General features: G+C 45.5%; 1 protein-coding gene across 2 annotated transcripts; it reads left to right on the top strand.

Annotated features, from left to right (window-relative positions):
- The first annotated feature begins 26,079 nt into the window (after positions 1-26,079).
- Positions 26,080-131,862, top strand: GALT (galactose-1-phosphate uridylyltransferase). Of its 2 annotated transcripts, XM_069214489.1 has the most exons (11): positions 26,080-26,282; positions 42,553-42,722; positions 45,017-45,092; positions 46,352-46,400; positions 61,645-61,774; positions 67,951-68,007; positions 83,527-83,649; positions 83,920-84,052; positions 91,697-91,780; positions 115,075-115,229; positions 130,612-131,862. In XM_069214489.1, the coding sequence occupies exons 1-11, from the start codon at positions 26,228-26,230 to the stop codon at positions 130,678-130,680; spliced, it is 1,101 nt and encodes a 366-aa protein (XP_069070590.1). In that variant the 5' UTR covers positions 26,080-26,227; the 3' UTR covers positions 130,681-131,862. The 2 variants fall into 2 exon arrangements, with proteins under 2 accessions (XP_069070590.1, XP_069070675.1); XM_069214574.1 differs by lacking the exons at positions 26,080-26,282; positions 42,553-42,722 and having other exon boundaries at positions 45,038-45,092; positions 61,650-61,774.
- The last annotated feature ends 12,317 nt before the right edge of the window (positions 131,863-144,179 follow it).

Below are 144,179 nucleotides of genomic sequence, written 5' to 3'. Positions count from 1 at the left end.
TGTCTGCTTTCTACAAAGGACTGCTGTCTTGCTGTTGCCCTGCTGCCTTGCTGAACTCTTGTCTGGCTGTGAAAGTGCTCTCCAAGGGCTTGGATAGAGCTTGCCTCCTGTTCCTTGAAGTCTCAGGACCAAAAAGACTTCTTCCTTTCACTTGGACGCTCCGTGCGCCGAAAATTTCGACGCACAGCTTGTTTCGCGGCGAGAAAAACGCCGCACACCGACGCTGATCGACGCGACGCCCTCGGGACGATCGAGACTTCAACGCACAACCTCGCAAGGACAAAGCCGCTCGACTTTCCAGGAGAAATCGACGCGACGCCTACCGTGAGCGCGAAACTTTGACGCACGGCCTCGCAAGGACAACGCCGCCCGACTTCCAAGGAGAAATCGACGCGACGCCTGCCGTGAGACCAAATTTCCGACGCACGGCCTCGCAAGGACAACGCCGCCCGACTTCCAAGGAGAAATTGACGCGACGCCTACCGTGAGATCGAAACTTCGACGCGCAGCCCCGCAGAACGACGCGCAGCCGGAAAACAAGCAGGAGAATCCACGCACAGACCCGGGACATCTGGTAATCCCCGCGATCCACGAAAAGAGACTGTCTGCGCGCCGGAAAACGACGCCCGACTTCCCCGCGTGGAAAAAGAACGACGCAAGTCTTTGTGTGCTGAGGAGAAATCGACGCACCCACCCTTTTTCCACGCATCTCTCCACCCGTGGCCCTCTGAGGAGATTTTCCACCAGAAACCAGGTACTTTGTGCTTGAAAGACACTGTATTGCATTCTAAAGACTTAAGACACTTTATATCACTTCCCTGTGATATTTCTACAATTTTCCATTGCAACTTTATTCTTTTTGACCTACAATTATCCTGATAAATATTATATATTTTTCTAAACACTGTGTGGTGTATTTTTGTGGTGCTATATGGTGGTATTGTATGATTTATTGCACAAATACTTTACACATTGCCTTCTAAGTTAAGCCTGACTGCTCGTGCCAAGCTACCAGAGGGTGGGCACAGGATAATCTTGGATAGTGTGTGACTTACCCTGACTAGAGTGAGGGCTTTTGCTTGGACAGGGGGTAACCTGACTGCCAACCAAAAACCCCATTTCTAACAATGACCTTTTTCTAACGCTTCTTGTAACATTTCCAAGTATGGTGGTGCTATTTGTTTGGCGAACGCCTGGTAGTACTCTGCGGGTAATCCATCCCCCCCCGGTGCTTTATTATGCGCCAATTGTTTCAGCGCCTGTTGGATCTCTTCCAGTGTGATGGGTGTGTCTAGTTCTGACTGTTGTTCTTCTGTCAGCTTAACTAGTTGAAGTGTTTGAAAGAATTCATTTATTTGTTGCACGGGCGGAGGAGTTTTAGCTTCGTACAGAGAGGCATAATACTGTTTGAAAGTCTTATTAATTTCTGACTGTGTGTTGACTATATTGCCTTCGTCTGTGTAAATAGCATTTATATTGGAGTGTTGTTGTCCACCACTTAATAGCCAGGACAGCAACCTACTGGATCAGTCGCCTTCAGCATGTATTCGCGCTGTATAATGTCTGTGATCATATTTTCGTAAGCGCGCATCCGTTTCGGCCCATTGTTTTTTCAGCTCAACTATTCTTCCTTCATCTTCCCCTTTTTGTCCTGCTGTCCTCTCCACTTCCCTGAGTTCTCTCTCGGCCTCCCCTAGCTCTTTATGTAATATCTTGCAGCCATTCACAGGCCTCTTATCACAGCCTTGTGGCTGTCCCACTCTATAGCTCTTGACGATGCTTTGTTTGCGTTTTTTTTTTAATACGAGTCTATTCCTTCTGCTAGTTGTTCTCGGAAGGGGAGGTCGCGTAGTAGAGATGGCTGTAAACGCCAGGTGGGTGTGCGCGCGTTAGCTCCTCCCCAGCGCATTGTAGTTACTAAGGGACAGTGATCTGATATTGTTTTTGCTAGATATGATGCCTTAACTAGTGACTGAGTGAGCTCGCTTGTGTATAGTTGTAAGTCTATGCGGGAGTGTAGCTTATTGTAGGAGGCTGGACTGGCTTGTAGTGAGTACCAAGTGGTACTTACACGTTGCACCAGGCCCAGGTATCCCTTATTAGTGTAGAGTGGTGTCTAGCAGCTTAGGCTGATAGAAAAGGTAGCTTAGCAGAGCAGCTTAGGCTGAACTAGGAGACGAGTGAAGCTCCTACAGTACGACTAGTGTCATATGCACAATATCATAAGAAAACACAATACACAGATATACTAAAAATAAAGGTATTTTATTTTTATGACAATATGCCAAAGTATCTCAGTGAGTACCCTCAGTATGAGGATAGCAAATATACACAAGATATATGTACACAATACCAAAATATGCAGTAATAGCAATAGAAAACAGTGCCAACAATGTATAGTCACAATAGAATGCAATGGGGGCACATAGGGATAGGGGCAACACAAACCATATACTCTAGAAGTGGAATGCGAACCACGAATGGACCCCAAACCTATGTGACCTTGTAGAGGGTCGCTGGGACTGTAATAAAACAGTGAGGGTTAGAAAAATAGCCCACCCCAAGACCCTGAAAAGTGGGTGCAAAGTGCACCTAAGTTCCCCAAAGAGCACAGAAGTCGTGATAGGGGAATTCTGCAAGGAAGACCAACACCAGCAATGCAACAACGATGGATTTCCTGACGAGAGTACCTGTGGAATAAGGGGACCAAGTCCAAAAGTCACGATCAAGTCGGGAGTGGGCAGATGCCCAGGAAATGCCAGCTGTGGGTGCAAAGAAGCTGCCACCGGATGGTAGAAGCTGTGGATTCTGCAAGAACGACAAGGGCTAGAAACTTCCCCTTTAGAGGATGGATGCCCCACGTCGTGAAGAGTTGTGCAAAGGTGTTTCCGTGCAGAAAGACCGCAAACAAGCCTTGCTAGCTGCAAGGGTCGCGGTTAGGGTTTTTGGATGCTGCTGTGGCCCAGGAGGGACCAGGATGTCGCCAATTGTGTGAGGGGACAGAGGGGGTGTCCAGCAAGACAAGGAGCCCTCTCAGAAGCAAGCAGCACCCGCAGAAGTGCCAGAACAGGCACTACAAAGTGGAGTGAACTGGAGCTCACCCGAAGTCACAAATGAGAGTCCCACGACGCCGGAAGACAACTCAGGAGGTTGTGCACTGCAGGTTAGAGTGCCGGGGACCCAGGCTTGGCTGTGCACAAAGGAAATCCTGGAAGAGTGCACAGGAGCCGGAGTAGCTGCAAAACACGCGGTTCCCAGCAATGCAGTCTAGCGTGGGGAGGCAAGGACTTACCTCCACCAAACTTGGACTGAAGAGTCACTGGACTGTGGGAGTCATTTGGACAGAGTTGCTGAGTTCAAGTGACCTCGCTCGTCGTGCTGAGAGGAGACCCAGAGGACCGGTGATGCAGTTCTTTGGTGCCTGCGGTTGCAGGGGGAAGATTCAGTCGACCCACGGGAGATTTCTTCGGAGCTTCTAGTGCAGAGAGGAGGCAGACTACCCCCACAGCATGCACCACCAGTAAAACAGTCGATAAGGCGGCAGGATCAGCGTTACAAGGTCGCAGTAGTCGTCTTTGCTACTTTGTTGCAGTTTTGCAGGCTTTCAGCAGTCGATTCCTTGGCAGAAGGTGAAGCGAGAGATGCAGAGGAACTCTGATGAGCTCTTGCATTCGTTATCTAAGGAATTCCCCAAAGCAGAGACCCTAAATAGCCAGAAAAGGAGGTTTGGCTACTTAGGAGAGAGGATAGGCTAGCAACACCTGAAGGAGCCTATCAGAAGGAGTCTCTGACGTCACCTGCTGGCACTGGCCACTCAGAGCAGTCCAGTGTGCCAGCAGCACCTCTGTTTCCAAGATGGCAGAGGTCTGGAGCACACTGGAGGAGCTCTGGGCACCTCCCAGGGGAGGTGCAGGTCAGGGGAGTGGTCACTCCCCTTTCCTTTGTCCAGTTTCGCGGCAGAGCAGGGCTGAGGGATCCCTGAACCGGTGTAGACTGGCTTATGCAGAGATGGGCACCATCTGTGCCCATCAAAGCATTTCCAGAGGCTGGGGAGGCTACTCCTCCCCAGCCCTGACACCTTTTTCCAAAAGGAGAGGGTGTAACACCCTCTCTCTGAGGAAGTCCTTTGTTCTGCCTTCCTGGGCCATGCCTGGCTGGACCCCAGGAGGGCAGAAACCTGTCTGAGGGGTTGGCAGCAGCAGCAGCTGCAGTGAAACCCCGGGAAAGGTAGTTTGGCAGTACCCGGGTCTGAGCTAGAGACCCGGGGGATCATGGAATTGTCTCCCCAATGCCAGAATGGCATGTTACATGGCCATGTTCGGAGTTACCATTGTGACGCTATACATATGTCGTGACATATGTATAGTGCACACGTGTAATGGTGTCCCCGCACTCACAAAGTCCGGGGAATTTGCCCTGAACAATGTGGGAGCACCTTGGCTAGTGCCAGGGTGCCCACACACTAAGTAACTTAGCACCCAACCTTTACCAGGTAAAGGTTAGACATATGGGTGACTTATAAGTTACTTAAGTGCAGTGGTAAATGGCTGTGAAATAACGTGGACGTTATTTCACTCAGGTGTTGCATAGGTGGACAGTAGGAAATCCGTCTGTTTAACATTAGGTGCGTATATGCCTGTGATGCACAATTGTTTCCCTTCTAGTTCCCCTCTTAAGTGGCCTGTGTAAGAATTGTCAGATCTCCCTATGGGTGGCACAATAAATGCTGCAGCCCATAGGGATCTCCTGGAACCCCAATACCCTGGGTACCTCAGTATCATATACTAGGGAATTATAAGGGTGTTCCAGTATGCCAATCTGAATTGGTGAAGTTAGTCACTAGCCTGTTAGTGGCAATTTGTAAAGAGAGAGCATAACCACTGAGGTTCTGGTTAGCAGAGCCTCAGTGAGACAGTTAGGCACCACACAGGGAACACATACATATAGGCCACAAACGTATGAGCACTGGGGTCCTGACTAGCAGGGTCCCAGTGACACATAACAAACATACTGAAAACATAGGGTTTTCACTATGAGCACTGGGCCCTGGCTAGCAGGATCCCAGTGAGACAGTGAAAACACCCTGACATACACTCACAAACAGGCCAAAAGTGGGGGTAACAAGGCTAGAAAGAGGCTACTTTCTCACACTTATGCACAGGGGAGAAGAAGGAATACTCTCTGTCCGTGGGGTGCAGGCATCGCCATGCGTCATATAATCTTCTATCTGTCATCCAGTTTCGTAATGCTTGGGATAACCTTCTACTTGGTGCGCATTCTAGTGGGGGGTGGGACCTGTCCATGTTTGCATCGGGTACGCAGTTGAAATCGCCTCCCCATATGCTGGGTATCATTGGGTCCCATGTCAGTGTTGCATAGGTGGACAGTAGGAAATCCGTCTGTTTAACATTAGGTGCGTATATGCCTGTGATGCACAATTGTTTCCCTTCTAGTTCCCCTCTTAAGTGGACATATCTACCGTCTTTGTCTATTTGCGTGTGCTTTACTGTATATGGGACATTGGGTGCTATCCATACTAGAACGCCCAGTGTATATGTCGATGTGTCAGTGCCGTATATTTTTCCCGACCACTTCTTGTCTAATTTGCTTAGTTCTTCTGCTGTGAGGTGTGTTTCTTGCAATATTGCTATGTGAATTTTATGTCGTTTAAGGTAGCTGTAAATTCTATTGCATTTATTTATATTGGCCAACCCTCGCACATTTCAAGTTAAGATATTGTAATTGGCCATAGCTTTGATGTTACTTCCCACGGTGACTTCACTGCATTAGCCATAGATCCCATTCTATACTGCACCCTCCTCTTGCATCCCCTCCCCCCCGGCACACCGTCCACGACCCCCTATGAAATGTGTATGCTGGCGACCTAAAACTAACAAAAACCATAACTATAACTAATTGTGCGGCACAACCGGTGCCATATTTTACATTGTACAGTCTCAAGTCCATTCGGTAATCCCACTGGATGTGGAGGTGTGGTCTTGAGAAAACCGGGCTTACCGCTGTCCTTGGCCCACCTGGATATTCCTGTATCCCTGCACGCCTTTGTCGTCTGGCCTCGTCATTACTTCCGATACCTTGAAGCCAGTCTGTCTCCGCCTATCATTCCGGTCAGTCATCAGCCATTCTTACTCCCGATGAGATTTAGTCTGCGCTGTGCATATAGTCGTGTTCTAGATGCGCCACCAGTTGTTGTACTTTGCGGCCCTATTTATATAATGTCTTGACTTTGTATAATTTGCTTGCATGGTTTCATAAGTCATCCGCTGAGCGTGGGGTCAAGGCAGGGCTGAACATGAGCGGCGACGGAGGGGGGCTTGGATGACCCCGCGAAGAATTCAAGTCATTATTTTAGATTCTAGTCGGTGATTGCGATGATGCAAATTTTGTTGCTGCTCTGAGGACCTGTGCTTGCTCATCTGCAGCCTGGGATTTTGATGGTCTAGTTTTGATCCTGGAGCTGGGTTTTTTCTTTCTTCCCGGGCGTTTTACCAACCACTCACTATGTCCTTCGGGTTTCGTCACTGGATCTACTAGGCCTTTAGCATGTAGCCATGTCCACGTGTCTTCCGCTGAAGGGAAGAAGAGAGTCCTGTCCCCGTCTATTACTCTCAGTCTAGCCGGGAACATTAGAGAGTAAGCAATGTTCTTGTAGCGAAGTACCTGTTTCACTTTGGTGAAGGTGGCGCGTTTGCGCTGGACTTCCATCGTGTAATCAGGGTATGCTGTTATTTCGACATTTTCCATGCGGACCGGGCATTTATTGCGAAAGCTTTGCAGCACTAGGTCGCGGTCCCTGTAATTTAGGAACCTTGCTATCAGTGGGCGGGGTGGGGCGCCTGGGCGTGGTGGTCCACCTGGAATCCTATGTGCGCGTTCTATTACTAGCGTTTGTGGCGTGGTTTGAGGTAGAACCGTATCAATTAGCCATTTTTCCAGGTAGTGTTCCGCATTCGGGAGTTCTGTGCGTTGCGGGACCCCCAGAAACCTTACGTTGTTCCTGCGTGAACGACTCTCGGCGTCTTCAGCTCTGCGTTGTAACGATGTTATGTCGCTTTCCATTTGTTGAATTTGGGCCTTTAGTTCTACTATTGTTGGCAGAGCCGATTCGAGTTCCGTTTCAGTGATAGTGATTCTTTCTGCCAATTTCCGTTGATCCGTGCGGAGGAGATTAACTTCTAGTACCACTGAATCTATTTTCCCCTCTAATGAGGTCTTCGTGTCTAGTACCGCCTGCAATACTTTGTCGAACTGTACTGAGTGGGCAGCCAAGGTTCTGGCCATTTTTTGCAGAGCGTCCGTTTGGGTCCCTGTTTCTCCCTCGGGAGAATTTATCTCGGCTTCTGCATTGGAGTGCGTCTTCGGGGGTTTTGTTTTGCCCATATTTTATGTGCGTCTAGTTTTCGCTTTTCCTTACTTTGCTGTTCCCTCTTCCGTTGCCTTTGGCCTATTCTCTCCTTCGTCACATACCTTGCCTGCACTACAGCGTTCTTTTCTTTTCCGTGCGTTGCTTGTCTGGAAGTCTTTGCACCGTAGAAGGAGAGTGGCAGTGGGGCCCTTTAACATCCTCGCGTCCCGGTGTGCTGTGCTCGGATTGCTAGAGCAGTCGTCTCGTCTCCAGGTATACTTCCGATTACTTTTCCCTCTAATTAGCGCCAGCCAGGGGGGATAGCTGTGCTATTTGTGTCTTTCTTTTTCACCACTCCATCGCCGCTGTTTCGTCGCCCCCCCAGAAGCCGGGCTCGTCATCGGGGGGGATACGCTGGTAGTATCACCCTCTGTCGTCTCGCTGTGGCGTCCCGGTTGCGGTGCAGCGGTGCGGTCACCACGCGTTCCTCGTGTTGCCGTGCGTGGGGTACGACCCTAGCGCACAGGGGGAGAGGGGGGGCTGTCGCCACCGCGGTCGGGTGCGATGTCCACGGCGCTGGGCCTCGTCGAGGGGGGGAAGGCCTCCACGCCCCCAGCGCGGTCCACGTGCAGGATTCTCTGTGGGCACCACTCGGTCAGTAGGATTGGGGTCGTACCTGCTTGTGGGGGGAGGGGGGTGTCGTCCCGGCACCGCTCCCGTTCGCGGTCCGATATGGCTGCTCACGGCCTCCTCAGGAGCGCGGCGCTGGTCCCCACCAAAGGAGGTAGGCCTCTACCCTCTACCGCTCCGTTCTCGCGCGGTACTGCGCCGTCTGCTTCGATTGTTCCGATCTTCGGGTGGGTTGACGACCAGGGCTCAAGAACCCAGTGCAGTCGATTTTGGACTTCCGATGGCTGCAGGGACACCAGGATTACACAGATAAGTGGTGGGCCGTGAGCGGAGCTCGTTTTCACACGTCCGCTCCGGCCGCCATGTTGACCACGCCCCCGTGTAGTATTGAATTATGACACCAATATATATTAATTCCTTTTTTTTGTAGTATCTTGTGTCTACATTTTTCAGACCATTGTAGTATATTACTGGTAATTGCACACAACTAAAAATTATAATTGTAGGTTTTAGAACATTTTATATCGAGAAACGTATTCTGGGGCAGAACCAGTATTTCTAATTGTTTGAATAGATGTGCTGTACACACTACTTGTGGACACTAACGAAAAGGCACCGCATGTGTTTATATATGGAGAAGTGGTGGTTAGCATTATGTCAGGAGTTCTAAAACAATCGGTAATGATAATACTGTACCATAGCTAGTCAGACAGTAAGTGCCAGGTGTCATCAGAAATTGTCACAATATTGTAAGGTGTTCATCTGGGTCCCAGGTATGTCGTCACTGAGTCGAGTCAAGTGGGTACATGATCTATAGACCCAGCGTTGTTCTTTTTCTAACACAACTTTAGTCATGTTAGATCTGCTCCCAACTTTTTCAACAACATTCATTTAAGATCATTTTCAGAAGGGTTTCGCTCAATAAATTATTGACACAAAGTTCATGTTAGAAATGGGGTCTTTGGTTCACAGTCAGGTTACCCCCTGTTCAAGCAAGGACCCTCACTCTAGTCAGGGTAAAAGAGAATCACCCTCAGCTAACCCCTGCTTACCCCCTTGGTAGCTTGGCAGAGCAGTAGGCTTAACCTCAGAGTGCTAGGTGTAAAGTATTTGTACCAACACACACAGTAACTTCATGAAAACACTACAAAAGGACACAACACTGGTTTAGAAAAATAGGAAATATTTATTTAAACAAAACAAGACCAAAACGACAACAATCTGACATACACAAGTCAAGTTATGAATTTTTAAAGATTAAACTCAAAAATAGCGCTTAGAAACAAAAACGCTTCGATGAGATGTTAACACGGCGCCGTGACGGAGTCTTTCCCAACAAGCCGACACCAGCGGCGCCGGACACGGAGTCGTGTAGACCCCCAAGTACAGTACCTTTGGTGAAGAGTGAAAACAAGCCGATGCGCGAAGTCGGGAATCGCGGCGTCTGTGCGAAACGTTGAATCCGTGCACTTCGAGCGGCGCCGGTCACGACGTGGTGCGGCGACTTCCACGGAGTCGCAGACTTCAGCGGGGCTGCTGTGGCGTCGGGCCTGCGAAGAGCGTCGCGTTCCAGCGAAGGTCACGGCGTCAGGTGCAGGCGGCGTTACCGGATTCAGCAGCGGCGTCGGTCCGAAGTCATCCGAAGTCGATTTCCTTGGATTCCACCAGCTTTCCTTTCAAGGGCCCAGGGACTGGATAGGGCACCACTTGTCGGGGCAGGAGTCTCTCCAGAGACTCCAGGTGCTGGCAGAGAGAAGTCTTTGCTGTCCCTGAGACTTCAAACAACAGGAGGCAAGCTCTAACTCAAGCCCTTGGAGATTTTTTCACAAGATGGAAGGCACACAAAGTTCATTCTTTGCCCTCTTACTCTGGCAGAAGCAGCACTGCAGGAAAGCTCCACAAAGCACAGTCACAGGCAGGGCAGCACTTCTTCCTCAGCTATCAGCTCTTCTCCAGGCAGAGGTTCCTCTTGGTTCCAGAAGTGTTTCTAAAGTCTGTAGATTTGGTGCCCTTCTTATACCCATTTTAGTCTTTGAAGTCACCTTTCTTCAAAGGGGACTCACACCTACTTGTGAAATCCTGCCTTGCCCAGGCCAGGCCTCAGACACACACCAGGGGGTTGGAGCCGGCATTGTCAGAGGCAGGCACAGTCCTTTCAGATGAGAGTGACCACTCCACCCCTCACTCCTAGCAGAGATGGCTAATCAGGAAATGCAGGTTACACCCCAGCCCCCTTTGTGTCACTGTCTAGTGCGAGGTGAAAAACAACCCAACTGTCAAACTGACCCAGACAGGGAATCCACAAACAAGGCAGAGTCACAGAATGGTTTAAGCAAGAAAATGCTCACTTTCTAAAAGTGGCATTTTCGAACGCACAATCTTAAAATCAACTTTACTAAAAGATGTATTTTTTAATTGTGAGTTCAGGGACCCCAAACTCCACATGTCCATCTACTCTCTAGGGGAATCTACACTTTAATCATATTTAAAGGTAGCCCCCATATTATCCTATGAGAGAGATAGGCCTTGCAACAGTGAAAAACGAAATTGGCAGTATTTCACTGTCAGGACATATAAACCACATTACCACATGTCCTACCTTATCCATACACTGCACCCTGCCCTTGGGGCTACCTAGGGACTACCTTAGGGGTGCCTTACATGTAAGAAAAGGGAAGGTTTAGGCCTGGCAAGTGGGTACACTTGCCAAGTCGAATTTACAGTGTAAAAAAATACACTTACAGACACTGCAGTGGCAGGTCTGAGACATGATTACAGAGCTACTTATGTGGGTGGCACAACCAGTGCTGCAGGCCCACTAGTAGCATTTGATTTACAGGCCCTGGCACCTCTAGTGCACCTTACTAGGGACTTACTAGTAAATCAAATATGCCAATCATGGATGAACCAATTACATACAATTTACACAGAGAGCATATGCACTTTAGCACTGGTTAGCAGTGGTAAAGTGCTCAGAGTTGAAAAGCCAACAGCAACAGGTCAGAAAAAAATAGGAGGCAGGAGGCAAAAAGACTGGGGATGACCCTGCATAAGCAAAAGTCCAACAGTTCACATATGTGGATTTTCACTTTCTTAGATGTCATGCCTATGTACATCTTATCGCATGGGTACTTTATGAGATACACCACATTTATTGATTTCCAGCTGGTATGACTTCCCTGTTTTCAGAGAGACTTCTAGCCAAGGTCAATTGTTTTAGTAGAAGTCGTGACTCTGTAAACAGAGCAACTCCCACAAGGAAAATGTCCTGTTACCTGTGGAAGATCCCAAAGGGTACGTAGCTCCTGCCTAGTCTCTTTCGGTTCAGTCTGGTATGGACCTGTAGGTCCCTAAGATTCATGTTCCTTTTGAAGAAAAAAATAAGTTTTTTTAAATGCATGTTACAGCTTTTTACAATGCTCCTATGTTTTGTAGCGATTGTTTCGACCTCGTTACAGACATTACTATATGTGCTCATGGCTTTATGTCTCTGACAAAAGAGCCTCCCTATGGTTATTACATGCTGTCCTGTTAGCATTTTCAGTGATCTTCCTTGGGTAGTGGCGTTCAGTGGTCTCAGAGGGCAGGTGTCGGGCTACAATTTTGTAATCAATCAGATCTGAGCAGGTATGTCTAATGCGCAGAAATTGGCCGACAGATAGATTTTCTCTTGAGACCAGGGATGTGCGCTTCAAAAATCCAACAGGTTGTTCTTGTCAGTTGGTTTTTAGTTCATGCATGTGATAAGGCCTGCTTGGAGAAATTAGATATTAATAATCATAATTACTAATCATTAACATGAGAATGAATTACTAAGCCCAGAACGGTTGTTGCTTGAACGTTTAAAAGCATGCTCTGAACTTTCCCTAACCAATGCTGCATGACTTGGAAACTCGCTAGGTTAGCATGAAGCATTTTTTCTCTAAACGTTTCTTCTATAACCTCTTCCTGATCTATGATATGACATTCTTCCTTAAAACAATAGAACCAGTATCACTTACGCTCTTGCCCTCCCACTAAACTGCTTTGGAATGTGCTGGCATGTGTACAAAATTGTTCTTACAGAAATGTAAGCGTATGGGAACAGAAGAAAATGTATCCAAACTTGTCATCCAACAACAGTGTATTGTTTGAATGACACAACATCACCTGAATATTTTTACATTGTAAACAAATGTATCAATCAATTAATTATAAAAGGTGCCCTATGGAAAGCAGTGAGGGTTCCAGAAGCGGAGACAAGAGAACACGGGGCTATGTTGAGTCCCTTGGGGAGAGATTGAGAGACGACCACTGTGCCCCTCCTAGCCACTGTTCCATTGCTGCTGTTGTTGCTACAGCAGAGAGCTATCGGAAAATATATAGACAAATGAAATGTATTAAGATTGAAAATATTAGAAATAGATCATACTGAGTTGACTATATTAATATAGGGAAATAGAATTGAGTGTAGAGGACATTGTGAGATTTTTCCAGTTACTGATCTGTAAGTTACAACAGTTATTCATTCCACTGCAAAGATTGTATTAGGTCTTAGAGAGAGTTGATAAACTGTTTCAGTATAGTATGATAGCAGTAAGCACAAGAGACAGATAACCATGAAAGTCTTGTGTAATGTAACAGATTGAAGATTCTTTTCCAACTTTCGCAGACTGAGAAACAGTATTATTCATATGTACTGCATTTTGTCGGGCGGAGACGAATAGAGTAGGGGCAGATTCGGGACACACTTCATATGTGTTTCTGTAGCTTGATCTTATTTGATTGATAAATGAATATTGTGAGAATAAATATTTTAAAGCTATTAATATTCTCTTTATTGACTCTAAGAACCTAATGTGCTTAATAATTGATTGTTGTTGCAACATTGTAATTCCTTTTGCCACTCTCAGACAAAGGTCCATATTGAGGGTCCAGGTAGAATGATATTGAAGATGGTGGTGCACCTAGCACTTGTTTTTAGTTTTCCTTTTATAGTCGTAATAGTTACATCTCGGAAGGGCATCTGTTGGTGACCAACAGTCATTGCAAATTTTAGAAAGGGATTGCAAGAATTTAACCTTCTAAGAAACTCTTGGGTACTTTAAATGCTGCCAACTAAAACCACAAAAACATCATCAATGTAACATCGCCAGATGACCATTTGTGTTGTAAAAAGGAAACTAACAACCAGCATAAACTAAGAACCAATGGACAAAAGCAGCCTGTTGGATTTATGAAGTCAGGTGCCTTTAGAACAGTCACTGAGCACAGCGTTTCCTTGAAGGTGTCAAAAGCCTTTTGACACTGCTCAGTGTGGATAATTTTTCTGGGTTGCTTGTTGAAGGTAAGTTCATTTAATGGTGCCACTATGGTACCATATCCTTTCAAAAACTTCCTGTAGTTCCAAGTCAGACCAAGAAAGGCTCTGACTTGGGTCTGAGTCTTGGGAGCTTCCCAGGACACAATTGTCTGGATCTTGGGCTGAAGAGGCAATACATGGCCATGACCAACTTGGTGGCTCTGGTGCACAACAGAGCCCTGCCCTATCTGGCACTTTCTTGCCTTGATAGTCAGGCCTGTTGGCTACTGGGCCTTGCGCACTTCCTTGAGGTGGACCAGGAAATCCACCCAGGTGGTGCTAAATACAGCTATATATTCCAGATTAGCTACACTGAAGCTCTCCAGGCCTGAAACTACTTGATTTACCAAAACCCTGGAAGGTGACAGGTGCATTTTTCAACCAAAAGGGCAACATTTTAAATTGAAAATGGCCTTCTGGTGTGGAAAAAGAAGACCTTCCTTAGCTCTTGGGATGAGGGCTATCTACCAAGAACCTCACATCAGGTAAAAGGTACTCAGATATTTCACTGCCCCCAGTCTATCAATGAGCTCATAAGCTCTTGGTATAGGATGGGTATCAGTCTTGGTAACTGTATTGAGGCCACACAGAATATCATCTCAGGTTTTGCCCCTTTAGGGTTGGGCTTGGGCACCAGTACTGTTAGACTGCCCCATGGACTACTTGAAGGCTCAATTACCCCCAACTCCAGTGTTTTGGCAACCTGAGACTTGATACTAGCCTTGACCATGTCGAACAACCTGTATAGTTTGCTTTTGACAGGCAAGCTGTCACCGGTGTCCACATCATGCATGGGTACACCATGCTGTCAGACTTTGGCTCAGCGAAAACAGTCCAGCAAACTGCTTCAATAGGTGCTAGCGGTCACTCTTTTGCTGTTCTGTTAGGGTGGAAGAGAGAACTACTCCTTCCACACTGCCATCTTGGGAAATGGAGGATAAAAGGTCTGGAAGGGGTTCACTCTCTTCCTTCTCTCCTTCATCAGTAACAATCAGCATGGTGCTTACTTCCCTATCATGGTGCACCTTGAGCCTATTCACATGAATAGCCATGTGAGGGATCCTTTGGGTAGCCAAGTCTACCAAGTTAGTGACTTCCCCTTTTTCTCTGTGATGGGATATGGCCCAGTCCATTTGTACTGTATTGCTGTGGGTGCCACCGGCTTCAGGTCCCACACCAAGGGGGTCATTACAACCCTGGCGGACGGTGTTAAAGCTGCGGTAATACCGCAAACAGGCCGGCGGAGAAAAAAAGGGAATCATGACCCTGGCGGAAACCGCCAACAAAGACAGCCACTTTAACACACCGCCCGCCACGGCGGTACAGACAAGGAGCGCAGCGGTCACCGCCAACAGACAGGCGGAAGACAATGTACCGCCCATAGTATCACAACCTACCAATCCGCCACCTTTTCCGGGGCGGATTCACTGTGGATAAAAACACGGCGGAAACAGTTACTGCAATGTGAAAACGCTCACCTGAACACATCCAACGAGGAAGGAGGACTCCAGGGAGCCGGAATTACAAATCCTACCGGCCCTTGTATTCCTACTCATCTACGAAGAGCAACGCCGGCGCCGGCGAAGACAACGGTGAGTACTGCACCTACGACATAGGGGAGGCAAAAGTTAGGGGGACACACACGAAACAACCCCACCCCCACCCCCACCATCGCATATTACAACACACACACCAATGCATTCACAAAAATCACAGTAACAACCCACAACCCCCCCGGAAGAATGCAAAGACAAAACGAAATCAGTTCAAACATTGTAATGTATCAAAATACATGTCTCTAAAATATACAGATATATTATAAAATCATTCATAAGTATATACATTACGAGAAGCAGTGCAGATATGCACATTTCAATGTCCGTGCACCACTAGTCCAAAAATGCATGGGCGAGGCCCACAAAAGATACCTGTCCACAAACGGAGAGAACACTGCCGGGGCATCAGATAGAAATACTACAGGCACCTCAGGGGGAAGGGAAGGGGGGCACCTCAGCCGGATGAGTGCAAAGCCAGATCCACGACGGGGCTCCATGCCCATTGATGTATCCTGGGGAGTGCAAAGCCACAGTCTCTCAAGTCTCTACAGTGGGTGGGTTGCCCACTGTTCAATCCTGGGGAGTGCAAAGCCACAGTCTCTCAAGTCTCTACAGTGGGTGGGTTGCCCACTGGACCATCCTGGGGAGTTCAAAGCCACAGTCTCTCAAGTCTCTACAGTGGGTGGGTTGCCCACTGGACCATCCTGGGGAGTGCAAAGCCACAGTCTCTCAAGTCTCTACAGTGGGTGGCTTGCCCACTGCCATATCCTGGGGAGTTCAAAGCCACAGTCTCTAAAGTCTCTACAGTGGGTGGCTTGCCCACTGGACCATCCTGGGGAGTGCAAAGCCACAGTCTCTCAAGTCTCTACAGTGGGTGGTTTGCCCACTGGACCATCCTGGGGATTGCAAAGCCACAGACGCTAAAGTGGATAACAGTCTCCACTGGTTCTGGAGGGGGACTGGTGCCCAGAGTGCTTCATCCTGTTAAGGAAAGATGGAGTGGATGCATGTCTCCACTGAATCTGGAGGGGGAATGGTGCACAGACTGGATTAGTCTCCCAGTGAAAGTTCCTGTTCCATCACTGTCCCAGCTGCACAGGGGATAACGATGCTTGATGTGGCGGCCTTTTCATTCTTCCCCGGTGCATGCCCTGTTCAGCGGTGCTTTGCCATGGCGGTCTCTGGACTGTTCAGCGGTGCTTTGCCATGGCGGTTCTGGACTGTTCAGCGGTGCTTTGCCATGGCGGTTCTGGACTGTTCAGCTGTGCTTTGCCATGGCGGTTCTGGACTGTTCAGCGGTGCTTTGCCGTGGCGGTCTCTGGACTGTTCAGCGGTACTTTGCCATGGCGGTTCTGGACTGTTCAGCGGTGCTTTGCCGTGGCGGTCTCTGGACTGTTCAGCGGTGCTTTGCCATGGCGGTTCTGGACTGTTCAGCGGTGCTTTGCCATGGCGGTCTCTGGACTGTTCAGCGGTGCTTTGCCATGGCGGTTCTGGACTGTTCAGCGGTGCTTTGCCATGGCGGACTCTGGACTGTTCAGCTGTGCTTTGCCATGGCGGTTCTGGACTGTTCAGCGGTGCTTTGCCATGGCGGTCTCTGGACTGTTCAGCGGTGCTTTGCCATGGCGGTTCTGGACTGTTCAGCGGTGCTTTGCCATGGCGGTTCTGGACTGTTCAGCGGTGCTTTGCATGGCGGTTCTGGACTGTTCAGCGAACCCTGCTATCTCTGGCCTCAGCACTGATGGCAGCCATTGTCCCTGTGTCCAGCCTCCCCCTCAAACTTCCTCCACCCAGACCCACTCCCCTGTACCCCAGCCCATCCCAAGCACACCTACAGACCAGCATGCACACAAGTCAACACACACAAGTAGCTCAAGCAAACATAGGCACCACACACACCACAGGCACTCACGCAAGCCTCACCCACATATAGACAGCAACATCCACTGTCTCCACTGTGTCCCCCTCCTCCTCTTCTCCCTCCTCCCTCCCAGTCTCGTCTACACACACACCTGCATGCACCACATCTACAGGCACTAGGACTCGCACCAGGACACCCAGCACCACAAGCCGCTCACCTGCACTCACCACCTCCACTGCCATTTACACGTCCCCTGTGTCCTCTCCCTGTGTGTCTGTGACGCCCCCTTCCAAAGTACACAAACGCCGGCAATCACTCACCCAACATCCATCCACCTCACGACAGCCTCCAGTACCTGCACCTGCACCCAAAACACCTAAAGTGACACCTCCTACAACCACCTCCTCTTTCTCCACTCCCAGACCCCCTCCAGCTACCCATCCCAGTGTCCGTCAGAAACTGTCCCTATGTCAAATTGACCTTTTTGCCCCCCCCCTCCAATTCATCAGTCCCGTCGTAGCGCTTCAGCCAAAAAGCCTCCAATACCAGTGGTGCCTGTTCAAGGTTTGGGAGTGCACCGGCCACCAGGGCAGGCAGTAGGACCCGGAGCCAAGGCACTGGCAGCCCACCCCTTGTAAAGTCTCTAAAATTGGAGAGTGGACGACGGGACCGTGTTAAGACTCCTGGTGGGACAACAAGTGACATTGGTTCGAAGGGGATTGGTGAGTCAGCTGTAACTCCAACAAAGGTGGGGAAGGTCCAGAGGAAGTCTGCCCAGCCTGTTGTGAGTGTCACGGCGGAGAAGTGCGCCATCATTTCCGGCGGTCCAGACACAACCGCCAGCACCGTCCTCACTGGTCCAGAGACCACCGCCGGAGTCACAGCCCAGGAGGGCCCAAATATTGTCACTGGTCCAGAGACCACCGCCAGAGTCACAGCCCAGGAGGGCCCAAGTATTGTCACTGGTCCAGAGACCACCGCCGGAATCACAGCCCAGGAGGGCCCAAGTATCGTCACTGGTCCGAAGACCACCGCCAGAGTCACAGCCCAGGAGGGCCCAAGTATCGTCACTGGTCCGGAGACCACCGCCGGAGTCACAGCCCAGGAGGGCCCAAGTATCGTCACTGGTCAGGAGCCCACCGCCGGAGTCACAGCCCAGGAGGGCCCAAGTATCGTCACTGGTCAGGAGCCCACCCCCGGAGTCACAGCCCAGGAGGGCCCAAGTATCGTCACTGGTCAGGAGCCCACCGCCGGAGTCACAGCCCAGGAGGGCACAAGTATCGTCACTGGTCAGGAGCCCACCGCCGGAGTCACAGCCCAGGAGGGCACAAGTATCGTCACTGGTCCAGAGCCCACCGCCGGAGTCACAGCCCAGGAGGGCACAAGTATCGTCACTGGTCCAGAGACCACCACCGGAGTCACAGCCCAGGAGGGCCCAATTATCGTCACTGGTTCAGAGACCACCGCCAGAGTCACAGCCCAGGAGGGCACAAGTATCGTCACTGGTCCAGAGACCACCGCCGGAGTCACAGCCCAGGAGGGCACAAGTATCGTCACTGGTCAGGAGACCAACGCCACCGCCGGAGTCACAGCCCAGGAGGGCCCAAGTATCGTCACTGGTCCAGAGACCACCGCCGGAGTCACAGCCCAAGAGGGCCCAAGTATCGTCACTGGTCCAGAGACCACCGCCGGAGTCACAGCCCAGGAGGGCCGAAGTATCGTCACTGGTCAGGAGACCACCGCCGGAGTCACAGCCCAGGAGGGCCCAAGTATCGTCACTGGTCAGGAGACCACCGCCGGAGTCACAGCCCAGGAGGGCCCAAGTATCGTCACTGGTCAGGAGACCTCCGTCGGAGTCACAGCCCAGGAGGGCCCAAGTATCGTCACTGGTCAGGAGACCACCGCCGGAGTCACAGCCCAGGAGGGCCCAAGTATCGTCACTGGTCCAGAGACCACCGGCGGAGTCACAGCCCAGGAGGGCCCAAGTATCGTCACTGGTCCAGAGACCACCGCCGGAGTCACAGCCCAGGAGGGCCCAAGTATCGTCACTGGTCCAGAAACCACCGCCGGAGTCACAGCCCAGGAGGGGCCCGGATACCACAGCCCCGCTGGGCAATGATGGAACGTCATGCCACCCACCAATGCTCATTGTGGAGAACGTCATGCTACCCACCAATGCCCATTGGAGAGAACGTCATGCCACACACCAATGCCCAGTGTAGAGATCGTCATACCACAAACCAATGTCCGTATCAGAACTGTCATGGCAAAGCACCGCTGAACAGTCCAGAACCGCCATGGCAAAGCACCGCTTTACAGTCCATAGACCGCCATGGCAAAGCACCGCTGAACAGTCCATAGACCGCCATGGCAAAGCACTGCTGAATAGTCCAGAACCGCCATGGCAAAGCACTGCTGAACAGTCCATAGACCGCCATGGCAAAGCACCGCTGAACAGTCCAGAACCGCCATGGCAATGCACCGCTAAACAGTCCAGAACCACCATGGCAAAGCACCGCTGAACAGTCCATAGACCGCCATGGCAAAGCACCGCTGAACAGTCCAGAACCGCCATGGCAAAGCACCGCTGAACAGTCCATAGACCGCCATGGCAAAGCACCGCTGAACAGTCCATAGACCACCATGGCAAAGCACCGCTGAACAGTCCAGAACCGCCATGGCAAAGCACCGCTGAACAGTCCATAGACCGCCATGGCAAAGCACAGCTGAACAGTCCAGAACCGCCATGGCAAAGCACCGCTGAACAGTCCATAGACCGCCATGGCAAAGCACCGCTGAACAGTCCAGAACCGCCATGGCAAAGCACCGCTGAACAGTCCATAGACCGCCATGGCAAAGCACCGCTGAACAGGGCAAAGACCGCCATGGCAAAGCACCGCTGACCAGTCCATAGACCGCCATGGCAAAGCACCGCTGAACAGTCCAGAACCGCCATGGCAAAGCACCGCTGAACAGTCCATTGGCCGCCATGGCAAAGCACCGCTGAACAGGGCAAAGACCGCCATGGCAAAGCACCGCTGAACAGGGCATGCACCGTGTAGGAATGAAAAGGCCGCCACATCAGGCATCCTTCTCCCATGTGCAGCTGGGACAGTGACAGGACATGAACTTTCACGGGGAGACTCATCCAGTCTGGGCACCAGTCCCCCCCAGTACCAGTAGAGAACTGCATCTACTTGAGGGACTGTGGCTTTGCACTCCCCAGGATGGCACAGTGGGCAACCCACCCACTGTAGAGACTTGAGAGACTGTGGCTTTGCACTCCCCAGGATGGCACAGTGGGCAACCCACCCACTGTAGAGACTTGAGAGACTGTGGCTTTGCACTCCCCAGGATGGTACAGTGGGCAAAACAACCACTGTAGAGACTTGAGAGACTGTGGCTTTGCACTCCCCAGGATGGTACAGTGGGCAAGCCACCCACTGTAGAGACTTGAGAGACTGTGGCTTTGCACTCCCCAGGATATGGCAGTGGGCAAGCCACCCACTGTAGAGACTTGAGAGACTGTGGCTTTGCACTCCCCAGGATGGCACAGTGGGCAACCCACCCACTGTAGAGACTTGAGAGACTGTGGCTTTGCACTCCCCAGGATGGTCCAGTGGGCAACCCACCCACTGTAGAGACTTGAGAGACTGTGGCTTTGCACTCCCCAGGATGGCACAGTGGGCAAGCCACCCACTGTAGAGACTTGAGAGACTGTGGCTTTGCACTCCCCAGGATGGCACAGTGGGCAACCCACCCACTGTAGAGACTTGAGAGACTGTGGCTTTGCACTCCCCAGGATACATCAATGGGCATGGAGCCCCGTCGTGGATCTGGCTTCGCATTCATCTGGCTGAGGTACCCCCCCTTCCCTTCCCCCTGAGGTGCCTGTAGTGTTTCTATCTGATGCCCCGGCAGTGTTCTCTCCGATTTTGGTCAGGTATAGTTTGTGGGCCTCGCCCATGCATTTTTGGACTGTTGGTGCACGGACATTGTTGTGTACATATCTGCACTACTTCTCGGATTGTATGTGTAAATAAGAGTGATTTTGAGATTTATATATATGTATATTTTTGTATGACATGTATATTGGCACATTACAATGTTTGACCGAATTTCGCATTGTCTTTTCATTCTTCAGGGGGGATTGTGGGTTGTTACTGTGATTTTTGTGAATGCATTGGTGTGTATGTTGTAATATGTGAGGGTGGGGGTGGGGGTGTTTGGTGGGTGTCCCCCTAACTTTTGCCTCCCCCCTCCCCCATGTCGTAGATGCAGTACTCACCGGTGTCTTCGGCGCCTACGTAGCTGTTGGTCGTAGAGGAGCAGAAAGACAAGGGCAGGTAGGATTTGTAATTCGGCCTCCATGGTGTCCTCCTTCCTCGTGGAGTATGTTGAGGTGAGCGTTTTCCCATAGCAAAAGCTGTTTCCGCCGTGTTTTTATCCACGGTGAATCCGCCCCGGAAAAGGTGGCGGATTGGCGGGTTGTAATAGTGTGGGCGGTACATTGTCTCCCGCCTGTCTGTTGGCGGTAACCGCTGCGCTGCTTGTCTGTACCGCTGTGGCGGGCGGTGTGTTAAAGTGGCTGTCTTTGTTGGCGGTTACCGCCAGGGTCATAATTCCCTTTTTTTGTCCGCCGCCCTGTTTGCGGTATTTCCGCAGCTTTAACACCGTCCGCCAGGATTGTAATGACCACCTAAGTCTTTCCACAGTAAAAACTACAGGTTTGCATTTGTACTTCTAGAACACGTAACATACATGTTCTTCCCATTAAATATGCTGCACCCTGCCTTGGGGCTCGGTAGGCCTGCCATAGGGGTGACTTACACATGTTCCAGAGGGACATCTGACTTTGTCATGGCTTGAAATGGCAAAGTTGAGCTAGCAGTTTGAAACCACTCTTACAGTCTGTTGTGGCAGACTGGGAGACTCGTTTTACCTTTGTCACACCCATGGTGGCACAACCAGTGTTGCAATCCCTTGGGGGTGACTAAAGGGTTGACTCTCTAGCTTATAGCCCCTGGGTACCCAGGATACCATAAACTAGAGACTTACAGGTAAGTTGGCCTATGCCATTTGGGTATAGACAATCTAATATACAAATTTTGGGGTCAGGGCACTGGCACTGAAGTCTGGTTAGTAGGCCTCAGTGCACTCTCAGAGTTGAAAAAATCAGCAGCATCAGCCAAATAACTTGTGGGTGACCACACGAAAAGTGGCATTTCTTTACAAGAATAAATAGTGTGGCAAACACACTCTAAGTAATCTTCAACATTATAGCCTGCCTTGGGTTTTCCTGTTACAGTTACATTCTGGGAGTTACAGTCTTGGTTTCTTTACATTAAACTAATTAGACTGTGATAACTTGTTTATTCAAAAACTGGCACAGCTAGGTCCAATAGAACATAGTTTATCTGCAACTTAGCTGCTCTGCTTCTTACACCTTCACTTGCCATAGGCAACTGTCATTTTCCTATCATAACATTGTACGCTGAAAGTTCACAGCCATTCCGCAGCCTACATCGCAGCATTACATTTTAATACTACATGACATTATTACATGGACTAATCAGTGTGGCTGGTAATCTGGAGTAGAAGTGGGGTGGGTACTCACTTCCACCCATCCACAAGCACACACACTCACAACCATCCATTCACAAGCACACATGCATGCACATGCTCACTCCCATCTATTCACACGTACACACACTGAACCATTAACAGCACACATGCGTAAAAACATATATAGGCAGACAAGCACCCCAACATTCAATAAGGCACTTACCGGGCCACAGGGGTGATACCAGGGAGATGTACAACAGCCCTGGCAGAACTAGAGGCTTTAAGAGCGAAAGGAGAAAACTGAACAACCTGATGCCTCCACTCTAGGGGTAGCCAGTAAGAGGAGGACCTTCCCTAACTAATCACAGATAGTTAGTCCTGGGCACATCAGTTGATGTCACTGCTATGAGTACTGTGAGATGCTCAACCCGGCAAACTTTGGCTCAGGCTGCTAGGTGCCAGTGCATTAATGCAAATAAAGCGCCTAATTCCTTGATATAATGAGTGCCTGTCAAAGTGATCTTTGCTCAGCCTAACATACAATCATCACTCTTTGGAAACAGCCTGTTAACATCTGAAAAAAAAAATTATGCAACTGGACACAGATTATGTGATGAAATTCAGTTAGCAAGCAACTGTGAAACTAAAATTGAATAATAAAAGAAGTGATGATGGATGGATGTAAGGATCAATGTAGAAGGAAACAAGGTATGAAAAGCTAGATGATGTATAAGACTAAGCTCGAGCAAAACGAGCAAAAAAACGAGCAAAACAAATTGCCAAAAGGCAAATTGTGCAAAATCATCTTTTATTTAGTTCTCTAGCTTGGTATAATTGTGCTCAAAAAGAAAAAAAAACAAGCATTTGCAATGCAATGGGTCTCGCATTTGCTCGAGTTAGAGCTATTAGCGTTGTAAACTCCTAATTGGACTTTTCTTGCCACATAAATTGAAAATGAAAAGTAAAACAGTTTCACATGAGTGAGCCACTTCAAAGCACCACGGCATGAGCGTGAAGGAGAGACACAAAAGGAAAAAGAAGTTTGCTCGCAGTCAAAAGTATTGGCAAAAGTGCAATTAGCCATGTAACAGGGTCGATGTCCAAGGCGGTAACCAAACCGCCCCAAGGAGGGACAAATGTAAAGCATTTACCAATGATAACAAAGGATTTTTGAAGGGAAAGGCCATGAATGAGCAATAGTGATGGCGTGGTTAAAAGCCCAAATAGATAACAACATGTCAGAAAAGCAGCGCTTGCGCGCTGTTATGCTCGACCTAAAAACCCCTGCCAAAATGTGCCCCCTGTTTTATTTTTTGCATCTTTAATCAGTTTTATGTATATCACTTCCACTGATTTTACCTTGCGAGAAATCACTTTTATGTACTTTATTTGTTTTATATTCTATGCCACTTCAATTCCTGTGACATCAATGGACATTTGATCATGTGATGTCCCTTCCAGTGATGTCATCAACAATGTTACCTTCTTTTTGTCCAGCAAAGGATGGTGACCTTGCACAAGAAAGGTAAACTTCACTTTTATCCAAATTATATGTGCCAATAAATTTGCTTCTCTGTGCTGCATAATTTAGTCAAACCTGACTCATAATTTATGTAGGTTTTCTGCCTTAATTAGGAAAACTAATTATATTCTCCTTTTGTGGCTGATACCTTCTGGTCAGGGTTGTCTCTTTGAGGTCCCTGTCAGTCAATGACCAATTGCCTCCTATGCTATGTCAATGTATTTTACAGATATGTATTGACATGCATATATATTTAAAACCTTGTTTCCCTTAAGTACAGCAATGCACATACTTTATTCAAATATTCAATAACTGCACTTAGAATACAGTCCATGCCAACACACACTATTCAGACAGAAGACTCATGATTTTGCCGTGAGTTTCCCATGAGTAACCCACTTGAAACGGCCTCTGTTTTTTTCCCTTGATTGTTTTTTTCAAAATCTCCTGATTTCTAATTTCAGAAGGTTGGCATTTATGAAATAATAAGCCATGCTCTCTACAAATATTTAGTAGTATTCATAAGCCTCTCCTCCAAATTTCCAGGGAAGTATAGACATACATGAACTTCCCTGTGGCCTGGACAGACAGGGACTTTCTACGTTTAAAACAACCGACCTGGGGTCATATTATAATGACCTTTACTAGTGCAATGCAGAGCGCCTGTTTTATACATCTTCAGTATGTAAAATGAATTTAACTTGATATTTCTCTGAGGCAGTGCTTTATTTTCAGATAACATATCTCAGAAACAGCTAAACCTTGTTTACTGTTTCTGAACTGCACTATCTGAACCTAAGACTGTATATCAGAAAATATCAGATTAAACAAATTAACATTATGCACTTAAAGTGCTTAGCTGCAACGTTTCCCATACCCATGTGTGGTCTGCTACTCAAGTCCATTTTTTTTCCTTTGAATTCTCTGACTTGTAGTCCTGTGTTATAATGCCATAAACAAGACTACAAGTCCCAGAATTCAAAGACAAAACCTGGACTGGAGCAGCACATCACGCAAGGACCTGGGAAACTTGGCAAGACTGTAGCTACATAAACAGACATTTGCAATGCACTAGGGTCTCGCATTTGTTGGAGTTACAGTTGTTCACAGTTGTAAACTCCCAACCGGATTTTTCTTGCATTAAAAGAAAAAAACTGCGTGGTCACGCTGCTACAGTTCACACGTAATAATACCTATCGGCAAAAGTGCAATTATGAACGTAACCGGCGAAAGTGCAATTAACTGTGTAACAAGGTCGATAGTATGCGAAGCCCTCAACTTCTGCCCAGCGATATCGCGCTGCGAAAATAGAGAAAAAGTAGTCCACAAACCGAGCGAGCCTCGCATGTTTTCTGTACTTGGTTGCTGCGCTCGAGGAGGGCTTACCACCAGAAAAGGCATGACGTATGCGTGCCTTCCACTAATCAAAAGAAGCAGATTCTAACAGGCAAGCCAACTTGCTAATGAGACACTGACGTGACGTTGACGGGGCTCTGAGCCCTTTTCTAATACCTAAAGCGTCTCGCTAGCGATACGAATGGGCGAGCGCATGTGACGCAGGCTCAACCCTAAAAAGGCACTTTCAAATCCCATCATAGTATTACCTTCTGGAAAACATACTTTTCTGCTGGAACTGCTAGTTATAGGCCAGTGGTTCTCAACCTGTGATCCAGGGACCCCTAGGAGGTCTGTGCCTGCTTAGAATATCAAATAATAATAAAAGATTAACAAAGTTTATATAAAAAAAAAGTGGCTAAATGTACAACTGAAAATTTTAAAACGTACAGTAAATGTCAAGCAATTTGAATTTGGAGGCAAAAAATTAAATTAGTATCGGACAATGTGTGACTTCAATTGAATTTAGAAAAGTCCCAACCTTCCTGTTAAAATCAATTTTTTTATTTTTTATATTTATTTACAGATTAAATAAAATGTGTCATTCGAATCTGTGTGATGAATGCTTGTTTCTGTATTTTTTGTGTATTGTTTTGCATTTCAAATCAGCAACAATGTTTAGTGGTCCATGCTTCCAGTAATGACTCAGTAAGGGGTCCCTGGATTCCAATAAAGATTCAGTGGGGAGTCCCCGGGTTCCAGTAATGATAAAGGTGGGGGTATCCACAGGAGTCAAAAAGTTGGGAACCACTGGCTTAGGGCAAGCACAACAGTCTTTTTTCTATCTCTATGTTCTCTGTCATTACTTGCGGTCCCTTCTCTACGTCTACACACCCAGGACCTGCCATTCCCGGAATGTCACGTGAGTGTAGCGCCTCCTTTTGGAGCTGTCGGAATTCTGCGCTGTTAGTGCGGGAGCGAGCAGCCTCCTGGAGACCCCCGAGGCGCAGAGCGTGCGGAACGGCAGCGCGCGCGCGTGAGCACGAGCACGGCTATGGACTGTGACGACAGCGCCGCCAGGCGGCCAGGCACGGCCTTCGACCCAACCGGTAACTACAACGTTTCTCACGCGACTGTGCACGCTCTGTGCGCGGGCCCACGAGGCGCGTGCACACACGGAGGGGCAGTTTTCACTTCATCGCTTTACATGTTCCACATACACTATGGGTTAGGGCGGACTTTTGCAGTGAATTGGTAAAGAATAAAGCTTTCTTGAGGGTCACAAAATAAGAAGAATATTTTTGGAGCGGTGTGCGCAAAACGAGGGCGACTTTGTGGCGCGTCCCAATCCACGGTTGTTATTTGTGCTCAATTTTCTGGACTTCGTGGTTCTTGTTCGGAGGAACAGTGTTTTATCGGCTTGTCTAAACCTAAACATTTTACCACAACTTGATTATAATATCTCTCTGTTTGTATTTCGTAATATTATGGTGTGTGTTTTAGTGCCTGAGCTTCTCTTTTGCGTCACTAGAACTATTGTGACTGTTATTGGTTGATATCCTGTTTATGGGATTTTTTAACTCGTCTTTTCCAAAGATCAGGTCTTCCTGTCGAGAGAGAGTTCCTGATAACGGTTGCAGTTTATGTCATAAAAGGTAGATCAGTTTTTGATACGACAAGGTATTTGTCACAGGAAAGTTTGTACCCACCATAATGAAATCGATTACTCTACCAGGTTCTCCAGTTTTTCTTTAACAAGATCTGCTTAGGTTGATTGAAAATTATCTCGAGCTACCGATATTATGAGTGGTGTAATAGTGACCACATCAAACAAGATGATATTAGAGTAATGCACAACAGTCATAGCTGCAATGCCTCTGGCACCAAGGTTATAATATCAATAATGTCTCCTCAGTACAGCATGATGATTTATTGCTGAAATAAGAGCTTTAACTATGCTTTGGAAACTAAACCTCTTTTTGTCAAACATCAGCTTCTGAGTTCTGAACACATACCCACGTTTTCATCTCAAATACACTTTTGGTTTCAGTATACATATATACATTCAAGATCAGGCTTCTAATTTAGCAGGCTGGGCTACACTCAGGAGAGCGAGTTTCACGTAACTAGCGAGCTACCTGTATCTCACAAGCTACTCGTTGGAGCAGTTCTACCTCATGAAAAGATTGTTTGTTGAGTGTACAATGTGTATTTGAACTCAGGAGACTGTTGAGTGGTGCAAACCATGCTGTGTTCATATTGCCGTAGGCCACATTCGGCTATTGGTCACCCGCCAGCCAACATTTGATATGAGTGAGTTGGGAGTTGTGTCCAATTTAGATAAAAAGATATGTGTGGTTTCACCACTGTACCTAGAAATATTAGAATAAACCTTACAGCAAGTCAGTTTAGGTTTCTAAAAAAGTTTGATGCAAATTACACATGGTAGTTTTAGGAACTTCACACCCGTCTAGGTTGTTTTTTTAGCAAGCATCAATGACTTGGCATCCAAATCCCGGAATGACCTCCCCCAGCACATTAGGACAGCCACATCTCTTATGGAGTTCCACTAGAAACTGAAAATCTGCTTGCATAGCCCTCACCTACTAAGCGCCTGGATACCCTTAAGGCTGTCACGTTTGCGCTCCACAAATTCATGTTACATTACATTGTAGCACGTTAACCTCTAGCATACTGCTTGAATCAATGTAAAGCGCTTTGTTACTTAATGGGTAGAGTAAGCGTTATGTAAAACCTTCTAAAGTAAATAAATGCATTCTGTGCCTGCTGTTTACTCTGCATTTGTCTGAATGATTATTACATTAATAAGATGGACACAGTAAATTTTTGAACGGTCATCACAATGGACATATCTGGTAATTCAAACAGTTGTGGCAATGATTTCCACAGACAGGCACATCTCTTTACCTTGATAGTGGTTAAGGCATTAAAGCAAACAATATACAAATGATATGCAGCTTTACACAGTTGTTGACATCCTACACAGAAACTCTAATAAGAATCGTTTGCCTGATTTAGATTTATGTTTGAGCACCAGCGACAAAGTGGCCTATAGGTAAACAACAAGATACCCTGAAATTTTAACATGGCTGTGTCAGAGTCAATTACATGAGACCACCTCAGTGGTATTATTGCTGGGATTTGACTGACACAGTCCCAATCCTTCTGAAATTTCAAAGTGTATTTTAAATTCATTTTCTTTGTGCTCTTTCTTTTAATTCTTACATGTGCTCCTCAGACAACTTCTTTCAAATGCACCATTGCCATTTTCTAGTTTCAAGTAATCCACTGTAAAAGTGTATAAATCCCAACATGTTTTGAGCACCTTATATTGCACCATTTACCGCTGTCTCCTTGCAATACTTGGGAATAGGCACATCTACTATCCCACACAACTATAAATCATAACATGTATGTTGGATGTTACTTGCCCAAAGTGCAGTAAAAGGTCTCTATTTTAAATTGATGTCACCCCCCCCCCCCTCCGTCAGAACTCCAAATCCTCATGTAAATATATCAGTTCTTAACCAGTGAAACTGCCCCAAGATTAAGATTCCAAGGGAATGGGATCTCAAACATATTTTCCTATCCCGGTCACACACAACCTCCTCACATGCCTGACCAGACATGTACCCTTAAAAAAGAAGTTAAAAACACTATAACTTTGTATTGTAAAATCAAAATTGAGTGAAAGAATTCAACCAGTAAAATAGTCCTTTTGAGGTCTAGCTTACTGGACTGTGCATGCACTGTCTGTTGCAAGACATGTTGCCCTATTACAGTGGAATTAAAACCTACCCATTGCTTATCATTGGTTAGCTTCATTGTCACTCATTTGCCTGCATTTGTTACCATGCACGGGTTGTTCTTTTTCATGTGTTTGTCCCTCCAGTGGAGCTGAATGAGTTACTGTGTTCTTACACTGCTTGTTCTTTCAGGCACTACTTTCTGAGCACTCCTCAAGAGGGCATGTGTTTTTCTAGTTGTCTCTCTTGTGTGCTTTCCTTCACTTCTCCATGCTGCTCTCTCTTACCTTGTGCTTCTTTCTCCCCAACCACCACTGTGAGGTGCTTGCTCTTGTGTGCTCCCCTGCCCGTGTTGCTTTTTTGCCCATGTGGTTCTACGCTGCTAGCTCTTCATTGTTGTATTTCTCATCTGTTTGCTTTTCTTTACCGCCCACCATGCTCCAGCTTGCTCTAGCCCTACACCGTTTGCTCCCACACTCCACCCTCCCGGCCTCCATGTTGCTTCTCCTTACACCTCCTACTCTGTGTTGCTTCCAGTCCCCTATGTTGCTTCAGTCCCCACCAGCTCCCTGTGTTACTTCTACAACACTCCCCTGTAGTTTTCCCCTACACACTTTGCCACCAGGCTGCTTCTACACCCTCATCTTTGTTGTTTCCACCACCCACTTTACCAACAAAGCACTTTCACACATTTTTGTACTTTTTATTTGCCAGTTTGGGCTGTAACGCCAAATAAAAAGAGAAAAAAGTATGTACTTGCATGGTACGCACGCTTCGACAAAAATAGTTTTGAGGATTCTGTACAGCACAGCTAACAACCTTTGCTTTGCGACCTTTTGGCTTTGCCATTGCTTGTTTGGGTAGGTGTAATTTTGTTGTTGCTATTTAATTCACTATGTTTCTTCAACAGTTTTGCCGATCTCTGAAGTCCTATTGATTATCATTATGATGCACATTTTTTGTGACTGCTGTTTTTGTGCACCATCTGGACTTTGCTGCTTACCTTAACTCTGGTGGAACATATTTTAGTCATAGGAATTAAAGTTAGCAGCATTCTGTCTTTAATTCAAATCCTTATTTAGAAGTTATCTTTGAGTTTATCTGACTGACTAGTATTCTATGCTTCTGTACCAGTAATTGCTGAACCAAGCAGAAGAAGCAACGCATTTTAACCACAGCAACCATTTTCTGCTAGAACCAATGTTTTTGTTTTATAAATATGAGGAATTAAAACTGATGAAGAATGGTTTACACTTCTGCTTTCCAGCAGTGTTCGAGAAGTGAAAAAAAAGAACAGCTTCTGCACTGTTTTTTTAGCTTCTCCTGGGCAAATGAATCTTCTTTCACAGAAGCACAATATTGTATGTCTATAGATTTTATGTTCCTGAAAGGCCCTTTTCTGTTATGAGGCCATCCTTCCAGTTAAAGGAAAAATGACAACTGAAAATAAAACTAGATTCAGTGTGCCTGGCTCTGGTGACATTTTCATTACACGGGTAAAGTCTTGATAAATTTGTGTATCTGGTGTTAGGCAAAATGAGCACATTTGTAGGCTGAAGCCTACCAGACAGTGCAGCTGCATGGTTTGTTAACGACTTCTTGGGGACATTTGCAAAGCTTTCCTCAGAATGCATTCTGCCCATTGCTTACCATTGGCTTTGTGGTTTGTTACTTGCATTTGCTTGCTTTCTATTTGCTGGCTCTATTTGTTTTAGGCCGTTGAGCTTGAGCTTGTCCCTTCCATTGCCCAAACTCTATTTACTATATTCTTCCACCGGTGCTTAATTTCTATAAACAGGTCTTTAAATCTGGTTCTTATCTTGTCACATTTGCTGTGTGTTCAAAGACAGAGGTCAAATGTCAGGCCCTGTCTTCCAGGGAGCTTTGTTTTTACATTTCTTTCTCTGATTCCAAAGTGAGAGGATTTATGTGACATTCATGGTGCCTACTGGGAGTGTGCTTGTAGAAGGCTGTACAATGTTATTTTTTTCAAGCACACAACAACATTTAAATGTCCGTAAATAAAATGTGCAGATTTTGTTTCTACCACACAATAACATTTAAATGTCTGAATATGAACTGTGCAAATATTTTAGAATATATCAGAATTAGAAAAGCACAAATGAAGCACATTTTTTTGTTGATTCTGAAGTGTGGTGTAATGGTAATTTCAATTGAAGATGTGTTATCTGTAATAGCAATGCGCTACCACACCATGCATACTTCACTTTACCCCACACTACTCTACTCTGCACCATTGTATACTATGCCAGTCCACTCTGTGTCACAGCACTCTCCTCTGCACCACTCCAGTCTGTGCCTCTCTACTCTGCACCAGTATATTCTATACCAATGCACTCTACCCCACACTGCTCTACTGTGGATCACTGCATTGTACACCACTCCACTCTGTGCCATTTGACTCTATGCCACTCTACTTTGCAACACTGCACTTTGTGCCACTGCGTTCTACATCAATGCACTCTTCTCTGTACCATTCCACTCTAGCCCAGAGCCCTCTATGCCAATCCACCCTACGCCACACTATGCCATGCCACTGTACTCTATCGTGCACCCCTCCACTCTGAAACAAACTACTCTGCATCACTGCACTCTACACTACTTTACTCAAAACCAATGCACCCTACTCCACTGCACTCTAAGCCAATCTACTCTGCACCGCTGCACTGTACACCACTATACTCTACTCTGCAACACTTTATGCCAAAACACTATACGCCACTGCACTGTACACCATTGTACTCTACATCACTGCACTCTACGCAACTCTACTCTGCACCAATCTATGCCATTGCAGTACACACCAAGGCACTCTGCCCCACTCTACTGTACACAACTGCAATGTACAAGAGTCTATTCTGCAACACTGCGCTCTCTGCCTCTTGACTCTATGCCACTCTACTGCATGCCACTGTACTCTATACCTCTGTCACTGTGCTGTGCGACTCTACACCACTCTATGCTGATGCAGTCTACATCACTACACTCTGCATCACACTACTCGATGCTACTGCACTCTACCCTGCACCACTCCACTCTCCGCCACGGTACTGTGCAACACTGCACTCTCCATCGCGGAACTGTTACTCTTCTTCACCACCGAACTCTATGCCACTGCACCCTACTCTGCACCACTCTACTCCGTGCAACTCTACCACACTCTAAGGCAGTGCACTGTACACTACTCTACTCTGCATCGCTCCACTCTACGCCAATGCACTCTATACCACTCTATTCCACTCTGTGCCATTCCACTCTCTGCCACTCCACTCTACTCCACTGCAATCTACCCTGCCCCACTACATGCCACTCTATTGGACACTGCTGCAATCAGTACCACCTTACTCAAAACCAATGCAATCTACGCCCATCTATTCTGCACCACTGTACTGTACGCCAGTTTTCCCCACACCTCCCCCCAGGCAACGAAGACCACCCTTGGAGGGGACCGAGGGCCTCGGTCACCTCCACAGCTCTGCAAACAGCCCGCGGCCTCACCAGCACAGACGGCCGCGAGCTCAATTTTTCATTGTGGGACCGCGAAGGCACGCATCACTGAAGATCTGAAGGTGAGAGGCCTAACGCGCGACTGCTGCACTCTGTACAGCGCCAGGAGAGCCAGCACTTTGGGAGCAGCTGCGGGCCCACTCTTCAGTATCCCGGGCATTCTTGAGGCACTCCTTCACCCTGGGCACCCAGACTTTCGAGATTCTCTGTGGCCTCATACTCTAGGGCAACCCCTGCGTCTGCCAGACACCAGCAGCTTTCTGGACAGCGGCTACAGACACCAATGGAGGAATTGACAGAGGGGTGCCTTGCATGCCTGACACATTGCTGTACACCCGTACAGCCCACACCTTCAACTTCCCCCTCTTTCTTATTACTCTGTCTACTTCACACCTAAAGGGGCCTGCTGGACTGGAGGCAGCGTGGACGGTAACAGATCAGGCTTGTTTGACCTTTGTCTTCACCCACAAGCCGCCATCTCTGCCTGGAGTGGGCATCCTGGAGACCACTGCTGACCAGTGGGCCTAGTCAACGCTCTGGGGCATACCAGCATTCTCTCATCCTCCACGGCAGACTGCAACAATTCTACGTCCCTGTGCACTGACCGCCTCGAGGTAACGTCCCCTAGTCCTAGACCACTGGGGACGCACTTCACATGAAATACCTCTTCTCCCTCCGTATTATGAGCATGGAACTTTTTTTTCTCCTACCAACCCAGACAGAACTCTAGCCTAACCACCTGAACACAGCAAAGCATTACGGTACTACTCCCTTACACTCCGCTTCTCTCTTCAATCTTCAAGAGACGGAACTGGCCCTTAATAGTAGCCAAGGACTTCAGAGATTATTGTTCTTCTATGGGACCTTACGGCCACTCTATGTCTGATGCTGCCGGGCCCATCGCTGTTTCCATGACCCTCAATACTGGTGAGCCCTCCTACATGCTTTTCATGGCGGGACAAAACCGCCAGCCAGTGCGACTATGTCCTGCAGATCCGATACAGCTGGGATCCTTTGAGCAGCACCCGGACTCCCACTGACGCTGCCAATACTTTGATACTGGGCCTCTAGTTCTGGGCTATATCAGTCCCCTGGTACTTTGGATGCCCCCTTCTCCCCTCTGCGGAGATGCCCTCTGAAAAATCATCCAGTAAACATACACAACAACTACTCTTCTCGGAAGCTGTCTCACACTCACGGCTAATGTCCTCAACTGTTGCTATGCCTGACCCCAGCCCGGCAGACACCCCAGTGGATTTATGCTCAGACCCCGCCATGGATCGCATCCTGCAGAAAATCTCTACAGTAGGCCGTCGCCTTGAAGCCATGGATGTCAAGATTACGGATCTCTCTGCAGACTCTAAATTGATTCGTACGGACATAGCTGGCTTCCAAGACAAAGTCACAGACTTGGATCATCACATGTCGACCGTTGAAAGTAAGATGGTAACCCTGCCGGACGTGGACTCAGAACTACAATTCCTTCGACATAAACTCACAGATCTGGAGGAAAGGAGCAGAAGGGACAGTGTCCGCTTTTTTGGCCTGCCAGGGAAAGCGGAGGGTGCGGATCTGAGGGCTTTCCTTAAGGATTTCCTCCCTGCCCTCATGGGCTTTACTTTCTCTCCTACACTGAAGTTTCAGCGAGCCCACAAGATAGGCCCCCTCCACAAGAACAATCTCGGGAGGCCCCGTCCCATCAGAGCATGCTTCCTACGACACAAAGATGTCCGCCAATTACTACTGGCAGCGAGGGCGCAATGCCCATATGGGGCCCAGTGGTCCTGCCTCCAGGTGCTCACCGGGCCGCGGTAGCTCGATGAATCCGAGGCGACCGTTGTTAATTGCAGGCCATGCCCCTCACAAAATCGAGCCCGCAGCCGTTCACGTCTGGCAGGCTGCGGGCTGCTCCGTCTCGCTATGGAGCTATTAGTGTACAGAAGGCCTCTGGTCCCAGCCTCCGGGAGGTTCTGTCAGTTGAGGGTGGGGGGGTGAGGACGGAGAAGAGATTCCCTGCGTGGCCCATTGGCCCTGCCGCCACTCCCAAAAAGCCCGCCGAGCCGCGGAGCTCAGCAATCAGGCGGCCATGTCTACTTGTGGCCAGACCACACCACGACTTATTGTTTTAATGTTGGGTTTCATTTGTTAGCTTTGTATCACACTTTATTAATGTCAGCTTAACATCCTTGCTTGTTAATGGTGAGGATTAAAAGACTGTATGGGTTGGTTACTAGGAAAGAATATTTAGGGCACGGATAAACAGGCCTGGACCAAATGAGATATGTAATGATGTGATGGACAGGAGGATCTCTGCCTAAGAATTGGTCCCGGGTTTTAGGTGTTTTTAATATAAGGTATATTATTATGATTGTGTTATATCATCTTAGTGTGTGTATGTTTACTTGACACTTTTTGCACTTTATCCTGCAAAAGAGTTTTGTATGTTAATCAAAGAGGGTTATGGGTGAATGGCTAACAATACCCTCGGTATTGTAAACCTGGTCTGTCTTTTCTAGATGTTTTATGGTTTTTATTAACTGATAAAGTATCTTTTTCCTCATCATCACTCTATGCTATTACTCTATGCAACTGCACTCTACCATGCACCACTCAACTCTACACCGCTTCACTCCACTCCAAAACAATCTACTCTATGCTACTGCACTGTATGCCCCTCTACTCCCCTCTGCACCACTCTATGCCACTGCACTCTATGCAACTACTTGATGCCTCTGAACTCTATGCTGCTCCACACCACACTTCACTCTACTCTAAAACAATCTACACTCCTGCACTCTGTGCCACTCTACTCCACTCTGCAGCACTCTACTGTATGCTACTGCACTCAACACTTTGCTCTATGCCAACTACTCTGCAGCACTGCACTCTAGGATACTATACTCTACACCACTATGTCACTACACTCCACTGAACTCTGTTCTACACTTCACCACTGTACTCTGCACCACTCTACTCTGCCACACTCTGCACAGCACCACTGCATTCAATGTCACTGCACTCTACAAGACAGCACTTTCCCTCATGGAACTCAATACCAGTCTACTCTGCGCTACTGCACACTATGCCATTGCAATCTGTGCTACTGTACACCATTGCGTTTAATGTCCATGCACTCTATACCACTCTATCCTACTCTACTCCACTGTATTCTTTGCCACTGCTCTCTATGCCACTCTACTCTACGGCACTCTACTGGACTTTGCTCCAATGCGTTCTACAACACTACACTCTGCATCACTCCATGCCATTCTAATTTATTCTGGACCACTGCACTCTGCACCACTTCACTCTACTCTGAAACAATCTACTGTATGCCACTGTACTCAACACCAATGTATTCCACTTTGCACCATTCTATTCTATGCCACTCCACCCTACGCCACTGCAATCTACTCTGCGCCACTCCATGCTTTGCCAACACACTCTACATCACTTTACTAAAAACCAATACACTTTGGCAGGGATGTGGAATTCCTATCCGCCCAGGACATCTTGTTTGGGGTCAAGGGCAACAAGTTTTTATGTTTACTTTGTCCTTGGGACAAGTAGGCCCAACAACCCTCTGCAGCACAAACCCTTTGGCTGCTTGTTTACAGAGAGTGGAACTCTCTGCAGTTGAGGTAATGTGTTTCCAAAGTTACTGCTGTTTGAACTTGTATTTATGGTTCATTATTCGAAAGCCTTCATTATTAGGGTGAGTGCTGTAAATAAATGTTTTAAGGTCACACTTCACTATTGACGTTGGTTCCAGTACAAAACAAAACAAAACGTGTATACACATGTTTGAAAAGTTTAGGCTATGAGGCTAAGTATAATGCTCCCAGAATGCTCTCTGATTAGATGCAAATGAAGTGTCATTTAGTAAAATGTGTTGATGCATGCTAGCATTTCCCAAAAATATTTCTAATGGAAAATCAGTGTAACCATTTTCAACATGAATATGGGAAGCATGAAAATAAACAAACACTGACAAAGCCAACTGGTCTGACATATTTTTATAAGTCTTTTAGTTTCATCAATGCGTGTCTTGTTTTGACATGGCTTTTGTAACACTTTATTGTTGTGGGAGCTACCAGGCCCTCAACATTGTAACAAACACTGGCAAAAAAAACCCCAAAAGTTTTTGAACTCTAAAAGCACACGTTGCCACCAGTGGCATAACAAAGGCCCCGCAGCCGCCCTCCAGGGGGCCCCTTCAGCACAGTACCTGCCCTGAGTGAGTCTGGAGAGGGGGCTCCTCCATGTTCTTTGCAAAGGGGCACCCTCCAGTTTCTTTACGTCACTGATTGCCACTGTAGTTCCTGACACTGAACTAAACTACTTTGTGTGCCAATATGCTCCTTGTGGAAGAGCAGAATGCGATCACTCATGGTAAAGCCAGCCGAAAGAGAGAGAAATAGAAGTTTAATAAAAACAAAATGTCTTTGTTAACACCAGACCTAATTAGGGACCAAGACCCACATGTAGGTAGCTTTTTGCATGTCGCAAACAGCGACTTTCGCTGTTTGCGACGTGCAAAAAGCACATTGTGATGCACAAAACCAGTTTTACGATTCAGTAACCTGGTTACCGAATCGCAAAACGGGTTTGCGACTCGCAATTAGGAAGGGGTGTCCCCTTCCTAATTGCGACTCGCAGTGCAGTGTAGGATTGTTTTGTGACCGCGAACACGGGCGCAAACCAATCGCAGTTTGCACCCATTTCAAATTGGTGCTAACACTTTCGCAAAAGGGAAGGGGTCCCCATGGGACCCCTTCCCCATTGTGAATGTCACTGTAAACATTTTTTCAGAGCAGGCAGTGGTCCTGCGGACTACTGCCTGCTCTGAAAAAGTGAAACGAAAAAGTTTCATTTTTCATTTTTGTAATGCATCTTGTTTTCCTTTAAGGAAGCAGTCACAGACATGGTGGTCTGCTGTCTCAAGCAGGCCACCATCCCTGTGAGGGCCGCTATTCGCAAGGGGGTTGCAAATTGTGACCCACCTCATGATTATTCACTAGTTGGGCATTTGCGAAGCCCTTGCGAATCACAGATAGTGTCAGGGACACCATCCTACATTCGGATTTGCGACTCGCAAATTGCGAGTCGCTCTGACTCGCAATTTGCGGGTCGCAAATCTGAACCTACCTACATGTGGCCCCAAATTCTTAAAGAAAGTCACAAAAGTGCACCCATGGTATATGTCGTACCCCTATAAAATATTTGTGAACTGTATTTTAGCATGGGTAAATACACATGTGTAGATTTGCTCATGTGAAAATCTATTGAGCTTTTGCAAGTTCATTTTCCCTCCGGCCACTTTCTTCCCAACCCTGGAAGAAGTTCTAATTCTGCCATTGTCAGGAGTAAATGTCCAACCTTTCTCATTATGGGAAAATATTAGAGAGAAGCTGGTGAAAATCTTTAAAACATGCAGGTTAGTAGGTTTGCAGACTCAAAGGCATTCCAGCCCTGGAACTATTGCTTACTGCTTCCTCCAGTCCCAGTATGCAGATCTGCAGAAAGGTGGCAAAATAAGGAAATTGCTACAGTAGGGATTGAAACTGTAAGTATTCAAGCCCTACTATGGTAGTAGCCCTGGCATAATCAAAGAGGCTATTATCAGAGCTCTTACATAATGAGATTGCTGCCATAATTTGTCGCCACACTACATGGCACCAAAGGGACAAGTAGATCTTTTTACAGGACAAGTAGATTTGAGAAGCAACCTGTCCCCTGGACAAGTAGATATTTTAATAAATTCCACACCCCTGAGGTTAGTAGGTTTGCAGACTCAAAGGCATTCCAGCCCTGGAACTATTGCTTACTGCTTCCTCCAGCCCCAGTATGCAGATCTGCAGAAAGGTGGCAAAATAAGGAAATTGCTACAGTAGGGATTGAAACTGCAAGTATTCAAGCCCTACTATGGTAGTAGCCCTGGCATAATCAGAGAGGCTATTATCAGAGCTTTTACATAATGAGATTGCTGCCATAATTTGTCGCCACACTACATGGCACCAAAGGGACAAGTAGATCTTTTTACAGGACAAGTAGATTTGAGAAGCAACCTCTCCCCTGGACAAGTAGATATTTTAATAAATTCCACACCCCTGTCTTTGGGCCTGATTACAACTTTGATGGAGGGGATTACTCCGTCCCAAATGTGACAGATATCCCGCCCGCCGAATTATGAGTCCATTATATCCTATGGAACTTGTAAGACGACGGGTGGGATATCCGTCACATTTGGGACGGAGTAATCCCCTCCGCAGAAGTCATAATCAGGCCCTTTATGCCACTGCACTCTGTGCCGTTCTACTCTACACCATTGCTCGTCATTTTGCCCCGCACCACCCTAAGCCAGTGCAAACTACACCAATGCAGTCTTCGCCACTCTGTCTCTGCATTCTACTCTATACCAATGCACTCTACACCACTTTACTCAAAACCATTGCACTCTACACCAATCTACTCTTCATCACTTTACTTTATACCACTGCGCTTGAGCCCACTTTACTCCACTCTGCAACACTCAACTCCAAGATACTCCACTCTATGGCGGTCTACTCCATTAAACTCCACTCCACTCTAGAACACTCTACCTCACATTATGCCCCTCTGCAATTCTGCTCCCCTCTGCGACACCACGCAACTCCTTCTATGCCACCCCATGTCACTTTACTCCATTCTATTCTAAGACACACTACTCCACTTTACTGCTCTCTACATTACCCCACTTTACTCTACACCACTCCACTGTACGTCACTCAACTAAAACACTCTACACCACTCTGTGCAATTCCACACTCCTGCACTCCACGCCACTCCGTTATATGACAATCTGTTCCACTCTATGCCACTCTATCATACAACACTCTACTCCACTTTACGCAACCCCCTTTACGTCACTCAACTCTGCTCTAAACCACCCCATGACACTCTATGCCACTCCACACTACGACACTCTACTCTATTTTGACATTCTACTCCACTCTGCACCTTTCCACTCTGACTTTCTACTCCCTCCACGACATTCCACACCACTTCACTTCACCCCACTCCACTCAGCTCTACTCAACTCTACTCTGTAACACTACACGCTACCACTCCATGCCACTATTTTTTACCCCACTAACTTTTCGCCTTGCTGAACAGCAACCACAACATTGCTAAAACACATTGGCAAAGCCGTTAAATAGCTCTTGCATAGGTAAGAACTGTTGGCTTTGCCAATATGTGTTTCCATTTCCTGTTATGTGGATTCTGCACAATTCATGGTCAGGGGAGGATGGTTTGAACAGAAATTGTCTCACAGAAAAACTGTCTCGGAAATATGTTTTCTGCTCGAACCAGACTCCTGTTGGTATGTTACCTGGTTGTTTTTGCATGAGGCATGTCTTCGTATGAACTTTGAGATACCGACCAATAAAATTGTGTGCAATTTTGTATCATTTCCATGAAAATTACCCTAATAAAATAGAAAAACTACTCAGTTACCTTCCCCACCCCATTGTGTCCACTGACATCCAAATCTTGTATATCACAGTGACTAGTTATCTATTTTATCAGATAGGTTTGTAAAACGTTGTATGCCACCTTGCAGTAGCCGCAGAGCTTTCAGCTGGGGTACATGAAACAGGGGAATCCGCTAAAATCTTGGTGGTCGATTAGCAAACCACAGATGGAACCTGCTTGTTCTGACCCTTGTACTTTTAATCAGTTATTATGACAAATCCTTGGACGATTCAGCTTTTTAACCTAACCGATCAACCAAGTTTGTAATAAAAAAAAAAAAAAAACTAAAGACTTAGGTTTTTCATTTGGAAATGGTGTTTCTTATAGCAGGGTGGCACACGAGCGTCTGTTGCATGGTGACAGCAAAGTGAATACTAGGACCTGGAAACCATAAGCCCTTGGTGCATACATTGTGTATTCTCCTTGTGTAGCTTTGTAAAGGCATGACAAAGTTGATGCACAAAATGGCAAGCAGTGAGTCAATGCGTTCATTGAGAAATAACTATTTTTAGTTAAACATACCTAATAAAATGCTTACAGTAGATGCTTTAGAAACAGAGGAGACAGTTGTGATTCAGGCCCTGTTGTTGTAGTCCACCCTGGGATCATCATGTGGGGCAGCACTGCTGGAAAGAGTATCATTTGAACGTGGAAAAAGACACCGCCCAGTAGGACTTTGGATTTAAATGGGACCTGCACGTGCCTAATTTAGGGGGTGATTCTGACCGCGGCGGACGGCGGTCGCCGCCCGCTAAGCGGTTCCCGCCGAAAGACCGCTCCGCGGTCAAAAGACCGCGGCGGTCATTCTGGCTTTCCCACTGGGCTGGCGGGCGACCGCCGAAAGTCCGCCCGCCAGCCCAGCGGGAAACACCCTTCCCACGAGGACGCCGGCTCAGAATGGAGCCGGCGGAGTGGGAAGGTGTGACGGGTGCAGTTGCACCCGTCGCGAATTTCAGTGTCTGCAAAGCAGACACTGAAATTCTTCGTGGGGCCCTCTTATGGGGGCCCCTGCAGTGCCCATGCCATTGGCATGGGCACTGCAGGGGCCCCCAGGGGCCCCGCGGCACCCCCTACCGCCATCCTGTTCCTGGCGGGAGACCCGCCAGGAACAGGATGGCGGTAGGGGGTGTCAGAATCCCCATGGCGGCGGAGCGCGCTCCGCCGCCATGGAGGATTCTCAAGGGCAGCGGGAAGTCGGCGGTACACCGCCGACTTTCCGTTTCTGGCCGCGGCTGAACCGCCGCGGTCAGAATGCCCAGCGGTGCACCGCCAGCCTGTTGGCGGTGCTACCGCCGACCTCCGCCATGGCGGTAATTACCGCCAGGGTCAGAATGACCCCCTTAGTGTTTTTATGGTTTGCTTGTCCAATTAAGCGGCTTTTAAAACTGACAAGAGAATAGAAAATACTAACTTTTGCCGCAGCACACAGTAATAGCCTCACACCTGAAGCATTCTTGATCAGAGGTCATGAGGGTATAGGTAAAAGGTCAGTTATCAAATAATTGATCAGTTTCTGTCCTGTCTGGAATAATGTTAACACCTCCATAATTCGAAACACAGCAAGATACAAAATCTCTCTTTCTGTTTGCAAACAGATGAAATTATAAATCAAAATGAATTTCCTAAATCTTCAAAAGGCCTCTCTACTCAGGAAGATTAGTGTGACAGGAAAAATGTCAGAACCCTTGTCAGAGGGCCAGGGGCAAGCAGGAGCTACTGAGGCTGATCGTAGGGAGGGGAGTTTGACCCCTTATATTCCTGATGGCCCGAGGCCCGACTTGCAGTGGGCTCTCAGCCACTGCGTCAAGTACCCCTTCAGCACTTGACTCTCAGTGGTAGTGCGGGTCGTGCAGTCAAAGGCTTTTATTTAACGGGGGAGGTGCAAGATTTACGAAAACCTGTTGTTGTTTTGATGTCGAGTAAATGGAACAGACTCTGTTGATTAATACCTTGTCCTAGCCCCAGGAAGAGTATTTAATTTTTCTTTGTTTATGGTTGTTCTGCCATTTCTGAGGGCTGTAATAATTATTCCTCGGATGAAGTAACAACCTGAGAACAGCGATTGTGCTGTCCAGTATTAATTATCTCTTCATGCAAGTGTAGGTATTTGGGTACATGTTTCGACACAACAATGTCTTGAGAAGCCTGCACCAGGGAAGGAAAGAGCCGTTCTTAGGTATAGGAAGGTACACTTACCCATAGGTCTGTACTCAGTCTAGGCCCTCTGTCGTGGCTGTCCCTCACTCTTACTGCCCTTAGTGGCACAGAGGCTTTTTGAAAAATAATTTCTCTGCTCCTCCCCGCATCCACATGGTTATCCACATACTTCAGTAGTTGAGAATGGAGGGCCTTGGCCAACCTAATCTTCAAGACTTTATCTCAGTTGGTGCCTGAATCGAATGTGGCCATGTACTAAGTGTTACGCCGAGACACCATTTCTTTCCAGTCGCTGTTACTGCCCAGAAGTCAAAAGTGACCCAGCCCCAACAAGAACATATGTTTGATGTTACTCGCTAGGTATTACTGAATCAAGGTGGTGACACCTTTTTTTCTTTCCCTCAATTTCTAGAGCACCAGCATGTACGTTACAATCCACTGCGGGACGAGTGGGTGCTGGTGTCTGCGCACCGAATGAAAAGGCCATGGCAAGGTCAGCTTGAGAAACCACCCCCAGAGCATGTTCCGCGCAATGATCCTTCCAACCCGCTCTGCCCCGGAGCAAAGAGAGCCAATGGAGAGGTAAGACAACTAGATGTGCTCAGGTTTAATGGTGTTTGCTAGCGAGGGCACTTTGCTGTCCAGGAGCTCCTGGGCTGATGCTCATAGTGACGGTTCGTGTTCCCGTTCCTATGTATAAATGATCTTGGTTTGAGCATACTCACGTATGTTCTTACATCACTCCAGGATGGTACCTCTAAAATTAAGTTTTCAAGCCCCTCCTCCTCTGTCCCAACTGGTCCAGTGCCTTACCCACTGCATCCATTACACTGTGCCAATCATGGCCTCCTTGCTTTATCTGGACACTTACACCTCCTCAAGCTTCATATTATTCGGACTGCTTGGACTTCTTTGTAGTGTTCCCCATTCTCAACTCATGTAAATAACCTCTCTCGCTGAGGTCAAATGCTTCCCTAAATCCAATCTGCTTACCTTCGAAAGACCATGTCAGTTAACCAAACTACACCTCACATATTACTGAAGTGTTACTACGAATATGCTGTAAATAATGTTTCTAACTATAATACCATGCTGCATTGTCACCTTACCTTATCTGGATCCCTCTACTCAGATCACTATATTACACTTACATGTCTGTGTGTAACCACTCCACCTGTAAAAGTTCAGTTTTACTCTGTTGTTCCTGTTGGAGGGCTGCACATTCTTCATTAAACGCCAATACATATATTGTTATATCCTAGAAGAGAATACTACATTGTACTGTAGTCAGCTCTCAATAAAGCTGTAAATTCCCTAGTGTCAGGTGTGAGCAGTGCACCCGTTCAGATCTTTTAGCTCAAAGTCCTGTGGCGATGGGGATAAAAGGAACCCTTACTTGTTCACAGTGTTATTCCAGCCCCTCTTGTAAGTCTAAATTCATGCCTTACTTTTTTCATAACCTGTGAGTTATTTGTCACTTAGTGGAGGGACCAGAAGCTACTGCTCAAAGTTATTATTTATGAGTCCCACAGGTTTATGAGGCATTACAACCCAGATAGTGTACAGCAGAACATTTTAAACCTTAAATATTTTTGTAAAATCTTAAAATGAGACTTTGCACATGCCTTTTCTAATTGGGATGCACATTTTAAACTCTGAGGGACACAACCCGCTGGAAGAGTCAAATTTCTCCCCCCACCACCTCCCTCCAGTAGACCCTACCATTGACATACCATTTCTATATTACCTACATACCATTTCATTACAAATCACTAGACCAACAGTACCTGATAGAAAGATCCCACATTGCCCCACCTCGCCTTTAACACTTGCTGTACTCAGTTTGCCTGATACTCACCAATCTCTGACTTTACCTCCTCCTGCAGGATCTGTTGCAGCTGGCATGTGTCCTTGGCCCTCCCTCTTTGTAATGTTCCTCCCACTCTTCACCACCCTCACCCAGCAGTTAGCTTCCTGGTCACCTCTGTAGTCCCTTGCCTCTCCATATTTGTCCTTAAACCTCAGCCTTGCGTTGCATATTCAAATATATTTGTTATACTTCAATAAACTCTTTGTGAGGCGTAAGAAATTAAAATGCCAACTTTCACGTAGATCAAAAAGCAGCTAATGGGGAGTGACTTGCACATTACTCAGTCACTGTTCTTTTATTTCATCTTACTCCAGACAAAATAGGACCTGCTGAGCAGCAAGGTGTAGAGGTCACACTTCTTTGTAGTCAGAGGTGAGTCAGTCTAGTATTAAAAATCACAACTAGTTTGTGAAGTATGCTGACCTGATTCTAAACTACAATAGGTAAAAGATTACTCCAAGATGCTTTTAAATCTCACTAGGCTTTGAACATCTATTTTTAGCATAGCTATCTGCATTACCTTTTGTTACCAGTTCTTTCAAATTTACATAGAGTGTGTTTTGGCTCCTTTCGGGGTAGTGTTTCTACCTCACCTCACGCTGTTGGTTGTTTAGTATATCATTCCTCCGCCTGTGAGGTGCGTGCAATGCAATGTGTGAGGGATTATTTTACATCTTAAAAGTATTAATGATCCCACGTTGCATTTTTATCACATAGATTCATTGTATACAGCAAGCAAAAGTTTTTTTTTTTGATTTTTCACTACGGTAGGCTTTTTTAATGCTTTAGTTGGGGCTAAAGTTGCAAGCTAGAACTTTAGAATTTTTCAGTGCTTGTTTGGTATTTAACGGTGGCGCACTGCTAATTGTTTATTGCCACAACAACACACACATCATGCTAAGATGCCTTAGCATGGGTTTTAGCAATATTTAAATACCAGTCGGGGCAATTTAGGTTTTGTATACTAACCCAGACCTAATGCTATTCTTGTTGTTTCCTGTTGAAGGTGAATCCTCTGTATGAGAGCACATACCTGTTTGAGAATGACTTCCCAGCCCTCCAGCCAGATGCACCAGAACCCGGTAAGTTGGTTAGATCTTTAAGTAACCTGAGAGAGCCAAATAACCTTCAACTGAACCACTTCTGTGATTAATCTGTGTATGTTTTAGTATTTGATATAGTGCAGACCAGGCTGAGGAGCATTCGAGCAATGTATATTATGCAGGGGTGGGGGGTGGTTTGGGAAACGATACAATATTAAGAACATCAAATGTGGATACATATCTTTGAATTGCACCATCACATTTCACATATTTACATTCTATGCACAGAATTAGGAGAAAGACATTGCCTTTTATATTGCTTCTTGCTGTGGCGTTGCTGCACACAATTACTTTGGTAGGCAGCTCTAGTTGCTCCCGCAAATTACCTCTTTATTGCCAGGAAGAACTTTGGTAGAGCGACCCTTCTTTTTAGCATGTCCCAAGACTCCTTGCTCACATCATGAGCACTGATCTGTGAGTATCACAAGGACACGATAGCATCCACTGACCCCAAAATAAATTACATACTGAGGGTCTTATTTCAAACGTAAACTTACACGTTTGGTGTGAGTTACTATTTTTTTGATGTTCACAAACTACAGGTGTAGTTTTACGCGTAGTGTCTTTACAACTGCGGAGAACTCCGTACATCAAAAGATAAGACAGTCAGTCACTGAAGTAATAAAAAAAAACACTACATCTAAAACTACAGTTGTAGTTTGTGAATAGCAGGAAAATAGTCACACCAAAAGTGTAAATTTACCTTTTTGAATAAGGCCCAGAGGGTCTAGTGGATATTACCTTTGCAGACGAATGTAGGCGCTAGTCAGAGGTTCACGTGACAGATGCCGAAGCGATATTTATTAGATCAACTTTTTAGGGTTCATATTGAGATCAAAGGATACTTGCTTTGTGGGACACCCAATGAGAAACGAGTCTCAGCTTCAACACCTTGAACCTGGGCCCTGCAACCAGATTCATAACTAACCTTGTGTCAAATTCAGATCCAGCACAACCCTTAGAAGTAAGCCCATCGTGCGCCTTGTTATAAGATTGCAGCCCACTGCCTGGCATCTTTGAAATCCATGTAAAATAGCAAATCCTGAGTGTGCAAAGAAATAACCCTTGACGGTCCTACAACAGCGAGGCTTGTGGAGGGCCCACGTAGAAACAGTCACAATCCTCATGCATTATTAGGAAACTCTAAGACTCACCTGCATTTACTACGTCTGGTAAAATGTAACCTGCTTTTATCACTCAATGAAGAGGGGAGCTTTACAATAGTTTTTTTGTTCCAGGCGATGGTGTCCACCCGCTGCTTAGGGCCGGACCGGCCAGAGGAGTCTGGTAGGTAAACACTGTTGGACAGATGCACTTGAAATTGCACAAAGCGTTGTCTGAGCACATGCCTGGTGCACCATTGCACGGCTAAGGGTGTGAGGCCAGTGCATGTGATTAACGGGTTTAGAGAGATGATTTCCTCTTGAAAATGTGCAATATGTGCACATCTGTTACCCCTGTGCAATTATGAACATTTACAAAATATAGAACAGTTGGTTTCCTGTGAATATATATTATTTGTGTCAATTTTTATTTGATATTTGATATTTGATGTTTTTAGCACTTACTTCCATGGTGCTGGGTGCAGTTTGTGTTATTACCAGTTGCCCCAGTTTCTGCGACCTTCGCTCTACATCTTTTAGGGCCATATGTACGAATACATTTTCCCATAGACAAAGAATGGGTAAAACCCTTTGATACATCTGGCCCTTAGTTCGGATATTGAAATCGTAATAATTGAATGAATGAAACTTAGGAATAATACATGCCTCACACAGCATTTATTGATTACTATACGGAGTGGCTTGAACAGAACGCTATTTTCTTTATATAACTAGTGGGCTCTGAACACATTATCATGGACTCTTGCAATGTTTCTCACCCTCAGAAAACTTTAAGTATTTCTGTGTTTGTCAATTAAAACAAACCGTGCCACCTGGTAATGCACCTTAGCTCCCAAGCAGTGTTTTGGGGTACTAGCCTCAAAAGAGCATTATCTGAAACAAAACAAGATATTTCATATCAATATCACACTCAACCATATCATAGCCACCCTGGGCCCACAAACTCCTAACCTTCCTTCCACACATGACACTTGGACCTTCGACTACTGGACCTGCTACTGGCCATAGGCGCCAGAACTATCCCGACTGGCTGGAAAAAACACAAACACCATTCCTCGTCATACATCGTGGGCCTGCTTCATACGAACAATATTCATAACCACAACTTTAGCACAACATCTTCCAGAGTCTCAAGGAACAAATTAGATTCACACATTGAAAAGTTTAACCACCTCAACTCCAATACATCATCCAATTATACTATCTTCTCAAAAGCTGTCCCACCTGCACTACTGCAAACACTAGGCCAATATTCCTATATTGTCACACATTACTTATGCCTCCTACCCTTATTTTGCTTTTCATTTTCTTTCCTATGTCATCTCTTTGCCTCTTTCTCTATCTCTGTGCTTCCCCCCTCATAACCTGTAAACGGTGCAATACAGGACATCATACAATTCCTGTGAAATCACTTCATATTAGACGTATTGCTTTATCACTACCATGTGCATGCTCTTTTCTTCTTCTTTTGTTCTTTTTTTAATTTGTGAAACTCCAATAAACATTTTCCTAAAATAAAAAATAAGCATCACGCAAATTGTGTTAAATTTAAGGAGCACTGGTAAGGTAATGTTTATTGTTTAGTTACTTAAAACCATAACAATGTGGAAAATACTTTAAAATACATTCATATCGTCAATAGGTCGTCATTAGCAGTCTAATTTATTTAGACATATTCCTATTGCTTGGTTGTGTGCTCCTTCCCGATGCATTTAAAATACATTGTAATAACATAACAAATTGTTTGCTTCTTAAAAACATTACTCATTCCATTTGTGGATAAGACATCTCTTGATACCAATATCAAGCGTTAGGCTGTGAAATGTCATCTTGTGGTTTCGCCGAATCTACCAAGTGACCCACCCTTTACCAAATAAATTGTCATTGTTGTTTGTTTGTTTGCCGTTTTACCAGGCCCATTGCATAAGACAGTTTGTGCAGCCTTGCATATTTCCCTTCTAGTTGGTTAGTTTAACCGCCAATACCGGCCCAGTTTATCGCAATGGCGGAGGTCTTATACCAGGTGGACCGTGTGAGGAGTTTGAGGGAGGGTGATGCTACTTTGAATGCTGCTTTCAGGTTACCAGGGATAGAAATTTCACTAGGCACAGGTCAGTTCCAGATCCCCAGGTGCAAAACACGCCAGCACAGCTTACCTCCTTGTCTGTAAGCCTCTACTGTTAAATTTGTTCTTTAGTGAGGCTTTTCGTTCTGATACACAATGATTGCATGAGCAGAGGACGTGTAAAGATCTTTTGTATCCTCTCCGCACTGTAGCCCGAAGTGATGGAGATAAAGCCCTACAGGGAAAATCCCTAGTAGAGGGAAGATTACTCAGTTTGAAACCAGGTAGGCCATTTTTACATTATATTCTTTAAAAATTCATATCTCAAGTTCTACTTATTGGATTGTTCTTTCAGTCTTGTTTTATTTATTAAATTAAGTTCTGTTTTTCTAACCTGGTGTGGCATCCTTTTTGTGTGGTGTTTCACTGTTTACTGTTTGAATTGTTGCACAAATACTTTACACATTGCCTTCAAGTTAAGCCTGACTGCTCTTTGCCAAGCTGCAAGAGGATGAGCACACATCAATTTGGGGTTTGGCTTGTGCCTTACCCTGATAAGAAATGTGGTTGCTGCTTGACCAGGGCTGCCACCCCAGTCAACATAAAAACCTAATTTTATCACCCTGCCCCCTCCAATTCTCCAGACACTGGGGGCAACTCATTCCCCAGAATGCAGCCTAATGGCATCTGAGGGCTAACTGTGACCCTTCTCTGGGTCACCTCCCCACCCCACTCCATGGATAGGCCTTGCAGTAGTGAAAAATAAATTTGCGAGTTTTTTACTACCAGGAGATGGAAAACTTAAAAGTACATGTCCAACTTTTTAAATACATTGCACCCTGGCTTTGGGGCTATCTAGGGCATACCTTAGGGGTGACATATGTATTAAAAAGGAAGGTTTGGGCCTGGCAAAAGGTTTACTTTGCCAGGTTGAATTGGCAGTTTGAAACTGCACACAGGGGTTCTGCAGTGGCAGGCCTGAGACAGGTTTAAAGGGCTTCTTAAGTGGGTGGCACAATAAGTGCTGCCGGCTCATTTGTAGCATTTAATTTACAGACCCTGAGCAAACGTAGTGCACTCTACTAGAGTCTTATTGGTAAATTAAATATTCCAATTGGGGGATCCCGCTTTTTAGGGAAAGAGCACAAGCACTTTAGCAGTGATTAGCCGTGGTAAAGTGTGCAGAATCCTAAGGGCAGCAAAAACGAAGTCAGCAAAAACAGGAGGTCTGAAGGCAAAGAAGTTAGGAGAACCACACCAAGGATGCCAGGTCTAACACATGGCTGCCAGGTTGCCCTGACAGTTCGGTTTTCTGGGGGTACCACGCCCAAGAGGAGGATACTGGACCCCAGATGGAGGAGCAGGGTGAGGGCCAGCTCACCTCTGTCTCTTGCTTAGCCTCTGGGTACGTACCCTAGTCTGGGTAACCAGTCTCAGGATTCCACCCCTGACCTGGTAGGAAGGAGAGTGGAAAAAAGGTGCAAGTCACCTGGGGCTACTGCCCCCACTCTGAGAAGCCTCAGAGGGCAGAGGCCCTTGTATGACAAGGGGCCTGGCTCTTGATACTGATAGCTGTCAGTGGCCTCTGTGAGTTGTGTTCTTGTAGACTGAGTTTTCCTTGGGTTGGGGACAAAATTCTGCTCCAAGGGGGGAAATGGGCCACATCACCATTGGGATGAGAGGCTGTGTGCTCCTGCCCTCCTTGTGTTTAAAAGGCTCCCTTGAGCCAATGAGCTGACAAGCTCACCTGTGATGCACCTGTGTCCCTGTGGAGTGGTACTGTGACCTGAGAAACCTTGGGCAGTATACTGGCAACCACAGATGACTTTTCTCTGCGCTTTGTAACTTCTGCTCTCTACTGATGAAGGGCTAAACTCACAAACACGTGCCTAGAGATAACAGTACTATCTGCACCAACTTTGGTGAAAAAATACAGCAACTTTGAAGTAAGTGTACTGCATTTACCAGGATGCAATGGGGTGAACTGTGCTTGGATGAGAGGAAGTGTTCTGCACTGCCCCCACCCCCTTGGGTTTAAAAGGCTCCCTTGAGACAGTGAGCTGATGAGCTCACCTGGAGTGCACCTGTGTGCCTGTGGAGTGGCACTGTGGCCTGAGAAGACTTGGGCAGCATACCGGCAACCCCAGATGACCTTTCTCTGCCCTCTACTACTTCTGCTCTCTGCTGATGAAGGGCTAAATCCAGAAACACGTGTTTAAAGACCTTTACTCAATTATATCCTTTACCTCGATGTTCTTTTATAGGACTATACCAGGACTTACCAAGGTCTTTCACAATACAGTACCTATGGTCCTTGTTCTCCAAATTCCTTATTTTATGACAAATGAATAAAACACTGGCCTCCTTTACCCACTGGGGATACAGGTAATTATACCATTCCCTTACCCTTCCTACATCCCCCTACTGACCATTTCATTGTTAACTTTTTATTCTTGTTTCTACTTTCCAGCAGTACTTTTAGCACAATTTCCCTACTCAGAATCTTCTCCATTCAGCCCCATACTCTAGGTATGTCTAAGTCCATGTTATTCTCCTTCTTATGTACTCATACCCATTTATCTTTTTTTCCTTCACCTACTACAGTTTTAACTCTTACTATGGGAACTGCATATCCGCTCCACGTCAGCATACCACATGTTCACACCTTTAAACTTTTTTAGGTGTCTCTTTCCTATTCTTTGTAAATGGTCCTGTTTGGCAGCTTTTATTGAACTCTTTCACCATCTTGACCATCTTGACCACCTTGCTTTCTCACTTTGGTGTCTGCTTTATTATCTCTACCACTTCCAATGCCATGTCTATCTATTCCACTTGTACCACTTGCCAGTCCATATTAAAATGAAACAATATTGTATATATATTTCTTGCAGCCTTGAAAAAGTCACTTGTGTGACGAAACATGTGTTAGCTGTGCTTGATGGATGTGTCTTTCTACTTACCAAACTGCTGTTCAAAATAAAAGATGTTTTCCATGAGAAACGTGAAAGACTGATGCGCTTCACTTGTTGCTGGACTCTTCATATTTTGAACTTACTGTTTTTGTATTACTGCTTTATACGCTGTGTGCTGTGGTCCCATTTGTCCACGTGTTTAAAGATAACAACACTATTTGCACCTGCTCCCTCCCCCTTGGGCCACATCACAATGTTCGCCATGGTGGTACTGTCAGCCTACCGAGGGAGCAAGTTAGGGTTAGGTTCTGCACAAATGGGATCACCGGATGAAGAGAAGGGTTCTCCATTCAGGTACATGTTGTCGTTTTTGCTGCTAAAGTTTTAATATTGTTTTAAGGTGTTGGAGGCACCGCGTTCTGGTTGGCTGAGGCAGGACTCTAGCCAGGCAGAACCTGCCACTCCTTTCAAGGTTGGATGATTACACTTATATTATAACATGTGCTCTCCCTTGGGTAGCTTGGCACAGAGCAGTCAGGCTTATCACAGAGGCAATGTGTAAAGCAAAGACACAGCACTTCCCCACCACAACCACACTGCTTGGCACAAAGGAGACTTCACACACAGTGTATGTATAAAAAGATTGTATTCAACATACACCTTGTCAACACAGTACGGGTATAATGTAACTCTGGGCCTATTCCCCAATTTGCAATGGAAGCCACAATATGAGACACAGCTGTGTTATACACTGCTATTGTATGTAAACATGAGGAAGACTATACATTCCCTCCCGCACCCACATAAGGTGCCAAACGTTGTCAGGACAAGACCTACATTTTTTAGAATTCCCCACAATCAGTGTAACACATAAATTCTGGGTGCACCCCGGTTCCCAACATTAGCAGCAAAATGTACATTCAAGGCTTACAACACTTTGGCTAGCATAAGACGTAATGCCAACCGTATGAACGTCTTGACAGGATAAATGTGATCAGCAGCACGACGGTGATGCCTTCACATTCACCCACACTCACTCCTGCACATCCACTCTGTACTTCTGTGCAGTGCCACAGGTATCAGCCGGTGCATGCGCACACTTAGTCGTATGCACTCACTCCCAGAACCCAAATGCTGTGACCTGATACCCGAATAATGTATGCCACTGTGTTTACGAGTACCCTGGGTTCCAAACCGCCCCTCACCCACCAACCAGCTTCATCTATTCCACCCCTCCACGAACCAAAGTTTACATCAACCTTTCCCTGGTAACTGGGTTCAGGGTTCCGAGGCCAAGGTGGTGGGAAAGGAAAGACAACAGCCAGTAAACAATTAAGGAGACGTTCAGGTTTCCCACAGGAGGTTCACTCAGTGGTCTGCAAAACACAGGTGGAGGGTCACTCGGGCTGCCATTAGACACAGAGGCTCGAAGCCCAGTTAGACAGTTCAAAGTTACCAAATAGTTACCAGTTTCATCACCTCTGGAACGGAGAGGCGCCTTTGGGGCTTGTTGACGTGAGTCGCCCTCCACACTACCAGCTACTTAGTAGGCCCGCATCTCCTGTACCAGGAGGTGCTGCATCTGGGGCACAAAGACTCCAGTGACCCTAGGCGGTTATGATTCCTTGTGAAAAGTGCTCAGTGCTGTACCTTCACAAAAGGGAACACAACGTCAGAGGTCAGCTGATCTGAGTCTCCCTGACCATACTATCATTCACGAGCCAATTCCCAAGATGGTACCTCCTCGGACAGAGGCACCTGTCTGGTGTGTGATGACTTGAACTGCACCAGACACTCCCTGACTCTCACACAAAAGGATGTAAATACTGCACTCCTCTGGGAGGCACAATGTCTAGCACACAATAATTTGAGTCGCATTAGACCATACGGCCACACTCAAAAGCTGGTTTCTGTACTTCTCTGGAAAGAGGCAAACTGTCTAGTACTCGATAACTTGTAGCTACACCAGACTCCCCGGTCACACACTTTGACGCAAGTTCAATCATGCCAAACGAGGCCTAGTACAGCACAACTTAGGTTGCTTCCCAAACTCCGAGGGTTGCAACCAGTGAACAGGGCCCCGCACACAATGAGCATGCAGCCGAGGCTCACACGAGAGAAATGTGACACACTAGATGGGCCCCAAGGAGTCCCCGGGTGATCCTGTTCACACCAACAGTATGTTTCAGTGTGCAGTGGTCCCCGTGACAAAGGGCAGCTCACCTGAAGTGCGGGCAGTCCTTGGCAAGCTACACACCAGGCAATTCCATACACAATAATTAGGCCACGCTAACGCCGCTGTCCCCAGGTGAAATCCAGCATACAAAGTAGACGTAGTAGAGGGCATACCTCTCCAGATATTACTGGTCATTGATGTGAGTCCCTCTCAGGAGGTCTTTGACATCCCTGGGTCCACAGAGAACAGGGGGCAAGCCAATCTGCCCTTAAAGATTTACCCTTTGGGGCGCTACACAGCAGCAGCCAATCAGCCCCAGACCAGTCTCTAAGCAAGAAGGGGTGCGCGGATCCCCTCCTCAGACAGTTATCCTTCTGGGCACAACAGATTCCTCTGGCAGTGTGCCCACACGGTACAGCAGCACCGGTCCCGTGTCACTGTAAAGGTTACTCTGCCTTGCAGACGTTGAGTACCCCTAGTTATACTAGATGGTTCCTTCGAAGATGGGAATGGTTCAACAGGTTCTCCTTTGATGCGCATATGTCATCACTAAATTTCCTCCCTGTCCGCCCTGAGGCTCTGGAGTGTAGATCTTTATCTTTAGTGGGGCCATGTCCTGGCTTCGAGAGGCCTAGTGTCAAAAACTTTTGCCCCTAATATATCTATCCATTCCCCAAATGGCAGGGATCTGTCATTCTGCATGCCCTAGTTTTATAGCGGTCACCTGGGGAATGCACAAATGTGATCTACACCCGTGACCTGTAGAATGGAGCCTAATTTACAAGTTGCCTCGAAGTGGCATTTCTAGGACACCAATAGCAAAACAACTTTTACAATGGCGGTTTGTCATGCTGAGTCCAACAATACTAAACATCCTGAGGCTGCTCTCCTGCAATCCACTATTGCAGCCATACACCCATGCTACCTTATGGGTAGAGCAGTGCTCATAAGTAATGCGAACACGCATGGGTGTTCGGCTTTCCCTGGGCACCTGTGTCCTGGCACACAGGACATAGGTCCCGCCGGGACATATGGGACCCTTTCATTAAAGCCACCACAAAGGTGCAAGTGCACCAATACTGGCCTGTCCTTACAGGCTCAATTCCTATCTCAGATTACCTGTGTGAAAATGTGCACACCCTGGCAAGTAATGCCAGCTCCAGTACCTAGATACGATAACCACCAGGGTGCAAGTTACACACCGAGGCAAGTGCTACTAGTCACCACTCACACATGGCAACACCAGTGTGAAAGTATGGTCACACTGGTAAGTTGTGCCAGTCTGGTTTAAGTGTATGTCGCCCTGCTGCAAGTAGGCACTTCAAGGCCAGCTATGCCAAGCTCCCCACATATATGAGCTCTCACATGCACATGGGCATGGAAAGGTCACCTGGGCCTGGCTCATTACATGATCTGGCGCCCCTTGACAAGGTTGCCCCTATTGGCAAGCTGTGCCAGGCGCAACATACATGAAATCCCCCATCATGTAAGTGTGCACCTACTGGTCTGGTATGCCAGACTCAGTGTCTCTGAAGGCCCCATTGCGAGACCTACACACTTTGGTCCGCGCCACCTCCCCTCTAGGGGAGGACATGTGCGTGCACTTCCCCCCTGCCTATACAAGGGACAGGGCCCATGGCCCACGGCCACTAGTAGAGGACCAGCCCACCCCACCCTTATGGACGCATCCAACACCCCTTTATATATGAGACAACCACACAAGGAGCCCCTCCACACGGACAGCGTACACCTTTGTATCCTCGCCCAGCCCTCGCCTACCACCAACCCCACCATCGGGGCCTGCCGGGGAAGGGGTAAGGCAGCTCAGAGTTGGCCCCCACATCAGGACTGCCACCCTGAGCGCAGGCGCGCTAGCACCCCAGTAGGCCTTTTCGATAGGCCTGGGAGATGGTTAAAGGGGTCTTCTAGGGGGTGGCACACCCAGTGCATGTACCCCCTAGTAGCCAGATCCATGCCCGCCCTGGGTATGTGGTATATCTGTTTCACATGGCCCTCCTGGGTACAGCACCTAACCCATGTTCCTACCCACCCCTTCCTACCATAGGTAGGACGGGCGTGCTATCTTTCCCAATGCCACACATTGGGGAAGTGCCCAGAGTCCTAAGAGTCAGCAAAGACTGGGAGAAAAAAGCTAAAAGTTTCAGGATAATTCCCTCAGCAGAGCCATGTCTAACATAAGGACTGTATCATCGTTTTATGGACATTTTAAGTGAAAACATACCTTGCTGCTAATTGCCAATCTCAGGAGAAGGTACTTGAGGCATATTTGCAGGTGTTCAGAGTCTCACCTAGCATACTGTAGTTGGGTGCCATATTGGTTAGCGCTCTAGTTGCGTACCCCACCCCCCAAGCCTGGCCAATTAATGTGCTCTGGGGCACGGACGTAGAAAGAGCATTGAGGTGCATGCTGCCGTTTTTGCTGCTAAAGTTTTAAAATTGCTGCCTAAGCATTAATAGTGTTTTAAGTAGTGAATGATTGTTTTATGAACATTTTAAGGGACAATTTACCTTGCAGCTAATTGCTGATCTCAGGAGAAGGTACTTGAAGCATATTTGCAGTTTGGCAGTGTTCAGTGCCTCACCTAGCATACTATAGTTGGGCGCTATATTGGTTAGGGCTCTCTTTGCGTGCTCCCACCCAGCGCGGCTATTTAATGTGCTCCAGGACGCGGACGCACAGCGTGCGTGGGAAAGGCAAGCCCGTCTGCCCTGTCTGATCCCGTCTGTGCCCGGCTGGGACCAGAGGCCAGAACCCCTGCCCATTTGAGTAGAAGCATGATCTGTCACTATCTGCCTTTCCCTTACTGCCCTGGTCAGATGAAACTGGAGTGCGACCTCGGTTCTTGTATGTTCTGGTCTGGCCGAGATTGGGGCGACCTCTTCCGGTAGCCACTGTTTTGCTGACAAGGAAACGCCACAGCAGTCCATGCCCTCCAGAAGGAGTCCCAGAGGAAAAACCCCAAGGGGAAAAAACCTCTTCCGCAGGAACTCCTTGAAACAGGAAGAAGGAGCACGTCAAGATACCAGGACATCAAGGGCTGGAATTCTACAGGATGCGAAAAAAAGAAGCAGTAAAAATTCTCCACAAAAAAGCAAACTGGAGCGAAGACCACCACCAACAGGAAGTGTTGCAACACAAGGAAACCAAGAACCAGCTCCTTATATACCAATGGACAGGAAGTGACATGCAAGAAGGGGAAAGAACGACATCTTGGACTGGGAAGAAGCCATAGGAAAAAGGCACCATGTTTGGAAAGGGAAAGAAAAAGGAAACTGGTGCATGCAGGAAAGAGAACAGAATCCTGGGAGAGGAAAACATGGCCCGAAGAAGAAGAGGAAAAAGAACCCCTTTACCAGAACACCAGGTAAGTAAGGAAATGGAGGAGGGGCGCGGGAACACCCGTTGACACTCATCCACGCCACACGTTGAACAAGACGAGGCCCCACGCCCAGTATTGGGCTCCCGGCCTCGACACGGGCAACAACCTGTACCTGCGACCGAATAGAGGGACCGGGGGAGGGCCCGCCGACCCCACCGCGACCCGAGAATGAGACTCTGCGGGCGCCCGCGCTGTGACAGGATCACCTATTCAGCAAATGAACTACTGCAGTTGCTCATCCTCACTAAAGGTAGGGCATGTGCACATGAAATTAACCCTGACAACAAAGTTCTTAGCTGTGGAGAATGTAATTTGACCATGACTGGTTCAATAACTAACATTGACACTGATAGACCACAAAAGAGTAATGCTAAGAGCCAATTTTGGCTGCTCTAGTTACTTAAATGCAGGTCTCTACCCAAACACATTTTAGACTTGTTTACCTTCCTTGAGGAAGAAAACCCAGTAGCCATGTTCCTTGCTGAAACTTGGCTGCAGAAGGAATCTATGGCTGATGTAGCAATGACCCTCCCCCTGGTTTGCACAATCGCCAGACCAGACAGGAGGTAAAAGAGTAGGAGGAATAGTGGTTATTTACAAATAGGAAATCAAAGCAAAATGTTATTCCTTACGTATCCTGGAATGTGAATGCCTGTTATTTTTCATGAAACTGTCCCTGATCTTTACCTTCTCTGGGTTACTTGTATACAGGCCATCTGGCCCAGCCACCCAGTTTATACAAGCTCTTCCTGATGTGAGACAGAACAGAGTCTGCGGACAGTAAATTTTTCAGTGTTAGGAGACCTTAAGTTCAATTTCGAAAATAACAGTTGTGAAACTACTAGAAACTTTTTATTAGATCTAGAGGCAGTCCACCTTACACTACGGGTAAATGCCCTCGCCCACAAGCAAGGTCATCTGATTTACCCTATTCTCTCCAGCTCACCTGAATTAGTCACATTAGATCCTATAGAGATTACATGGTCAGAATACAAAATCATACATTTTAAACTGACCAGATCGAACGATTTCAGAGTCAGGCAGAACTGGCATAAATTAGACACAAAAGCTTGAGAGAACTTGATCACTGACTCCATCCCCGAAATGACAGGAGACCCATCCAATAGGTACAGTAGCTTGAGACATGGATACAAAATGCTCTAAATTTACTGGTGCCACGAAAACAACAAAAGGCCTAATGCCATGGAGGGAGAGCACCAAGGTTTTCTACAGACTTTTTGCAACTAAAAAAAGAGACCAAACGGTGAGAAAGTGCATGGAGTTTAAGTCATGATGAGGTTCATAAAAACCAACCTAGAGGCAGTAAGAAAATACCACTACACCATCAAGGAAACTGAAGTTAATTATTTTGCTTCTAAAATTGAACATACTCCTAATTTGTCAAAAGTACTGTATATCTTGGTGAGCAGTTTATTAAAAACCGCACATAATAAATCCAGCAACCCTCCTTCAGAGGAGCGATGTACCTTTGTGGCAAAAAGAATTCCCCATGTACCTTTGTGGCAAAAAGAATTCTGGAAATAGTCAATAATATTTTTGGGACATTGGGAAGAGATGAAGGAGTAATGGTAACTTCTCAGTCGGGGCATGACAAACTGTATATATTCCCAAAATGATGCCGGAAGATTCTCGCATCCCTTAAATCATGGTCCCCTCTGGATCCTGCTCCCCTGGACCTTATGTTTAAAGGTGGGACACCGATTATTTCAGCTTTAGCGAAGATTTTCAATCATTCACTAAATTCAGGCATGGTGCTGTCAGCATGGAAACATGCCATAGCCAAGCCATTACTAAAAAGTCACTTGCAGACCCATTATAATGTGAGAACTACCACCCAATTTTCTTCCTTCCAGGTCCCAGTAAAATCCTGGAGAAATACGCAGACAAAAATCTTTCCCCATATCTGGAGGGAAATGGAATTCTGCACCCATCTCAAACCGGATTTAGAGCAGGCAGTAGCAAAACAGACTGCCCTACTAGCAGCCATGGATGTACTGAGAGCAACCTTGGATAAAGGGGGCTCAGTGGCCTTGATCCTTTTTGATCTAAGGTCTGCTATTGACACCGTCTCACAGCCCACTCTGATTAGTAGGCTAGCAGAAGCCGAGATCACTGGTACAGCACTTAAGTGGCTATACTCCTTCCTTCAGAATACAACCTTCCAAATATGCGAAGAAGTTAAACATTCATACATTTTTTCTCTTGAGTGCGGAGTGCCTCAGGGATTTTCACTTAGCCCTACTATATTTAATTTATATGTTCTTCCACTAGGAGAGATCATAAAGACGTGGTTATTCATCAGTATCCTATGCAGATGATACACAAATTATCACCAGTCTTTCGCATCAAATGGCAAGTACTTCTACCTCCCCTTAACAAGAGACCAAACTGAGGTGTCCCCCCATGGGCATGGGGGGACATAGACTAATACATTAGGGATGTTTGGGATAAATATTTTGTTTGTTCTCATAATATACCTTAATATTGAGTTATGTTGATATGATGAAAATTATAATACATATGATTTACATTAGATTAGTACATAGTAAACACAAATTATCATATAATGGAAAGGTGTATGAGTACGGTTTCTGGGGAATCTCGTGTACGGCTCCCCACTACACTCCTCAAAGGATTCTCCGTCAGGTCTGTTTTCCTATCATCTCCAATAATTCGACGAGTATAGCCAAAAGTTGGTTGTCCTTTTCTCTGCAGGGATTTTAGGTATATATATATATATGTCTCACAGGGCTTGAGATACCTAACTTGTGGCGACCGACTAATATATTATCTTGAAAAAAAACAAAAACATAGCAATGATATGGGATCCCTAATAAATTCTGAAGTAGACTATACAAATGTCATTTTAGTGGGGCTCCCTAACAGCCAGATTGGACGGCTCCAGTTCATTCAAAATATGAGAGCAATTCTTATCTTGAAACTGAGAAAATGACATAGTCATAGGGGAGACCTCTCCATCCACCACTGACTGCAGGTTGGATCACTTTCCAGCTGGCCTTTCTGGCTACAAGTGTCTTCTGATCTAGCAATTGGAAGAGTTACTGCTGTACATCCAGGCATGGCCACTCTGGTCAGGCAGCAGGATGCTTTGTGACATTCTCTGTATAACGTCCTTTGGAGGGGTACTGCATATTCTCTATGTTGATCCCATGCATATTCAAGTCCTTCCCAGGAAATGAAATACAAGCCCCTTTAATCTTATTTAGAAAGGTAGTTAAAACATTCTTGTTCCATCTGTGAAGTATTTTTGAGCAGGTAATGCTTTGTAGGCCGCAGACGACTTGTTTTTAGTTTTATGTCCACTGGCATCTAGAAACAATTCATTTAATAAATAAATTAAATTATAATGTAGGACAACTTGATCAAAGTAAGGGGTGTACAGGTATCCTGGTAGCTTAGGGAAACCCCATTGGTTTGATGCCAGCGGAATGCTCCTAACAAATATCATAACCTGATGTTTCCTTTATTGACTGTTGTTCTCTGGGTAAAGGTGGACAAAGAGAGGCAGCAGCATTCCCTTTCAAGGAGATTAATATTCCCACCACTTTGAAAAGCTTCTGGTCATTGATCTCCAGCAGTTCCCTGTCTGAGAAGAAGCTTTGCTTCCCGGTGATTGAAGCTTTGTGGTACATGGTGCATCTGTGGATGAGTTCGAGCTTTGTGGGATTTGTGTTTTCGCTGGGTGAGTGGGACTTGAACCAGCAGTTGTGTTTCCGGTCTGCTGTCACCCAGCCAGGGAATCTGAAGGATTGGTTGAGCTGAGTGGGCTGGGATTATCAGTCGGCGGGCTCTTGAAGTGTTTGGATAGCAGTTACTGGTTAAGGCTGCGAGGGCAGGTTTGGTTTGTGTTTTGTGTGTGTTTTGTGTGTGTTTTGTGTGTGTGTGTGTGACTTTGCTATTTTGTGGTGAGAACAAATTGTCGGTCTCTCCCTGCTCTGCCCCGAGAGCACACTACTGCTTCCCTGTTGTGCCTTTCCTGCTCTACACTGCAGATAGCCTGTATCTTGCCCCTATAAAGCTGTGCCTTGCCACCACCCTAGTGCTGTGCTGTCCTGACAAGTTCCCTGCTGCGGCTCCTGTGATGCTGCTATACATGGACACGAAATTCCACATCTGCACATAATGAGCACGGCCAATAGATATCGCTTTACTACCTTAATGCATGAATGCACGGGCAACCAAACTGTGCACAGACTTGCCAATCCATCTCGCTGTGTTATCTTTTGAATTATCGCAATCTTACAGAATAAAAATAACTGTACAGAAGGAGGCAAGCTACATAGAGAATAAATAAAGACAGATAATGGCAGGCTGCATATAGGCATGGCACAAATAGAATGTTTACATTTGTGCAGACGTGTGTTTGCACACATAAGCACACTCGAAACAGATGCATTTTTGTTGCTTATTTCATAAATGCTTCTGTCTTTTATTTCTGGTATTGAATTAATCCTGTCCGTGCAGAGGTAAGTGGGTGTTTACCCAGGAGTGCACAAGGTATTATAGTGCTAGGTTATGCTAGCATCTTTATCTCAGAGACCACAAATTATCAGGTCAACTTCTCCTGCTCCTCCTCCTACACCCAAAGAGTAGGATTGCGCCTGGACTGGAGTTGAAAGGTCTGACGTGGACCATGTCTGCTGAGGTCTATCCCAGCCAGCGGGCATTCTTCCTCTTTAGGAGTGATGTGTCATTGCTTGGACCTCGGTGTTCCAGTTCTTTTCATTCACTACCTTGGTAGAGTTTATAACTTTCTCTTCTCTCTGCCATTAATTTCACTGACTCTGTTTTCCATCTTGTCTCTTTGCCAGCACAGTCATGTGTTTCCACCCTTGGTCTGATATGACGCTCCCTCTGATGTCACCCCCTGAAATAAGAGCTGTGATTGACAAGTGGGCAGACATCATGAGAGACCAGGGAGAATCCTACCCATGGGTGCAGGTGAGCCAGAAGTTAATTGTTTTTGATATTGTCCCTACACAGTGCTAGTATATATTTTGTAATATTTACTGGACTTCATTATGATACCTTTCTAAATTCTTTTTTGAAGGTGTGTTGTAGTGTAGGAGTTGTTTGCTGACATATATCTCTTCTCCCTTATTTACACCCTAATGTTTTCCAGGTAACATTTCCTGGGCTGAAAAAGCTATAGGCAATGCATGAAAACTGCACTTTTTTTCTTAACTAATTTTTTTCCACTCTCCTACTCAGCGTCCTTTCCCTCACCCCCCCCTTCCCTTCCCTATTTAGTCACCTGTTTTTCACCTTTGACTTACACTCTCGTCCTCTTTGTACTTTCTACTGGTGGTATTTCAACCCAGCATTACTCGCACTATTACACATGCGGTCTGCGCGGGCACCACACACTTCGCTGCCCTTTGTACTGACACCAGCTACCCTTTTACCTGGCACTTTTGTCTTGGCATTGCAACCCACTATCCCTCTGCCTTCCACATGTCCAACCAGATACACACACTATCAGACCTTAATGGTGGGACTGGTGCCTACTTGCCTGGCGTCTTCCGCTGCAGGGAGGAGGAGGAGTGCCCACAACTATCCTTCAGAGCAGTGTACTGCCTTTAGTCAGCCCCCAGGGCCGCTCACTATTCTCAGACCCACCCTACCTGTACCAAATGTACCTCAGGCTCTGAAGCTGGTGCAGCCTCTGATAAATGCATCAGTAATCCAGTAAATTATCTCTTGCCCGCATTGCAAGGCGAGCCTGGTGAACCACTCATACCAAAAAAACACCTGTGAAAATGGCATGTGGTTCCCAGTTATGTGGTTTAAGAGTAACGCAGTATCTGACTACCTTATGCAGTGGCTTGCTCAAGCCCCACTAGAATGGTGAAGGCAATTCCAGCAGTGATTATCTTCATCGAATAACATTAGCAATGTGGAACAGATGAATAAGTAAATGGAAGGAGACTATAAGGAACGTGGAAAAAATGGTGAGTGGAGCAAATTGACGAGGGATATTGATTAGGATTGGGGGGGTGGCTGATAAAATGAAGTTAGAGAAAGGCAGTGCATAAGGCAGGGTATACAAGCACCCACTAGAGGAGCTTGGAAAGGAAAAGTTTAGAGAGGTAGTGTGACTTTGAAGGGACAAAAGTGGGATACAGAGAACATGCAGAATGAAGAACAAAGTGAGAAGCTTGTGGGTGTGTGAGGCCTAGAGCTAGCATTCAGTAAGTGGCATTCTGTAGAATCTAGGATCTATCAATTTCTAATTATTCTTTAAGATCAGTGAAGAGCAAGCTGCCCCTCCAGTTGAACCTCAACTCTATAAAACAGTGCTGGTCTCACAAACTCCCAAATGCACTAAACAGATTTATGAGGTACATTTCTACCCTGACATACTTCAAGGGTGCCCTGAAAGTGAATTTATTTAAGGTGGGTTTTTAACATCCATCCAACAATTAGTTGATCTCTACACTTTAAAGTAGTGGTGATGTCCCACCAATTGGAACTCAAAAAGCCTATGTCTACGCAGACCTGGTATGACATACCCTAAGGTCTTTTGCCTGCATCTGTCTCACTCTAACAGACTTCCTGATTTGCGCTACCAGAATCTGAAATGCTCAGACTGGCTGATAGGCCATACATCAGTTCTTTATTTATGCATTTGGGTGTTCGGTGGTGTTAGAAAGATAATGCACTGTGTCTTACTATATATTCCCTTGATGGCGTTTCAGACTCTCTTTGGCCTCTGAATTGAGTACTGGGGTACTATTTCACTGTACTGCTTTCCTAGGAATTTTGAGATGACTCGTTCAGCTCTGCTTACTGAGGTTCGTCTCAGAAAGTTGATAAACACATCTGCGGCTCAGTGCTCCTCCTAATCACAGTGAAATTGATTTTCCAACAGCTGCAGACAAATCTGCAAGCAAAGGCATGTTCTACTATGAACGCTGAGCACAATAAAGCAGCACTTAAAACACCAAGAATGTAAGATGGTCCCCCGCAGTAATCGTTCAAGAGGAATGGATGAGAACCTATGGAGTGTGTCTATATTGCCGTTGGATGTATTACATTATATTTAGTGCCAATTACCTTTCTGCAGACACATGGGGTTATTACAACTTTGGAGGAGGTGTTAATCCGTCCCAAAAGTGACGGTAAAGTGACGGATATACCACCAGCCGTATTACGAGTTCCATAGGATATAATGGACTCGTAATACGGCTGGTGGTATATCTGTCACTTTACCGTCACTTTTGGGACGGATTAACACCTCCTCCAAAGTTGTAATAACCCCAACAGAGTGTTATCGGGTTAATCGAGGTGCATTACTCAATTCCGCCAGAGTTTTGCTAGTCTGACTTTTAATTGGAAAACGTTCCTTTGAATCACTGACATTTGAGGCTACATTTTTCATATATGTACAATGTTTGTTTGTGTGTGAGCCTTAGTCTTGTAGCCAGTTTCTTCATCCACATCAGGTGTAGAACTGCTGGAGTTATTGAATGGTGAATAACCTGTAGTGCCCCTGGCAGGTAAATATCAGTCTCTAACTGGAAATCTGTGCTATGTCCATTGATTAGTCATCAATGATTTCTCATAAAGGTAAAATAGTTTTCAGAATATACTGGAATATTCTGTAGAAATATATAGTGATTTCTATTTGAATCCACATATATCATTGGCAGAAATCTTGGCATGTCCTTATCCTCTGAATTAAGGTCTGTGAATTGTCTCTATAGGTGACATCCTCTGCATCCCAAATTTTACTTGGGGGAGCAAAAATGTTTTGAAACTGGCCCTAAACCTTCAATATTTAGCGCACTCCTCCATTCTATGTTTAAAATGGGGTTTCTGTACTCGTAGCTCACTGGAGCTTATGAGTATATTCTGTTGTGCCTTTCTAGCCACCAGAAGAACTAATGAATGTCACTATGGTGTGATAACAGCTGCTTTTGTCTACACCTGCCTCATTCCCTCTCCCTCGCTACCTGCCCTTCTACACCTCTAGCTAAGGTGGCCGAAAACGCCAATCCACTTCTGCAAAGTTGACCATCCAGAAATCTCAGGATGTTTCTGTCCAAAACTCAAGGCCACCTTCTTGACATGCTTGAAGCTATGCAGCATGACTCACCAAACTCACATGAGCTTTTCTCTATGCCAGTGTCTGCCCACAGATGCTCTTCCTCTCACATGGCAACTGGGAAGCCAGACTTACCAAAGTAGAATGGAATTAGTGTGAAATGTGCCTGAAGGCTATTTGGCTGTGATCTCTAGGTTGAATATTTGACGAGGATGATGATGAGTCTATGGGATATTGTGCTCTCTTCTGGTAGAAGTAAATGTGAGAAAATGAATTATAGACAGAAGAGTATTTTTTCAGCATAGTGAAGGTGTAGGACGACATTAACAATATTGGATCCAGTTTTGACAATTGCAGCAAGAAGGAAGACACACACGACGCACACACAAACGTACACATAAGCACACACAATTTTTGCACCCTTTTGATGCAATTGTAGATGTGAGCCCTTCAGCATCTGGTGTTTCACTCACCAGTCCCTCTTGCCTCTTAGATGGACACATACCCTCATTCTCTGATGGAAGCCTTATGAATTGAATGGTTCAGTAATACATTACATCGAGTTTCCTAAATCGACCTGGATAATTGTAAAATGTATGCGATACTTGAAGTTTTGAATAATAGTAGTGGCCCATTTTTAACCTCTTTGGTTTTCTGCTCTGCAGAATTTGTATAGCTATGCTAACTCGGGTGGAGATTGGGAGTTGACTGGAGGTCTAATTCAGGGCCTGGTACCTGACAGCTTGACCAAAGCTCATGCACAGCACACGTTGGCGCATGGTGGGTTGGGAGGAGGTCCTTTAGCCAACCCCGCTGTGCATGGCTGAAAGCTGTGAACAATATCATTGCACACAGAAGGCTGCGTGCAGGTCCTGGCTGGAGGCCAGGTGCTGTGGCAAACTATCACAGTGTATGGCCCAGGTCACGTGCAACAGATGTTGGGAGCCTGGATGGTTTGTTACAGGCCTTGCTGCCCTGGTCAGGATTTGTGGCAAATCCCAGCAGCAGAAGCATGTGCTTATTTCCCTTTGGCCAAATGATGATTTCTGTGCAGGCCCTGCAGCACCTTCGCTGTGGACGGCTTAAAGCCATGCCTATCAAGAGTTGGTTAGGCGAAGCTCTGTGCCCAGCAGACTGTGTGGCCACGGGTCAGTGCGCCACTGTACTTGTCCCTCCAATGGGGGTTGGCTGCATTGCTTGGTTGGAAACAAGCACTGTCTACGGGCCACGCCCTGCGAACTCCACAGCTGGTCATAGCTGATGGACACGTGTAGCGTGTTTTGACCACTGAAGAGTTAAAGTGGGAATAATGGAATATGAAAACATGGGAGTTTGATGTAGTTTATTATAATAAAAAAGACTTCGCTTAAACTATTGGTTTCTTTCCTAATTGGGTATCCATGTATATTTAAAAAAAACTTGGTGTTAGGGTTCTAAAATAAAACTTCACTACACTGTAATTGGCCACTTGTGGTTTTCTGAGCAAATCATAACATGACACATGACATTACAGATGGCATAATTGATGACATCGCACTCCACCTCAGCATTTGTATCATCAGTAACATTACTAGAGACATACTGCTGCTTACCTGCAGGTTCAGATATACTGATGCAAAAGCCCATTTCTTCAGTGTGAATGAGGTCTGTGAAAGACCAGGTTGTAGGCCAGGTCCTGCTATCAGACCTACTCTGCATGGCTAAAGGTGATGTAGTGTTGGTTATAGGGATATCAGGGCTCAGTAGGAGGCCTGGCCACAACCCATGCTTGACACTTAATCCCACTACACAAAATGCCTTGAGACCCTCATGGGTGATTTGCCGCGCTTTATAACTCCTGAATGATTGAATGTGCACAATGAAATGTGGCGAGAATGAACACTTCTCTTCTTACATATTGCCTTTTGCATAATTTGGGATATGTACATTTCTGATGTTTCTCTTTAACAAATAGTGTGTATGAATTAAATTGATGTTTGTATATAAACTAGTCCAGTGGTTTGTTTTTTAAAATACAATTTGGAATCAACTGTTTATAATAACTTGGACTGCTACTGATTGCACAACCTTTTAACAAGTAAGTCTTTGGTGAAGTCTTGTTTTATACATGGACATTTGCTCAAGTTTCCCTTGGCATACTGGGTTGTTCAAAATACAGAAGGACTCTTGAATTCCTGAAGGCCCAGCTGACCTCTGTAGACTGTACTCTGCAACAGCCCTGGCTGGAGAGAGACAGTGTGCCTGGAAGTCTGTTTTAAAGACCTGAGAGATAAAATAATGCCCCGGAGTAACTTAAACAGAAGTTGGAGAAAAGTGGGATTTAATCATGGTTTCCACTTCCAGAGATCTGGTTAAAGGAGCTGGAATTTGCTCAGGGAAAGTGCGCTCTCAGCAAACAAGAAAAACAGGTTATTCCCACTCTGAGCACTTCCTAGCCACAGCTTCTACCCTTGCCCTGCTGGTGAATTTTTAGAACCAAAAAGTGACTAAGTCAAAAGGTCAAATTGTGAACGGGGCAAGGCAGCAAATATACCCAAGTGGTGAGCGAACTTGGTGGCTACAGAATCAAGTTACTCTTAGGGTTTGTGTGACCAATTCAAACGGGTTAAATAGGAGTTTGAGAAATACATATTTGACTTGAAGGAACCCTTGCTGTCTTCAACTTCTTACTTTGCCTAATTAGAGAATTTGGATCTCCAGAAAATAAAAAAAAGTCCTAAGGTAAAAGCCTAAACAGGAGTGATGCACTTGGCCTACCTCCCCCCTGCTCCAACGCAGTAGGCCTGGAATGCACCTAGTTGCTGGTCAACCATTAACTGATCTGATTGGTGCAGACTAGTTTCTGACTTTTGGGAGTACTAGATCATGCTCTCATATGTGCTCCATCAGACCAAATTAAAAGTATGTCAACATGTGCATAAGACAATCATAGTGAAGCTACTTCAATCCTTTTTCTCTAACCTGTTTAGAGGTTACGTATCAGTTATTGAATTTTAAAATCATGGATTTGGAAGAGATGCACTAAAAACCAAGTAAATAAATCAACATTTGTGTGTCTTCCTCGCTACAGATTTTTGAAAACAAGGGTGCAATGATGGGCTGTTCGAATCCTCATCCACACTGCCAGGTACGATCGTCTCACCCGTGCTAATTGTTAATTATTTCTATTGAATGTTTTGGAGTTTACCACAGCGCATAAGGGGCCACATTGTGTTCAGACATGGAAGGCTGTTGTTTAATGCATGTGACCGTGAAGGAGCGGTCTATCCTATGAGTATTCCGCAGACCGGCCGCCTGTGCGAGGCGGACTAGCGCAAGGATTTTCAGCGCTTCAGGCAACATAGCAATTTGTGGCTGCAGCGCCCAACAGGGCCTATTCCTGAAATTTGAAGTGAGTAGTGGTCTGACCCTTGATAGTCTCATCAACTTGGAGTATGAGGTTCTCTTTTGGGCCATCGGTGATAGATCTATGTTTTTATTCGTAACATGAGTAATATTTGCCATACTCACTTTAAAATCCTGTACCATTGACTGCATCAAAAAAATGTGCGTTTCTTTATCTTGGCATTCCTGACATCTTCCATTAACAGGGCTCGACCTACAAAAGCTGGGAGTTGTAAAAGTCTTCTATCTAAGGCCTGGTGTGTTCTATTTCTATTTGTAAAACCAGAGTTTTGGAAGTTGCATACTGGCTGGTTGCGTATATACTTATAAATCACATTGTAAATGTAACTTTGTCAAAGAGTCTCAAAACACCCTGGCTAATGAATATCAATTTGGCAGTCTTTAATTTGTGGGGCCGCAATGATTGGCTCCAAATGCAGGGATGGATGCCTTCATGGGATAGCAGGACTCCATCCCTGCATTTGAATTCCCAAAAGCAAAACTTTTTGTTTGATGGCATCTGTGGCTGTAAGATACACATGCTCTGCGATCCAGGTCGGCCTTCCCCTCCTGCGGACGCAGCCTCTTATCATGAGGTCATAACTAGGGCAGCAGCCCAAACATTATTGTGTGGATGTATTAGCATGCCAGCAAGCCAATGGAGGACAGGCCGTGCTACGTACTCTTTTTTTCAAACCACAGCAACACCCACAGGTTAGCCCCCCTACTTCTAAGGAGGGACTACTTTACGGTCTAGGCAGAGCATGTGTATCTACAGCCACACATATCATCAATCAGAACTTGTTACCTACCTAGTAAGCATCTATTTGTGGCATGTAGTGCTGTAGGTTCACATGCACCCACCCTACTCCATGGACATCTATGGCCGCTACAGTATTCTCTATCTTTTTTCTATTTACCCATTTAACTTGGTCATCATATTACTTACGCATACTTTACACTCCTTTTGCCCCACCTGCGGGAAAACAATCTAACAATGGAGTTACTGCCCATGTGCATTATGACCAAGAGGAGGAGTCACTCGACCTTGTGACTCGAAAGACTTCTTCGGGAAAAAGAAAAAAAAAACGTGCACAGCCCTGGACCCAACACTAGATGGCAGGAGTATGCAGAGCATGTGAATCTACAGCACTACATGCCACGAACACATGCTTACTAGGTAAGTAACAAATTCCTTTTTTTTTTTTTTAAATGCAACCCTCCTCTACAAAAAGGACAGGTAGTGCTTTAAAAAAAATAGTTTCCCATTTAGGGACAAATGTGGAGAGCAGGTAGTGGTCCTGTTCACCACGGTCTTCCCCCATGAGGTCACCATCATGATTCCCAAAGGGAATCTAATCTTGTGGTAACAACTTTGTGAATCACATCTGCAGTTGTGATCACAAATCATGAATACATTCCATTGAAAACCCCAATTAGGAGGTGAATGGCTCTCTCACACCCCCACTTATTTTTTATTTTTATAATTGCAAAAGTTCTCTTACGAGTGCAAAAGATTTTTATAACTTGTGAAATGATTTTGATGCATTTTAAAAAGGTGTTTTGTGGTCACAAATACCATGTATTTGTGAACTGCAGGTTCTGAGACCGCAAAACACCTGTGTACATAAGGCCTCTACTACCTGGATGTTTCTTCCTATGTTCATAATAGATGTACAACTGTTGATAAATTTATAGAGAATCCCAAGAATACCCTGGAAATCTGTGAGAGACTTAGATATTCGAGAGCCATCCGGTGGAAAACGTGCATCAGTAAATTATGTGGGAATGTGCTTTTTTTAGATAGCATTTGACTTTTTGCCTTCCTGAAAACATTTTTTTCTAAAGAGTAACCACTTTATTGTCACCCTGGAATGGCAATTACTCCTCCTTTTTAGACTAATGCTTTTGTGAGCATTTCCAGGGTGGTAAACTACCAGTTAATCGCGAATACCCCCAAACCTATTGGTTTCTTGGTGTTCATTGCGTTTTACTATCACGTTTTTTAACAGCTCACATTTTTTTTTGTAAATCTCTTTATTCATTTTGCATGTACAACATTTAACGTTTAACGCTGACTTTCCATACAAGTTATTATTTGGAATCTTAGGCTAGATGCCAATTCACAGCTGGGAGGGTGGGGGGAGAGGGACACTTACAATATGTAAATAGTCATAGTTAGTTGCAGTGTTACATGTAGTATATAGCATATATGATCAAAAATATTATTTTAGAGGGTCGATAAAGAATAAATATCCAGATTCATAATCTAAGCATAGTTCCAAAACATAAGACTGCGATGTCAGTGACCTGCGTTCTGTCCGTGTACATTTTAACCTTCACTCCTTCTATGTCTCCTGATAGAATAAGGGTAATTGTACGTAATGTGTAGATGGCTACTTATTTGCATAAGTAATGCAGAGTCAGTCTTAGGGGGGAAGATTTACTGCTCTTTCGGGGCAGTTGCATTGGAAACTCCGATCCACAGACACATCCTCTTGTGTGCTTTTCCTGGTTGCTATTAAATTTGACGTTTTAATTTACTCTGTCTTTCCTAATTATTGCTGTGATGTCTCGGAAGAGTCATGGTGGATGTGTGTCATCTTTGGCCTCAAGTTGTGACATAATGTTATCCCAGAACCCTAGCCCTTTAGTCCCCATGCCTTTGTCTTTGAGGGAGTGAAGAGTGTGCACTTCCGCTTTCGTCCATTTCAATAGATCACTTTGCCACCTACTTATGGTTGGTACCCCAGGTGCGTTCCATTGCATTGCTATGAGTCGTTTGAGTAGAACAAATGCTAGGTCTACACACCTATGTTTCTGCTTATCTTGCTTTGATCTGGGGCGTATTCCCAGGAAACAGGATTCCGGTGTAGTGTGGAGTGTGTGACCGGCCAGTTCACCCATCAGGGAAGTGATATCATACCAGGTACTCTGTATGGGTGGGCACCACCACACCATGTGATAGAAATTGGCATCGGGTTCCCCACAATGTGGACATTCATAATTAGTGTGGGGGAACATGTGATGAAGGCGGTGCGGGGACAGGTAAGTCTGGTGCAGGTAGTTAAAGTGAGTGAAGCGGAATCTGGAGTTCCGCAACACCACCTTCGTCATTTGAGACGCTGTGGACCATGCGGTTTGTGACAATGGAGCTTGGATGACATTATCCCAACGTGCTTGAGATCCCTCTTGCCCTGAGTCAAGACTCTCCAGCAGGGAGCCATATAGCTGGGACACAGTGTGTTTGGGATCTGTAATAGACAGTATAGTGTGAAGTATGGTCGAGGACGGGGGTTTGATATCTCTGTGCTGCCAAGTGTTATGTATTAGCTGTTTCAGCGTGCTGTAGGCCAAAAATCGCCCAGGGCCTACAGCATAAGCTTCATTTAACTCAGAGTATGTCAAAAGGCGTCCTTCTCTAAATAGGTCACCTATGGTTTGTATCCCCAGTGCCACACACGGTCCCAGGGTGTGTTGTGCATATAGTGTCCTAGTACCTGGTGTATCGGGCAGCTGAATCTTGGGTGAATAGGGGAGGATTGGATCTTTCTTATGGACATAGCCGTTCCAAAATGTGCATGCAACTGCCATTAGGATATTTCCTTGTGTGGGAGGAGTTGTATGGTCGAGTAACCATGCAAGGATACTAGTTCAACCTAGACTGGATTGTACCATCTGTGATCTGCACTCAGGGGGGTCTTTAACCACTGAAGAGGCCATTGCAGTTGTGCTGCCGCAAAGTATATTTCATAATTTGGCATGCCGAGGCCCCCTTTCGTTAGGGGTTGGTGTGTCACTGTAAGTGCCACTCGACAGCCATTGCCCCATATTCGAGTGAGCATCAACCCATTCAGAGTGCGAAAGAAAGAACGAGGCACAATCAGTGGTAATTCAGTAAAGACGTATAATAATCTTGGAAGAATTATCATTTTAGCAATAGCCACTCGTCCTAAAGTCAACAGTGGTAGTGACCCCCAAAAGGGCAGTGGTCCTTTAATCGCACGCATCGCCCAACCCAGATTGCCTTCTAGTAAGTCATCTTTTGTGTAATAAACTTATATGCCGAGATATTTAAAAGTAGAATGGCACCATTGAAGCCCATAGAGCGGGAGGTCAGGTCGCAAGTTTTCCGGGATTGGACTGATTGGGAATAAGCAGAATTTAGACCAATTAACCTGTAATCCGGACAGATTTCCAAAGTGTTCTAGCTAGTTCAGTAGCTCTGGGAGGGCAGAAGTGCTGTTGCGTAAGTATATCAATGCATCATCAGCGTAGAGAGAGACTATATGTTGTTTGTCGCCCTTAGGTCTCCCCCATAAGAGTGCTTGTGATCGGAGTTGAGCCGCTAGTGGCTCTATGGCTATTGCAAATAGTAGCGGTGATAGGGGGACACCCCTGTCTGGTGCCTCGACCTATCGGGAAACTTTGGGATATAACCTGACCTGTTTTGACGCGGGCCATAGGATTAGAGTACAGTATACTGATCCATTTTTAGAAATTCTAGTCCAAAACCCATCCTACGTAGAGTTTCTTTTAGGAAAAGCCACCCTAAGGTATCGAAGGCTGCTGTTCTATCATGTTCACCCTCGTGAGTATTTGTCATTAATCTGAAAAGTCGCCTTAGGTTTAGGAAGATATTCCGTCCTGGAATAACATCAGATTGGTCTTCATTGATTAGGTGTCTCATTAACGGAAGCAATCTATTTGCAAGGACCTTACTTAGTAACTTACAATCTAAATTGAGCAGTGATAGAGGCCGATAAGATCTTACGTCTAGGGCATCACGGCCTGGCTTAGGCAGGACTACAATCAATGCCTCACGTTGCGAGTGTGTGAGTCCCCCCTGTTGCTGTGCTTCACTTAGCACTTCTAGGTATGGTGTTGTCAACTGCTTTGCAAACATTGCATAATATTCTACCGGTAATCCATCCATACCTGGAGACTTGTTTCCTGGCCAGTTGTTGTAGGGCTGTGGGAATCTCGTCAGTTGTTATAATTGTATCTAGTTCTGCGTGCTGTAAATGCGTGAGGTGAGTGAGAGTGATTGAGTCGAAGAAGTCCCCTAATTGCATTGCTAGGGGGGGTCCGGCTTTGCTGCATAAAGTGTGCTATAGTAATGCCTAAAGGCATCATTTATGGCCATTTGGGTATTAACCACGTTTACGATATCGAGCCCTATCGCCCCAATGGGTGTTCTATATTGCTCGGTCCGAGTCAGCCACGCCAATAGTCTGCCAGAACGATCACCCTCTGCATGTGCTTTAGCAATATAATGGTGGTAGTCATAAATATGCAGACGCTTGTCTAACTATTGATGACGTGCACATTGTTCGCGAATGGCATCTGGGTCTGTGAGTCCCTGTGCTGCTGAGCATTCCACCCTGCGTAACTCTGCCTCCACTTCGTTTAGGTCTCTCATTAAAATGCATCGTACACCCCCATGGCTGAGAGGCAGTGTCCTCGTACTACCACCTTATGGGCATCCCATTCCACAGTGCGTGTCGCGGCTGATCCTCCGTTCAGAGCAAAGTAATTAGAGATGCAAGTGAGCAGCTTCTTGCGGAAGGGGGGATCAGCCAGTAAGTCGGAGCGCAGTTGCCAGGTAGGCAGAGCGGTGCGTGGTTGGCCCCAGTATATGCTAACCCTCAGTGGACAGTGGTCAGATAGTGTCTTAGCCAGATAATCCGCCTTCGAGGCACTGGAGCTCAGCCCTGTAGAGCTTAATATTAAGTCTGTACGAGGGTGTATTGCGTGGACTGGGGAGTAGAAAGAGTATTCTCTGTCTTGCGGATGCAATAAGCGCCATACATCTTGAAGCCCACGCTCTGACATCCAATGGCGGACCTCACTCGCCACTGTACGGCTGGGAGCACCCGCCATCAGTTGGCGCGATCTGTCCATATCAACATCCGACACACAGTTAAAGTCTCCCCCCCATATGCAGTTAGCGGTTGGGTCCTGAAAGAGTGCGGGTGTGATGGATTGCAGAAAATCCTCTTGTTTTGAGTTGGGAGCATATATTCCAATTATGGATAGTGAGTGGCCATCTAGGGAGCCCTCCAGCAGCACATATCTACCATCTTTATCCACTACTGTACGATCGACTACATAGGGAACCTCTGCAGCCACCCAATTCAGTACCCCTTTAGCAAATGTTGATGTGGATGTGCCACATACCATACCTCGCCATTAGGTTCTAATATTATGGAGGTCTTTGTCAGTGATGTGCGTTTCTTTCAGGATCGCTATGTAAATATTGTGACTCTCTAAGTATGCATAAACCCTACTACGCTTGCTGGGATTGGCCATACCCCTAACATTCCACGTAACTATGTTATAACTGTGTTTTTCACACAACATTACGAGGATGGCGTTTTGCCGTGGAACGTCGAATTAAACATTCTATGAGCCCTGAAGAAGTCTGGTGGGACAAAACGCGTTGGCTATTATATGTTGAATGGATCAATAAAGAAGTAAAATGAATCCAATAGTTCATGACTTTTCATTCTGATGAAGTAAATCATTAAAAAAAAAAAACGATTTTTTTTTTCTGAACCAAACATATGGATGATGCTGGGTCTTCTATATTTATTTTATTATAAAAACGAGGTTTTTTCTGAAGCCTAAGAAGGTCCTCGTGATCCAAGCACCCATATGATTTAACCTACTTGAAGTATACAAAGTAAGGGCAGCACACTCCACCTCAACCCTTTCCTTATTGGATCTTGAATTATGTTATAACTGTGTGTCTGCATGAGTACATAAGTATGTCCAGCAATCTTGGGGTCCAAACATAATCGGCCCAATTCTGTGTGACCCCTCCAGCCCAGATACTCAACATCAGCGTCGAAACTCCTGCGGAACAGGAAAAACAACCAATAACGGGATGCCCAACAGGGCCAGAGATGCCCAATAACTGATAAGCACAACAGGTGCTGTTATGAGCAATGCTATTAATAGTTTCCTTACGGAAGTCCACTTGGGGGTTGGGGGCAGTGGCAGAGGTTCGGTATCTCGTTCCTGTCAGCCCCCATCAATGACAACAGAGTCTTCATCCACCCAGTTCCCCATTGCCACCCGCTGGTATTGCTTGTTTCCAGATTGCCAATTTCAACATGCAGGTCCCACTTGAGTTAGCAAATGTGACTGCCAGCTGGGGATCAGTGCCGCCCCCATCTGCACATCAAGCATGAGATCAGTGAATCAGTGGCCTAGTCCGTTTGAGAGTGGTTGTCTCCATAGATATTGCGGTAGCCAAGTGACAGTTTACCACTGTTCATGTATGGTACTAGAGGTCATCTGCTGATTGCGGTGTTATCACCTGGCCAAACGGGGAAGAAACCATGGAGCCACTAGTACGACCCATTGACGAGTCAGAGTCCAATCCTCTGTCTTCCTGGAGGTCAGTATAAGAATTAGAGGAGAGTTGGGTCGCTTCGAGTAGTGCCTGTGCTTGGCCCATAGCCGCTTGTGCCCTGGAGGGGCGCATCTTGCTGCCGGGTCTCTTCTTGCAGCAAGGATGTGATGTCAGCCATGTTTCGTCTGGTATGTCATCACCATGGGGTTCAACCAGGCCCTTGGCGTGCGCCCATATCCATGCATCTTCTGGAGTTGGAAAAATATGGGTCTTTCCCTCATCTCCTACTCGTAAGTGCGCTGGAAAGAGCAATGAGAATGCAATGTTAAGGTCGCGTAGAAGCTGCTTGAACTTTATGTACGAAGTTCGTTTGCGTTGCACCTCCATGGTACAGTCAGGGTAGGCCGTGATGGTTACGTTATCAAACTTCCATGGGCCTTGTGTGCGAAAGCGTTGGAGTATCAGGTCATGGTCTCGGAACTTGAGGAGGCGAGCTATCAGTGGTCTAGGTGGAGCTCCTGGTCTGGGTGGCTTCCCTGGAATCTTGCGTGCAAGTTCTATAGAAAAGAAAGGAGATACATCATTGCTCAAGACCGGGCTTCTCAACCTCTGTTCTCAACCATTGTTCTACAAATAGTTCAGCCTTAGGTGATTCCGCCTTTTCCGAGAATCCTAATAAGCAAACGTTGTTCCTATGGGAGCATCCCTCCGTGTCTTCAGCCCTGCGCTGCAAGAGAGAAACTTCCACCTTCAGCTGCGATACCTGGTCCTGGATGTCTGTTACTCCAGGTTGTACTTCTTCTAGTGATGTCTCATTTGCAGACACCCTTTCGGCTAATTTACGATGCTCCACTCGGAGCAAGCTAACCTCCTGTGCTACAGAGTCTACTTTGACTTCCAAAGACGTTTTTGTGTCTAGCTCTGCTTGCAGTAGCTTGTACTTGCAGGGTCTCATTCATCTGCTGGAGCGTCACTACAGTGTCCCTGGGGCGGTAGTCAATAAAGGCATAATTCCCTCAGCCAGTGGCAGCTGTCTCATGTTCTTAGGTTTGACCATGGGTGTGGCTGTTAAAGCGGAGGTCTGCGTAACGTATAGTTACTCCTACAAGTAGCTTAGATGAGCCAGTATTTATGAACAAGGGTTAATTTTGTTCCTATTACAAGTAGCAAGCTGCCTTTTCCGTGTTTAATATGGTTCTCAATACATGATTGTGTTCAAGTAGTTTCTTTTGCGGGCATTTTACATGCATTATCTCAGTTCAGCCGCCTTTAGTTGGACTTCAGCGGCATGCTGGCAGACATGTGTGATGTTTGTTGGTGGGTCCTGGGAGTAGACTTGCCGTAAGATAGCCTCAGTCATGAAGCGCGTCCACTGCAGACCATGCCCTCCATCCTGTTCGGAAATGGCAGAAGCTCCCCGCCGTCTACTTCAACGAAAAACAGGAGAGTTAATTGCCGGGCACGCCGCGTGTTACTCCCTCCGACATCGCAGCAGGATTCGCTAGACTGCCGAAGGGGCGGCCACTTTGAGACATTAGGGCAAGGCGTGGGAATACGGGGAAACACACCTCCTTTTCAGCGTGTGGAGGGCGCAGCCCCCGGGTGCAGGCGCACACTCTCCCCAGCGTCCTCACCATGATCTCGGCACATCCGAACAGCGCAGCCGCCTCCAGGCGCAGCGCCCCCACCTCACTGTCTCCACTTGTGCCTCCGGCAGTCCCAACCCGGCCTTCCAGCGCGCCTCGTCCCGCCGATTGCCAGGCACTAGATTTAGTTTCGAGGCTCCGCCCTCGCTCCCCGCTCGGCTGCGTGGACCGCACAAGTCGCGTAGGCCTCCTGTTTTCGCGTTGTATCGGCCGCCGTGGGTGGTTGAAAAAAAATAGTGTCTTAGTGTGGGCACCGCCTTCTGGGGCCTTCGGGAACTGAGTCCAGGCTTCCGTGGGGGTCCGTACGGGGGAGAATAGCAGGGTAATTTGGGGCGACGAGCGGAGCTGATCAAATAGCGACCCCCGCCGGTCGCCATCTTGGCCATGCCCCCTTAACAGCTCACATAAGTGCAAAAAATGTTTGAGTCAGTCCCAGTCATCTACCTACATGCAACCTTATCAGAAGCTTCTTATTGAGCTGCAAGGGCCTTGATCTTTTTGTGTGAATCCATTCTAAAACTGTAGCCAACAGTTGACACTTTAGCGCTTTCTTTATGTGCTGCACCCCATAAGAGGAAAATACATTTTTTCACCCCCAAATTATGATGGGTTTTTTCACAACTCGTGTCAATTTTAGTGCAGTCAGTGTTTACTGCATTTTCATTAAATAGTTAGCAATTCCACTCTCTCTGTACTTTGAATAGCGTCTGTGTTCTGTTTGAAGCAGCCACTGAAGTTGTCAATTTCGTGTTGGTGGCGATCGGGAAAATTGTACGGCAGCAGTCATTTTCTTTATTTTGAACATTACACTGACCTTACATGAATTCATACCAAGCTTTTCCTATACTTTGCCTTTTTCATTCCATTTCCTTCACTTTTGCTCCAAATAGGAACATTTTGCCCTACACTTCCCCACTTTTTCTCTTTTTGTAAAGAGCTCCTCATATTTGGTAGTTGATTTTCGAAAATATGTGGAAGGCTTATGTGCATTTACAAAGTGCCTGTTGGGCATTGATTCTTGAAGTAATTTGTGACAAAGGTATTCGGTGCTTGCATTAGGTGATGAGCAGTCTGCGAGACAATGTTAAGATGAGGCTAGACCTTGATGACGTTGACAAGTAGCGGCCCATCACTCAGATACCAGTAATCGCCAAGATCATTGAAAAAGCTGTATGTGCTCCACTCCAAGGCTACATCAGTACTATCTTTTGCACAACTACCAGACTGGCTTCAGATCATGCCGCAGCATGGAAACTGCTACCTTACACATCATAGACGATGCCCTCTTGACAATGGATAAAGGTGACACCTGCCTCCTAATATTGCTGGACCTCTGTACTGCATTTGATGCAGTCGATGATCACACTCTCATATGCAGCCTGGTTTCTTGCCTGGGATACACCGGCAGCTACCTTCACTGGTTCTCCTCTTACCTTCCAACCAACACCACTTTTTCACATGGGCATGTGCAGGTCATAAAAGATCACTATGACCTGTGGGATCCCCCTGGGCTCCATACTGTTTCCTGTCACTTCCACCTGTACATGGAGCTGCTTGGTGCTCTAATCACAGATAACAGCATCAAGATTCACCAATGTGTTTATGGTGCACAACTCTATTTGAAAGTTCCTCTGCTTCAGGTTTCAATTTCTCAATCATTTCTTGCACAGCATTGAGACCTGGATGATCAGTGCCTACCTGAATACCTGCCTAACCAAGACAGAATTCCTTTTAATTGCCGGGAACAATAAACAAGATACAGTACAAACCTGGCTCAATGACATGAACCTTGACAGCTTCGGACCCCAACTTTCACTGAATGTTAAGTCAGTTGGATTCACCCAGGACACCATCCTCACTCTCAAGGAACCCATTGCCAAAAAGATGGCCTGGTACCAGATCTGCCTTCTCAATAAAGTGAAACTATTTCTTCCTCGAAGTGACTTCCGAACTGTTGTTTACGCCAGTGGTTCCCAACCTGTGGTCCGGGGACCCCTGGGGGTCTGCGAAGCCTCTTCAGGGGGTCCGCGACTGGTTAGAAAATTAAATAATATTAACAAATTCGGTCCCCAGCTTTCAGTAATGACTCAATAGGGGGTCCCCAGATTCCAATAATGATTCAGTGGGGGTCCCTGGGTTCCAGTAATGATAAAGTGGGGGTCCACAGATGTCAAAAGGTTGGGAACCACTGGCCTACGCCGCTGTACACTCACATCCAAATGGTGCTAATGCCCTACTTCAGGGCCTCCCAGGCGGCACAGTAGGCCACTTATGGGCATCCTACATGCTGCATTGCAACTCATCCAGGGTATGAAGAAACATGATCACATTACCCTCCATCCTGATAAAACTCCATTGGCTGCCCTTGCCGGCTTGCACCGCCCCCCCTTGCCAGCCTGCACCATATTCAAAACCAGGTGCCTCATTCACAAAACTATCATGACCATCAGCCCTGCTTATTTTTCAAACAAGCTTACCATCTCAGGTGGATCCAGCACACCCACAGCCAGGACAAAATCAGACTAAGGAGTGTAAAAAGGAAAAGAGCAGATAGCAGACCTTTTACATCTGTGCACCCAAGCTCTAAAACCAAATTCCTATATCCACCAGGACCGACCCAAAGCTGTCCAATTTAGGAAAGAGTTGAAGACTTTCCTACTTAAATAACACTACATCACAATACATAAGCTGTCCACAACCCAGCTTTCTCTCCTATTACTCATTGACTTTATGCTTATATTTGTTTTAGTAAATGTTAGACTTTTCATCCTTGGCGTGGTCTCCCCTAACCTTTTGCCTCTGTTTCCCAGGTTGTTGTGTGCTGGACTCCGTTTTTGCTGTTTTTGATACTCTGGGCACTTTACCACTGCTATCCAGTGCTAAAGTGCAAGTGCTCCTTTATAAAATGTGTATGTAATTGGCTTATCCGTGATTGGCATATTTGATTTACTGCCTGTAAATCAAATGCTACCAGTGGGCCTGCAGCACTGGTTGTGCCACCCACATTAGTAGCCCTGTAAACATGGCTCAGACCTGGCACTGCAGTGTCTGTGTAAGCAGTTTTAAAATGCCAATTTGACTTGGCAAGTGTACCCAGTTGCCAGGCCTAAACCTTTCCTTTTCTTACATGTAAGACACCCCTAAAGTAGGCCTTAGGTAACCCCCTGGGCAGCGTGCAGTGTATGTTTAAGGTAGGACATATACTAATGTGTTTTATATATCCTAATAGTGAAATACTGCCAAATTCGGTTTCCACTGTTGCAAGGCCTATCCCTCTCATTGGTTAACATGGGGGCTGCCTTTAAATATAATTAAAGTGTAGATTCCCTTTGTGAGCGGAAGTACATATGGAGTTTGGGGTCTCTGAGCTCACAATTTAAAAATACATCTTTTAGTAAAATTGATTTTAAGATTGTGTGTTTGAAAATGCCACTTTTAGAAAGTGAGCATTTTCTTGCTTAAACCATTCTATGACTCTGCCTGTTTGTGGATTCCCTGTCTGGGTCAGTTTGACAGTTAGGCTGTTTCCACCTCGCACTAGACAGTGACACAAATGGAGCTGGGATGTAGCCTGCATGCATGATGGGCCATCTGTGCTAGGAGGGAGGGAGGGAGGGGAGTGGTCACTTACACCTGAAAGGGCTGTGCCTTCCTGACACAATGCAGTCTCCAACCCCCTGGTGTGTATCTGGGCCCTGGCCTGGGCAAGGCAGGATTTCACAAACAAGAGACACCTTCCTTTAAAGTAAGCCTACTTCAAAGGCGAAAATGGGTATAAGAAGGGCACCCAAAACTGCAGACTTTAGATCACTTCTGGACATCAAGAGGAACCTCTGCCTGGAGAAGAGCTGAGGAGAAGTGCTGCCCTGCCTGATACTGTGCTTTGTGGAGCTATCCTGCAGTTGTTGCTTCTACCTGTGCAAGGGGACAAAGACTGGACTTTGTGTACCTTCCTGCTTGTGAAGAAATCTCCAATGGCTTGTCCTGAGCTTGCCTCCTGTTGCTGAAGTCTCAGGGCCATCAAAGACTTCTTCTGCCAGCACCTGGATTCTCCTGAGTCTCCTGCCCTGCCAAGTGGTACCCTATCCAGTTCCTGGAGCCTTGACAGGTGAAGCTGGCAGACCAAGACTGAAAATCCATCCACAGACTGCTGCGGCAGAAATCAACACTCCACCGGCATCGCGGCTGGAAAATCGACACACGTAGCTGGAAGAACGACGCGCAACACCCGCTGACAGAGGCTAATAACTTCGCAGCCCACATTGTGCAGTTTTGCTTATACCGTGTGGCAGGATTTTCGAAGCAAACATTGCTGGGTGTGGAAAAACGACGCAACGCCTGCCCGGACCAAAGTGCTGCCGGGATTGACGCATCGCTCCCCTGCGGGGAGGCAAAATCACACACGCCGACCCGACCAGAGAAGGAGAAACGACGCAAGGTCTCGCTTGCGGGTGAGAAATTGACGCACTGCTTACCTTTTTCGACACACACTCGCCTGTGCGTGTTATTTTGACGCTATCCAGGTACTTTTCAATACTAACAGTGTTTTACCTGTTTACTAAAGGATTTAAGACTATTGGCTTTTTGATTAATAACTTAGCTTGTTTATGTTGGATTTTTGTCGTTGTGGTCTTGTTTTGTTTAGATAAATATTTTCTATTTTTCTAAACATGCGTGGTGTCATTTTGTAGTGTTTTCATTAAGTTACTGTGTGTGTTGGTACAAATACTTTACACCTAGCACTCTGAAGTTAAGCCTGCTTGCTCGTGCCAAGCTATCAAGGGGGTGAGCGAGGGTTAGCTGAGGGTGATTCTACTCTACCCTGACTAGAGTGAGGGTACTTGCTTGGACAGGGGGTAACCTGACTGCCAACCAAAGACCCCATTTCTAACAGTAAAGTTGACAGTAAAGGCTTGGTGCATTTTCTCCAGAAGCTTCACAACCAGTTTACTGTTAGCAGCCATTAAAATCGTTTAAAAAAAGGATGGATCTGACACGAGATTTACAAGTCAGTAATCAAACATACATGCCAGCATTTTAGAAGCAGAAAGTGGGAGATTTTAAAACACATAATATGGAGAATTAATTTCTCCCATTGACTTCTATGATTGACATCTATTGAAGAAAAGGCGATTTCAGGCGTGGGAAGCCATTTTTGTCTCACAAACAGGGAGGCTCGCGCCTCAATCTGGGTCTATTGGAGTGTATGTCCAAGGAAGACTCACAAAAAAGGACCATAGTTTGTTGAACGCAACATTGCTTTTAGCGACCTCAATGTAACATTTCCTTCAAAACCGTTAATACCGACAAACTGTCATGGAACTGCAGCCAGAACAGCGCCAGTTAGAATAAATATCTTCTCTTTTGCACTCCTGTTAGTTATAATTGGCTGCTTGAGTTAAATTAATTCTCTCGTATAAATTGTTCGTGGTTTTACTAGACATTTTCTTATCATATGATAAATTCAGTTCAACGAATGTCCACAAGATGGCACTGCGGCCTTATATTACTTTAGTCTTCATTTAACGGTGTTTGGAAGAATATGGCCAAAATAATGTGATGTGCAACTTAAAATCTATGATTGGGCAGCTGGTATTGTTTTCTGTGTGTTTTATTTATTAGACCCTTACAATTGGGCCCTGTACATGTTTTAATTGCAAGTGAATTGTTGGTTTTCGGCTCTGAGCCATTTTTGAAATGAGTATAATTTCAAATTAAATTAAAAAAGAACTGAAGAAAATCTTCCGTGCAGAGTGATAATGGGAAAGGTACTGTTGAAGAAAACGTTTTTATACTATAGAGTAATCTTCATACGGAGTCTCAGACGGTCAACTAAGTTTACTTTTTGGATGCTGCACTTTAAAAAGACATGTTCTCAGTCGCTTTGGACTGTGCAGTGGCGTAGCAAAGGCCCCCGCAGCCCCCGCGGTGCGAGCTCACCCCGCCCCCGAACAGGGGGCCCTGACTATGCACGGGACGGCAGGCTCCTGACTGGGTGCAGGGTTGGGGGAGGGGGCAGGTACTCTGCAGGGAGGCCCCTCAAGTTTCGTTACGCGACTGGGACTGTGGTATGTCACCTGAATATTCCAACACCCCTCTGGACCCACATCTATTCGCGGCCATCCCAGAGCTATGGTTGGCCTGTAGCACGGGCCAGTCTCGGATTATCCATTCAGAAAAGGCATACAGTGTCTGTGATACTGTGATTGTGGTGAGAGTAACATTTGCAAACATTTTTACTTTTTCCCTCTTTTAGATATGGGCTAGTAATTTTTTGCCGAACGAAGCCCAGGCGGAGGATCGGACCCAGATGGAGTATTTTAGGAAGCACCAAGTACCGATGCTGGTGGAGTACGGAAAGGTGGAAGCCGCTCAGAAGGTCAGTTCCTAAGATCTAGTGCTTTGAAGCCGACAGTGCATGTCGATCATTCCCGCGAAGCAATTAATAAGTTAGATACAGGAAATAACCAACCTTTTAGTTGTCCCCTGGACATTTAATGGGCCAACGAAAAATCAGTGCTGGTGCCCAGTAGAATATTTTAGTTTCAGGGTGTTTTGCAGGTTAAGGCTTCTGTTCAGCCCGGGCTTACCCCCAATTTTGTATGTAATGGCATCTGTCTCCTTTCTTTTGTGATTTCCTTTCCCCCAGGATCGCATCGTGGTAGAAAACGAAGACTGGCTGGTGGTGGTCCCCTACTGGGCAGTGTGGCCTTTCCAGACCCTCCTGCTGCCTCGTCGCCATGTGTTGCGGCTTCAGGATCTCAGCGGCAAGGAGCGAGACGGTAAATTCATCTCATGTTCTCGAGCTCTGGGTCTGTTACTCATGCCTTGTACCCTGCAAGGTGCGGGAACCAGGTCTACACCAACCCGGCCTGTCTGGCAGCCGCCATGTTTGTGTTTCAGCATCTTCAGAAAGGAGCGTTGAGTGAATAGGTCTTCTCTTCTCCTAGGGTATGAACATACATTACTGAGGCTATAGCAGCTGTCATTGCCATGGAGAATTTACAATCTATCCAGTGTTTTCTATTCTGCAAGCTTCTCCTGCCAGCCGCCACTTCCAGCCCGCCTCTTTCTTCTAGATTAAATTCTTATCCACCCATATCATAATACATAGCCGTGTAGATGGGGCACCCATATGTGACAGCTTCCAACTTTGAAATTCCTATATAATCCCCACCCTTAAAATCGTGTGCCTGTCTGCGCCAGGTAACCAGTTCCCTACCCAGAGTGGTGTTGACTGTGTGAGGGTTTTGAATCAGATTATGTGTTTCAGAGCATTGCTTCAGGCCAGTAATGTTGAATTTGTGGCCTCAGAAGTATGGTGGGGTCCTAGAACAATATATGGGGTTCAAGCCTGCCCCCCTACCCTCGCGCTCTCCTCTCCAAATGTCCCTAGTTCCATGTGGTTGATGTAGAGTGGCAGGGAGGCCTGTTTCTTAAGTTTACTTTCGATCTTGCCCAGTAGTGGGATCATGTTGTTGCGCCAACACATTTGAGGGGGCCAGTAAGTTGACAATACGGTTGAACGCCGTGCTAAAAAGTTCCAAAATGTCCATTACCCGGTCTCCTGTCACTGCAGGGTTCTGGAGGTAGAGCAGGACATCATCCGTATACAGCGACTTGCAGTCCTCCAGGCCCCCTCTCCACCCACATCCGAGCATCCTGCTGGACCCACTCTGCCAGTGGTTCGAATATCAGGGCAAACAGCAATGGGAGTGGGAGCATCCGTGCCCCTTGCCCCACTCAATGGGAAAGGGGTCAGACATTACACCATTCACTCTCACTTGAGCGCTTGGGGCAGAGTACAAAGTCTGGACCAGGTTCATGAGCTATGGGCAAAGTTCATTTTATTCAAGACCTGGAAGAGAAAGTTGCAGTGGACAGAGTTAAAGGACTTTTGAAATTGCAGAAGGGCTACAGCTAGTGGACCCCCGATTTCGTAGCATCTTGCTAGTGCTATGTGCAAACGTCTGATGAAGTGTTTGGAGATCCACCTGGGCATAAAACCATTTTGGTTTCCATGTACCAGAGATCTGCCCAAAGCATGTAACGTTATCTTGGCAGCCATGCGTCTCTCCACCAAAACGGTATACACCTGTGGTTAGAAGAAATTAGTGGCATGGTGTACAGACAAGTCGGTTGACCCCCTCTCGAGCCCCACCTCTGAGGTTCTATTGTTTATATTCTCTTTGGCCCAGCAGGGCTCTGCTATGGCACTCTCAAAGGTTATTTGTCTGCAGTGTCTGCTTTCTTACTTCTGCCTGATCAGCTGTCTTTGTTTAAATCCCCTATTGTAATTAGGTTCCTTAAAGGCCTTACCCATATATTTGCTCCTTTCCTATTCAGAGTTTTTCATTAGATATTGTCTCTACCAGATAAGGCGTTACTGAAGGTAAGTAACTTGTCCTTTAAACTGCCATTGCGGCCTGGCAAAATAAACATTTCACAAAGGCTGTTCCCAGCATACTCAGAAAGGTTTCTGAAATCAGCATTTTGTGTCCCCAGCCAAGCTGGGCCAAGGCAGAGAGGCAGGAAATTCCAAATAACTCTGAGGGTGGAACCCCCAGAACCTTCTCCTACTTCGAAGTGGGAACGAGGTATAAATATTGGACCCTCAGACCCAACTCTTTAGTACACCTCTGGACTTGTGGATGACTCAGAAGGACTGCTGTGCTGTTCTGCAAGAAGGACAGCTACTCTATCCGCTTGGTTCCTGAGTGACCAAGACTGGCCCTGCATCCTGAACTCAGGACCGTCAGAGTGACTACAAGGGCTAGTTGGCTGGCCTCGTCATCAGCTCCTCAGGAACAGAAAAGGCTCCAACCACCTTGAACTCAGCACCTGGACTCTAGACCTTTGGAAGTGGCCATTAAGGTGCTCTGCCAGTCCAGCTGTGGTCCTTTCAGCAGAACCGATGCAGCGCAATGCATCTCATTGCAACCGATTCAGAACCGCCACTCCGCGACACATCCCCAACACAGGACCTTGCATCGCAGCCAGCAGCTTCCTCAGAACCACCGCTGTGCAGCACATCCTCGATGCAGGCCTTCACATTGCAAACCTCTTGTCTGCAACATCCATGATGACGACACAGGACTTTGCATCTTGCCCTGCAGCTCCTTGAAACTGCTGCTGTGCGATGCATTCTCCACATGGGATCTTGCATTGCTCTTTAAGCCAGGATTTAAGGGACTCTGTTCAGCAGGCCTAACTTGGTCCTTGCATCTGACCTGTGCTCCATTGCGACCTGAACTTGTGACTTTGTCTTGGTCCGGAGCAACCAGATAACCATAGTTGGTGCTTTGTGCTTTTAGGCACTATTTTCACTTAAATCTTTAAAATTGCATATATTCAATTCTATAGATTGGATTTCTGTTGTTTTGATCTCAAAGAATGTATTATATTTTACTCTGTTTTTTAAAATTGTTTTGGTATTTTTCTTGTGTTGTGTTTTCACTTTATTACTGTTTGAAGCACTACATAAATACTTACACGTTGTCTCTAAGTTAAGCCTGACTGCTTTTGTGCCAACATACCAGAGGGTTAAGTACTGGTTAATTTGGGGCTTCTTTTTTACTTCATCCCCTCCTTCAACCAGTAACTCAATTTCCTACGTTATGTTTTTAAATATTAAATGTTCTATGTGGGATGTTCCTTTTGACTGTCCTTTTTAATTAATAGCCAGTAAAGTTTGTGAAGCTAGGTTTTCCTAAATATCATGTACGATCAAGACAAGAGAAAATTGCATTTGTCCCATCAATCGTATTGGCTCTTGCTTGTCGTGGTCTGCAATTACTACTGAGATACCCCACTATCACGTTACACAAGGAGAGAGAATCCTCCACACGTCCTCCAAACGGAAAAATAATACACACAAAAGGTGTGGAGGGAAAAATGTACTCCATATGGCAACAATCACTTTGATGGTGATCCTGCCACCACTGATAGTTCTTTTGACACTGTTGTGTTCATTAGCTGGCAGGAAATTCCTCGTTTAAGAGGTGGTCTCACACACTTAGTCGTTTCATGCTTCATCATTGACCACCTCTAACCATCCTGGTAGGACAGTGCCACCAGGGCGGACTCAACCTCATGGTGGACTACACCAGTGGGAGTTCTCAGATAAGGCTTACTGGATAATGATGGGATCCAGATCAGTTAAAAATACCTAGCGGACTACCAGTAAATTTGACCTTTAATAATGGTGTCCGATGATATGGTTAGAAACATATGGCAACGGTAACCATGAGTATAATGACTCAGCCCATTCTTTAAAAAAGCCAACATGTTTCTGCCCTCCCAGAGCCTATTCTGGTCTGGAGCATTCTTCATGGCCATGGATCCCTAGTCAAGCTCAAGCGAGCACACACCTATCCTACCTTACGTTGAACTTATTCACACACTCAAGTCCTACCTGAGTGGGAAGTTGTCATCTAAACACCCATGATTTTAGGGGTACAGGCCTTTGGTCCCCGGCTGGAACGATGCGTTGTATAATCACATTCGTCCAAGGTAGCATTGTTCTGGTGCACATAATCCTCGCTGCTACCAGCCGCTAGTACCCACTATCTCAACTAAATCTTTATTAATAGAGTTTGCTACGTGACCTTGACTCCAACTCTCCTCTGGCAATAGTCATGACATGTCCTTGGGTCCCCCATACTCTTCAGTACAGCTCACTCAAGCCGTCTGCATTTTAACGGATCAGTGAATAAAGCACAATAAGCCGCTCTATGTGTAGTATACATGATTTTTTAGGAAACACAATAGTCTGGCGAGACAACTAAATCAGTTTGAATGGCATAAAACTGATGTTGCAGCACCCACTGTTTTTGCATTCAGGATGTCGGACATTGGTCCTGTATGGAGCATCATGCCTGACCTGCAGTATCTCCCTGCAAGATAAACATACATACACCTAATATAAATGGTAGTCATTTTGCCTGAAAATGTGGGAAGATGCTAATCTTCCTTAGAAATGGACACCGCATTTCCTCACCATCTTGCCTCTACTTGGACGCAGACCTTCTTGGTGACCCACACGGTGCAGCAGACACTGAAACATTTTAAGGCCCCAATTCCAAATGGGCTAGGGAAAAGTCAGATATTTTCTGCATTCTACACATATGCAGACACTGTTTTCTGCACGAAATTTGCATTTATCGGAATTTACTAAATATTTTTCTATCAGTAAACTACAACAGTTTTGCGCTGCTTAAATTTGCCAGGGTGAAATTTTAGGGGTTGCCATGTTTGCTGTAATTGGGGGCTAAGCATCTCGTAAACTAACACACTCATACTCATGTTATCCACGTTGGAAGAATGAGACGCTGTCAGCCCAGCCTAGTTACAAATACTTCCGCCCTGAGGCCTTTCAACCCCCGCCTAAGATCGCATTCACTGTCAGCGAGGCACTCCGCGGCCGTGGAATTAGGGCCCTGACAGACAGATACACGCATTTTAAAAATCAGATTAACGTTTCCCCAGCTCTCCAAAACACCTCCACTCTGCAGACATCCTTTCAGCATACAGAACAAGAACCTGCCAGTCTCCAGGCAGCCAGCGTCCCTTTGTAGCCCATTGTACGAATCTCTTTAAAGAAATCTGAATGGCGCAACACGCTTCTTTAAAGGATTTTGTACATTTCGAAGCGAGTCAGCTTGGCTGCTTTTGTAGTATTTTCATGCAACACAATAAACCTAGTTTTTTTGAAGCCACATACTTTTTTAAGTGTTGTGAGTTATTCTTCAAAGAACAAAATCATCCTTCATTTCAGCGCACTGAAGAATCTTTAGAGTTGAAATTTTCGTATTCCGGGCCAAATATCTTTATTCCACGAATGTTGGTGTGTATGTAAAGCTGGGTTTGCCTATAAGTGTCCCCTCCCGTGGCACTGACGTCCCCAGAGAGTACGTATAATGGCAGGGGGGAGAGGGGGCGCAGGGTCACTATATCATATGCAGTACATTGCATTGCCAAAATATACAACCACTGCGTGGACCTCACCACGCTGTCGTGTGTTAAGTTTAGCATCAGTGAATCTGCAGTTAAGAATTGTACATCTGTACTTGCCCTACGAAGTAGTGTTCAGCATTTATGAAAGCTTCATTTGTAAGCGTTCTTGGTAACTGTTTAGCTAATGTCACAAATACAGAACTTTGTAAAAAGCAACAATGACTCACAGAATTGGGAATGCTGGAATAGCAGGCACGTGACACTTACAAATGTGGAAATCCGGCCAGTATGGCAGGTCTGTGGTGTTCCCAGGTGTAGGGTTGGAGTGTGGAAATATGGCCTGGTCACTTACAACCTCACAGGTTTGTGGAATTCAACGCCATTTCGAAGTGTGCGCCCTCCTAAATGCAGACAGTAAGCTGCCCCGGTATAGGGCAGGTGATGGGGAACAGAGCCACTCTACCAGCGCCGGGGGGATAAGGGTGGGGTTTCTTTAAGCTGAAAAACAGTGTCTCTAAATTTAAGGCACGTATGTAAATTTGCACGCATTTGTAAACTCGGTTACAGTTTTGAATAAAGAAATGCTCAGTATGGAGAACTCCAGGAAAGCATTTTTCTAGGTGGAGAAATCTTCCCCTTCATTTCCTCAGCCTTCACACAGCATTTATTATGTCTGTGACACTTTGTTAGCTGAAGGGGTCACTTACACTGACAGCCTTTGGAGAACAGTTACCTTTTATAGTTGGAAATGTCTTGGTGGGTGTTGATAAACGTACAGCATGCTAATAATAGTAAAGGTAATTACTTTTGAACGTAGCACCTATACCACACTTTTGCCTTTTTTCTAGAGGTGTAAAAAAGCAGGTGTTAATATTTATTGGTACTCAGTTTATCAATGTCAGTGGTAAAGACTGTTGGGTCGTCATTACTGCCTCGCATAGTGCAGTGGCGAATATTTAGCTCGCTGAGCCATCCTTTTCTCTAACTTGGTTGGTGCCCCCAGCATTCCTTTTGGCTGGGTTTCCCCTTCCCCTGTGAAGTTGTGGAATCCTTTCCCTAAATTAGAACTGCAGAAAACGGAGACACATTTCCTACGTGTGTAGTAAGCCCAGGAGGTAAACATCCAGGGGTCCTCTTTGAGCAGGTCTGTCATTTTCAAGCGCTACATAGTTTTTCTGTAAGTGGATTAAACTCGGGTTCGCAAAACAAAGCTACGAGTTGGACCAACAGCATGAATAGTACAGGCATTCGAATAATGAATAAATAAAAAGGAGGAAATATGACCGAATAGACTAGAGAAATGTAACAATTGAAGTGAACATCAGATCTAGTGAAAGTCACATGACATGGGAATCAGGTGATTCCAGGGGGACAGGCTATCAGTTTCCTATGTGGGAGAGGTCGAAAGAGGACAAGGAAAACAGCGGTGTTTCCATGACCATGCGCTTGCCTATGACAGGGGCACGCAGAGGGCCCCCCAGCCCATCAGAGCTTCCTAACACATCAGGGGGGACCCCATTCAGCCAATGGCAAATCAATATCTGCAAGATATGGTCAGTGCCAACCAATTATGCAGCAGAGAAGGAACAAATTATGTGGCAAGAACTCTGTGGGCGTTGCATGTTCTATCTCCAGAACCAGCCCAGGGTGATGCCATCTAGAGGCAAGTTATTATGTTGCCTAAACATCCTTTTTGGATGCTGTTTTTATTTTACCAAAAATGGAAATTAAAATGTTTTGAATCATAAAACGGACCTAATTCATAGTTATCTACGATTTACTGTGTAGAAACCATGCATACCTTGCTTTATCAGTGAACTGACGAAACAGGTAACCAGAAGGGGCTTTCACACAGAAATAACTTGTAATTCTTGCATATGCCTTGTATGTCGGAATGTATGAATTGCACGATCATTGTGATTGTATTGCATGATTTTTTTCAATCCAATTGCATACAGCCCTGGAGTTAAATGAGTGTCTGCAGACTTTTCTCTGCAGGTGTATATTTTAGAGAATGATTCTGGGCAGAGTGGCAAATACACACCAAACGTAAAACCTTCGTAAAGTTTTCCATTTTATCCTGTGAAAGATGCAAAAAGAAGAAACTTCTGTGGACCCCACTTTATCATTACTGGAACCCGGGGACCCTCACTGAATCATTATTGGGGTCCGGGGACCCCACCACTAAGTCATTACCGAAGGCTGGGGACCTAATCTGTTAATATTATTTAATTTTCTAAGCAGTGGTGGACCCCCTGAGGAGGCTTCACGGACCCACAGGGTTCCCTGGACCACAGGTTGGGAACCACTGATTTAGCCCATATTTCTACTTTTGAATCAGTCGACTGGATCTGTTACTACAGGAGCGCTGAATATTTATTGCTACACTTTTTTAAAAACTATTTTAATTTGAATCTGTAAATCACAATGTGCTGCCATTACTAACGCTATATATTTGTCTTTTGTTGAAGGTCTGGCATCCATCATGAAAAGGCTTCTCACAAAGTATGACAATCTCTTTGAGATCTCTTTCCCCTATTCCATGGGATGGCATGGTAAGGAGGCTGAGGGTAGCAGTATTACCACTAAATAATTCAGTATGATTGCATTATTTCTTCCAAAAGAACAATATATTGTTAACCTACACCTTGCAAAAGCCAGTACTACCTTCTGCTTAATGATTTCATATCAATGTCTTTGTTTGGGGATGGTGAAGGGCGGCTTGCTAGGTACCTCTCCCCAGTGCTTAATTTGTGCTTGTTGTTTCCGGTGCTGAGCACCAGCACTTATTTTTGAGGGCCGGTGCTTAGTCTTCTGCCTCAAGCATTTGCAGCGAACAAAAGACACGTTTGGGATAGACGGAGGAAGAGAAAATCGAAAGAGTGACAATGGGAGAAAGCAGAAAGTGTCAGCTGAAGGGACAGAGAGTGGTTTTAAATGGATTAAAGAAGCCCGGGATGGCTTCGGGATTAAGCTGCCTCAGTATTACCTGTTCGCACATTTCATTGCAGCACCCGCGTGTTTAAGAGAAGGGGTTTGAGCACCAGCACCTTTTTATTTACAAATTAAGCAATGCCGCTCCCTCAACTTTAGGTATACGACTGCCTCTTTTTCATGCACACAGACCACGGAAGAATGGGGAAATGTAAGGGCTTCGCAGGTGTGGTGTCTGTGGTTCAGTCACAGTCCTGTGCTACAGCTGAGTCTGCATTTTTTGTCTGGACCAGCAGATTGGAACTCATCGTTTCCAAACTGAGGTTATTTACTTTGGAAAATAGGAAGCAAACGCTTGGTGTGACTTAAAAAGGTAGGGTAGAAAGAACTATGAGAAAACCTTAGGGAGCGTTGGCAAGTAAACCCAACACAAGTGGTCAAAATGATTCTCTCAAGGAGGCTGTCAGTAATTCCAGTAAATGGGGAAAAGACCTGGATTATGAAGCTGACCTTGAACCATTGTTTTGATATTTGAAGGACTTGGAGCATCATCTGGCACAGTTAAGAAATGCATCGTATTTAGTAGCAAAAATCAGGTCCAAAGGCAATGGATCGTTTAATTTGAAGAACAGTAATTATATATCAGTGATCAAACAAAAAAAAGAGGAAAATGTGTCCTCAAAAGTCCTTCACGTGAAGTGGTTGGAGATAGGACAAAGACAATTGTTCAGTAGTGCGTAAACCCTTGAAGAGGAATGCTTTGCATGTCTTTTGTACTTTGAGCACAGGGATGAGTCTGGTGAGTTCTCACATTGACTTCCAGAGTTTTGGGCTACACAGGAGTAGCTTTGGTTACCATCAGGAGTAGCCCGCCCTTGCTCTGGGCTTAATCGGAGCACATGCCCTGGGACTGTTTAGCAGTGCCCAGGGTACCAGCAGAGTCAGGAAAACATCAGCATAAGTGAAAAAGTCTATTTACATGCTCAATATGTTGAAGGCTTAGTTAAACAACATTGCAGTCTTTGAGGCATCCTGACTTTACATCGATAAATCATCTTTTGATTTCTCCCTGTGTTTACTGCAGCTCTGTTGAAGGCCCTCCATTCTTCACTATTGCTTGCCTCTTTGCTTCCAGTTTTAAGAAGCATACTTCTCTCGTAGGGGATTTCCATGTATAGTCATAAGCACTGAATAGTTTCGCGCGCCTGCGGGGACCCTGGAGCACTGGTGTGAAGTATATTCTTAAGTGCAAATACCAACCCTTTGAAAAAAGGTTTGTCAAAAAACACTTAAGAAAAACACTGTGCAGCCTATGTGAACAGCTACACAGGCCAAATTGTTAAAAGAAAAAACAGTTATAGTGTAAATTCACGTTTAAACATCTATTTATTTTATAAATATATTAACAAATACATTCTCATATTTTATTTACACCTCTCATGAGAATAAAACAATGCAGGGCAGTGTAGCCCGTAGGCTGCCATTATACAGAATGAAAATAGAGCTGTGCCTTTAAGAAAGTAAAGTCTTCCTGTTTCCCATCATGCACAGTAAAAGGCAGTTGCCTCAGTTCTTTTTTCCGGCTCCTTCTGACAGGACCCTGAAGCATTGAGCTCTACCTCACAAAGTTTTTTGTGACAGAAATTCATTTAAAATCTTTTTGAATTTCAATTTCACTCGACGTTTTTAACATTGAGTGATCATTTCCTACTAGTTTCTGTTAAATTCTGACAGAATTTTGAGGTTTTTCTAGTTTAGAAATGCCTTCACTTTTTGACAAATGTCCTTCTTGTGGCAGAAAAACGGCTAAAACAGATCCACATAGGGTCTGCATAATTTGTCTTCCATCCAGCCACAAACCAGAGTCGTGTGACATCTGTAAAACCTTCTCCAGAAGAACTCTTCGTGATAGGGAGAAAATCCGACTTCAGGCGAGAGAGGACAGAAGAAAAAGTGGCCATTCCACCACAGAGCGAGGAGAAGGTCAGGCTTCTACCAGGACTCAATCTGTTTCCTCTATAACTCCTACCAGACCTGCTGAAAAACGGCACAGGTCTCCGACAACGTCGAGGGCGTCGACGTCGAAACAGGGAACGGCACCAACATGTTCGCCGTCGAGGAGTGGTTCGACGACGAGGAAAAGACATCGTTCGCCGTCGACAACCATTTCGCCGTCGAGACGACGTGGACACATGACGTCGAAAGGATCTGGGTCGCCGTCGACACGGCGAGGACGTTCCACGTCGAGGAGATCCGAGTCAGGCTCGCCGTCGACACGGCGAGGACGATCGACGTCGAGAGAGAGTACTCGCCGTCGGAGACGTTCGCCGTCACCACAACGACGTCGAGGGTCGTCGTCGAGGGGTTCTCCACGGCGAGAGGAATCGACGTCCAGAGGTCGCCGTCACCGTTCTTCGACGTCGAGGAGTGTCGACGTCGAGACGACAATCAAAGAGGCCTAGAAGGGTTTATACAACATCGGAATCCTCGGCCTCACTTATCCTGCTTCCAGCGTCTCCACAGCTCTCGCCTCGGCAGTCGCGTTTGCCGCAGACACAGGTAACACCTACGGCTCCTCTTCCGGCTCCTCCTTCAGAGTCTGTTCTGAGGACTCCAACGCGATCTGTAAGGCGTTCTGGACATTCTTTTAGACGTTCTTCTTCCTCTCGGCACCATCGTCATGAATCACGACAGAGATCTCAGCATTCACATCATAGACATTCTTCTTCGTCTACACGGGACTACTCTCCAACACTATCAGACTCACCGTCCCCGAGAGTGTCCCCCATAGATGATGTGAATACATTCCAGGAGGTCTTGGTGCGAGGGGCAACCAAACTGAATATCCCGCTGGCGGTGCCGGCTCCATCGACGTCAGTAATCTTCGAGACCTTGCATCACAGGACATCTTCAAGACCTTTGCTTCCACTGGTTCCAGGTCTTATTGAACCGGCAATGGACATTTTTCTTACACCGGCTGCAACAAAGTCTGCTCCTTCCAGACTTATTAAAAAATACCGTCCACCCGAACAAGATCCTCTATTCTTGAGGTCGGACCCAGTACCGGACTCAGTGGTTATAGTGGCAGCAAAGAAATTGCATTCTACGTCACCGTCTTCCTCTTCACCTCCAGATAAAGAGAGCAGAAAAATCGATGCTGCAGGAAGAAAAGTATGCTCTACTGCATCCATCACCATGGAAGCAGCCAGTGCCACTGCTCTATTAGGGAGATATGATCGAGCCCTCTGGGACTCTGTACTGCAGTTTGCGGAGCATCTTCCTAAGGACAAAAGGGAAGATTTCCTGGAGGTCGTGGGCGAGGGAGCTATGGTTTCTAACCAAGTTATAAGTGCTGCGGCGGATTCTTCGATACTATCCGCACATAACTATGCTCACGGAATAGCGCTCAGGAGACATGCATGGCTGCAACTTACATCGCTTAAACCTGAAGCACAGCAGAGAATACAAAATTTACCTTTCTCAGGCTCCACTTTGTTCGGCTCTCATGCCGATGACGAGATGGCCAGAATGAAGTCTGAGCTGGATACCCTGAAAGCAGTAGGCATGGAACGACCGAAAGAACAGCGAAGGGTATTCCGCCCATATCAACGAAGACTGTTCACCCACAGGTATCAGACTCCACATTGGATGTCTTCACGTCCCTAGCAACAGCAACAGCAGCAGCATCATAGGGGTTTCTCCACACAATGAAGGTCGACAAGGTGTTGTTCAACACCTCAAACTCAGGCAACTCGACAGGCTCCCGCGTCGAAGCCCTGAATCTTCGCTTCCCCCTCCTCCGTTATCCACTCCGGTAGGGGGAGGTATCTCAAATCATCTGGACGAGTGGCTACGCATCACAACAGACGCCTGGGTATTGAATATTGTGAGACATGGTTACGTTCTCAGATTCACCAGTCCTCCACCATCTGTTCCACCCAAAACAACCAGCCGACACCTCGAAGCTCTTCAGTTAGAAGTCACCATTCTATTACAAAAAAGAGCCATAGAACCCGTCCCGATCAGCCAACAAGGGAAGGGGATTTATTCGAGGTATTTCCTTGTGCCCAAAAAAGACAAGCAAGAGTTTCGTCCCATTTTAGATCTAAGGACAGCAAACAAGTGGATTCGCAAAGAGAAATTCAGGATGCTATTCTTGCACCAAATTTACCCACATCTTCGTCCGGGCGACTGGCTCTGTGCAATAGACCTTTGCGACGCTTACTTTCATATTCCGGTGACCAAGAAACATCGAAAATTCCTAAGGTTCACCGTCGGAAAACGTCATTACCAATTTGCGGTTCTGCCCTTCGGCCTCAAATCAGCGCCGAGGACTTTTTCCAAATGCATGGCGGTGGTAGCCGCCCACTTGAGGAAACATCGAATATTTGTCTACCCCTATCTAGACGATTGGCTCATAAAGGCCTCCAGTTATCTAGAGGCACAACAACATTTCAAATGGACTCTACAGCTGTTGCAGAAGCTAGGTCTTCAAGTAAATCTCCTGAAATCCACAGCAACACCTGTTCAGAGGTTGCATTACTTAGGGGCCATTATAGATACCAATCTAGGAAAGGTGTTTCCTTCGGAGGAACGATGATTATCGATTCTCCAAAAGTGCAAACAACTGCAAGAGTCTCCACAGACCACTGCAAGAGTAATAGCTTCTCTACTGGGCTCGATGGCGTCTTGTATCCATCTTGTTCCCAATGCTCGCCTCCATATGAGACCATTACAGGAAAACCTGGAGGATCAATGGAGTCAACTAATGAACGAATGGGAGAGCAAAGTCCTCCTTTCTCCCCACGCCCTACAGTCCCTCAAGTGGTGGTGTCTACCTGACAATCTCTTGGTGGGGATTCCGTTCCAACATCGGCCTGCAGCTCAAACCATCGTAACAGATGCGTCACTGCTCGGATGGGGAGCGCACATGGAACATCTTCGAGTCCAAGGCAAGTGGTCACAGAAAGAGAGTCTCTATCATATCAACCTGCTGGAGCTTCGCGCAGTCCACCTTGCGCTCAAAGCTTTCCTTCCCTCTCTGAGAGCGGAAACTCTCCTTCTCCAGACGGACAACGTGGCCACTATGTACTACGTAAACAAACAAGGAGGCACCAGGTCCAGGATTTTATCCAGAGAGGCTCAGACAATCTGGCATTGGCTTCTAGCCAGGAACATGTCGCTAGTAGCAACTCACCTGCCGGGCATCCAGAATGTTCAAGCGGATGCTCTCAGCCGCGTAATGGACGAGAACCACGAGTGGGTTCTACACGACGACGTCGTTCATTCCATTTTCGCACTATGGGGTACCCCCTCTATAGATCTATTCGCAACCCCAGAAAAATAAAAATTCCAAAACTTCGCCTCCAGATATTACCATCCAGGGACACTGGGGAATGCCCTGTGGATAAGCTGGTCAGGAGCATTTCTTTCCGCCTTTCCGCCGCTTCCCCTGATTCCGGCGGTCCTCCAGAAGTTATCCAATGCTCAGTCCAAAATGATCCTGATTGCTCCGGAATGGCCACGCCATTGGTGGTTCCCAGACCTTCTTCACCGGTCACTCAGACCACACATCAGGCTCCCTTATCGCCCGGACCTGCTCATGAAGTTCAGAGGGCAGATGTCCCATCCCAACCTCTCATCGTTGAGTTTGGCAGCATGGCTCCTGAGCTAGTGCAATATGGACACTTGAACTTACCTCAGGATTGTATGGAAATCCTGAAAGAAGCAAAGCGCCCTTCCACACGATCCACTTATGCAAGCAAGTGGAACAGATTCTGCGTGTGGTGCTTAGACAACAACATTGACCCGATATCCTGCGGAGAGGAGTCTATTCTGCCATACTTGTTAAGTTTGGCAAAATCGGGCTTACAATTGTCATCAATAAAGGTACATTTGGTGGCTCTAACAGCATACAGAAAGAGCCCCTCACAAACTTCCTTTTTTCGAATCCCAGTTATTAAGGACTTCCTGGAGGGTTTAAAAAAGGTTTTTCCTCCCATTAGAAGACCATCTCCTCCATGGGAACTGAATGTTGTCCTATCGCGTCTGATGCTACCTCCATTCGAGCCAATACATAAGGCATCACTTCAGCATCTCACATGGAAAACTGCTTTTCTAGTGGCAATCACTTCAGCGCGTAGGGTCAGCGAAATCCAGGCCCTTTGCGCTCAAGAACCCTACACGGTTTTTCATTCTGCGAAAGTGGTAATGAGAACTCATCCAAATTTTTTACCTAAGGTAGTCTCCGACTTCCATGTGAACCAAAAATTTCATTACTGACTTTCTTTCAAAATCCAACTACTCCTGCTGAGAGAACTCTGCACTCTCTGGATGTAAAGAGAGTCTTGAAATTTTACTTGGACAGGACAAAAAGCTTACGGAAATTACAACAGCTTTTTATTAACTATGGCCCAGTTAGAACAGGGTTGGGCACGTCTAAACAATCTTTATCCAGGTGGATTGTTTCATGTATAATGTTATGTTATCAGTTAGCAAACAAATCCCTTGGTGGTAGGCTAAAAGCCCACTCTACTAGAGGGAAGGCAGCTACTGCAGCCTTGATGAGAAATGTCCCTTTGGTAGAAATATGCAAGGCTGCCACTTGGAAGTCGGTCCATACCTTTACTAAGCATTACTGCCTTGACACAGACGCTAGGGCGGATGGGCAGGTTGGACAGGCCTTGCTCAAGAATTTATTTGCATGATTCATGTTTTCTCAGTATTCTTCTGTCTACTCCACCGCAGTTATGGGGACGGGCTTGCTACTCTATTCAGTGCATATGACTATACATGGAAATCCCCTACGAGAGAAGGAATGGTTTCTTACCTGTAACTCCAGTTCTCTCGTAGGGGTATTTCCATGATAGTCATAAGCAACCCTCCCTCCTCCCCGGTGGAGTTGACATAGAACATGAATATTATCGAGGTTGGTACTCCAACAAATGTTTTGTTTCTTCATGTCAGGTTACAAGCCTCCAAAAAAGAACTGAGGCAACTGCCTTTTGCTGTGCATGATGGGAAACAGGAAGACTTTACTTTCTTAAAGGCACAGCTCTATTTTCATTCTGTATAATGGCAGCCTATGGGCTACACTGCCCTGCATTGTTTTATTCTCATGAGAGGTGTAAATAAAATATGAGAATGTATTTGTTAATATATTTATAAAATAAATAGATGTTTAAACGTGAATTTACACTATTAACTGTTTTTTCTTTTAACAATTTGGCCTGTGTAGCTGTTCACATAGGCTGCACAGTGTTATTCTTAAGTGTTTTTTGACAAACCTTTTTTCAAAGGGTTGGTATTTGCACTTAAGAATATACTTCACACCAGTGCTCCGGGGTCCCCGCAGGCGCGCGGAACTATTCAGTGCTTATGACTATCATGGAAATACCCCTACGAGAGAACTGGAGTTACAGGTAAGAAACCTTTCCTTTTATCCTCTTCTATCCCTTGGCCTGTTCTTGTGTTCCATTCCCTGGGTTGCCCTGGCTCTGATAGCGTTAAAAAGTTAGAGAGCAATGGAATAGCTTCCCTAATGCACAGTTTCTGTTTTATTTTAACTATGTCAGACTCTAAGGGGGGGGGGGGGGCAGCTAGGTGGTGGCTTTAATGGCTGCTTTTCTCCTGAGCTGCTCCTCTCAAGACTTCTTCACCACACAGTATCACAATGTGACGGTGGACTCTTGAAGAGTATTGAAGGTGGTGGAGACACCTACCACCACCCCCCGAACACCCCTCCCATCGCCTGAGAACATTGAGGGGTTGTACCGGTGGCCAGCAGAAAGCCAAGGAAGTCTCCTGTCTCATTGGATCTTTCAAGAGGACACCTGTCAGAAGATTCAGCCATACTGCTGTGAAAGCACATTTTTATACAGACATTTACATGGAGATTAGAGAACCAAGGCAGGCAGCTGGAGAACATTTGTGTAACTGGGGCCGGGACCCCTGATAACCTGGTCAGTGGAGAGAGAGTACCTAGAGAGGCACTCGGTAATGTTTCAAGAACACTGTGAGGCGGGTATTTAGCCGGCCACCAGGACCCCCCTTTGCATCAGATTCCGAAGACTGGTGTCATTATAGTCCCTCTCACTTTCTAAACTGCATGCTCAAAATGGTAACAAGTTTGAAGGAAAACTTCCATATAAAGATGATGGATTCTTGTCTTCTTCAGTGTGAGGTGGTGCACCCTGAATATAGAACCGACAATATGGGTAGGACACAATATCTAGGAACAAAATATTGAAAACAAAATACCAACAGTAAGTCTAGATTTTCTATACCTAACTCCATATATATGCATCTACACAATACATATAACTTGAAGGTATGTAGATGTGTGGTTAGAAATAGTAAATCTAGATTTCCCTATATGCACATACCTTTAGATTATTTTCTCCCTCAATATTTTATCCTCTATTTTCTTGTACTGCGATGTTGTTGGTGTCTATATTCAATATTACAACCAGTGTGAGAAGAGGCCTGTAGCAAGGGATTCCAAAGTGTGAGAAAAAACTGATACAGCTAAGACTTCTGTGTGGTACCTGGCACACCTTAAAGTGGTGGAAAGAAGATGGAACTGCATTAGAAAGGCACAAGGATATTGGAGATCCTTAAGTTTTTTGGTTTAACCCTGTTTAGGTGTGGGCTCTCTATCTGGGGTATTTGCAGTCTACTTGTTCCACTTCCCCTTGTTCGTTTTCCTTGACCTTGTTACTCTTTTTAGGTCAAAGCCTACCAGACAGCACTGGTGTCTGGTTTGCTAATGACATCAGGGGAACATTTGGAAAGCTTCCCTGGGATTATATTCAACCCGCTACTTACCATTGGCTTTTTGGTTTGTAACTCACATTTTCTTGCTTTCTGTTTGCTGGTGTTTTGTTTTAGGCTGTCAAGCTTGAGCTCGTTCCTTCCTTTGCCCAAACCTTATTTACAGCATCCTTCCAACAGCCCCCATTCTGTAAACAAACCTTTAAATCTTGTTCTTATCTTGTCACATTTGTAATCCATTAGAAGACGGAAGTCAAATGTCAGGCTCCGTCTTCAGAGGGAGGTTGGTTTTTACTTTTCTTTCTCTGCTTCAAAGTGAGGGGATTTATGTACGAATCTTGCTGGCTACTGGGGGTAATTTAGAAGTGGTTTTTTTTTTTAATACCATCAAAACAAATCAGTAAACTAGGTGATGACATTTTCACACATTATAGTGTGAGCGCTTTATACTTTTTTCAGTAAAACTGTATCTCTATGCAAATGTAATTGTCATTTCAGTTGAAGATGTGTTGTCTGTAATGGCACTGCGCCACCACATCATGCATATTGCACTTTACCCCATTGTACTCTACTCTGCATCCCTCACTAAGCTACTCCACTCTGCACCACTGCACTCTACTCTGCACCATTCTAATCTACACCACTTCAGTCTGCGCCTCTTTACTGTGCATCACTCTACCCCAGTGCACTCTACCCCACTTTACTCTACTATGCACCACTGCACTCTTCGCCACTCCGCTCTGCAACCCTGGAGACTATGCCACTGCACTCTACACCAATGCAGTCCACTCTATGCCACTCTAATCTACTTTGTACCACTATACTCTACGCCACTGCACTGTGCCACTGCATCCTACCCTGCACCACTACACTCTACCGTGCACCACTACACTCTATGCCACTTCACTCTACTCTGAAACAATCTACTCTGCACCACTCTACTCTACGCCACTGCAATCTACATTGCACCACTCTGCTCTACTGTGTACCACTCTACTCTATGCCACTGCACTCTACTCTAAACACTAAACTCTATCCCAGTGTACTCTACGCCACTTTACTAAAAAACAATCCACTCTACGCCACTGCACTGTATGCCAATATACTCTGCACCGCTGCACTCTACGCCATTATACTCTACTCTGCACCACTGTACTCTGTGCCACTGCTCTCTGTGGCACTCTGCTCTGCACCTCTCTACTCCAGTGCACTCTACACCAATGCACTCTGTGCCACTCTATTGTACACCACTGCACTCTATGACAGTCTACTCTACAGTATTGCGCACTCTGCCACCAAACTCTACGTCACTCTATGCCACTGCACTCTATGCCACACTGCAGTCTACTCTGCACCACTCTGCTCTTCGGTACTCTATGCCAATGCACTCTACCCCACTACACTCTATACCACTCTGCATCACTCAACTCAATGTCACTGCACTCTACCCTGCACCACTCCACTCTACGCTACTGCATTCTATGCCAATCCCCTCTAAGCCACTCAAATCTATACTGCACCACGGCACTCTATGGCACTGCACTCTACTACACTGTATTCCACTCTGTCACTCCTCTCTGTGCTACTGCACTATACACCACATCACTTTATGCCAATGCACTCTACACTACTGCACTGTACGCTACTATACACTACTCTGCAATGCTGTACTCTACGTTAAGGCACTTTATGCCATTGTGCTCTAAACCACTGCATTCTACACCACTCTGTTCTACTCTTCACCACTGTACTCTGGTCTACTGCTCTCTACGCCACTTTACTCTGCACCACTCTACTCAACACCACTGCAAGTTATGCCACTGCACTCTAAGCCATTTTACTCTACGCCACTTCACTCTGACACACTACTCTGCAACACTGCACTCTCTGTTACTGAACTCTCCGCCACTCTACTCTGTGCTACTCTACGCCACTGCACTCTATGCCACTACACCACTCTATGCCACTCTAATCTAATGTACACCACTGCACTGTATGCCACTTCACTCAACACATTTGTACTCTACCCTGTACCACTTCACTTTATGCAAGTGCACTCTACTTTACTATGCACCAGTGCACTCTACATCACTCCAGTCTAGGCCACTCCACTCTGCTCCACTCCACACCAGTGCACTGTACACCACTACTCTATGCCACTCCACTCTACCCTGCACCACTCCACTCTGCACTACTCCACTCTACTCTGAAACAATGTACTCTACACCACTGCACTCTGTCACTCTACTCTATGCAGCACCACTCCACAGCACTCTACTCGATGCCACTGCGCTCTACGCCACTCTGTTCTAAACCACTTCACTCTACCCAATGTACTCTACACCACTGTACTCAAAAACAATGCACTCTATGCTTCTGCACTCTACGCCAGCTACTCTGCACCACTGCACTCTATGCCACTATACTCTACACTATGACACACTATGTTAATCCACTCTATGCCACTGCACGCTAAGCCACTCTACACCATTGTGCTCTGTCACTGCACTCTACATCACTTTGTTATACTCTGCACTACTGTTCTGTATGCTGTTGCTCTTAACAGCACTCAGCTCTGCAGCACTCTACTCTACACCACAGCACTCTACGCCACTGCACTCTTAAGGCACTCTACTCTGCAAGACTACACCCTCTGCCACTGACCTCTACAACACTGCACACTATGCAAGTCTCCACTATTGGGCTGTGTGTCACTGCACTCTATGCCATTCTATTCTACTCTGCACCATTGTACTATATGACACTGCTTTCTGCAGCACTCTACTCTGCAACACTCTACGCCACTGCAGTCTACGCCAATGTACTCTCATCAGTGCACTCTAAATCAGTGCACTCTACACCAATGCACCTCTAAGACACTACTCTGCAAGACTGCACTCTCCACCACTGACCTCTGCAACACTGCACGCTACCTAACTCTACACCATTGCACTCTATGTCACTGCACTTTACTCCACTCTGCACCACTGTACTGTATGCCACTGCTCTCTACTGCACCATACTCTGCAAGACTCTACCCCACACCAATGCACTCTACACCTCTGCACCCTAAGACTCTCTGCTCTGCAAGACTGCCCTTTATGCCACTGTACTCTACTCTACAACTCTTATCTCTGTGACAGTACTCTATGCACAATCTACTACTCTGCATCTCTACACTACACACCACTGTACTATACGCCACTGCATTCTACTCCATACATCTGTACTCTATCCTGCACCACTCCACTTCACTCTACTCTGAAACAGTCTACTCTATGCCACTGTACTCTAAGCTACTGTACTCCACCCGGCGCCACTCCACCCTGCACATTTGCACTCTATGCCACTGCACTCTACGCTGCACCACTCCACTCTGCCACTGCACTGTACTCCAGTGCACTCTCCACCACTTTACTCAAGACCAGTTCACTCTAAACCACTGCACTCTATGCCAATCTACGCTGCAACACTTCACTCTAGGCCACTCTACTCACTCTGTAACACTCCACTCTGACTTTCTACTCCATTAAACTCCACTCTGACACTATACTCTGCTCCAAGCCACTCCATGCCACTTTACTCCACTCTATAATACAACACACTATTCCACTCTATGCCACTCCAGTACTGTACTCTGTGTCACTCCACTCCATGCCACTCTGTCATTCCACTTTACGCCGCTCCACTCTATGCCATTTCACTCTACTACACTATTCCACTCTGTCACTCCACTCTATGACAATCTACTCTGCTGTACACCATTACACTCTACAACACCCTACGCCACTCCACTCTGTTCTACACCACTTTGCGGCGAATGCGAAAACAACAAGGTGATGGATGGAATGCCTGAATTAATCTCAGCCACTAGCAATCGCTCAGGGGTGCACAATAGATTGGGATGCGGCCAGAGCGATTGCCAGTGGCTGAGATTAATTCAAACATTCCATTCTTCACTCTTTGTTTTTGCATCCACTGTCCTAAGTGCACCGAGTATACCCAGATGTGGGTCCTCGACTCACTGTGCCACTGGAACCAAGCTATACCAGGATGAAGAGCCCTAAATAGGGGGAAACTGGTCCTAGGTTGCTTGTGTTTTGGTTCAGGGAGGACCTGGCAGTTCGGGCTGGACTGCTCCCGTGAGGAGCAGAAAGAATCGATGATGGATGGAATGATGAACAAATCAAATATTCACCCCAGTCACAGAGCTGGTTTTAATCCATCGGTTTTTTGCTCACCATGCCATCCCAGTTGGGAACCAGCCATATGCAAATTAGTCTTGACACTGCTCCCCATGAGAACAGTCCAGCTCGAACTGCCAGGCCAGGTCCTCCCTGGACCGGAAACAAGCATCCTGGACTGGTTTCAGGGTATCACCCCTCACCAGCAAGGCTAGCTTGAATCAAGTGGCACAGTGAGCGAGGGACCCACATCAGGCATACCCTTCCCACTTAGGGCAACAAAAGCAAAAAGAACGGATGATGGACGAAATGCTGAACAAATTAAGCATTCACCCTCAGTCACAGATCTGGGTTTAATCCATTGTTTTTTTTGCTCAACACGCCACTCCAGTTTGGACCCAGCCATATCTAAATCAGTCTTGACTGTGCTCCCTAAGGGAACAGTCCACTCCGACCTGCCAGGCCAGGTCCTTCCTGAGGAGCAAGGTCAAGACTAATTTGCATATGGTTGGGTCTAAACTGAGATGGCATGGTGTGCAAAAAAAGATGGATTGGGATGCGAGTGATCTCCAGTGATTGAGCTTAAGTCAAACATTCCATCCATCACCTATTTGTTTTTGCATTGGTGCCATAAGTGCGACGGGTATGCCCAGACGTGGGTCCCAGGCTCACTGTGCCACTGGAACTAAGCTATACTTGGCTGAAGAGCCCTAAATAGGGCAAAACCGGTCCTAGGTTGCTTGTGTTTTGGTTCAGGGAGGACTTGGCCTAGAAGTTTGGGCTGGACTGTTCCCATGAGGAGCAGGGCCAAGATTGATTTGCATATGGTTGGGACCAACCTGAGGTGGTATGGTGGTAAAAAAACAATGGATTGGGATGCGGCCCCCAGTGATCGCCAGTGGCTGAGAATATTTCAAGCATTCCATTAGTCACCTTGTTTTTGCATTTCCTACACTACTCCACAACACTATATACAGCTCCAATCTATGCCACTCTACTTCACTCTGACCCTCTATTCAACTCTGACTCTATACTCCATGTCCTTCCACTCTGACACACTACTCCCTCCACAACACTCCTCAACAATATGCCACTTCACTTTACACCACTCCATGACACCCCACGCTACTCTACTCTGTACCACTCCACGACTCCCAACAGCACTCCATAACCCTCCAATCTATCTATACAACATTTTGCTTTATGACAACCCACTCCACACAACTCTTTTTTATGCCACTAACTTTTAGCCATGCTGCCTAGCTGGTGTACAACATAATTAAAGCATATTGGCAAAGCCAATAGCTCTTGCATAGACGAGAGCTGACCTATTGGCTTTGCCGATGCTTGTTTTCTTGTCTTCCTTCTGCTCCCATCCTTGCCCTGCTTTTTAAAGCTCCCCTGTAATCCAAACGGCGTAGCAAATGAAGTTTTTATCGACTAGAGGAATAATGAGCATTATATTGCATGACATTTGAGACTCAAACACGTTTTTACTTGGACAGGCAGGCTAGTTATGTTTTGTTGTGCCCTTGTGGGGTTGTGAATTGGATGAGTTTACCTGCCTTGTTAATATCACTAAAACGATTTAAACTAAAATTCTCCAAACTCCGTATTTATTCTAAATGCCTACCATTGTTTAAGACCTCCCAGGAAAAATGAAGAGCGGGTAAATCCTCTGCGATTATGAATCTTTATCACTAACAGGTGCTGGCCTGGTTTGCATTTACATAGAAGAGCGAGATGATTTACAAAGCAAGGCGTGCATAAGCCTCTCAGTGCACAAGCCCATATTTGACATCCATTTACTAATGACCATTTAATAATTGTTCAATTTGTGGTAGCAGTTAAAAACACATCACTTTTGATGGCATATTTGTCAGAAGTACCGGAAAATTAAAATTGCCAATATGAAAATGTGGAAACTAAATGTCAGATTGAAAAATTGAGCGAAATATCAAGATAAATTAGTCTTGCATGTGTAGTGTTATTTCATATGTATGCATGGTTTCTTCGGAAGCTAGTGACAGAGACGCGCCGGGAGCAAGCTACGGAGCATGTCTTCACGTACGGCGTAGTGCTTCACCGAGCCACAGCGCCAAGCGTGGCGGCCATATTGGATCTCATCAGCCTGTTGTTTTACTGCTGTGTTTACGATTCTCGCATAACCAGGGCTGCACATGTTTATCAACTTGACTACGAAGTTTGTCGTTTGTTCGTTACATTTAAGGTACAACATTGAACACTTTTCCAATTCACTAAACATTGGAATCTTCTTTTAGTTACTGGGTGCATATTTATTTTGATTTTGATAATACTTTCTGGCAGCCACCTAAGCAGCCAATTTTTGTTGTTTATTGGAAACTCATTAATTTCTTCTTCATATACATTGGTTTGCAAGTAAAGAAATTGTGCAACCTCCTCCATTTCTACAAAAAGAAGGGAAACCCTAAATAAAATAGAGTGAGTGGTTGTGCATTTTTTAAAATTACCTTGCAGCAATAGGCATATCATCCTACTAGAAAATGGTGCTGCTGTTTAATCATCTAGGGGTGGCTGGTCAACGTGTTTTTGACAGCTTGCCTTCTATTCCAGCACCCCAGACTGGAGATGTACCAATGAACATTTATATAGAAGCAAAGGAAAGAAAGAAGAAACAGTATTCTGATGATTCAAGTGTACTTTTAGAAAGGTTCAGTATGAGGCCAATTCGATGGTATTGGCATCGAAATGTGACTTTGGGAACTATGTAGATACATACGTGACCATTTTTTTTTTATTGATACTAAACAAATTCAGGTATGCCTTTTGACATGTTGCAATCCCACTTTGGAGGAAGCTATGGACATAGCAAAAAGTATAGAGAGGTCCATTTAGCTGATCATGGGGGGACAATCTTTCCTGAATTGCGTGCTTGAAGAGGATAGTGTATGCACTGTGAACAATAGGAAAGTAGGAATGAAAAGAGATATGCAAGGGCAAGGAGGGTGTGATGTCCGTGATCAGAGAATGTGTAATCGTTGTGGTTCAAAGAACGATATGGGTAATAGCTCTTCTTGTCCAGCCATAAATAAGAAGTGTAATCGTTGTTGCAAGATTGGGCATTTTCAAGGAGTCTTTAGAAGTGCTTTGAGAGGGAATGGACGCCCAAGTAATATGAGAATTAGTAATGTGAACATCAATACATTACAGGAGAAAACTTTGAAGTGTGTTGACCTACCTTCTAATGTGGTATTGACGGTAGAGATGTCTGATTCTGTTCTTCATGGGTCAGCTAAAGGCATTAAAGGACCTATGTGTGAGCTATTATTGATGGCAAATGTGTCACTGTGATGGCTGATTATGGAGCACCGGTCACCATATTGGCTGATCATACTTTCTACAGATATGGCCTAAATCTTTGGTGTTATCTTGTCCTGACATTAGCCCAAAAGCTTATGGGGTTCAAGACATTGATCTTTTAGGATTCTTTTGGCCTTCATTACAGTGTTTAGATAGGTCTAATATGACAAAAATGTATGTGGCTGTCAACGGCAGGGATATTGTTGGTGGAGAGACCTGGCAAAATTGGGAATTATTTTGTGTCCTCGTCATGATGTTCCTGTTGTGTTGGGAGATCTGCCTGATTTAAAGGCCAAAGAGCCTGTCTTGCTTATTGATTTAACAGGTAATATCTTGGATAGCATTATTGGTCCGTTCCCTAAGGTGTTTAGAAACCAGGGGGGCGAGGTGCGTGGATTTGAACATAGCGTAAAGCTAAAGGGGAATGCTGTTCCTGTAGTGCACAAAGTTAGACAAGCTCCATTGAGCGTTAAACAAAACCTGAAAGATCTTTTGCAGAACCTGAATTCTGAGGGGATTATAGCACACACAGATTCTTTTGAGTTGGTTTCTCTGGTTGTACTTACAAAGAAGAATTCTGGTGAGTACAGGCTATATTTGGATTTAAGATCTTTAAATCAAAATATTTTGGTGGCTTGTCACCTACTTCCCCATATTCAGGAGATGAATGCTAATATAGGATGTTCAAGATACTTTTCTACAATTGATCTTCACTCAGCGTATCATCAAATACCACTGAGTGAAGATTCACAGGCACTAACTACATTTGTAACTCTTTTCGGGGCATTCAAATACTTGCGGTTACCATTTGGATAGGTATCTGCCATAAGCTTTTAAAAAAAAAATGATGGATACTCTATTTGGAGACATCCCTCATGTTCAGGCATTCCAAGGTGATATCTTGATTTCTACTGAAACTCGAGAAACATTTTTTCAAGTTTTAGAAAGGGTACTACATATATTACAATCCAGAGACAGGACTGTTAAACCCAATAAATGTAAATTAATGTTGCAAGAAGTAGAATACCTAGGACACACAATTTCAGGGAAGGGCATAAAACCTACATTTTGTAACCTGGAAGCCATAAAAATGCACCTCCTCCAGTTGATACTGATTCTTTATGCTCATTTTAGGTTTGTGTGAGTATTATGCAAGATTTGTGCCTGGGTACGCATTAGCTGTTCAACCTTTAAGATCCCTGCTCAAAAAAGGCAACAAATTGGAATGGGGTGATGCAGTTAAAATTGCCTTTCAGAATATAAAGAAAGTGGTTCTCACTTCTCCAGCCTTACGGTCATTTGAACCTTCTAGAAAGTCATACATTATGGTAGACGCCAGTTTGAAAGGTATGTGGTTGTTGTGTAGCCGTTTTAGTTACAGCTCTATGCACGTTACCTTAGCACACTAGGCTTGCTGCTGAGCACTTTAACCTAGATATAGTTTATTCAGCTTCATTTATTATTTTAACAATAGCCACTTTTGCGGTCTTGTTTTATTTGTTTCTATTTAGCTGTTTTTGCTTAGGTCAGCACTATGTTCTTAAACAAGACATTCTTGTTCACTCTGTGCTCAGGGCTGCAGTAAGATGGGTTGCCGGTGAACGTGGTACAAGTTTTGTCTCTGACATTCATAGAAAACACACATCCTTACGAAGGGACATTTTCTCAGAACATCAGCTGTTTTATTATAAAAACACTTCCTTGTCCCTTACACGTTAGAGGGAGATTCCAGCCAGAGAACCATGACTGTATGCTGATTGCTTTGCTTCAGCTGCTTATGCAGACTTCAGGCCTTTGCTCAGGTATAGGGGATGATGTCTTCCCAGGGGAACCTGAAGGGCAGAATTAGAGCTTAACATGCTGTGCTCTATCATAGCCTAGGTAGGAATTAGTCTATTGACTCTAGTGACAATATGGTAACGTTATTTCTATGCTTCACTCTCCTTGTCACAATTCTAATCTTGTAATGCTGTATTGTCCTGGTTCTTGCAGTGCATGCTTTCCTATCTAAGATGCAGTAGCTTCATTAAAACCTTATTGAAACATATACTGCCTCTGTTTGTCATAGTGTACGTGAGACTAATGTAGCTGAGAGAAACGGATGAGACCTGAGTGACCACGATTTCCCTGAGAAATCAATTATGTCATGCGCTCGGTTCCCAAATCATCCCTGCTCTTGGGTAGAGATGAGGCACTGCTAGTTAGCCGGAGCAAAACCCGGATTGGGGCGACAGGCGTTACCTGTAGTGGGTAAGACTCAGTCTCCCACACCACAGGCAATTCTGCTGTTCAAAATCCAGTAGTCTCATTAGAATAATGAGAGCCTACATGACAGGGGCAGTGTTTGGGCAGTCTGTAAATGGTCAAGAGAATACAGTGGCTTTCACATTTAGAAATCTTTCTGATGCTGAATGTTACAAATGGGGTCTTTGGTTGACAGTCAGGTTACCCCCTGTAAAAGCAAGGACCCTCACTCTAGTGAGGGTAAAAGAGAATCACCCTCATATAACCCCTGCTTACCCCCTTGGTAGCTTGGCACAGCAGTAGGCTTAACTTCAGAGTGCTAGGTGTAAAGTATTTGTACCACACACAGAGTAACTTAATGAAAACACTACAAAATGACACAACACAGGTTTAGAAAAATAGAAAATATTTATCTAAACAAAACAAGACCAAAATGACAAATATCCACAATACACAAGTCAAGTTATCAGTTAAAAAGCAAAACAAGTCTTTATGTAGTTTAAAACACACACTAACACTGTTAGCGCGAAAATGTACCTTGGATGCGTCGCAAATAACCCCCCACGGGCGAGTTTGCGTCAAAAAGGGCTTGCAATGCATTGATTTCACTCACGAGCAAGACCTTGCGTCGTTTCTCCTTTTGTCCGGTTGGGGCGCATTGTTTCTTCTCTCCGCAGGAGAGCGATGCGTCGATCCGGTCAGCACTCTCAGGTCCGGGCAGGCCTTGCGTTGTTTTTACACTCCCAGCCGTACTTGCGTCAGAAATCCAGTGGCACGATGATCCGAAAACCATGCTGCACGTTTGCGATCTCCCAGCCTCCGTCAGCAATGCTGCTTGTCGTTTCTCCAGCTCCGTGCGTCGATTCTTTGTTGCGTTTCCAGCGAGCATCGATTTTCAGCTGCGGAGCAGGCAGCACGTCGTTTCTTCAGCCACAGATCGGAGTCACGTCAATCTTTTCCCCGCACATCGCTCTGTGCGTGGATTTCTTCCTCTTAGGCAGCCATCTTCTCCTTTCAGGGTCCCAGGAACTGGATGGGCACTAGTTGGCAGAGTAGGAGTCTCTCCAGAGGCTCCAGGTGCTGACAGAGAGAAGTTTTTGCTGTCCCTGAGAATTCAAACAACAGGAGGCAAGCTCTAAAAGAAGCCCTTGGAGATCTTCACAAGATGGAAGGTACACAATGTCCAGTCTTTGCCCTCTTACTCTGGCAGAAGCAGCAACTGTAGGATAGCCCCACAAAGCACAGTCACAGGCAGGGAAGCTCTTCTTCCTCAGCTCTTCAGCTCTTCTCCAGGCAGAGGTTCCTCTTGGTTTCCAGAAGTGTTCTAAAGTCTGTGGTTTTGGGTGCCCTTCTTATACCCAATTTCTCCTTTGAAGTAGGCCTACTTCAAAGTAAAGTCCCTTTTGTATGTGAAATCCTGCCTTGCCCAGGCCAGGCCCCAGACACTCACCAGGGGGTTGGAGACTGCATTGTATGAAGGCAGGCACAGCCCTTTCAGGTGTAAGTGACCACTCTTCCCTTCCCTCCTAGCACAGATGGCTCATCAGGAAATGCAGACTACACCCCAGCTCCCTTTGTGTCACTGTCTAGTGTGAGGTGCAACCAGCCCAACTGTCAAACTGACTCAGATAGGGACTCCACAAACAGGCAGAGTCTCAGAAATGGCATAAGCAAGAAAAAGCCCACTTTCTAAAAGTGGCATTTTCAAATAACAATCTTAAAATCAACTTTACTAAAAGATGTATTTTTAAATTGTGAGCTCAGAGACCCAAAACTCCATATGTCCATCTGCTCCCAATGGGAATCTACACTTTAATCAGATTTAAAGGTAGCCCCCATGTTAACCTGTGAGAGGGACAGGCCTTGCAACAGTGAAAAACGAATTTAGCAATGTTTCACCGCCAGGATATATAAAACACATTACTGTATGTCCTACCTTAACCATACACTGCACCCTGCCCTTAGGGTTACCTAGGGCCTGCCTTAGGGGTGCCTTACATGTACGAAAAGGGAAGGTTTAGGCCTGCCAGGTGGGTACACTTGCCAAGTCGAATTTACAGTTAAAACTGCACACACAGACACTACAATGGCAGGTCTGTGACATGATTACAGAGCTACGTATGTGGGTGGCACAACCAGTGCCGCAGGCCCACTAGTAGCATTTGATTTACAGGCCCTGGCACCTCTAGTGCACCTTACTAGGGACTTACTAGGAAATCAAATATGCCAATCATGGATAAGCCAATTACATATACATTTTGTAAAGGAGCACTTGCACTTTAGCACTGGTTAGCAGTGGTAAAGTGCCCAGAGTAACTAAAACAGTAAAATCAAAGTTCAGCACACATCAGCAACCTGGGGAACAGAGGCAAAAAGTTAAGGGAGACCAGCCAAGGATGAAAAGTCTAACACTGAAGTTAATTGCAGCACTATTGAGAAGGAGGCATTGGCGTGTGTGTGGGCAGTACAGAAATTTAAAACGTACATTCGGGGCACCACTTATGTATTTTACACTGTTCACAGACCTCTCCTCTATCTTTTGAGAGGTAATGGAATGGTAAAAGCATCTCCTCGTTTAGTACGTCTAAAAAGAATGTTAGAGCAGACTGTTTATCTCGCCAACCTCTGCCACCTTTGTAACTGAGGGACAAAATCATTAGGGTTACTCATGCAAACTTGCAAAAAATTGAGATTGACTTATGGGTGGCATGGATTAGATAAACAAGTGGCACATTTTATTGAAAATTGTCCTCAATGTGTTGTTTTTGACAAATATTGGAAGGCCACCACTAAGCCATTAATTCGAGTACCACTTCCAGTGAAAGCTTGGGAGAAGATAGCTTTAGATTTTTCATGGCCTTTCAGTATTTTACCAAGAGATAAAAGGTATCTATTAGTTGCCATTGACTATTTTTCTAAATGGATTTACTTTACTTTTGTTGAGGCTTCTAATTCCATTACTGTTATTTCTTTTTTGGAGAACATTTTCAGTTTAGAAGTATCTCCTGGTACCATTGTTACTGACAATAGTATGCACTTTGTATCAAAACAAACGACTGATTTCATGATTACACATAATATCAAGCATGCACAAGTAGCTTTGTACAGTCCTGCTTCTAATGGGTTAGTTGAAATAGCAAATTGCATTTTGAAAGAGGGGATTCAGACTGCTATAGCAGCTAATATTGATGTTCCACAATTTTTGCTAGATAAAATCTGGGTAAATCTTACCCACCCGGCATTCTACAACTGGGGTTGCTCCTTTTAGACTCCTTATAGGAAGAGATCCTTGGACAAAACCTACACCCGAGTGGATGTCAAACATGTTGAAGAGCAAGGGTGAAACACAGTACAATTTGTGAAGCAACCTTGACGGACAGAGTATTAAATAAACAACAAACTCAAAAAACATATTGTGACAATAGGAAGAGTGTTAAGAAAGTGGATGTTAATGTGACTGATTGGGTTAAAATCAAACAACCATTCACAGTTAACAAAGGAGAGTCCAAGTACTCTCTGCCCGTAAACGTTATCAGATCCAGCAAGGTTTCTGTGTTATTGGAAGGGAAAGGGTGGTGGAATAAGGACAGTGTTAATCCTGTATCCACACAACAAGCAGACGTTTTCAAGGGTATGTACTTGAATAAGGACACTGAGAATTCAATTATGTCTACTGATGTGGTTGTGGTAAACAATAATAGTGTCGGGATGCCTTCTTGTGAAAACCTGAACAACACCCCTGTAATAACAGAAACAAGGAGCAAGTCTTCTAGTCGTGAAACTATGCTGGAGCCTGAGTCCACACACAGCTCATGGGTTGTCAGTTTACCTACAAACTTTAGTGATTGTGTGATGTATTAGTTGTTATTGCTTTACTCAATCTCAAGTTTGTACTATTCGTTTTTGTTTATACATTCTTTTATTCCATTATTTTATAGGGAGAGAGATGATGTAGTGTTATTTTATATGTATACATATGTGTGTGTGTTTCTTGTCTTTTACATTTCTTGTTTATTTATGACTATTCTATTTGGAACTATGATCGTATTGGCCATTGGCATGGCTAGTTTGCCTGGAGGAGTGGAAGCTGGCTTATGGTGGATGCGATTGTGGGTCCTATTTATGGGAAATAAATCTGCAGCTTTATTCACCTACACTTGGTATACCTGTGATTCTCTGTGGATTATCAATTGTTTTTAAGTGGAGACACCATACTGCCGCATTGATGTTAATGTCTGACATTTGTTTTCATTTGTATTTTTTTGCTCTATCCTTTTCTTGGCATAGACAACTATATTACATATCAATTCTTTTGATTGGTTTTGTGAGTTCTGGTTGTGACGTAGCAGCTTGCATTTGTTTTTCAATGTTAGGAGCTCCCACTGGACCCCACCTCAAGGAGGATTGTAGTCACTGGCAACTTCATGCACATTACTACCCACCCCTTCTTCGCTCGGCTACTGTTCGGAAGTTCATGGTGGGCTATGAGATGCTGGCACAAGCTCAGCGAGACTTGACACCAGAGCAGGTGAGAACAGTACTGGACAACCTGTTGTTCTTTGGAAGTTATTGACTCATAAAAGCCTTCCTTTGCACAAAGCTCTTTCATGATTTAATTTTATATGGTGGACTTTATACTCTTAATGTGGTATCCTTCTTAATGTAGTTGGACATCGTACTGAGCAATAATTAAATGATCCTGTAGACAAACATGTTATAATGAGAACGGTGGGGTTTGGGTGGATGCTTAGGGTACACCATGTAGTAACTATTCTGTAAATGATGGATACATCTTCACACACAATCCTCGCATTACGATGTATGCTTCTAGACATCAGACTGTTCCAGAAAAGCTTTAACAATAGCTCTCTACTGGCACCAGGTAGCACCACGCGGCTCCAGACACAACTTTTTTACATGATGACAGTGGTAAACTAGGCACCAACTGGTGCACTGGCATCAGCTCCTGTTTTTCCGTGCCTCATTGGAGGGTTAAAGACTCCAGAGGCTCTCACGCAGATGCCTACTGACGCTGCACCTCCACTGACCCCAGCATCTAAAAAAAAAAGTGAAAGCCTGCTAAGGCCACATCTCCTGTTCATTTTGAGATTGTTTCAGTACAGACATAGACACCACCTGTGGAGCCAACTGTGGAGCTTCTTCGGAAGCTGTTGATGCAGCTGTCACAGAGGGTCACTGTTAGAATAAGAAGGTGATGCCAGAAATATGAATGGAAGATTTCCTTTATTAAGTATGCAGGAACAACCCCCGCCAGGGTTCACAGGAAGCACCCAGCTCCATCGACAACTCCGTCTTCTTCCACCGTCACCCTTCAAGTCATAACATTCCAACCCACATTCTTAACAGACCTGCAATGGTTACTAGGATACAACACATCTCCCCCTTTACTAAATTTGTAACAAATGCAAGTGAACTAAACAATATGATATAAGAACTACATAGAACATATATATATATATATATATATATATATATATATATATATATATATATATATATAATTTTTTTTTTAAACATAAGGAGAATAAACTTATATTAATGACAAATGTTCCCAGGAACACAAAAGCCATGCCGTAGCTACCATAGTGAAAAATCCCTGTTATTACACGAACTTAGTGACATAATAATCTCTCATCCACGACGGCTTGACTGTAGTTCTACCACTTTTCCTCACATTGCAATCTATTAGATTGGACCTCCCTCCGTTAACTTCCTCATCCTTCGCTTCACACTCCTTCTCACTACAGCTCGTAACCTTTTGCACATTCCATTTCTTACCATCACTTAACCACACACTGTTTCCTACCCCAACTTCAACTTGTTTGGGTTTAGACCATTTTGGCAAACTCTTCCTTTGTCTACTCGGTACCCACGACCTGACCCAGTCCCCTTCTTTGTACTTATAATTCATTCTTTTCACACTGTCATTGTGTCTGTCGACATATTTGTCCTGATACCTTTCAACTCTTTTCTCTATCTCCTTTCTGTTAAATGTCTTAACCTTGGCCTTGTTCATCCATGGCGGTGTTAATTTAGTACCCGCCACTCTCCCCTTTAACAGGCAAAAAGGAGTTTCACCAGTATTTGAATGAGGGGTATTGCAATAACTCCACATCATTTCTTTGACCGCTTCCTTGCAGTCCATGCCCTGTTCTTCACTCAACTGCACACACTCTTTCAACACTCTATTGAATCTCTCTACGAGACCATTCTCCCTGGGATTGTATACAGCGGTAGTATAGTGTTCCACCTTCAAATTCTTCAAGTAATCTTTGAACTGTTCTGACACGAATTGTGGACCATTATCAGTGACCACACATTCTGGATAACCCTCCCTGTGAAACACTTCTTCGCAAAAATCAATTACATTGTCAGTCTTCACCTCTCTCATAAACGCCACTTCTGGCCATTTAGAAAAGTAATCTACCAGCACTAGGGTGAATTTCCCTGTTATTCCTTTGGAAATAAACGGACCACAGATGTCCATGGCTACCATCTGCGAAGTTTTTTCTGGAAATTTGGTCCCCGATATAGGGGATTCCCTTACCACATGGGATTTGTCGTTACACATGCATGCTACACAGTTGCGAACACTCCTCTCTATATCTTTGTCCATACCCGGCCACCAAAAGTCCACCTGCGCTCTCCTTTTCATCCCTGTCATACCACCATGACCTTCATGTAATAGATTCACCAGCTTTTCTCTCAAACTCATGGGCACCACTAATCTTTCACCCCTTCTCAACACACCACCTATCGTAGATAGTTCTGGCCATAATTTACTATATTCGCGCAGCACCTCCTTCAGATTGCGTATTTTAGTGGAATTCGCAATATAATCACACAACGTGCTCAAATCTTCATCATCCTTTAATGCTTTCAACCATTCCTCCCTTCCTATGCTACCTCCACACGATTCACTGACACTGGCCTCTACCCATTTTTCGTCATTCGGATCATCCTCACCTTCCTCTACATCCTGCAAGGGAATGCGCTACAAACAATCGGCATATCTGTTAACTAATCCCGGCACATATGTCAAATCGAAGTCATAACCTTGCAAACGATAGAGCCATTTAGCTATCCTTGGAGTAGCTTTGCCGGCTCCTTTGGTAGAAAATATATCAACTAGTGGTTTATGGTCTGTTCTAATCTCAAATCTATTGCCCCACACATATATTTTTAAATAATTGACACCCCAACAACATGCTAGAGCCTCTCTCTCAATTACCGAATATGTGGCTTCCGCTCCTTTAAGAGTGCGTGACGCAAAGGCAACTACTCTTTCTTGCCCCTTTTTTTTTTTTTTTGCATCAATACCGCCCCAAGACCGTGTGCACTGGCATCCACAGCAATGATTGATTGATCATTGGGATCAAACGGTTTCAGACTCACAGATTCTACAATTTCGTTTTTTATAAAGTCAAAAGTTTCCTGACACTCCCTTGACCAGAGAAATAGAACTTTTGTTTTCATAAGTGTTCGCAATACATGCACTTTGGGGAACAAACTTTGAATAATATTCTGACAGGCCCAAAAAGGACTGTAGTTGATCCTTGTTCATCGGACCTGGCGCATTTTTAATGGCATTGAGCAATTGTTTTTTGGGCCTCAACCCATCCTCAGATAACATGTGACCTAGATACTCTATTTGCTTTACACCAAACTTGCATTTATCTGCACTGATGGTGAGTCCAGAATCTTGTAACCTTTGCAGAACTTCCACCAACATCTCATTGTGGTCATCCATATCCTTGCCCCATACCAAAATGTCATCTTGGAACACTACCACCTTCTCAATTCCTGCCAATATACTGTTCATAACTCTTTGAAAGACTGAGGATGCCGATGCTAACCCAAACGGCATACGAACGCACTGAAACATGCCCTCAGGCGTAACGAAAGACGTTAATTTCTTAGATGAGGGATGTAACTGTACTTGATGGTACGCATTAGAAAGATCGATCGATGGAAAATACTTAGCCCCTCTCACAGATGACAATAATTCACTGATGTGCGGCAGAGGATGACGATCCACTAATATGCATTTGTTGAGAATCCTCAAATCTATGCACATGCGTAACTTCCCATTAGGTTTTCGCGCCAAAACAATAGGACTGAGCCACTCTGATGACTCAGTGAGCTCGATTACTTTATCATTGCACAATCTCATTAACTCCTCCTTCAATTGTGGTCTTAAGGCGAATGGTACATTTCTCACCTTGTGTATTTTAGGAGCGCTACCCTATATGACCACAATTCGATTCTCAATTTTTTTTAGACAACCTAATTTCTCTGAATATAGATTTGGAAACCTTCCCCGCCATCTATTCTTTTCCTCGTCATCTACTAATAACACCTGTTCAGGATGGTTGGGATTTAACACTATTCCTAAAGACCTTTGCTCACTCCATCCCAATACGCTCTTTCCATGTTCTACCACATACACAGGTACTTCTGCACTCCTTTCCTTGAAAGCTATAGTACACATTACGTAACGAACCAGGGGTAATTTGTCTCCACAATATCCTACCGGTTTAATGTTTGTGGGCATGAGTTCACCACACTCCAACTCTTTCCACACTTGTTTACTTACAATGGTGTATGGTAAACATGAATCTACCCACACTTCCACCACTTTATCCTTCATTTTAACTTTGCATTTTGGAGGAGTATAGTTAGCTCCAATTGCCCCCACACATTCCTCTATAGTTAACACCTCAACTTTTCCCTCATCCTCATTCTCATCCTCACTATTTGACTGTGCATCATCACACTCTTTGATACTGTTCACCGACTGTTTTTGTCGTTGCTTCTGCATACGTCCCAACCTGCATACACGCGCGAAGTGACCTATTTTCTTACACTGGTAACACTTCATAAACGTCGCAGGGCATTTGTTTGCCTCTGCAGTATGATTACTACTACTGCACCTATAACATTCCCTTTCTTTTTTTTTTCCCACTTTACAACTTCCCCTTTTTTTGCCTTGGAAATAACGTTCACGTCTCTCGAAAAACTGTCATTACTGCGTTGCTTCAGATTAAGTTAAGATAGATATTTGGAAGTGTTCTCTATCCGTCTCGCTATATTGATTGTCTTTTGTAACAAGGATTACTCCAGTATTGGAACTTTCATAGATTCACATTCTTGAATCATTCCCCGTCGTCGAGATGGGAGTCCCGGTATAATTTTCATAAGTAATGTTAAAACATATTGAAGAGAAAAAGGCCCTAGGCCTCTTCAATTTGATAGTCTATCAGAGTCATTTTGTGAAAAAGGACCAAACTTGATCCTCCACCAATCAGGCGACAGCACCCTTCAGAACCTCCTGAGAGAAGCTCTAGCACCTCAGATTTTCTACCGCACGTCGTGCTAGGGAGTCTCCTCAGAGCTCTGCTCTGTTTTCACACCTTTATTCAACTCTTTTTCTCTCAGAGAAACTCATTTATTTGGATTTGTCAGCTATTTTTCAACTATGTCTGACAAGGAAAAGAAAAGTCTCTTTAGAGACTGCAAGACTTGTGGGAAGAAAAGACTTCATTCTGAAGATCCTCAATCAGATTGCATTTACTGCCTCTATCCAGATCATTCAGCCAAGGACTGTAAGATTTGCCGTACTTTTTCTTCTAAGACCTTAAAGGATAGAGAAGGCAGAATATTAATATGGCTGCAGAAACTGAAACATAGGGAGGATCCAGTTTCTGATTCTGAGAGTGAGGAATCATCAACATCCAAGAGATCAACTAAAAGGGCAAGATCACGCTCTAGATCTCCCTCACAAACCTCAAGGAAAGCCCTCAAAAAGACTGCCTCAGGGTCTTATAAGGGTCGCAGCCCATCTTCTTCCCCAACTAAACTCTCAAGTAAAGAGGGGAAAAACATTCTTCCAGTTCTGAGAGGCACAGGAAATCCTCATCTGTTCCACCATCTGTGCCTTTCAAAAAGCCATCTTCTGTGACTGGAAAAAAAGACCGTCGGTGGGCGCATTGCCGACGACACCAGCTACTTTAGGTTTTCCATCGTCCACGGCTCCGTCGGCGACATCGTCGATGAGTACACCACCGTCGACGAGAACTACAACGACGACATCAGCGTCGACGACCGTCTACACCTCGTCATCATCGACGGCGCTGATGTCAGTGTCAGCTTTACCGTCGACGGTAGACTCGTCGGCGAAGCTTGCTGCTATTAAAATAACGGTGCGTCCAGCGTCGACGGCACCGTCTACGACAAAGTCAGGTTACACGTCGTCGATGAGGGAAAAATATAAAAAAAGAACAGAAAAATTAACTCCAACCCACACTTCACCTAGTAAGGTATCCTCCCTGGTACCAGTACATCTTTTGGAGGGAGATGAAGATTCAGATGAAGATGGGCCTTTTGGAACAGCCCACAGCCCCTCTGAATTTAATGTAAAATATCAGGAAGAGGAGGAATATGAGGAAGCTTATGATCCCCAGGCTTCCTTGGAGCATCAGCAGTATCAACAGGGAACGTATATCCCTTCCGACCTGCTTACTGGCCTTAGAGCCATGTTGGTGGATTATAACAGAAGGTTTCCTCCACAAGGAGAACAGCCTCATCCATCGCCCATTTCTGGTCCTTCTACTCCACATCAAAGACCAACGTCTTTGCATCTCACAGATGTGGCCACCCCAGACATGACAATTCCCCAAGACACTGACATTTCAGAAGGAGATCAAGAAGAAGGAGAGCTCATAGATACTCACTCAGAGTGGGACGAGTATATTATTCCCTCTCCATCTTCTCCTTCTCATTCAAAGGTGGAGTCCCCACCTGAAGACATTGGAGGTTTTCACAATCTCTTAGAGAGGGCAGCCAAGGGTTTTGCATTACCGCTACCTACGAAGCAAACAGATTGTTTCCTTTATGATTTTAAAGAGCCCTTCCAGAAGTCTGTGCGCTCTATCCCGATGGTGAACTACTTGTGGGAAGAAGGCCTTAAAGTCATGACTAATCCAGCAACAGTCACAGCAGTTTTACCACGTCTGGATAAGAAATACAAAACTCCTGATGATGCCCCAACATGCTTGACAGGCCATCCTCCTCCAGATTCGGTAGTAGCTCAAGCGGCTCAAAGAAGATAAAAAAATCCCTCTGCTCCGATTTCCGCGCCCCCAGATAAGGAGGGTAGAAGGCTAGATAACATAGGAAAAAGATTCTCTTCTATGGCCAGCCTAGTGCTTAGAGCTGCCAACTCCTTGGCTATTTTGCCTCGATACGACAGACAGCTTTGGGCGGATATTGCACCTTTCAATAATCAACTGCCGGAAGACGTAAAATCAGAGGCAAATAAGACTGTACAAGAGGGTCAACGCACGTCTGCAGAGCTTATAGACTGTGCAATGGATATAGCGACCACTGCTTTCAGACAGCTTGCAGGTGCTGCTGTATTAAGAAGACAGGGCTGGCTCAAAGCCACCTCATTTCGTCCAGAATAAAATCCTAGACTTACCCTTTGATGGCCAAGCGTTATTTGGGAAACATGTGGACGAAGCCCTACAGTCAATTAAAACGGACACGGACACTGCAAGGTCATTAGGGACCCTGCAATATCGGAAATCGTCCTATCGTCCTAGGGGGCGCGGCCAGCCCTCTTACAGAGGGGGATATCAACAACAGAGATACTCTTCCTATCCATCATCTTCACAACAATATCGGCCATACTACTCCCAAAGACAACCGACTCAACCAGCCTATAATAGACCGGCAGGCCGTGGACGCTCAACCCACCCTGCTAAAGATTCAGCTCGTAGAACCTGATGTTTTCGAGGCGCCGGCTACGCCCAGTCTTCCTCCTGTCACCCTGGGTGGAAGAATTTCCTTATTTCTCAGTCAATGGCAAACCATTACGTCAGACAAGTGGGTCCTACAATTAGTGGAACGGGGCCATACTTTAGAATTTGTCCAGAAACCTCCCTCCAACCCTCCCCGCAGGACTCCTTCAAGATATCCTCAACAACTCAAAGAAGAGGTTTACAAGCTCCTTCTCAAGGGAGCTATAGAGAAGGTGCCTCGGGATCAACGAGGAACAGGATTTTATTCCAGGTTCTTCATAATTCAAAAAAAGTGGAAGGATTGGAGACCGATCCTCGATATAAGGCAACTAAATGTATACCTAAAGAAGCAATCGTTTCGAATGATCAGCCTGCAAGACGTCCTTCTGCGTCTCAATCAAAGAGATTTTATGTCATCGCTAGACCTCAAGGACGCATACTTCCACATACCAATCCACCCTGCCCACAGAAAGTATTTGAGATTTACCGTAGCCGGGAGCCATTATCAATATCGCGTCCTTCCCTTCGGGCTCAAATCAGCCCCAAGAATATTTACCAAATGCCTAGCACCAGTGGCAGCCTTTCTCAGGAGAAGAAAGCACCAGGTCTTTCCATACTTAGACGACTGGTTAATAAAGGCAAAGACTTACACAGGAGCACACAAGTCAACAAGAAAGTGCGTTTCCTTACTGACCAATCTCGGATTCACGATCAACTGGGAGAAGTCCAACCCTCTACCAGTACGCAGTATTACTTTTCTGGGAGCAAAACTGAACACGGAATCCGGCATCGCATGTCCCACGTTAGAGAGACAACAAAGGTTACTAACCCTAGGGAGTTTCATACACAAAAGACGAAAGGTTACAGTCCGTCTCTTCAAATCACTATTGGGCATGATGTCATCATGCATACCTCTGATCCCTCTGTGTCGGCTAAAGCTGCGCCCCTTGCAGGAGCAGTTAAACCGTCAATGGCTTCAAGTATCAGGAACTTTCGAAGACCAGATACAAATTACTCCGATAATGATCAAAACCCTCAAGTGGTGGTCTCAAAAGCATCATCTCTCAATCGGTCTCTTGTTTCTTCAACAGCCAGCCCCGTGGACCATAACAACAGATGCCTCACTGGAAGGCTGGGGCGCAGTATTACAGGACCTGAAAATAAGTGGCAAATGGCCAACTCATCTGGAATCAAGGCATATCAATTGGCTAGAACTCAGGGCAGTGCATCTCGCCTCACAAGCGTTTCTCCCAAGAATCTATGGATCGCGAGTGGTGATAAGAACGGACAACACCACTACGATGCACTATCTCAACAAACAAGGAGGTACAAGATCTCTCACCCTCTTCAGGGAAGCCCAAGCGATCTGGAACTGGGCCTCGCAGCAAGGCGTCACACTATCGGCGGTGCACTTGCCGGGAATAAACAACAAGGCAGCAGATGCACTCAGCAGGCAGAAATCGGACTGTCACGAGTGGGAACTAGACCAGACGGTACTAACCCAGATTTTTTCCCAGTGGGGAACACCAACAGTGGATCTGTTTGCGAAGGACAACGCCAAATGCCAGTTCTTCGCAAGTTGGCATCACCAAAAGGGATCTTGGGGGAATGCGTTTTCGATAGTCTGGTCAGACATCTTTGCTTACGCCTTTCCTCCCATTCCGTTGATCCCAAGGGTCCTCACGAAGATGAAAACAGAACCGTGCACTCTCATACTGATAGCCCCGTACTGGCCTCGCCAACATTGGTTCACAGAGCTCCTCATTCTCTCAGTCAAACCTCATATTCCGCTGGAGCCGTTACCTCATTTACTAACAATGAACAACGGCCAAGTTCGACACCCCGATCCGCAGTCAAAGCGGTTAGCAGCATGGCTCCTCACCACAGAGAATTTGCGCATTTGAATATCCCGCAGGACTGCAGAAATATTTTGTCACAGGCCAGAGCGGATAGCACTAACAAGGCGTATCAGTGTAAATGGAAGAGATTCTGTGCATGGTGTCATCAGCGTCAAATCGACCCTTTTCTTTCACCACCAGAAGAGATGTTGCCGTATCTCTTAGAGTTAGCTCGATCTGGCCTAGCACACTCGTCCATTAAAGTTCATGTAGCAGCCATAGCTGCATACAGACGTTCAGATGACACACCCTCGCTCTTCTCTTCTCGGCTGATTAAGAGATTTCTAAAGGGGCTGTTCAGGGTTTACCCTCTTTTCAGACCTCCACCTCCTTCGTGGAATTTGAACATTGTTTTGGCACAACTGATGAAGCATCCTTTTGAACCGATCCACCGTGCTTCCCTCAAACATTTATCGTGGAAGGTTGCCTTATTGATAGCTCTTACATCAGCTAGGCGGGTCAGTGAGGTACAAGCGCTCTCCATCCAAGCGCCATTCCTACAGCTTAAACAAGATAGACTACTAATGCGCACTAACCCGCATTTTATTCCAAAGGTTCCGTCAGACTTTCACATTAACGAACCTTTGGTCTTCAAGTCTTTTTTCCCTCATCCATCTACTCCAGCGGAGAGAGCATTACACTCTCTAGACGTGAAAAGATGCGTTCAATTTTATTTGGACAGGACAAAAGCTTTTCGGCGCTCTAATCAGCTATTTGTGGCGTACAGTGCTCCTAGGAAGGGGTACCCGCTATCCAAGCAGAGTATTTCTAGATGGATCGCCTCTGCTATTCGCTTCTGCCATCAGGCAGCGGGCAAACCTTTGCAGTCATCTGTGCATGCTCACTCGACGAGAAAAGTCTCATCGTCAGCGGCACTGTTTGCCGGAGTGCCACTACAAGACATATGTAGGGCAGCAACATGGAAGAGCTGTCATACCTTTACTAAGCACTATTGCTTGGAGTCCCTCTCGCACGGAGAGGTAGCAGTGGGCCAAGTGGTTCTCTTGAATCTCTTCAGGTGAAGGTGAGCCATTTCTCCTACATCACTCCATCCTAGAAAAGGTATGCACATTGAAAAAAAAAAAAAAAAAGAAATGTATCTAAAGATAAGAGAACACTATCATAATCCCATAAGTAAGCGGGTTGTCAGATATTGATCAGGTTACATTAGTGTCTTATCATGTTTTATTACTGGTTTGTTATTTAAATTTCATCATGTATCTTCACAGGAATATCTCGAGATACTTATATTTATGTATATATACGTGTGTATAGATAGATGTGTATATATGTATATGTATATATAGATATATATTTAGGGACATATGTCAGTACACTCATATACTTCATCAATTTATACATGATGATAAGAAGGCTTTGTGGTCTAAGATAACCTGTTTATTAAAGAGGTTGTCATTTTACAATGTGCATAGTTATTGCTTTCTACTCTGATTCAAGCATGTGAATCTATGAAAGTTCCAATACTGGAGTAAGAAAATAAGTTACTTACCTGTAACTGTAGTTCTCCAGTATTGGAATCTTTCATAGATTCACATGCGACCCACCCACCTCCCCGGAGAAGCTCACTTCACCTCTTTCTTTCTAGTTGTGCATATACTCAACATAATATACGCACTTGTGCTTGGAAAATCTGAGGTGCTAGAGCTTCTTTCAGGAGGTTCTGAAGGGTTCTGTCGCCTGATTGGTGGAGGATCAAGTTTGGGCCTTTTTCACAAAATGACTCTGATAGACTATCAAATTGAAGAGGCCTAGGGCCTTTTTCTCTTCAATATGTTTTAACATTACTTATGAAAATTATACCGGGACTCCCATCTCGACGACGGGGAATGATTCAAGCATGTGAATCTATGAAAGATTCCAATACTGGAGAACTACAGTTACAGGTAAGTAACTTATTTTCATCCTTCAATTCCAGTAACCGTTCTTGAATTTTAGAGTTGTTTGTTTTATTAAGGAATTGGTCTCTAATTAGTTCTTCCTGCAAATCTCTAAATTTGCACGACGCGGCTAATGTTCTCAATGCGGCAACATATTGCTCTACAGTTTCTCCTTGTGCTTGAATCCTGGAGAAAAATTTGTGTCTTTCCACTACCACACTGACTTTTCTGCCATAGTTGTCATCCAATGCTTTCATGGCTATACTGTATTCATCCCCAATGAAGTTGTCAGAAGGTGATGATGAGTGATCATCTCCTTCTCCATCTACATTTGAGGAGATGTTCCGACTGGGTTTTGGTAGTGTTTTCAGTGCTCTCCGACCCTCGACACCCAAACAGTGTTTTAAAATAGCTAACTTTCGCAATGGTTCGAACGTGACCCCTCCAGTTGCCTCCAAATAAGTCTCAAAGGCTTCGCGCCAGTCTTCCCACACCATGCATGGTGGGCCCAGACTTTGTAAGAATTTCACTGGCGCTAAAATGGACGACATTTCCATATTCTTATCCCTTTAGTCTTATTCAATAAATAGGCAAATCCGCTATAGTTAAGAAAATTCATGCCTAAAAAAACAAATATATAAAATAATTACATAAATAATAGCTTAAAGTGGCCACCGTCGTCTGCGTTGCTTACTTTAGCCACCTTCAATATCTGAAACCATGTGCACGTTGTTTCTCCTTATAATGTTATTGCTGTGTTTGCCTTGCACCTTCCACGTTTGCACTGTGCTATCGCAAGTGTCTCTGCTCGTTCACTCCTCCTTCGCTCCGGCCGTTGCCGTGGTTACATGTACTCAGGCGTTCTACGCGCTCTCTTCCTACGTCACGCTGACTAGTGCCGTGGTTGTTAACGCGTTGACATCACCGCGCGACTGCACTCGCGCCACACCGATAGTTGTTGTGGCTTCGTGTGCGCTGACGCTCTTCGCGCGTCCTCCCCGAGCCTTTTCACGCTCGGAGCACGGTAAAATTCCTTGATTTACGTTCAAAAGACGCAAACGAACGCGCAGATACTGTTACGCTCTCCCTTTTGAACTGTTCCAATGTACGCGCGTTAACATTATTGCAATTAAATTGAACTGCTGAAGCGCTGTAAATTGTACCGCAGAGACGCCGCACCTTACACTGTTTCATGTCCTTCCATTTTCTTCTTTTATTCATTTTTCCTCGCAGTGTGTCAATCCTTCTCTGTGTGTCACGCTTTATCTTTGCTTCAATCTTTTTTCCACGCCGCACTGCATTCCTTTGCACATATCACACCTTTCCTTCTTTATCTCCGAGAATTTATCTCCTTCTGGCAGGGGTTGACACCGTCACTAGTGGCAGCATCACATCTTTTGACATCGTCTCAACAGCCGCATCCCATCCTCGTCGCCAATGTTAGGATAAGAAGGCGATGCCAGAAATATGAATGGAAGATTTCCTTTATTAAGTATGCAGGAACAACCCCTGCCAGGGTTCACAGGAAGCACCCAGCTCCATCGACAACTCCATCTTCTTCCACCGTCACCCTTCAAATCATAACATTCCAACCCACATTCTTAACAGACCTGCAATGGTTACTAGGATACAACAGTCACCACACTTGAATGTTTTCCGTTGGATCCTCTGGAGATGTCCCAACCACTCTCATGAAAGTTTCCTTTGATGATATGCAGCTGTTGGGAGTGAAAGAAAACTTGGTGCGCTTATAAACAGTAGAACTACAGCTCACACACTGGCCTAGTCTCCCCAGCATGACAGTTACACAATACAAGAAATTTTGTGGCTAATCAAGGATAGTGAGGGCCGTGAGAGAACACCTTAGCAGCCTGTTCAAACACTTAGCATCAATTGCCTTTTTGACATCCAATGCGAAAAGACATGGGGTTCCATCCTGCGGCCTACTTCTGACTACCATTTATGAAGCTTGTGAAGATTGAGTCTGGTGGACCTACCCGGCATGAAGCCAGATTGGTCCCTATCAATAAGGGGGACTATCAAGAATCTGGAGGCCTGTATCGTGGCCAGTATCTTCATCTCAATATTTAGAAGGTATATGGGGTGATAGGAGCTGCAGAATCGCGTAACATTAAACCCAAAGTTTTATTGGGAATCAATCAATCTGGAGTGATCAATTGTGTCAAAAACAGCTGTAAGGTCTTTTAAAATGAAAGGCAAGGTTGCCCATCATCCAGCATTATGTGTATGCTGTTTCAATTCCTTCTCCTTCTCCTACTCCGAAACCAGATTAGTGGATTTTTAGTAAGTTCACATTCTGGATACATCTGGAGAGTTGACACATTTTTCACTGGTCTTCCCTAACCATGGAAGGTTGGAGATTGGTTGGCAATTTCCAAGTAGATTTGAATCAAGGTTTGTTTTTTTTTAGTTAAGGAGGAGATTGGACCATATTTGAGAGTCAGAAAATCAATGTTGAGTTAGGCAAGCATAAATGATATTTTCCCATACGTCAGAGAAAAGTGAAAGGTTTGTGTTGATGATAGTGGCAGGGATGAGATAGTCATGAGGAGGTCGTCACGAGAGACTGGCTTCAAGACATTCCGAGAGCTTGTTGTCTTAGTCGGAATTAATGTAGGGAATTCATTGGGTGAGTCTAGAATCAAGCATTGTGATTTTTGGAGTCAAAGTCCAGTAGAGTTTTGCACATGATGCTGGAGGTGTTAGAAAGATCAGAAAGAATCGAAAGGGGGGGAGTGAGAAGTTTTCAGGTAACAGTTCACCCAGCTTCCCAAGCAGAAACAGAAAATCCGAGAGTAAAACCACGCCATCCCTGAGATCAAAATTTCTTATAAAATTGTGTTGTGACCCTCAACAACCAGTTTCTATCAGTAGCATATCTTTTCCCACTGATGTACTAATAGCCATAGCATCATCATTTGGTCTTAACTCCATCAGGAGGAAGAGTCTCTTGATGTAGAGACCTGGTGGGATCTGTGAAAAATGTGCAGTGATTTAAAAGTACCTACTATCCCTGATCAGTGTTTGTTTTATTCAAGCAGGGATAGGGGTACGATTAAAAGAAAGTGTGATGTGCTAGGGACAAGTTATATGTCGTTCACATCTAAAGAAATAATCAACATGTTTCAGCCTACTTGCCCCTAAAAAGGTCGTCAGCTTTCTTCAGGACCTCAGTCTCTCAGATCTGATGGTACCAATTGGGACACTCACCATTGGTGCCTGGTGGTAAGTACACCAACTTATTTGATTAAGGAAGAGAATTACCATTTGATGAAAAATAGAAAGACACACATGAATAAAAGTGACAAGGCTCAGGCTGCCCAAGCCATATAATGATGATTCATTGTCACTATGGAAATGCACTTTGTGCCACTACCCAATGAAGCAAGAAGGGAGGAGGGGTAAATCAAGCATGTGTGTTTCATATATGTATATGAGTGTGTGTGTGTGTCTACAACACGCATAGTGAATGTCTTATACAGCAGTTAAAAATAGCATAGAATCTTGAGTGCAGGCCTATCCTGGTGGGGACATCTTAGGGACCGATAGGACACAGAGAGGAGGCGGGACAATAACTGCCAAAGCCTCTTAACGAAAAAGAGAACATGAAGATAAGTACAAACAAACTTTGGGCAAAGTGAGTGCCATGATTATAAAACTGAAAGCTAAACAGCAAACGGAGACATCCCACAGGTTGCGGGCACTCACTTAAGGAGCTTTTCCCAGTGATGTCCTCTTGGAGTCTCGCCGCCCTGCATGTTGGACTGAAATATCTCTATGTATAATATCTAGTCTGCTCATTTTGGCTTTAATCATCTTCTATTCCTTTAATGCCATTCTTTTTGTAGTGCTGTGACACTGTAATATTACATTAGTGTGTGTGTGCATGGGTGCCTCTGAAGGCTCTGTAACTCTGTGCCTCGCAGCCACCATTACTAGCTACACAATAGTAATTACACACACTGACAAACTGCACTACTGTTCCGACACACACTGGATTTTAAATCCAAAGCAGTGCAGACCTACCAGTCTGGAGGGTAGCCAATGCTTAGTGTACTGTGGTGATGGTGTGCTGTCCGATGATGTGAAATTCACCCGGCTTAAAACACACCAACTGGTGTTTGTAAGTAGTGAACTGAAAATGGTATCTTAAAAAAATAAACCAATAAATATATATATATATATATATATATATATATATATATATTTATTTTATTGGGCTTAACCTTTTTTTCTTTTTGCCTCATTTGACTTTATGCTCTCTTTGACAGGCAGCTGAGCGTTTGAGGGGTCTCCCAGAAGAGCACTACAGACTGAAGCAGGGGGCAGCTCATGAGTAAACCCAACATTGAGCTCCATGGCCCTCCGCAGCCGGCTGCACACAGGCCTGGACCACTCCCAACAGACCAGTCGAACAAAGGGACCTTGTGTTTGTGTCCGACACAGCAGTTACAGGTATTCGAAGCCAGTGGAGCCATGGGTGCGTTCTACCTTGTGAAGAAGAGGTGGCTAATCCAGTCCGTCCTAGCCTAACAGTGCCATATGAGCCCAGAGAAATACTTTCTGCAATGCTTTTATAAGCAGAGTACAGCTAAGATAAAATTAAAACAAAGGCCAAATGCATTGACATTGATTCTAACAGCATGCTTCATAGGAAGTTCTTTAGCTCTGCATACTCTGTGCACCAGATTGATAAATAAACAGGTGGATAGATTCCCAATACCTGGCACTACAATAGTAAATATTTACAGACATTTGATTTAGTGCCAAGAGTACTGCACAGAGAGTGAGATCCGATTTGTCCAAGACCGAAGGGCATGCTGGAAGGTAAACCGGGGCTTGAACAGGCAGCACACTCATTAAAACACCAGGCATCTGCTCATGCCAGTCATTGACTTCATTTCATAGGCACAATGAAGAGCAATATGGCGGAGAATTATATGACACCATTTATTTAAATGTAGTTAAGATGGTTAGATTTAGAGCATTTCCACCAGTGTTCATATAGAGCTCTTCCCAAGCTAAAAGGCCAGGTAAACCAAGCTCCTTTAAAGCAATGGTAGATGCTGGTACTTGGCATAGCTTACATTCTTGCATCACCCCTTGCAAACTAAGATGTGATCCGGACAGATGGGTTCGTTTTCAGGTGGTCTTTCTTAATGCCTCTTCTTCCTCTCCATTTTGGGTTCTTCTTGCTTCTTGAATCAAGTCTGTGAATCTATGAAAGAATCGTGATTCATAATACTGTGTTAGTTAAAAGTATAAACAACAAACATGGAATATAATATTATTGATATCTAAATCATGTTTATTCATGGATGGATGGATGGCATTCAAGAGGCACTAGTGTGGCTAGTATCAGATATATTTAAAACACTGTCCCGTAAACTGGCACGATGGTTCTTGGAAATGCGTATTTTGTTAGCTTTTCACAATAATATATCACTTAATATTTTATAGTTTTTATTCTAAGTCAATGTAATGATTTAGATAGTGCTACATTAAATTTCACCTTCACTGCTGTTTCACTCAATGCTAATCAAAGAAGCAAAATGGATTTATATTTTTGCAGATTTATGTGAATGGATGATTGAATACTGGGAACGAGGCTGATTGGATTTGCTAGACACAGTCATCACATTAGCTTGATTCCTATCCCGTGAGGTAGCAGTACTTGTTGCGGAACAGTTGTCAGAGTGATTTATTCATATGTCTGCACCAGCAGTCTAATGGGCTTAATCATGGTATCACAGCGGGCAGCTGGTACTATCACATCGGCACCATATGCCAACCATTCAGCATTGCAAAGATATTCATCAGCTTTCAAACAGGCACGATAAGGGCACCTTGAAAAGGGCACAGCCTGATCAGGGATAGAGAAAATAGGTATCTAATGAGATTTAATGACTGCCAAATGATTGGGTCACTGCGCATTAGTTCTGATGTGCAGTAAAACAAATATTTTTCTGAACTCTGATCTTTTTTCCTTTTTATGCCTGGTGTCTGCATTCTGAAAGGGTGCACTTGAGTATTTTTTTGTAACAGATTGCTTTGACTATTGTGTGTAAATTTTACTACACTGTGCTATGCTGGCTGGCCTTTTTACAAACAGCCTTCTTCAGATGCAGCCCCAGCGAAGCGGCCATCAACATTACAAGAGTCACTAAAACACCCCTGTGCACACAACACCTCTGTGAAACCCTGGAAGGCTCATATCACTAGCACATATAATTTTGGTAACTAGCTGAATTACATTTCTTACCCTGTAGCTGAAGTGTGGCACTCTATTGAAGTGGACCAAAAGAAGGCAAATAAACATTATTTAAAAAGGTTTGTGAATTACTATTTTGACAGGGCGGTGGTGGGCTTAATTAAACATGTCGATGGAAAATGTGGCAAATTCAGTGTGATCTGATAAATACCTTAGAAAACATACAATTGAAACCTAATGTTAGACCTGGCATCCTTGGCGTGGTTTCCCCAAACTTTTTCCTCTTTGGCCTCCTATTTTCTGACTTCATTTCTGATGGCTTTTAGGATTCTGTGTACTTTACTATTGCTGACCAGTGCTAAAGTGCAGCTACTCTGTACACTAAGCATAGTAACTTTGGCTGCTCCACAATTTACTTGCAAGTAGTAAAGTGCACTATATGCACCAAAGGCCTGTAAAATTAAATGCTACTAGTGGGCCTGCAGCACTAATTGTGCCACCCACTACAGTAGCCCTTCAAACATGTCTCGGGCCGGCCACTGCTGAGCCTGTGTGTGCAGTTTTAAACTGCCATTTCAACCTGGCAAGTTGCCAGGCCCAAACCTTCCTTTTTAGGTTGAGCATAGCAGCGCGTTATCTTCTTGGGCTTTTAACCACGCCAACCACACGCCCATCACTATCGCTCGGTAATGGGCTTGCCCTTCAAAAATCCTTTATTATCATTAGTAAATACGTTACGTTTGTCCCACCTTGGACACCAACCCTGTTACATTGCACTTTTGCCGATACTTTTGACTGCAAGCAAACTTCTTTTTTCTTTTGTGTGTCTCCTTCATGTTCATGGTGTGGCACTTTGAATCGGCTCTCTTATTGTGAAACTGTTTTACTTTTCATTTTCAATTTATGTGGCAAGAAAAGAAATTGAGTTTAGACCGCTAAAGCTCTAATTTGTGCAAATGCGAGACTCATAGCTTTGCGAGTGCTTATATTACTTGTAAGTCACCCCTAAGGCAGGCCCTAGTTACCCCCAAGGGCAGGGTGCAGTGTATTTAAAAAGTTGGTCATGTACTTTTAAGTTTACTATGTCCAGATAGTGAAAAACTCCTAAATTAGTTTTTCACTATTGCAAGGCCTATCTTTCCAATAGGATAGCATTGGGATTACCTTAAAATAATTTGTAAGTGTAATTTCCAATTGAGAAAAGATAGAAATTTGGAGTTTGGAGTCTCTGGACTCACAATTTAAAATCAGAACTTATGTTGAAGTCGGATTTTAAATTGTAAGTCTGAAAATACCACTTTTAGAAAGTTGGCATTATCTTACTTTCACCATTCTGTGCCTCCGCTTGTCTGTGGATACACCTCTGGAGTTTTTGACAGCTGGGCTTTGTGCAGTCCCTCTAGACAATCACACACAAAAGGATCTTTGGTGTAACATCTGCATCCTGATGGCTTATCACCAGGCTGATGGCCCTTCCTGGGCTAGATGGGTGGGAGGAGCTGACACACCTGAATAGAATGTGCCTCTCCTTACACAAAGGACTGCATAACCCCTTTAGAGTGTCTAAAATCAGTGAAGGAAAGGGCAGGGACCTTGTGATCTTCACAGGCCCCTTTGAAGTCTTCCCCAATTTAAAGACACATTTTGGTATAAGTATCAGAACCCAGACTACAGCAAATCAGATATCTACTGGTACCAAGGACACTACCAGAAAGAAGGACTGCTGTGCTGCTGGGAGGGACTGCCACTCTGCAACCGCATTACTGTGTTGGCCTACTGCTTGCTGTGCTGGTCTACTGCTTGCTGTGCTGTAGGAGGGACTATCACATTGCTACTTGCTTTGCTGTGTTGACCTGCTGCCTGCTGCTTCTTGTCTGCAGTGAGAAGTACTGGACTTGCTCTATGCATCCTTGAAACCAGGAATCTCCAACTGATTGCTGGTTTCCCCCCTGTCCTTCTGCAGTCTCAGGGACATCAAAGAATGCAACTCTCCTGGTGCTGCTGAGCTCTGCTGTCTGCGAGTCTGAAACTTGCTTGAGGAGCCCCCCTCCAGTCCTGGGCCTCAGTAGTGGGTTCTGCAGCTAAAACCTGCAAAAAGCAATGCATCATCCCAAGTACGGGAAAACAATTGTCGCATTGCTCATTGTCGGCGACGCAGTGGCTGCCCAACTACAGTGGATTCACAGACTGTGTGGCCCGACGCTGCTAGTCTGCGCAGCCCAACTACGACGCATCGCATTTTGGATTTGCACAGGTCCCTCGCAACCTAAAGTAACCTTTTGACTGCTATTGACTTCTAGGCACTGTTTTCACATTTAATCTTTAAAAATTCATATCTCGACTTCTACTTATTGGGTTTTTGTTGTTTCGGAATTGTTTTACTCAGATAAATATTCTCTATTTTTCTAAACTGGTGGAGAGTCTTTTTATGGTATTTGACTGTGTTACTGTAAATTAAGTGTTGCACAAATATTTTACACATTGCCTCGTAAGTTAAGCCTGACTGTTCTGTGTCAAGCTACTAGAGGGTGAGCACAGGTTAATTTAAGGGGTGTATCTGACTTACCCTGAATAGAATGGTGGTCCCTACTTGGACAGGGTGCATACCCCTTCCAACTAGAGACCCAATTTCTAACATTGGTGGTTCAGCGGTGAGGATAGGACTTGTTTGTGCAGTGCCTTACAGTAATTTTGTGTACACTTCTACTCAGACCAATTTAAATCAGTTGTCTCTGATCCCCATTGACATTTTTCCCCACGCTCTCCAGTTGCCATTTTTTATCTTTCAATTCTCGCTTATAGTCATTTTTGATTTTTTACTCTAAATAATTTCTCTGGTTGGAGATTGTGCATCTGCTCCTGCAGGAATGGAGTTTGAGCTGGCCAAGCTTGAGGATTATACTGTGGCCCAACTCAAGGATTTCTGTAATAGTTTTGATCTGCCTGCTAGGAGCAGAAAGGCATAATTGCAAAAGGCACCGAGAGCCCATTCAGAAGCCCTTGTCATAGCAAGTGAGACCTCAGAGGAGACTTGAGGATGAGCTGGACGTGGAGGATGATTTGGACCAGAGTCTGATTGGATGCCTTGGGCTGGTGTCAGTGGTGGAGGTGAGTAACTTACAGTTTGGAATGGGGGCCCCTTCCAGGGCAGGGAGCAGTGTGTCATCCAAAGGCCTGCCCCCAAATGAGCTGGAGGACAGGAGGTAGGAGAGAAAGCTCAGATTTGATGAAAAAACAAAGGCAACTGGTCATACAAGAGGAGGAAAAAAGAAAAAGAAAAAAGTTGGCCTTGAGGGAGAAAAAGATGATGTTGGTTTAGGAGTTGAGCCTGAAGAAGCTGGGCATCAAGGCCAGACAGGTGGTGGCAACAATTCTTCAGGGGCAATTTGATGAAAGGAGGGTTCACATACCCAAGAATCTGGTGTATGATTTTGTGGTGGGAGACGACATAGACAGATGGTTGGAGGCCTATGAAATTGCCTTACAAATGCACAAGGTCCCTGAAGGAGATTGGGGGGTTGGTTTGTGGGGCACATCCTAGCTTATATGTCCTGAAGTCCTGGGGACGGGAGCCAACGCACACATTCTTGACAAACTGTAAGTCACTGCTGTTGGAAAATGCCCCTCTCTGAAGGGTCACTCCAAACGTTTCACATTTTTGTTGGGTTTAGGACTCTGAACACTTTACCACTGCTAACCAGTGCTAAAGTGAATGTGCTCTCTCCCTAAAACATGGTAACATTGTATCATACCAAATTGGCATATTTAATTTACCTGTAAGTCCCTTGTTAAGTTCACTAGATGTGCCCAGGGCCTGTGAATTAATACTGCTAGTGGGCCTGCACCACTGTTTGTGCCACCCACATAAGTAGCCCCTTAACCATGTCTCAGGCCTGCCATTGCAAGGCCTGTGTGTGTAGTTTCACTGCAACTTCGACTTAGCATTTAAAACTACTTGACAAGAGTTAAACTCCCCTTTTTCTACATATGTCACCCCTAAGGTAGGCCCTTGGTAACCCATAGGGCAGAGTGCTATCTAAGTAAAAGGCAGGACACGTACTTGTGTGCTTTACATGTCCATGTAGTGAACAACTCACAGATTTGTTTCTCACTACTGTAAGGTAAGGCCTGCTTTTCTCATAGGCCAGCATTGGAACTGCCCTTATATACTTTTAAGTGATAGATTCAGATCTGAAAGGAGTAGCCCTGTCATGTTTAGTATGGCCAGAATAGTAATAGAAATTCCTGCTTAATGGTGAAGTTGGATGTAATATTACTATATTAGAAATGCCACTTTTAGAAAGTGGGAATTTCTCTTTGCTTACTGCCATCTGAGCCTTACAGCCTGAAACCAATTCACATCTGGTCTGTGCTGGTTGACAGCTCCCCTTGTGCATTCTACCCAGACAGCCATAAATACAGGGCACTCAGTCACATCTGCATTCCTCTGCATACTGAATGGGTGTACAAGAACACCCTCCACTTGACAACCACCAAGTCACAGAATCAGCCAACCCATGAACACCTACACTCCCAGATCTAGACCAACCCCAACTCCTCCCTACACAGCACACTCGTCTACAGACCACCTGGACCCTGACTTTCAATTCAGCGAAGCCATCACCGACCTCGTCACCCCCAAGCGCTTGCCTCTGTTAGAGAGCAAGTTAATTAATATTCTGAAGAATTAAAGTACTTATCAAGAGACTAAAATGTGTATTAAAAGTTTGTTTTGAAATAAATGTGTGTTTAAAATGTGCATTGTGCAAAGTGGCAAAAGTAGACACCATAAACAAAACATGTTTAATAAAATTAATACTGATTAACCCCTCAGGTGCCCAGGACAAGATGGTCTAGCCCTCTGCCACGGTTGCCATGTGCCAGCGCCCCCCCGAGGGCCTCATACCCCCTCCCATGGGCAGGGATGCAAGGGGAATCACTTCCCCTTCCACCCTCGACCCCCCCCAGACCCTCCCAGTGGCGTCTGTTGACGTCAGCGCGCGATCGCACACTGACCTCATCAGAGGCTGCCCCTGTTGCGCTGGAAGCTCCGCTTCCATGGCGCTCACGGGCTTGGGGCGGGAGAGGTATCAAAGGAAAGGAAAGACTTTTCCTTTCCTTTAATGTCTCTCTGAGCATTTCTGCAGCCTGATCGTGAAGCGATCGGGCTGCAGAAATGCCTATAGACACCAGGGATTTTGTGTTTGTTTGTTCTTGTGTTATTGGTATGAGGGGAGCGAATCCTTGAGCAAGGGTCGCTCCTCGGGGGGGGGATTTTTTATAAGGCAAGGGTCGCTCACCTGGTGGGGGGGGTGGATTTTTATTTTTAGGCCAGTTATCGGCCCATTTTAATTAGGCCGATCTGCCCCCAAGGGAGGCAGAACCCACTAGGCAGCAGGGATGTTTTTTTATTTTTTACAGATGAGGAGCAACCCCTTAGGCAAGGGTCGCTCCCCTGAGGGGCAAATTTATTTTAGGCCATTTCAGGGGCAGATAGGCCTATTTTTATTAGGCCAATCTGCCTTGGGCAAGGGTCGCTCCCAATGGGGGCACATTACTGCCCTCAAGGAGGGCAGAAAGGCCACCGGAGACCCGGGACAGATTTTCTTTGAAAAAAAAAAGAGGGTGGGGGTATGGCCATAAAATGAGGACAAAGTTATTATTCCCACCGGTGGGCAGATGGGGCACTTACCCTAGATTCAGTCCCCAAGGGGTGGGGGCAGAAAGTCTGCTAGATGCCAGGATTCTTTTTTTTAAATAGTGGGGTGGTGGCTACCAACTACTATGGGAATGGTTTTGTCCCCACCCCAACTGAAGGGGGTAACAGTCTTTCAGTTCTCCCCCCGCACACAAAAACATCTTATCCTACGGCAAGCAAGAGGACATTTGATTGTTTTGGGTTTTGGTTTTACATTTGGGCCATGAGAGCTTGTCTAACTCTCAGAATCGCCCCACTTGGAATGGTGAGGACTGCACTTTTTGGACTTCTGGACGGTGCCATGTAGAAAAATCTCTGAGACCTAGACACATCTGAAAACTAAACATCTGGGTGAGTCCAGGGTGGTGTGCTTCACATGCACCCTGCACCATATTCTTACCCACAATGCCCTGCAAACCTCCACATTTGCTTGAAATCACACATTTTTGTGATGGAACCTTCTGGAATCTGCAGGAATCCACAAAATTCCTACCACCCAGCATTGTCGCATCTATACTGATAAAAATTCTGCCCCACTTGTCACCCTAAAAACATTTTTTTCCTAACTGCCCTTTTGGACCCGCTTTGGTTCCCCCTCATTTTTGACATGTTTTTGGCTCTTCCCTGTCACATGCACTTGGCCCACCTACACAAGTGAGGTATCATTTTTACTGGAAGATTGACGGATCGTTGGGTGATAGGACATTTTTGCTGATGCTGTGTTCCCCGACAGAAATGTGGGAAAAATGTGATTTTGTTATCTAAATTTGAGGTTTATTGAGGATTCTGGGTAAGAAAACACTGGGGGATATACACAAGTCACACCTCCTTGGACTCCCTCGGGTGTCTAGTTTTCAGAAATGTTTGGGTTTGGTAGTTTTCCCCAGATGGCTGCTGAGCTCAGGACCAAAAACGCAGGTGCCCCCTTTGTTTTAGATGTGTCCACATAGTATTTTGGGGCATGTCCTGTGGCTGGCATTAAGCCTACCCACACAACTGAGGTACCATTTTTATCGGGAGACCTCGGGAATGCTGGGTAGACAGAAGTTTGTGGCTCCCCTCAGATTTCAGAACTTTGCAGCACCGAAATTGTGAGGAAAAAGTGTTTTTTTGCCATATTTTGAGATTTGCTGAGGATTCTGGGTAACGTAACTTGGTGAGACCACCACAAGTTACCCCATCCTGGGTTCCCCTAGGTGTCTAGTTTTCAGAAATGTCTAGGTTTGCTAGGTTTTCCTAGCTGCCTGATGAGCTAGACGCCAAAATCCACAGCCAGGCACGTTGCAAAAAACAGGTCAGTTTTCTTTGGGATAATGTGATGTGTCCATGTTGTGTTTTGGGGCCTTTCCTGTCCCGGTCTCAAGGCCTACCCACACAAGTGAGGTACCATTTTTATCGGCAGACGTGGGGAATGCTGGGTGGAAGGAAATTTGTGGCTTCTCTCAGATTCCAGAACTTTCTATCACCGAAATGTGAGGAAAAAGTGTTTTTGTGGCCACATTTTGAGGTTTGCAAAGGATTCTGGGTAACAGAACCTGGTGAGAACCCCACAAGTCACCCCATTCTGAATTCCCATAGGTGTCTAGCTTTCAAAACTGTATAGCTTTGCTAGGTTTCCCTAGATGCCGGATGAGCTAGAGGCCAAAATCCACAGCTAGGCACTTTGCAAAAAACAGGTCAGTTTTCTTTAGGAAAATGTGATGTGTCTACGTTATGTTTTGAGGCATTTCCTGTCATGGGCACTAGGCCTACCCACACAAATGAGGTACTATTTTTATCAGGAGACTTGGGGGAATGCTGTGTGGAAGGAAATGTGTGGCTCCTATCAAATTCCAGAACTTTCTAACACGTAATGTGAGGAAAAAGATTTTTTGTCAAATTGTGAGGTTTGCAAAGGATTCTGGGTAGCAGAACCTGGTGAGAGCCCCACATGTCACCCCATCCTGGATTCCCCTAGTTGTCTAGTTTTAAAAAATGCACAGGTTTGGTAGGTTTCCCTAGGTGCCGGCTGAGCTAGAGGCCAAAATCCACAGTTACGCATTTTCCAAAAAACACATTAGATTTCAATGTAAAAATGTGATGTGCCCGTGTTGCGTTTCCTGTCGCTGGCATTAGGCCTACCCACACAAGTGAGGTACCATTTTTATCGGGAGGCTTGGGGAAACACAGAATGGAAGAACAAGTGTTATTGCACCTTGTCTTTCTCTACATTTTTACATTCCCAATGTAAGACTGTGCAAAAAAGACGTCTATTTGAGAAATGCCCCGTGATTCACTTGCTAGTAAAGGGACCCCGGAATTCGGAGATGTGCAAATAACCACTGCTTCTCAACACCTTATCTTGTGCCCATTTTGCAAATACAAAGATTTCCTTGATACCTATTTTTCACTCTTTATATTTCAGCAAATGAATTGCTGTATACCCGATATATAATGAATTCCCATTGCAAGGTGCAGCTCCTTTATTGGCTCAGGGTCCCTAGGGGTCTTGATAGACCTACAAGCCCTAAATATCTCCGCAACCAGAAGAGTCAAGCAGATGTAACGGTTTATTGCTATTGAAAATCTGACATCGCAGGAAAAAATTACAGAGTAAAGCGTGGCGAGAAATGGCTGTTTTTTTTAACCTCAATTTCAATATTTGTTTTTATTTCAGCTGTTATTTTCTGTAGGAAAACCTTGTAGGATCTACACAAATGACCCCTTCCTGAATTCAGAATTTTGTCTACTTTTCAGAAATGTTTAGCTGTCCAGGATCCAGCATTGGTTTCACACCCATTTCTGTCACTAACTGGTAGGAGGCTGAAAGCACAAAAAATAGTAAAGATGGCTGCCATGTTTATAGCTAGGAAAATATTTTGCTTTCCCGTTATCAGTGACATTATGTGAATGCATCATTATCAGCGTCAAAGACAAGTGCTATATGTAGGTATTCACATCATGCCCCTTTCTCACTTACGTATGACAGGAACGTAATGTACTTTTGGAGGGAATTGTTTATATGATTACCGCCCCAAGCATGCCTTCATATCTATTGTTTGGGAACATACCTGCATCAGGGGTCCTATAAAATCTGTATAAATACATCTCATACAGACAAGGTTCTCAGAGGGATTCCTACCAGATGCCATCAACGGCATCTATGCTACACGTGGCCTTGATGCAGACCTAGCCTTCCTGTCTCCACGGAGTCTGACAAGGTTTGTGGGACGCTTCTGATGGACACAATACTCGCAGATTAGGTTTATCACACCTAGCTCTCTTTAGGTTAGAGAATAAGTTCATCATGCTAGGGTGTTAGGGTATCTTACATCTTATGTTTATTGCTGGTGGGGGTCTTTGTATTCACAACTCTCATTTTCACAATTATGCTTCTTGCACTGTGCATTATCCTACTCATTGCAGCTCATGCATTTTAAAGTAGATTGCAGTCTTGTTAATAAAACTTATTGAAAACTTTACTGCATTCCTTTCATTGCCTCTGTGTGATTGAGACTTGTTGCTCATGTGAGAAAAGCATAATCTCTGTTTAACCATGACTCCCCTGAGATGTCGCCCTCTAGAGTTTGTGTGTAAAGGCTGCCAAAAATCACCTTTTACTGTTTGGGTTTTTGCTGAGGTACTGCGTGTGAGCTGGGAGTGTTAGGCCAACAGTTGCGACTTGTTGTAAGATTGGCTTAGTCGCCCTCAAACAAAAGTGCTGTCACCCCTAAACCAGCAGTCTTGCCTAAAGCAAGAGTCCAAGTATGACATAGATGTTTTCCAAATTAATTTTTGTCCGCTTTTTCTTTTTGCATGTATCACCCAAAATGCGTGTCTAATCAGAGTGATCGCTAAGGACGTCACGTTCCTAATTTGACTATTTGAAGTGAATTGCTATTGATTCATCTGTGTTAACTCAATGTATTCAGTTTCTATATCTCTTATTCCTTTGTTGATATTCTGTGTTGTTATTCTTGAATGTTTGATACTACAATTCCTTGGAAGAATAAGGTTTTTCGTGTTGTTCTTGTATTTGTATCATATGGCTCTTTGTATGATTTACGTGACTTTAGCATTGTTAATCTAAGGAAATAACTGTTCGAACTTTATTAAACTGGTGTGGTAATTCATGCCCTCCCGCCTCCAAGCTGACTGCTCCCCCTGCCCCCCCTTCCCCTTCTTAATGGCAGCTGCAGCGCTGTGAGAGGGCAACTACACTGACCCATGGTGAGCGTCTACTGCCCTCCCCAGCTCCTTTGGCCGCTGCTGCTTCTGCCTCTGTCTTTTGCCTGGGACGAACTGAGAGCCTCCTGACTCTCAGTTCGAGGCCCTCCTCCACCCGCAGGCTCATCCCTGCGCCTCATCCCTGGTGGTCTTGTAGCCATCACAAGGAAGTATTTTCTCTATGTCGCTCTTACACTCTTGCTTTTTCTGCCTTTTTCTCACTTGTTTTTCCTTTTCTTTTCTATCTCTCCTCCTTTCTTCAGCCCTCTTTCACTCTTTCTTTCTGCCTTTTTTCACTTTTTTCCTTTACTTTTCCAACTCTCCTCTCTTCCTCTGCCCTCTTTCACTCTTGCTTTTCTGCCATTTTTCACTTGTTTTTCCTTTTCTTTTCTATCTCCCCTTCTTTCTTCTGCCCGCCACCCGTGCCGCTCTGGCCCCTGCGACCCTGTCCCCCTCCCCGCAAAGCACCTTTCCTGTTCTCCCGCCTCCCAGCTGACTGCTCCCCCAGTCCCCTTCCCCTTCTTAATGGCGGCTGCGCACAGTGGACATGCCACTGGCGCACCAAAGGTTTGCCAAAGGCAAGGCCATCTGCGCCCAGACCACACCCGGCACCAGGAACCCTGGATCTCCTGTAAACCACCTCCTGGCCTGCCTCCGTTACGACGCCGAGTCCCTCCTCTGCCTCACCACCGGACGTCTGAGCAACTGCTGCATCAGCTCCCCCAAGGGCACCCACAAACCTTTCACCTTCAGGAACTGCAACTTCAGCACCAGCCTCACACACAGAGATACCAACAACCTCCGCAACCCCATCAACTGCCTTCTCCTGAACATCTGCTCCCTCCACAAACACGCCACCGATCTCTGGGATTTCATCGACACCGCCCAACCAGACATCGCCTTCCTTACTGAGACCTGGACCTACCTCGGGACCAGATATCACCATCGCCATTCCCGACGGATACAACTTCCTAAGGAGGGACTGGCCCTCCCGCTCGGGCAGAGGACTCGCCATCATACACAAGTCCTCACTACATGTCAAGGCTGTCCCAGAAGAACAATGCACCACCATGGAACACCTTCACTTCCTGGTCCACTCCAACCACAACTCCTCCATCTCCAGCACCCTGGTGTACAAGCCACCCGGCCATGCCCAGCTTTCATAGGTGACGTTGTAAACATCGCTACCCCCAAGGCACTGGCGTCAGACGACTACCTCCTTCTTGACGACCTGAATTTCCACCTCAAGGACCGTGCCGATTCAAACACCACTGCTCTACTCGACAACCTCGCCACTCTCAGCCTCAGAAAGCTGGTTTCCACACCCACACATATTGCAGGACGCACACTTGACCCCATCTTCACCTCAAGCAACCGGATCATCATCAATACCATCTCCACCCCAGACTGGATCCTAACACCTCTGCATACACTTCACAATCACTGCATCCAGCAGCCGCCAGCCCAGGACCCCCAACAGGAAATGGAATGAAATCACCAACGAGCAACTCACCTCATCTCTCGCCAAATCCCTTCCTCCAATGACTCCAACACAGCAGCACGCAATCTCAGCACATGGATCACCGAATGCGCCAACACTCTAGCCTCCATCCGGCTGACATCAGCCAAACGCATACCTAAGAAAGACAGCTGGGTCACCACCGAACTCCAAGAATCAAAGCATACTCGCAGACGTTTAGAGAAAAAATGGAGGATCAGCCAAA

This window comes from Pleurodeles waltl, chromosome 1_1 (genome assembly GCF_031143425.1).
Source record: "Pleurodeles waltl isolate 20211129_DDA chromosome 1_1, aPleWal1.hap1.20221129, whole genome shotgun sequence".
NCBI classification, from domain to species: domain Eukaryota; kingdom Metazoa; phylum Chordata; class Amphibia; order Caudata; family Salamandridae; genus Pleurodeles; species Pleurodeles waltl.
Note: the sequence above shows the minus strand (reverse complement) of the source record. Positions and strands in the feature narration are given on the sequence as shown.

Coding starts and splice junctions, on each gene's coding strand:
- GALT (XM_069214489.1), top strand. CDS start 26,228: ATGGACTGTGACGACAGCGCCGCCAGGCGGCCAGGCACGGCCTTCGAC. Junction 61,775..67,950: donor AATCCTACCCATGGGTGCAG/GTGAGCCAGAAG, acceptor TCCTCGCTACAG/ATTTTTGAAAACAAGGGTGC. Junction 91,781..115,074: donor CTATTCCATGGGATGGCATG/GTAAGGAGGCTG, acceptor TTTCAATGTTAG/GAGCTCCCACTGGACCCCAC.